The 140,581-nt window shown below is 44.3% G+C and overlaps 10 protein-coding genes and 3 long non-coding RNA genes across 22 annotated transcripts; 6 read left to right on the forward strand and 7 right to left on the reverse strand.

Annotated features, from left to right (window-relative positions):
- Positions 1–22,005: 22,005 nt before the first annotated feature.
- Positions 22,006–29,864, forward strand: LOC120678503 (chromatin remodeling protein EBS-like). Of its 2 annotated transcripts, none has more exons than XR_005676611.1 (5): positions 22,006–22,206; positions 22,309–22,651; positions 22,752–22,794; positions 28,410–28,548; positions 29,378–29,864. XR_005676611.1 is itself a non-coding variant. In XM_039959736.1 (5 exons), exons 1-5 carry the CDS (start codon positions 22,134–22,136, stop codon positions 29,402–29,404), a joined length of 651 nt encoding a protein of 216 aa, XP_039815670.1. In that variant the 5' UTR covers positions 22,014–22,133; the 3' UTR covers positions 29,405–29,864. The 2 variants fall into 2 exon arrangements, 1 of the variants encoding a protein (XP_039815670.1); XM_039959736.1 differs by having other exon boundaries at positions 22,014–22,206; positions 22,752–22,820.
- Positions 29,865–30,273: 409 nt separating this feature from the next.
- LOC120678502 lies at positions 30,274–38,708 on the forward strand. 6 transcript variants are annotated; one of them, XR_005676610.1, is made up of 18 exons: positions 30,274–30,645; positions 31,935–32,052; positions 32,579–32,760; positions 32,847–32,954; positions 33,059–33,123; positions 33,750–33,855; positions 34,241–34,324; positions 35,159–35,305; positions 35,593–35,721; positions 36,461–36,528; positions 36,842–36,916; positions 36,989–37,073; positions 37,484–37,551; positions 37,625–37,738; positions 37,819–37,854; positions 37,941–38,027; positions 38,164–38,255; positions 38,348–38,708. XR_005676610.1 is itself a non-coding variant. In XM_039959731.1 (18 exons), exons 1-18 carry the CDS (start codon positions 30,289–30,291, stop codon positions 38,448–38,450), a joined length of 1,983 nt encoding a protein of 660 aa, XP_039815665.1. In that variant the 5' UTR covers positions 30,274–30,288; the 3' UTR covers positions 38,451–38,708. The 6 variants fall into 6 exon arrangements, 5 of the variants coding, with proteins under 5 accessions (XP_039815665.1, XP_039815666.1, XP_039815664.1 ...); XM_039959731.1 differs by having other exon boundaries at positions 36,883–36,916; XM_039959732.1 differs by having other exon boundaries at positions 36,883–36,916; positions 37,822–37,854.
- Positions 38,709–39,097: 389 nt separating this feature from the next.
- Positions 39,098–41,725, reverse strand: LOC120678501. The gene has a single exon (XM_039959729.1). The coding sequence runs from the start codon at positions 41,620–41,622 to the stop codon at positions 39,238–39,240; it is 2,385 nt and encodes a 794-aa protein (XP_039815663.1). The 5' UTR covers positions 41,623–41,725; the 3' UTR covers positions 39,098–39,237.
- A 6,073-nt stretch (positions 41,726–47,798) lies between these two features.
- On the forward strand, positions 47,799–48,889 carry LOC120677537 (probable mediator of RNA polymerase II transcription subunit 26c). Its single transcript, XM_039958691.1, has one exon. The coding sequence runs from the start codon at positions 47,863–47,865 to the stop codon at positions 48,775–48,777; it is 915 nt and encodes a 304-aa protein (XP_039814625.1). The 5' UTR covers positions 47,799–47,862; the 3' UTR covers positions 48,778–48,889.
- A 2,388-nt stretch (positions 48,890–51,277) lies between these two features.
- On the reverse strand, positions 51,278–56,229 carry LOC120678848 (methylcrotonoyl-CoA carboxylase beta chain, mitochondrial-like). The gene is made up of 10 exons (XM_039960253.1): positions 55,889–56,229; positions 55,664–55,783; positions 54,324–54,758; positions 54,126–54,216; positions 53,261–53,493; positions 53,000–53,164; positions 52,529–52,603; positions 52,305–52,436; positions 51,707–51,763; positions 51,278–51,600 (listed from the first exon to the last, which is right to left on the reverse strand). The coding sequence occupies exons 1-10, from the start codon at positions 56,090–56,092 to the stop codon at positions 51,397–51,399; spliced, it is 1,716 nt and encodes a 571-aa protein (XP_039816187.1). The 5' UTR covers positions 56,093–56,229; the 3' UTR covers positions 51,278–51,396.
- A 764-nt stretch (positions 56,230–56,993) lies between these two features.
- LOC120679493 lies at positions 56,994–57,953 on the reverse strand. The gene is made up of 3 exons (XR_005677209.1): positions 57,887–57,953; positions 57,670–57,803; positions 56,994–57,236 (listed from the first exon to the last, which is right to left on the reverse strand). It is a non-coding gene; the product is annotated as an uncharacterized LOC120679493 (long non-coding RNA).
- Positions 57,954–57,968: 15 nt separating this feature from the next.
- Positions 57,969–60,198, reverse strand: LOC120679494. Its single transcript, XM_039961097.1, has 5 exons — positions 60,102–60,198; positions 59,907–60,006; positions 59,121–59,241; positions 58,301–58,461; positions 57,969–58,206 (listed from the first exon to the last, which is right to left on the reverse strand). Exons 1-4 carry the CDS (start codon positions 60,181–60,183, stop codon positions 58,324–58,326), a joined length of 441 nt encoding a protein of 146 aa, XP_039817031.1. The 5' UTR covers positions 60,184–60,198; the 3' UTR covers positions 57,969–58,206; positions 58,301–58,323.
- A 127-nt stretch (positions 60,199–60,325) lies between these two features.
- LOC120679894 lies at positions 60,326–67,805 on the reverse strand. Its single transcript, XR_005677376.1, has 4 exons — positions 67,598–67,805; positions 65,738–65,791; positions 60,699–60,731; positions 60,326–60,620 (listed from the first exon to the last, which is right to left on the reverse strand). It is a non-coding gene; the product is annotated as an uncharacterized LOC120679894 (long non-coding RNA).
- An 8,374-nt stretch (positions 67,806–76,179) lies between these two features.
- Positions 76,180–81,849, forward strand: LOC120678682 (betaine aldehyde dehydrogenase 2). Of its 3 annotated transcripts, XM_039959969.1 has the most exons (15): positions 76,181–76,394; positions 76,509–76,651; positions 77,468–77,548; positions 77,625–77,773; positions 78,347–78,439; positions 78,519–78,642; positions 78,738–78,803; positions 78,965–79,031; positions 79,606–79,682; positions 80,147–80,260; positions 80,642–80,719; positions 80,800–80,951; positions 81,047–81,107; positions 81,350–81,456; positions 81,537–81,849. In XM_039959969.1, the coding sequence occupies exons 1-15, from the start codon at positions 76,280–76,282 to the stop codon at positions 81,625–81,627; spliced, it is 1,518 nt and encodes a 505-aa protein (XP_039815903.1). In that variant the 5' UTR covers positions 76,181–76,279; the 3' UTR covers positions 81,628–81,849. The 3 variants fall into 3 exon arrangements, with proteins under 3 accessions (XP_039815904.1, XP_039815906.1, XP_039815903.1); XM_039959970.1 differs by lacking the exon at positions 78,738–78,803 and having other exon boundaries at positions 76,180–76,394; XM_039959972.1 differs by lacking the exon at positions 81,537–81,849 and having other exon boundaries at positions 76,180–76,394; positions 81,275–81,457.
- Positions 81,850–81,929: 80 nt separating this feature from the next.
- LOC120678683 (probable carboxylesterase 18) lies at positions 81,930–83,215 on the reverse strand. Its single transcript, XM_039959973.1, has one exon. The coding sequence runs from the start codon at positions 83,074–83,076 to the stop codon at positions 82,042–82,044; it is 1,035 nt and encodes a 344-aa protein (XP_039815907.1). The 5' UTR covers positions 83,077–83,215; the 3' UTR covers positions 81,930–82,041.
- A 6,230-nt stretch (positions 83,216–89,445) lies between these two features.
- Positions 89,446–92,562, reverse strand: LOC120679733. Its single transcript, XR_005677296.1, has 2 exons — positions 90,424–92,562; positions 89,446–89,926 (listed from the first exon to the last, which is right to left on the reverse strand). It is a non-coding gene; the product is annotated as an uncharacterized LOC120679733 (long non-coding RNA).
- Positions 92,563–94,133: 1,571 nt separating this feature from the next.
- On the forward strand, positions 94,134–98,961 carry LOC120679672. 2 transcript variants are annotated; one of them, XM_039961323.1, is made up of 7 exons: positions 94,213–94,708; positions 95,336–95,479; positions 95,568–95,933; positions 96,608–96,850; positions 97,555–97,647; positions 98,071–98,271; positions 98,433–98,961. In XM_039961323.1, exons 1-7 carry the CDS (start codon positions 94,313–94,315, stop codon positions 98,643–98,645), a joined length of 1,656 nt encoding a protein of 551 aa, XP_039817257.1. In that variant the 5' UTR covers positions 94,213–94,312; the 3' UTR covers positions 98,646–98,961. The 2 variants fall into 2 exon arrangements, with proteins under 2 accessions (XP_039817258.1, XP_039817257.1); XM_039961324.1 differs by lacking the exon at positions 96,608–96,850 and having other exon boundaries at positions 94,134–94,708.
- A 2,627-nt stretch (positions 98,962–101,588) lies between these two features.
- On the forward strand, positions 101,589–110,362 carry LOC120678130 (dynamin-2A-like). The gene is made up of 22 exons (XM_039959285.1): positions 101,589–101,726; positions 101,838–101,888; positions 102,243–102,363; positions 102,507–102,605; positions 103,240–103,301; positions 103,517–103,634; positions 103,756–104,095; positions 104,181–104,328; positions 104,821–104,922; positions 105,013–105,132; positions 105,650–105,733; positions 105,813–105,940; positions 106,382–106,457; positions 106,629–106,719; positions 106,900–106,976; positions 107,056–107,112; positions 107,655–107,802; positions 107,894–108,054; positions 108,283–108,394; positions 108,471–108,540; positions 109,167–109,339; positions 109,789–110,362. The coding sequence occupies exons 1-22, from the start codon at positions 101,589–101,591 to the stop codon at positions 109,929–109,931; spliced, it is 2,619 nt and encodes an 872-aa protein (XP_039815219.1). The 3' UTR covers positions 109,932–110,362.
- Positions 110,363–140,581: the final 30,219 nt, after the last annotated feature.

A 140,581-nucleotide genomic window follows, 5' to 3' on the forward strand; every position in this document is an offset into this window, starting at 1 on the left:
GATATAAGCCTGACTAAGTAGGCTCCTTCACCATGGACGTCTTCTGACATTTTGGCCTACTAGTCATGGTCAAATTCCGGCGGCAACAGGCGGACCATTCACGCGGATGTAGTGCGCCCGCGCCCTTTGCCACGCCACACCCCAGCGAGGCGAGGCGAGGCGAGCGAGCGCGTGTGGAGCTCTCTTTCTCTCCCCACTATACCTGACTATCTATAGGGTTGGGTCGGGTCACTTCGGGTTTCGGGTCAGAAAATGTTGGCCCATGCTTGGCCCATGACATGCTCGGGTCGGGTCAGGTTCGGGTTGGGTCGGGTTGGCCCGCAATTTTGTGTGCAATTTTCGGATTGAATCGGTTTTTTTAGATTCGGGTCAAATATTTCGGCCCGTACCCGACCCGTCACTTGGTCGGGTCAGGTCGGGTCAGGTTTTTTTCGGGCGGGTGGCCTGTTATCAGGTCTACTCCCCACACGCATAGTTTGGAGAGGTGAAGACAACCTCCGTATTTATGTTTGTCTTTCTCCACTTCAACTAGTATGGTGGGACTAAAAAGTTGCACTATTAGCTCACTTCCTCATGCACACACATGCACCATCATCTTGTATACTGTCTCCATCAGGAGACAAAAGATCTGTTCTCAAAGGAGGGTTAGAAGAAAACCAAACAGCTCTAGCAAAAGTGCAACAAAAAAATAGATGAAAATCAATTTCAGAAAGGCCACAAGTCTTGCAAAGAGCATCAATTTTATTATTGAAACAAGAAGCTCTATATCCTGAAGAAGTCTCCAAGCAAAAACCTTAATGCGAGTAGAGATGCAGTAAGGACCATGGGTGGGAAGGGAATGATCGACCTGAGCAGAGAGAAAATTGTATGCCTCTTTAGTTGAAAAAAGACCACTAGTAGCTGGTTTCCAAGAAAGAGTGTCAGTAGCTAGTTTTCAACAAAGAGTGTTCGGATTATTGGAAGAAACTACTTTTCTTGAAGACTCTTCTAACTACTTCGATCAATAGTCTTCATCTCCAACCCTCCTCAGACTTCCTCCTCCTTCATCATGGCGGTGGCGTTACCGTCACTTATCATCCCATCCACATACCACTAAGACTGCTAGTATCATGAGTATTAAAGACTATGACACATGGCAACAGAGTTAAGAGGAGAGAGAAATGACCCAAGTCATCACCATGACTCTCTCATGGCACGGTTGCCAAGTCATTACACGGGGATGATACTCCCCACTGAGATTGGTCTTCGATGAGTCATGTCATATTTGATCACACAACTATTGCATAATGCAGTAAATTGTCTATGAAAATGTGCCATGATATTATGCACCGAGAGTGAGAGTGACTATATTATTCTAGTGTCAAACTGATGTGGCACTCTTGGCAAATGTGCGATGATACTTCTGAGACTGGCCTAACACCAGTATCACCACCGGTCCTATGGCCTACCCTGATATGATGTCAGATCCCGCAATCATAAATCATCGGGATTATATCAGGATGCAAATCAATCTCTTCGTGCAAATAGCGCAAACTCCAATCTGGATCACCGGATCAACATCCAAGGGGTATGGGGAATTGGGTAATTTTACAATTAACTGCCCGCCCTTGGATTGGGTAATCACACCTTTGTAAATTCCCTCCCACTCCTTCTGCGCTCTCCTTGGATGTTGATCCGGTGGTCCAGATTAAAGTTTGCACGGTTTGCATGAAGATGTTGGTTTTCATCTGATATGTTCTCTAAATCATCATCCTAACACAAAATCTTGAAATTCTAACTTTAATCCCAAATAATGACTGATCGGAATTATGCTGGAGTTGGTTTCATCACCGGAGATTTGGAGGGGATCACCGGATTACTCGTCGAAAAAGAAGAGGAAGCCGATGTGTCACTTTCTTAATTTTTTTTGAAGCAAATGGTAGGAGCTCTGCCTTTCAATTAAGAAGAAATAGAAGTTTTAAGTATAAGAAAGGTTAGCCAAACCAAATGGCTGACTAACCCACCCATGTGCCGCGAAACAACACAACATTGCATCGAGTCATCGTTGCCGAGCTGGTAAAAGCAAGCAGCTCTGACTTCCCGAAGCAAACCCTAAACACGGACCGGCAAAAGACCGAGGTCACCTAGGTCATCGTTGCCGAGCTCAAACGCAGCACGAAGAGCAGCTCTGACTTCCAACTGTGAACCAAGGCCCCGCCCCCGGTGACCACCAAACACACATGCAGCGACCCCAAGAATGAAGACAGCCCGCTCCATGTTATCGTTGCCAAGCTACATCCCCCGACATAGCAGCTCCGACTTCACGTTTCAGGATCAGTCCCCGCACACCGAAAGATGAAGGGCGAACACTGAAGACAACGATCATCTGGGTCATGACGACATTCAGGTGCGACGCCTTCAGGAAGGGTACGACGCCGAAAATGCCGCCATCGCACGTCCAAGAAAGGACAGGGTTTTTACCCCTAGAGGAAGACGCGAGAGGGGATGAAGCATGACGCCCCAACGGGGAAACGGTGCCCACGGGCGTCGCCGTCATCAAGGCTTTCGCCCAAAGGTACCTCTCCTTCCCCTTCCGCACAAACGCCGGACCCGATGACCCTCTCGCCAGCCACCACCATTGTCGAAAGTCGCACCCTGCGCCTCCGGTAAGGCATCGACACGCCAGCTGCACATCGCAGCCGCCCAGCTGCGCCGATCGCCACCCCTTTGGACGAGCAGCACACGACCCCCTGACACCGCCCCACGCGCCTCTCGCGCACGACCGCCTCCCGCATGCACGCTCGAACGCGCCGGCGACAAGACCAGTGCGTACCTACGCGCACGTGCACGTTGGCGCCACCGCAAGCTCGCCCCCCGCCACCCACGCGCACCCGCGCCGTGCACGCCCGCCGGTTCCTTTGCGGGCAAGGCGCCGCCCATCAACGGAGCACACGCCTGCACGCGCCGCCGGCGCGCACCCGCGCCGTGTGCGCGCACCAACGCCGCACTCCGGCACGGATCCACCACGAGGGCCACCGGATCCGGCCGCGGGAGCCCCGGATCCGGCCTCGCCGGCCCCGGTGCCGCCCGCCCGCGGCGGCCCCGTCGTCTCCCGCAGCGACCACGTCTGCCGGGAGATGAGGGAGGAGAAGGCAGCCTCACCGTCGTTGTCCTCACGAGCCGCGTGGGCTTCTGCTGACCGGCTCCAGCGGCAGCGCGGCGGTGGAGATGGGGAGGAAGGGCCTTGCGGCGGCGGCGGCGAAGTTGTAGGGTCAAGATGGCGGACTAGAGGGGGGTGAATAGTCCTTTCTAAAACTAATTGCGTCGGCTAACCGAAACTTATGCGGAATTAAAACTATTCGCTTAGCCAAGACTACACCCCTCTAACTATAACTCTAAGGCACCTCCAAAAAGATCCTACACAAAGCAAATGGAGTGCCAAGCTAGTAAGAGCTCTCTTAATAATTCTAATGCCAAGTCACACAAGCCTAAGCACTAGTACTTCACAAACCGGGGGAGCTCCTACACAATTCTAATGAGCAAAAGCACAAAGCCAACCTAAGCTCACTAGATGCTCAAGGACAAGGATACACAATCCAAATCCAAGAGCTCAACTTGCTTAGTTACACAATCTAAGCAAGAGCAACTAATTAAGCTACACAAGCTAACTAGATACACTAGGATCTCTACTTCTAGCTACACAAGCAAGAAGATGATTAGCAGGCTACACAAGCTAACTAATCACTAGAGAGCAACTACACAAGCACAAGATATAGAAGAATGTAAATACAATGCTTGTGATTTGGAGAATGCAAACCGCCGAGAAGAGTAGACAAAGTTGACACGGTGATTTTTATCCCGAGGTTCACTTGGTTGCCACCAAGCTAATCCCCGTTGAGACAAGCTCCAAGGTTGCTGTCGATCCTCTTGCTAGTGGTGACTCTCAAGTCACACTCTCCCACGTGGAGTGCTCACACCGAGCTCTAGCACATGATCCGGCCGGACCACTTGTTGCTCTTCACGTCTCGCTCAACTAGAGTTGCTCTTCGCGGCTCCTGCGGGATGAGCACAATACCCCTCACAAACTCTTCTCCGGAGCACTGCACAAACTTCTTGCGGGCTTCAACGGAGTCTCTTGCCACCAAGCCGTCTAGGAGGTGGCAACCTCCAAGAGTAACAAGCACACCGGCTTGCAACACGATCACCTAGTGCCACTCGATGCAATCTCTCAAAGCAATCGCACTAGAATCGCTCTCTCACTCGATCGGATTATTACTATCAAGTTAGAGTGAGTAGAGGGCTCTCAAGCACTCTCACACATGGACACCAAGTCTCCAAGGTGCTCTCTCCACTCAAATGGCCGGCCACACCCTCTATTTATAGAGGGAGGCCCCAAACTAGCCGTTACACTCAAATCCCGTGAAAACTGAGTTTTCGCGGACTGTCCGCCTCACAAAAACCGGACCGTCCGCCATTTAAAACCAACGGCTAGAACTGTAATGATTATGTGTCAGAGTCGACCGTTAGAGCCCCGGGCGGACTGTCCGCGCCCCTGGGGCGGACTGTCCGAGGTTCAAAACTTCGAACCAACCGATTTGCAAACATCTCTGACTAAATCTGGAAGTTACCGGCGGACTGTCCGCTCCCCAGGGGTGGACTGTCCGCAGTTCAAAACGTGAGCACACACAGAAACCGCAGTGTTTCTGTCCCAGAATTTTCAGTAGGAGGCGGACGGTCCGCGCCCAAGGACCGGACGGTCCGCAGGTCATTTTGGACCACCCACAGAGCCAAAAACGGTTCAGTTTGAGCTCAACCGAGATAACGGCGGACCGTCCGCCACTCAAGGGCAGACCGTCCACAGGTCTAGGGCGGACCGTCCGCAGGTCTATTTCCAGCAGAAATGTACCTCGGTAAAACGGCCATAACTCTTAGCTCCGATGTCCAAATTAGGTGATCTTGGACTCTATGGAAAGCTAATTCAGAGGGCTACACAACCCAACTGAATTATTGATCCAAAACACAATGGATCAAAGCAGTATTCCATTCCAAGAGACAACCTAATTTCTGGAGAAAACCAAAAGACCTTTCTTGCTTCCCAAAGTTGATCAACATCAACTCCAACTCTTTCTCCTTTGCAAATGTGCCAACACCACCACGTGAACAACACCATGTGCATGTGTGTTAGCATTTCACAATCATTTTCAAAGGATTTTCACTTGATCTCACCACGCCACTCGATCCTAGCAACATCGCAATGTTAGATCACTCAAGTGGCACTAGATGACCGATATGCAAACAAGTTTGCCCCTCTTGATAGTACGGCCATCTATCCTAAATCCGGTCATGCACTTCTCTACACAACCTTTGACCGGTGAAATGAAATGCCCTACAAGTCATACCTTTGCCTTGCGCATTCCATTTCATCTTCCCAAATGTTGATGCTACACAAGCACCAAACTCCATCAAGCCTTTTGATCATCATTATGAGTCAACACTTGGCTTGATCTTTCTTAAATGATATGATCCACTCCATATCATCACATGACCTCTTTGGTCCATCGATCTTGACCTTGCTCGCTCTTCACCGTTGCCTCGGTCCATCGGCGCCAAATCTTGCCCAAGCTTCACCGCCTCGTGGTCCCTCGCTTCAAAGCCTTGACTTGCCCTTCTCCATTGCAACCGGTCCATCAAGCCAAGCCTTGTATTGATCTTCTCCACTTTGGTCACATAACTCCATGTCATGTCTCATATGCAATGAGCTCCTCGATCACACTATATGAGCATAGCATCAACACTTAGCCATTTCTCCTCCATGGCACATGTTGCTCATACTAGTGTCTTTGTGTGGACTAATCTCCTGTGTATCTCAACATAAACACTTATTAGTCCACATAAGTTGTCACTCAATTACCAAAACCAAACAAGGGCCTTTCAGAAGGTCCCGCCCGTGTCGCCCACGCGGAGGCGATGCGGGGGCAGGGGTGGGGGGAGGTTGATTAATTACAGCTCTCGTCACTTTCTTAAATCGATTTGTTACTTCTCCTATTTTTCTTTTTACATTTTTGCCCTCCGACTTCCTCTCCTCTCCTCTTCCTCGTATCCGATTAGAATGGGATGGCTGTCGCGGCAAGCTAAATCGAGAGCCGATTTTAGATTTTGGATTTCTTTATTCGGTTTCCGTGATCGACCTTCGAGGCTTCCAGGCTCTAGCATTTGTTGAAGCTCATCAGGCTATCTCCAACCATTCCCCCCATCCAACTCCCCCCAAACATACTATTTACTATATTTTACTACCTCCCTCCAAAAGATTCCTCCCCCTATAACTCCTTCTCTCCAACCATCCCCCCATATCTATTCTCCCTATATACTATCACTCATTAACTAACTATTTATTTAACATTTTTGAATTTAAAAAATCATACAGTATTTGTACTGTCATAATACACATTATCATCATGTTACGGGGCTCAAACGGGATTAATATCGTGAAGAAACGGTGTGATTAGAGATATAGGGGGAGTTGGAACTCACCCTATATGTGGGGGGAGTTTCAACTCCCCCCGTATATAGGGGGAGCTATAGGGGGAACCGTTGGATCGGATTTCCCCCTATAGCTCCCCGGATATGGGGTGGGGGGAGGGATGGGGGGCACCGTTGGAGCTAGCCTAAAGACCTAAAGGGGGGGTGATTTTTGCCTCCAGGTGGAGCCACGTCAGCTGGAAAAGGTGAGCCATCTGATCGACCAGCAAAGAAATCTGGGCCATCGGATCACATGTAGATTTTATAGAAAAGTCCCTCAACTTACAGAAATCAACCCGCAGTACGTATATTTTTATAAAAAAACCCTGAATTTTTTGCAAATCAATCCGAAGTCCAAAATTTTGCCAAAAAAGTCTCCTAGCTTTGCGAAAATCAACCCATAGTAACTGCATTTTAACTAAACAAACCCTAAAATTTATAGAAAATAACATGTAGTCTAAATTTTACATTACAAATGAAACTGTAGTCCAACCGCCGGCCACCGCAGCACGCCCCGCGAGCGGGCCGCCGGCCCTAGCTCCAGCTGCCTGGTCGCGGGTCCCCGGAGCCGAATCCGACCGCCGCAGGAGAGAGAGATAGAGGGAGAGGGAGAGAGAGAGTGGCGAGGGACGAAAGGAGGGGAGGGCCGCAGGGCAGGCCGCCCACGCGCGCCATGCGGGCCTGCTGCCGGCCCGAGCTCCAGCTGCCTTGTCGCGGCTCCCCGGAGCCGGATCCGACCGGCGCAGGAGAGAGAGATAGAGAGAGAGGGAGAGAGAGAGAGTGGTGAGGGACGGAGGGAGGGGAGGGCCGCAGGACAGAACGGCGCCACGCGCAGCCCTCGCCCGCACCTCGCCTCGACGCCGCCGGGTTGCGCCTCCGCCTCCGCATACGGTCGGCTACCCCCCGCCGCGGCTCTGCCACCACGCCAGGGAGCTCGCCCGTGAAAGCATCTAGGCCCCTAATTCGAGTTTTGGTAATTAATGACAACGGTTTGTGGATTAACGATTTCAGTTGAGATAATGAGTATAGGTTGATCCACGGATGAAAGAGATTTGATTGTGAACGTATGGAGTTTTGGAGATGATGAGCAAAGCTCGGGCTCAGGGCAAAGGTATAAAATAGGGCTTTTGTATTTTACCGGTCACAAGGCGTTTAGTGGATGAAAAGTGACCGGATTTGTTGGATAGATAGCCATACTATCAAGAGGGGTTGTGTACTCATGCTTGACGGGTCTTTAGTGTCATTTTGCTCAAAATGTCTAGTTGCATGCATGAGGGCTAACGGCGTTTTGAAAAGTTTTGAATTAGACTAAGTCAGAGAGCTTGCAGAGGCTCTGGTGGCCTGGCGGACAGTCCGCACCAGAGGGGCGGACAGTCCGCGACCGTTCCAGAGAGCTTACAGAGGCTCTGGTGAGCTGGCGGACAGTCCGGCCCAGGTGGGCGGACGGTCCGCCACTGGTTTTAAATTTTGTACCAGAAAGGGTGTCTGACTGGTGTGGGCTTCAATGTTGAACTGCGGACAGTCCGGCCATGGGGCGCGGACGGTCCGCAGGCTAATCTCAAAGTTGTTCCAGAGACGATGTTCGTCTCTGGTGGTGTGGAACTCTTAACTGCGGACGGTCCGCTCATGGGGCGCGGACGGTCCACCATGGCTTAACGGCTAGTTCTGACATGCATTAAATGCACTCTGACTCACTGGTTTATAACGGCGGGCAGTCCGGTTTTTGAACCGCGGACGGTCCGCGATTTCACAGAAAAGAGTGTAACGGCTAGTTTTTGAAGGGGTGTCTATATATACCCAATGCCCGGCCATTGGGAGGGTCTCTTGGCCATTTGGATAGCATTCTTGACACATTAGAGCTAAGGCATCCCTCTCTCACACACACTTGCTTAGAGATTACATTCTTGAGAGTGTGAGAGCTTCCTAGTGCATTGCATCAAGAGTTTGAGCTTTGTGGCATTAGGGAAACTTCAAGCAAGCGTCATCAACTTGTTACTCTTGGGAGTTGCCACTCCCTAGACGGCTTGGAGAAGTGGATTTCGTGGAGCTCCTCCAAGGAGATTGTTGAGGAGCCCCGATTTCGGTTGTGAGAGGTTTTGTGCTCACCTCACCGGAGTGGTGAAGAGCAACTCTAGTGGAATCGAGGTGTGGAGCGGTTCCTTGATTCTAACCGGCTCAAGATCAAGAGGTTCTTGATAGAGGAGCGGTTCATTCTTGGAATCCACCTCAACGTGGATTAGGGGTGACCGGCAAGTCATCGACACCACGGGATAATTTCTTGTGTCAAGCTTGGTTACTTCTCTTGCTCACTTTAATACTTGCTTTTACTTTGAGCAATTTACTTTACTAGAGCTTGACTTGTCTCTTGTCACCTTAGGTTGCAAACCCATCTAGAGATAGTAATAGCATGACATAGGGCTTTTCCTTTGTTTCTAATTAAATTTCTCTAGTATTGTTTGCTTTAGATTTTAAACCGCCTATTCACCCCCCCCCTCTAGTCGGTGTTCTTGATCCTACAAGTGGTACCAGAGCTAAGTACTCTATTAATTGCGGATTTAACCATCTTGGAGTAGAACAATGACTAGTGATCATGGGATTCATGTTGGGAAGCCACCGTTCTTTGATGGGAACAATTATGATTATTGGAAGACTAGGATGTCGGCTCATCTCAAAGCCATGAGTAGAAAGCTATGGAGAGTAGTAAGTGATGGATATGTCATTTTGGACCCAAAGAGTTTGACACCCCTAGATGAGGAAAATGAGACACTAAATGATCAAGGAGTTAATGTGCTCTTTAGTGCTCTTGATGTGAATGAATTTAATAGAGTCAAGAGCCTCACAAATGCAAATGACATATGGAAGAAGCTCATGGAAATTCATGAGGGCACATCAACTGTGAAGGAGGCCAAGTTATATTTGCTCAAAGTGAATTTTAGTGAATTCACCATGAAGAAGGATGAGAGTATAGCCGAGATGTTCAACCGGCTAAATGACATTGTGAATGACCTCAAGGGACTTGGATTTGAGGTACCGGATGGGGATTTCAACCACAAGTTTCTTAGATGTCTTCCGGAAAGATATGACACAATTGTGACCTTACTTGTAAGGTCAAATGTGAAGACCGCAACTCCCACACAAATATTGGGAGAAATTCTCACCCATGACATGTTCAAGAAATCTCAAGATGAAGCTCATGGTGGAGAAATTGATGTGAAAAAGAAAAGTGTGGCATTCAAAGCTCAAGATAGCAAAAATGAAGAAGAAAGTGAGTGCCAAGAAGAAGAATCGGATGAGGAGATGGCTCTCTTTGTCAAGAGATTCAATAGAATGATGAGCAAGAAGAACTTTGGCAAGAGAGGTCAATCATCAAGAAAAAATCCTTTTGTGGACAAGACTTGCTTCAATTGTGGTGAAGTAGGTCATATCATTGTAAATTGTCCAAACAAGAAAAAGGACAAGAAAAATGATGAAAAGAAGAAGAAGAAGTTCATCAAGAAGAAAAAGAATGGCCAAGCATATTTTGTTGAATGGGATTCCGATGCAAGCTCCGATGATGATGATGATAATAATGACAAGTCATCCAAGGGAGTTGCCGGTATCGCCATCAAGGAGGCTCCATCACTCTTCTCTACACCACATTGTCTTATGGCAAAAGGTGGTGCAAAGGTACAACAAGATGGTGAACTTGATGAACTTTCATATGATGATCTTGTTGAAATGCTTAATGATGCCGATGAATTCATGACAAAGGAAAAGGCTAAGTTGAGGGACTTGAAGTTGAAGTTTACTTCTCTTCAAGATTCCTATGAGGAGCTAAAGACTTCTCATGAGAATCTCAAAGAAACTCATGAGAAGCTTGAGGAAGCTCACAATACCTTGCTTAGTCATGAAAGAAAAGCAACATTGAGCATTGGTGTTAGTTGTGATTTAATTGATGATAAATCTTGTGGCTCTAGCTCTACTAGTTCTTTGTGCACCAAAATTGATAACTCATCATGCAATGAATCTCTCATTATGGAAAATGATTTGTTAAAGAAAGAGGTTACTTGCTTGACTAATGATTTGAGAAAATGCTATGATAGTAGAGCAAAGTTTAATCATTGTTGGGCAAGCCAAAAGTTCACCTTGAACAAGCAAGGGTTTGGATATATTCCTAAGAAAGGGAAGAAGGCTTTTGTGCAAACTAAAACTACCTTTGTGAAGAGTAGTGGCAAGCCATATTGTGAAAAATGCAAGAAGGTTGGCCATGTTGAGAAGAATTGCACCAACAAGAAAGTCATATCCTTTGATTCAAGTTACATGCTTATGAAAAATTCAAATGGCAATGTTAGTGCAAAATTTGTTGGGATACCTATAAATGGTGCTAAAAAGAATGCCATTTGGGTGCCAAAAGTCTTGGTCACTAATGTGGTCACTAACATTCAAGGACCCAAGAAAGTTTGGGTACCTAAAAGAGTTACTTCCTCTTTGTAGGTGAATTACAAGTCCGGAGGAAGACATTGGGTGCTAGATAGTGGATGCACTCAACACATGACCGGAGATCAAATGATGTTTTCCTCTCTAGATGGGAATGTGGGTGGCTATAGTGACATCATCTTTGGTGACAATAGCCGGGGCAAAGTCAAAGGAGTTGGTACAATTCCTATCTCAAGCAATCATTCTCTTTCAAATGTTTTGTTGGTTGATTCTCTCAAGTTTAATCTCTTAGCGGTCACTCAACTTTGTGATTTTGGATATAAGTGTAGTTTCACTAAAGATGATGTTGTGGTGACTAGATTGGATGGAAAAGATCACATCTTTACGGGATTTAGACATGAGGATGTATATCTTGTGGATTTTGCTACTAAAGAGGTAAATTTGTCCACTTGCTTATTCACTCAATCATCTTTGGGTTGGTTATGGCATAGAAGGCTTGGTCATGTTGGCATGAAGCAACTCAACCGACTTTTGAAGCATGATTTAGTAGTTGGCTTGAAGAATGTGAAGTTTGATAAAAATAAGCTTTGTAGTGCATGTCAAGCCGGAAAGCAAGTTGCAAATACTCATCCCACTAAGAGTGTCATGTCAACCGAGAGACCATTGGAATTATTGCATATGGATTTATTTGGTCCTACAACATATAGAAGTATTGGTGGAAATTGCTATTGTCTTGTGGTAGTGGATGATTACTCAAGATATACATGGGTTTTCTTTCTTCATGACAAGGCCGATACATATGACACATTCAAGAAATTCTTTACAAGGGCCGAAAATGAATTTGAGCTCAAGGTGAAGAAAGTGAGGAGTGACAATGGAAGTGAGTTTAGAAACACAAGAGTTGAGGAATGGTGTGATGAGAAAGGAATCAAGCATGAATTCTCAACCAAGTACAGTCCGGAACAAAATGGTCTTGTTGAGAGGAAAAATAGAACCTTGATTGATATGGCAAGATCAATGCTCTCCGAGTATAATGTTTCGGATAGCTTTTGGGCCGAAGCAATCAACACGGCTTGTCATGCCTCTAATAGATTGTATTGACATAGATTTCATAACAAGACCCCATATGAGTTGCTCATTGGAAGGAAGCCAAATATATCATATTTTAGAGTGTTTGGTTGCAAATGCTATATTCTCAAGAAGGGAACTCGGTTATAAAAGTTTCAAAGCAAATGTGATGAGGGTTTTCTTCTTGGATATTCATCTAATAGCAAGGCTTATCGGGTCTACAACAAAACACATGGCATTGTTGAAGAAGCATATGATGTTGAGTTTGATGAAACCAATGGATCTCACAATGAACAAGAAAATCTTGATGATGTGAGAAGTGATGGTTTGAGATATGCAATGAAAAATATGTCAATTGGTGATATTAGACCAAGAGAAGAAGATGAAGATGAAGATGGCCCTTCTATCTCTATTAGAGTAAATCCTTCAACTTCTATCTCAAATGATCAAGCACAACTAATTGTACAAGATTCTAGTAATGATGATTCTCAAGTACAAGATCAAGTTGGTTCATCTAGTGCACCTTCTTCATCAACTCAAGAACCCATCGTTCCTCAAAGAATTCATCATGTTCTTGCAAAGGATCATCTGTGGATCAAATCATGGGTGATATTAGTAAGGGTGTCCAAACTCGATCTCGCATTGCTTCATTTTGTGAACATTATTTTTTTGTATCTTTTCTTGAACCTAACCGTGTAGATGAAGCATTGAGAGATCCGGATGGGTGAATGCTATGCATGAAGAATTAAATAATTTCACCCGGAATCAAGTTTGGGATTTAGTTGAGAGGCCCAAGAATTATAATGTTATTGGCACTAAATGGGTTTTTAGAAACAAGCAAAATGAAGATGGAATGGTTGTGAGAAACAAGGCAAGATTGGTAGCTCAAGGCTTCACTCAAGTCGAAGGTTTGGATTTCGGTGAAACTTTTGCTCCCGTTGCTAGATTAGAAGCTATTAAAATTTTATTAGCTTATGCTTGCTCTCACAACATTAAACTTTTTCAAATGGATGTGAAAAGTGCTTTTTTGAATGGCAAGATTAGTGAACTTGTTTTTGTTGAGCAACCTCCCGGTTTTGAAGATCCCAAGAAGCTAAATCATGTATACAAGCTCTCTAAAACTCTTTATGGTCTTAAGCAAGCTCCACGAGCTTGGTATGAAAGATTGAGAGATTTTCTTATCTCTAAGGGCTTCAAAATTGGTAAGGTTGATACTATCTTGTTCACTAAAGATATTGGTAAAGATTTGTTTGTTTGTCAAATTTATGTCGATGATATTATCTTTGGTTCAACTAACCCAAGTTTTTGTGAGGAATTTGGTGAAATGATGTCTAGGGAATTTGAGATGTCCATGATTGGTGAATTGAGTTTCTTTCTTGGACTTCAAATCAAGCAACTCAAGGAAGGCACCTTTGTGTGTCAATCAAAATATGTGAAGGATATCTTGAAGAAATTTGGAATGGAAGATGCAAAACCAATCAAGACTCCTATGGCCACTAATGGGCATCTCGACTTAGATGAGGGAGGTAACCCGGTTGACCAAAAGCTTTATCGTTCTATGATTGGTAGTTTGCTTTATTTGACCGCATCTAGGCCCGACATCATGTTTAGTGTTTGCATGTGTGCACGATTTCAAGCCGCACCTAGAGAATGTCATTTGACCGCCGTCAAAATGATATTGAGATACTTGAAATTTTCTCCTAATATTGGCTTATGGTATCCCAAGGGTGCTCATTTTGATTTGGTTGGTTTCTCGGATTCGGATTATGCGGGGTGCAAGGTTGATAGGAAGAGCACTTCCGGTGGTTGTCAATTTCTTGGAAGATCTCTTGTATCTTGGTCATCAAAGAAGCAAAATTCCGTGGCTCTTTCAACCGCCGAAGCGGAATATATCTCGGCCGGAAGTTGTTGTGCACAATTGTTATGGATGAAGCAAACTCTTCTAGATTATGGTGTGAAATTTGATGAAATTCTCTTGTTGTGTGATAATGAAAGTGCCGTGAAGATTGCCTCTAATCCGGTTCAACATTCAAGAACCAAGCATATTGATATCCGCCATCATTTTCTTAGAGATCATGTGAACAAGGGTGATATCAAGATTGATGGTATTGGCACGGATGATCAATTAGCCGATATATTCACCAAGCCTTTGGATGAATCTCGGTTTTGCAAGTTGAGAAATGAGTTAAATATCATTGACTTCTCAAATGTGGCTTGAAAACTAGCACATGTGGTATATGATTCTTTCATGCTCTCCTTGTTTCTTTTTTCTGAATTTTTGAGGTATTTTTGAGCCATTTATGAGTTTTCATGATTCTACTCGATTTATTTTTGAATTCTTGTTGAAACTTGCTCATATGAGTCTTTTGAAGGTTTTTATGCAATATTTGAGATTTTTTGATTTTTATATGAGCAATGATCCCAAATCGGAGTTGGAATTGAGAAAATTGGCACAATTCTGGACAGTATGAAATTTGGTACTGCGGACAGTCCGCGGGTAAGGGGCGGACAGTCCGCCAAAGGACCGCGGACGGTCCGCCTGTGCTGGGCAGTTTTTTACCAGAGGCAGTTTCAGTCGGTTGGCAGTGTAAAAAATTCAACGGCGGACGGTCCGCCAGGATATCGCGGACAGTCCGCGACTGGACAGAAAGGTGGGGTCGGCCAGACTTGACTTATATTGGATGTCCCTCTCACTCTCCCCCACCAAACCGCACATATCCTCCAAAAGGCTCTCTCTCTTTCTCTCTCAAGCACGTGGGGGAGACAACAAGGTCAAGCCTTTTTGGAGTGGTTCCCGGACGGTCCGAGCACATCCCCGGACTCTTCTCAAGATTGTGCATCATGTCCTCTCGGTATTTCGATGAATCCCTAACTCTTGTACTTGAATTTCTTTATTGGAAAGAGTTAGGGTTAGATGCTCTGATCTATTTTTGGACCATGGATTCTTGAAAATACTTGGGGGATCTTATTCCTAGTGATGAGGAGATGCTATAGTTTAATTTTGGTTGGTGGATTTGAATTGAAACTCAAAATGTGGGTGAATCAAAGATGAGGGCGATTTTGTGTTCCTGTGCAGAACAGATGGGTCGCGGACAGTCCGCCTGCGGGACGCGGACGGTCCGCCGTGGTAGTTCATGAACCGCGGACGGTCCGCGTTCAGAAGTGCGGACGGTCCGCTAGTATCAGATTTTTCAGATCAGTGCTGAATTGAGTTATATCATTAAGGATTGATTCTATGACTTTAGTAATTGTTCTTATGGTTAAATCTTGATCTCAGGCCACCTCGGAAGATCATCAAGGCCACTGCTTCAAAAATTAAAAAGGCAATGACTTCCAAGAGACAGTGATGACTCGGATGATGTGGATTATGCTCCAAATGTCAGTGAGATGGCTGCTGCATCTTCAGTGAGAGATGTTGGTGATGAGTCTTCAGAGGAAGATACTGAGGGGGTTGACAATGATGTTATAGATTTGATGGGGCTGAATCTACCTAGTCGACAGTGGACTACAGAAAGCTATGCAAATGCAAGAGCAGTGGATCAGTTCAGCTTGCCTCGTGACACCAACATTCTCTTCTTCAAAACCGAGGTACAAAAAGATGTTTACTTTGGTCATCTAATTAAGAAAAATGTATTCAAACATCAGACCATTGACATAGGCTACATGAGACAACAACAAGTCATGACTGATCTAGTAGATAGATTTCAGCAAGTGGGGTTAGCTAATTTTCTGCAGCATAGGTGTGATTGGAATGAAACTGTGATACGCCAGTTCTATGCCACTCTAGAGATCAACATGGTTGAGGAAACTTTTAGGTGGAAAACTGGGAAAAGAACCTATGGTGCTACATTTGCACAGTTTGCTGAGGCAAATGAATTGGATTATAATTTCATCACTAGTGAGCAAAGTATGAATATTGTGTTAGAAAACCCTCTAGATGAGAATGACTATCCCATGTTCTATGAGCCTGCACATCTTGGAATTGCTAGAACTTTTGGGGGCACTCAGGGTCTGAGGCATCATCCTGCAGTGACCAATAAGATTGCTAGAGTCACATTCATGCCTAAGAGTGGCAACAAGGACAAGATTAGAGGACACTATTAGAATGTGATATCTCATGTCATGAATGGAAATAGGATAAATGTCATTGCTCTCATCATGGATCAGCTTGCAGATTTAAGGCTTAACATGGAGATGAACTTGTATTTTGCTCCATACATTATGTCCATCATCAAGGTTAAGACTAGCTTCAGAGGGTTATGTGAAAGCAAGCACACTCCTTTCAGGCCATTTAAGAATGACAATGCTTTTCTTTTGAGACCTCTGACTCCTTTCCCTGGAGATGATATGGATGCTGATGCACAGGGGAATGATGATGATAGTGATGATGATGCTCACATGGGAGCAGCTGCAGCTCAGCATGCCATGCCACCACCGCACCCTCCAGCACAGCAGCAGTGGGCTCCTCCAGCTGGCTATTTTGACCCATACTTTGCATCCATGCAGGAGAGCATGTCCTCTCAGATTGCGGGGTTGGCTAATCAGATGCAGAATCAGATGAACCTCAACTTTCAGAACATGCAGCAGCAGATGCTTCAGCCCATGATGGCTCAGATGCAGGGGTTTCAGGAGAGTTTACACTCAGATATAGCAGCACTTGACTCACGTTTTGAGGATTTGCCCTCTTCTGAGCAGTTTGAGCAGCTTGAGCAGAGGCAGGAGCAGCTAGAGCAGAGATTTGATTCTTTCAGCTCAGCCTTCACAGGGTTCTCAGACCACTTCTACTCGGTATTTCCGGCTCCAGTGCCGCCTCCAGAGTTCTACCCGCACCAGCCGTTCTACCCACCGCCACCTCCTCCACCGCCGATGGATTGACTTTCTTGGCAATTGATGCCAAAGGGGGAGAAGGAGCTTTGGAGTGCTTGGATCTAGGGGGAGCTCATGGACTTCTTATGGAGATCATTCGTTTTCGGCTTCCGCTGCGGCTTCCGCTTGCCTCTCATGTTTATTTGTGTCTTTGATGAACTCTATTTGAGACTTGTGTTGGATTTGAACATTTGGTTTGTATTGTGTGATGAACTATGTTAGTTTATGCTACTCTTATCTATTTATGTTCATCTTGTGGTTGTGAGGTTGTGCTAACCATGCTAAAGTTCATATCATATATATCTTGTATCTTGTATGCCTCGATTTCTACTTGTAGGGAAAACTCCGTCAAAAGTTTCAAATATATATATATATGTGTGTACTTGGTATTCATGCAAATTTATATGCACATATCAAGGGGGAGTTCTCTCTACTCATCGAACTTGGTGAATTTATTCATACCATATTCTGAAATTTTCATGAAAATGAGTAAGTTCTTCCAAAGTTCAATTCCGAGTCCACCTTATGCCTAGCGTATAAAGTTGACTTGAAAACTTTTATCACTCCAAAATTAAGTGTTGTCATCAATTACCAAAAAGGGGGAGATTGAAAGCATCTAGGCCCCTAATTCGAGTTTTGGTAATTAATGACAACGGTTTGTGGATTAACGATTTCAGTTGAGATAATGAGTATAGGTTGATCCACGGATGAAAGAGATTTGATTGTGAACGTATGGAGTTTTGAAGATGATGAGCAAAGCTCGGGCTCAGGGCAAAGGTATAAAATAGGGCTTTTGTATTTTACCGGTCACAAGGCGTTTAGTGGATGAAAAGTGACCAGATTTGTTGGATAGATAGCCATACTATCAAGAGGGGTTGTGTACTCATGCTTGACGGGTCTTTAGTGCCATTTTGCTCAAAATGTCTAGTTGCATGCATGAGGGCTAACGGCGTTTTGAAAAGTTTTGAATTAGACTAAGTCAGTGAGCTTGCAGAGGCTCTGGTGGGCTGGCGGACAGTCCGCACCAGAGGGGTGGACAGTCCACGACCGTTCCAGAGAGCTTGCAGAGGCTCTGGTGAGCTGGCGGACAGTCCGGCCCAGGTGGGCGGACGGTCCGCCACTGGTTTTAAAATTTGTACCAGAAAGGGTGTCTGACTGGTGTGGGCTTCAATGTTGAACTGCGGACAGTCCGGCCATGGGGCGCGGACGGTCCGCAGGCTAATCTCAAAGTTGTTCCAGAGACGATGTTCGTCTCTGGTGGTGTGGAACTCTTAACTGCGGACGGTCCGCCCATGGGGCGCGGACGTTCCGCCATGGCTTAACGACTAGTTCTGACATGCATTAAATGCACTCTGACTCACTGGTTTATAACGGCGGACAGTCCGGTTTTTGAACCGCGGACGGTCCGCGATTTCGCAGAAAAGAGTGTAACGGCTAGTTTTTGAAGGGGTGTCTATATATACCCAATGCCCGGCCATTGGGAGGGTCTCTTGGCCATTTGGATAGCATTCTTGACACATTAGAGCTAAGGCATCCCTCTCTGACACACACTTGCTTAGAGATTACATTCTTGAGAGTGTGAGAGCTTCCTAGTGCATTGCATCAAGAGTTTGAGATTTGTGGCATTAGGGAAACTTCAAGCAAGCGTCATCAACTTGTTACTCTTGGGAGTTGCCGCTCCCTAGACGGCTTGGAGAAGTGGATTTCGTGGAGCTCCTCCAAGGAGATTGTTGAGGAGCCCCGATTTCGGTTGTGAGAGGTTTTGTGCTCACCTCACTGGAGTGGTGAAGAGCAACTCTAGTGGAATCGAGGTGTGGAGCGGTTCCTTGATTCTAGCCGGCTCAAGATCAAGAGGTTCTTGATAGAGGAGCGGTTGATTCTTGGAATCCACCTCAACGTGGATTAGGGGTGACCGGCAAGTCATCGACACCACGGGATAATTTCTTGTGTCAAGCTTGGTTATTTCTCTTGCTCACTTTAATACTTGCTTTTACTTTGAGCAATTTACTTTACTAGAGCTTGACTTGTCTCTTGTCACCTTAGGTTGCAAACCTATCTAGAGATAGTAATAGCATGACATAGAGCTTTTCCTTTGTTTCTAATTAAATTTCTCTAGTATTGTTGGCTTTAGATTTTAAACCGCCTATTCACCCCCCCTCTAGTCGGTGTTCTTGATCCTACAGCCCGCACCTCGCCTCAGCGCCGCCGGGCCGCGCCTCCGCCTCCGCCTCCGCATACGGTCAGCTGCCCTCCGCCGCACCTTCGCCTCCACCCCAGAGAGCTCGATCCACGCGGGGCCCCTGCTCCTCCGCCGCCGCAAGACCCCGCGCTGGATCGAGCTCAAGCATGAACGAGCTCCGCTGGGCTAGATTGGAGGAGACAACGCAGAGGATGTGCTGGACGGCGCGGAGGAGGTCGGATGTGCAGAGGCCATGGCCGAGGGCGTGGAGCGCCACGACCACCTCCGCCTTGGGCTCCGCCTCCGCCTCCAACTGAGCTGAACAAGAGAAAGAGAGACCGAGACAGAGGGTGTGTTTAGTTGGCGAAAAAGTTTGGGTTTGGATACTGTAACACGTTTTGTTGTTACTTAATAATTAATGTCCAATTATGGATTAATTAACATCGTTAGATTCATCTCGTGGGAATCAGTCAGATTGTGTAATTAGTTATTTTTTTAACTACATTTAATGCTTCATGCATGTGTTTAAAAATTTGATATGACGGGTACTATAGAAACAAATTTGGAAACTAAACAGGGCCAGAGATGGGGAGAGACACAGAGACGAGAGACAGACACACACCCGCTTTCAACAAAAAAAAAAAGACACACACACCCACTCCCCCGCACGGGCTCTCATGCCGAAACAAAAAACAAAGCCAACCTTCCTCACAGAAGAAACACACCGCTACGTCTCTTCCAAGAACCCTCTTTCTCTCGAACTCTCTCCCCAACAGTTGCGACAAGCGAAAGGAAGGAGACACATGCTCCTGCCGGCGAGGTCGCCATTCCCCTCCGCATCTGGCGGCCTCCGGGCTCTAGGATGTGTGCGGGAACGGTGGCTCTCTGCCCGGCGGTGTAGATTAGGTACTAGGGTATCTAGGGTTTGGTTTCTGGGCGTCGGCGGCGATGACGCCAAATCAGAATAAGTCCTCTCAAGTTCTTCCTCCCTCCGATGGAGCTTCTCTCCTGTGCCATCGGCGAGCTTGTGGAGGTGGTGCTCCCAGCGTGGAGCTCGCGTACAGGAGATGCTTGTCGGCCTGATAGGGTGGTGAGTTTGTCGGCCTTTTGCTTGGTGATTACAGAGGCAGCTTGGGGCTTTGTGGTTGCCAAGAAAGTGGAGCAGATCCAGTCTCCCCGCGGTGGGTCCGGTCCTCGCTGACGGATCTGCCTCCAGGATCGCCGGAGCTCGGGGTGCGTCCCCGGCCGATGGATCTGCGGCGATGCCTTCTGCTCGCCCTCGACGACGAGCTTCTACTGCGGCTCTTCTGAAAGCTTTGAAGCGATGGAGCTCTGGTTGATCTGGGGTTCGTGGCTCCTGCTCTGGATGGCCGTCGCCGGCGGACAGTGGTGCAATCCGGCGTGCAAAGGTTCTAGGGTTCTAGTTGTTTTTTTCTATTTTCCAAGGGCCTTTGTGCAAATAGTCTGGTGGTAGAGCTATCCTCTGTTTTCTACCAGAATGTACCTGTACGTGTGTTGGTCTTTGTACAGTATTTTCATGATTAATACAAGTATGTTTGCTCAAAAAAAAACACACCGCTGCCACATCACCGATCTCCACCCCTAGAACGGAGCTCTCTCATTGGCTACTCCTGTTACTTCATTAAAAAAAGAGCTTATGTACATGTTTTATGTAAAATGGTTTCGAACTTATAATTCCCAGCAAATTTCGGTGCTTATTGGCAGTCCATACTTTAGCACATTTTATTACGAGAAACTAAACATCTATAATATTGATCTACCAAAGCATGCATCTTTGACCTTTTTAATTTTTTCTTGCTAAACTTGTATGGGAAACATAAATAGTTAAAGATAACTAATCAGGATCTCACTTCTCAGTAAGGATACACAAGCATATCAAATGATATTCTAAAATACTTTATTCGTGTTACACGATTATAGAACAAATAAAGTGCAGGTATGTGGCGGTGACGGTGGAAATGCAATATAGACTAAGGCCCTGTTTAGTTTTCAAAAAATTTCCTACAGTATCTGTCACATCGAATCTTCGAACACATGCATGGAGCATTAAATATAGTTGAAAAAATAACTAATTACATTGTTCAACTGCAAATGACGTGACGAATCTTTTAAGCCTAATTAGTTTATAATTGGATACTAATTACTAAATAACAACGAAAAGTGCTACAGTACCCAAACCCAAAAAAATTCGAGAACTAAACACACCCTAAGTACAATCTTGAGTGCCGATGCCATGTAGTTGTTCCACTTTACAGGTTATCCTACCCGCTACCAGCAAGTGCAACAATAACCTGCAAACAAAAAAAAATACGGACACAACAAATTGACCAATTCATCTCACCTACGCTGCAATCTTAAAAAAAAGAGTGTATCAAGCTACAAACCCAAACGCATCTACAATCCATCCGCATAAATGTTTACGGACGATCAATTCTACCTACGACTCAGACACTGAAACGTCTTCACATCAACAACTTTGTAGTTAAAAAAGCACTCAAAATTTTAAAATCTAAAGCTTTGCTACACAAGAAACTTTAAAAATAAATGAAAACAAAAAAAACTATAACCAAAACCACTAAATATAACAAAAAAAGAGCTCCATTTCCATATAAAAAATAATATCATATTTAAATAGTAGCACCACAACAATGCAGAGTCCAAAATATATACCATATATTATCACAACTTATACGAGAGGGGAACCTATGGTCCATGACAACTTTTAAATTTGATGAATAATTAGTATTTTCAATCATTCAAATAATATATACATGCATTAACAACTTATTCACCGGCTAAACCAACCCATAGACCCTACATTTTTACTAAACAAACCCTAAACTTTCTAAAAAATATCTTGTAGTCTAAAATTTTATAAAAACAACACTAGTCTTTGTAACAATTACTGATCTACAGTTACTGGCGCTGCAAGGCCACGCCAGAAAGTGGTCTCCCTAAACTGCCCTTCTCCCTGTTCTTCCCACTCCGTCCTCCAGCAGCGAACACTCCCCCTGTCCACTTCCCTTCCACTCCCCATTTCTACGCTGCTAGGGTTTCTCCCCCTCCAAATCCTCGCTGCACGGCCATGGCGAAGACGAAGCAGGGCAAGAAGGACGTGGATTCGTACACCATCCGCGGCACCAACAAGGTCGTCAGAGGTAATTTCGCCCACCCCCTGCTCCGGTCGCTGCCGTGTGTGCGTGTGCATCCTTGTCTTTCGGCGAGGAATCTGATGCCGCTGCAATGTCCGTGCCGGGAAGTGGGTGACTGCGTGCTTATGCGGCCGTCGGACTCGGACAATCAGCCGTACGTGGCGCGGGTGGAGAAGATGGAGGCCGACGGGCGCGGCAGCGTGCGGGTGCGGGTGCGCTGGTACTACCGCCCCGAGGAGTCCAAGGGCGGCCGCCGGCAGTTCCACGGCGCCAAGGAGCTGTTCCTCTCCGACCATTTCGACCTGCAGAGCTCCCACACCATCGAGGGCAAGTGCGTTGTCCACTCTTTCAAGAACTACACCAAGCTCGACAATGTGGGGCCCGAGGACTTCTTCTGCCGATTTGAGTACAAGGCGGCCACCGGCTCATTCACCCCTGATCGCGTCGCAGTGTACAGAGCTCAATGGAACCTTCTTTTATTGTTCTTTTCCTGTTGGTGCATTTTGAGCTTTCGTGCCAGCTAATTTTGATTTGCGATTTTATGTTTTAAGGTATTGCAAGTGTGAGATGCCATACAACCCCGACGATCTCATGGTACAATGTGACGCGTGCAAGGACTGGTACACTTGTCTCAGGGATTTGCAATTTAACATTTTACTGATGATTAGCTGTGTTTTGTCCACTTAGTGCTTGTAGAGTGCAGCAATTTCAAATTGATTTTTGTAGGAAAGCACATTAATACTAGTGTGTGGCATAACCACATTCTTACTGTTTTTTGGAATCAGAGATCTATGATCAGAGATTTTTGTTATTTTATCATTTTTAGATCTATACACAGAAAATATGACTTGATTTCAATAGCCAAGGACTATAGGAAATGTGTCTATTGCTCTACACCTCTACGTTGTCTCAAACTGGACACATTGTAGGAATTGAACTTTTGCTTTACACATGAAGGATAACACCTTTGCATATAAAATGCATTGTCTTATATGTCATCCTATATACAAAGTGATGCTAGAGGATTAAGGATTTCATGTAAGGGATTTATATTTTTGTAGCTGTATTGCTGTAGCAAGAGAACTGCTAGAGCATATATCTAAGATTGTTTGGTCCCACTGTTTGCCTACACAGCCATTTAGCCTGTGTACACAACGTGTAAACGCAACACAGTGGCTAGTCGTGTTCGTTTAATAAGCTGTTTACCCTTTTAATGACTGTTTAATTCATTTAAATAGCCATTTAGTCTGAATAAATAGCTAAACGGTAGGCGACCGACTGTTTAGCTGTCAAGGGCGCCGATGTCGAGGGTAGCAAGGCCTCGGCTACGCAGTTCATAGCCTTGGCCAGTAATGGTGCCGGGATTCTTCCCTGGCGGCCCAATGTTGAAGAGGATGAGATTAAGAAGAAGAGGTAGATTGGGGAAATGATAATTCTTGCTTATCCTTAGAAATGGCTGAGTACAAATATATGTAGGCACCTTGTGCGCTGCTAATTAGGAAACAGACGAACTCATTCCCCTACTCATAGCCTATTATTTAGCCACTCGTTGCCGCTGCTTGACGTGCTTCAGCTGGCGCACCGTCGGCAGCATGTCGCGCGTGTGGGCTACGCTGATACTGGCGTTCCCACAAGACATCCCCCCCTCGACGAGTAGCTCATCCTCGAGCTGGAATGACGGGTAGCGGTCGATGAACGTGTCTACATCTTCCCAAGTAGCGGACGTCGCCAGCTCACCCTTCCACTGTACTAGGATTTGGCACACCTCACGGGCATGGCGTGCACGGGCGGCGTGCTCTGGTTCGAGTACCGCGGCACCATGGCTGGTTGGAGGCGGTGCTGGTGGAGAAGCTGGTGGCGTGCTGACGAACTTCTTGAGGAGGCCCATGTGGAAGACGTCGTGGAGGCAGGTGCACGGTGGGAGCTCGAGTAGATAGGCGACATCGTTGACGATGGCTGAGATGTGGTACGGGCCGTAGAAGTGCGGTCGGAGCTTCACCTTCGAGGCGGTAATGGACGTCGGTGAGGAGCTCGTCCCGTTCTTCCATGCTCTTGGCCACCGCGGCCACGCGCGTATCGCTGGCTTCATAAGAACGGATGGAGGACAATGTGTCCTTGAGTGCAGTCTGGAACGCAATGTTCTAGACGTACTCCGCCTAGGGTAGCCAGCGCAGCGCCGCAGCCATTGTTGGGGACGATCGCCGGTGCGGTAGCGCAGGTACATGACGATGACCTTGTTGGCCGTCTCGGTCTGCCTATCAGACTAGGGTGGAAAACTGTCGTCATTTGGAGTTTGGCTCCGGAGAGGCGCATGAGTTCCTTTCAGAAGATGGATTGAACATTGGGTCCCGATCAGAGACTGGACTGTAGGACGCCATGGAGGCGAACAATCTCGGCAAAGAACACTTGGGCCACCGACTTCGCTGTGTATGGATGAATAAGAGTGATGAAGTGGGAGTCAAGAGGGATGAAGTGGGAGTACTTGCTGAAGTGATCGACCACCGTGAGGGTCACGGACTTCCGACCGACGCGTGTTAGCGCATCGATGAAGTCAAGCCCGATGTCTGTCCACGCCGAGGAGGGCACAGGCAGTGGCATGAGCAGGCATGCTGGGTGGAGTTGCTTGGATTTGTAGCGCTAGCAGGTTGCGTAGGCTCGGTTGTAGTCCTGGGCCACTGTGCGAAGGTTCGCGAGTGGAAGTCGCGGCGCAGGCGATGAAAGGCGCGCTGAATGCCCTCATGCCCCCCCCCATGGATGGCAACGATCATCTCCTGGAGTAGCGGGGACGCCGGCAGGATGTAGAGGCACTCTTGGAACGCCACCAAGTTGTCAACAAGGGACCACGGCGCCATGCGCTGTCCGGCGGCGATCTCGCTCCTGAGGGCCACCATAGCCGGGCCGGAGGTGTTGGCTTGGCGGAGTCGGTCGATGAAGTCGAACCAGGGGGTGGAGAGGGCGAAGACCACGGCCTCCTTTGTGTCCCATCGGGACAGACTGGCCTTATATTCCACTAAAAAATTAAAGCCGAGGAGCTTGCCGACCCAATGATGCTGCAGAATTGTCGCTAACCTTTGATCCGGCAGGAATTTAAGGATGTAGTGATCTATTTTGACAATGAACCTGCGGCCCCAGAGGTACGACCTTCAATTACGCACGGCAAGGATGAGGCTGATCGATTCGCGCTCGTATGCCGCCAGTGATTCGTGTCGTGGCGTGATGTGACGAGATGACTGAAGAAGGCGGTCGGGTGCTGATGTTGGAGGAGCACTGCCTCGAACCTATAAGTGGAAACGTCGCTCGATGATGTAGGGGATGGTGAAGACGGGCAGAGCAAGCACGAGCGCCGATGTGATGGCAGCCTTGAGGTCGTTGAAGGCAACCCCGGCCACCTCTGTCCAGGAGAAACCCTCCTTGCATAGTAGGGCAGTGAGCGGGGCGGCGATGGTGCCATAGTCTTTGACGAATTTGCGGTAGTAACCGGCCAGGCCGAGGAAATTGCGTACTGCATGCACCGAGCATGGTTGGGGCCATTTCGTGACGGCCTGCACCTTGGCCGAGTCGCCGGCTGCAGAGATTGTGTGGCCCAGGTAGGCGATGGAGGTGGCGCCAAACTCGCACTTGGATTGCTTGACGAAAAGCGGTGCTGATGGAGGACATCGAGGATGGCGTACACATGACGAAGGTGTTCCTTCCAAGAGCCACTGAAGATGAGGATGTCGTTGAAAAAGACGAGGACGAAGCGGCGTAGGAACGGGGACAGGACATCGTTCATGAGCTCCTAAAACGTTGTCGGGGTGTTGCATAGCCCAAACAGCATGACTAGGAACTCGTAGAGGCCATCGTGGGTGTGGAACGCCGTCTTGGCGGCATCGGCGGCGTTCATGCGCACCTGGTGGTACCTAGAGGTAGTAATGGGCCATGATCCTAATGGTCTCTTCATAATTCTACTTGGCCTTTATACATTTTTTGCTCAAAATTGGGGCCCGACCCTTGAATTTTCTAAGCCAAATTTCAAGGCCCTTTACCACCCCTAGTGGTACCCGAAGTGAAGATCCAGCTCGGTGAAGAAGCGTGCGCCAAAGAGTTCGTCGAGGAGCTCATTGACCACTGGGATGGAGTAGGCATCCTTCACGGTGATGGTGTCAGGGCGCGGTAGTCGATGCAGAAGCACCATGTGGCATCAGCTTTCTTGATGAGGAGGACCGTCAAAGAGAACGCCGAGGAGCTACGACAGATGATCCCCTATGCCAACATGGACGCACATTGGCGCTCAAGTTCGTCCTTGTGCGCAGCAAGATAGCGGTAGGGGCGGACCGCCACCGGCGTTGACCTATGTATCAGGGGATGTTGTGGTCTTGCGGTGGCATGCCGACGGGTTCGGCGAAGACGGCGGCGAACTCGTTGAGGAGCGCCGTCAGGAGGTTGTTGCCGAAACAAACCTGCAAGGAAGGACTAGACGGACTGGCGACTCCTTGCCAACAAACCTTGTGGTAGTGGCACCAAAAAGACAAGGTGAGAGCATCGAAGTCCCACAGAATCGAGCCCAGGGAGCCGAGCCACTATGTGCCCAAGACCATGTCATAGCTGGCCAGAAGAAGAGGGAAGAAGTCGATGGTGAAGATCTCGTCATCAACGGACAAGTGTGTGGCGCTGTAGATGCCGGGGCACGAGATGCGCTCACCATTGGCCACCGTGACCTTCAAGTCCCCAGGAGCTGGAGGGAGGTGCGGCTCGCCACGTCTTCTGAGACAAAGTTGTGCGTGGATCCCGAGTCAAGGAGCGCAAGGAGCTTGGTGCCGCCCAGGAAGACATGAACCTGCATGGGGGAGGAGAGCCTTGAAGCGATCTTGGTACTCGCCTACAGACCCCACACATTTGCACACCATGAGTTTGCCCAGCAGGTTGGAGCGCAGGGGCGGGCTGAAGCGGATGTTGAGGAGGTTGGTGAAGCGGCGCCATGACGGGGTGCCCTCAGAGCTGAGCAGTGAGCACAGGCTTCCAAATTGTAAGACGCCATCCCCACCTTCTCTTCCTCCGTGATGCATTGCTGGATGAAGTAGGATTTGCACCGATTGATGAACGTCAGGGGATCGGATTTCCCATCAAATTTTGGGAAATCCATCTTCTGGAATCAGGGAGGCCAGTTGTTGTGGTGTTTATCGGAGGTCGGGGTCCTGGTGCCCGATACCGAGTAGGGCGGATGTTGCTGTTGCTGGAGTGCATCGACCGTGGTTTGCGGGTTCTCCACTGTCGTCATGAGGGTGTTGGTCAGGGTGGCGAGGTCCGCTATGGTCTGCCATGACGGCTGTGGAAGGGACAGCGGTTGCTAGTGGTGTGGGGGCGGTGGTGGAGGATGAAGATGAAGAGGAATGCCTAGAAGCTAATACCAGGTTGTCAAGGGTGCCGACATCAAGGGTAGTAGGGCCTCGGCTAAGCAGTTCGTAGCCTTGGCCGGTAATGGCACCGGGATTCTTCCCTGGTGGCCCAATGTTGAAGGCGATGAGATTAAGAAGAGGTAGATTAGGGAAATGATAATTCTTGCTTATCCTTCCAAATGGCTGAGTACAAATTTATATAGGCACCTTGGCCCCTGCTAATTAGGAAACAGATCGACTAATTCTCCTTCTCATAGCCTATTATTTAGCCACTCGTTGCCGCCGCTTGACCTGCTTCAGCTGGCGCACCGTGGCGGCAAGTCGCGCGCGTGGGCGACGTTGATACTGGTGTACCCCTAGCGTTTACCGTTTAGACTAACACTGTGTGGTCGTGACAACTTCTTCATTTGTGCATGCCATAAACTGTTTCTATGTTCACAATATCCATTTCCAGTTTTGTTTCACCAAGGACAATGTGCAATTTCTCAAGTGCCTCAAAGTTTAGGTACCATCAACTTGCATAAATACTAATTGAGATATTATGTGAATCATATTTGCTTAGAAGTGCAAAATGGGGGTGCATGCTTTTGACGTGGTATGCAATCATGTAATTTTCCATGTCGCCTGCACCTTTTTAAAATAAAATTTGAAATAGTAATTAGATTTCCTTCCATTGGATGTGTGTCAGGACTTGGGGTCCATGCAAATAAATATAAAGATGCCCATTTGGGAATGTACAAATATTTTGTTTTCCCTGTTCCCTTTTATGCTGTTATTGATCTTCCATACACACATTATTTGGGTCCCGCCTTATTCAAATTCTATACTATACAGGTTCCATCCATCTTGCATGGGCATGACCATTGAAAAGGCGAAAAAGCTAGACCACTTTGTTTGTTCAGACTGCGTGAAGGAAAATGGATCAAAGAGACTTTCAAACACATATGCTACGTCCCCAAATTCGGAACCTAAGGTAAGCTAACTCCCTTGTCCTTTATATATTGTATGCGTGATTATTTGTTTTTCTTTTCTAGATACTTAATTGTTGGACACTTTAAGTTATATGATCCCTTTTCTTGGCATAACATTTATGGAATTGTTTTTTAGCTTATGGCATTCTTTGCCAGCTATTTCTTGAGTTAGCAAATTCTCAGAAGACAGAAGGCATTCTCCCATGGAATCTGAGTTTGCACTATGCTTAGATTGAAACCATGGGTTTTAGTGCATTTGATTGGTATCTCAAGGGGCTTTTTAGTTTTGTGCTATTGTTCTAAAGCTCATACTTTTTTGTGGAGCTTTTGCTTTCTGCCTCTATATCAATTTCAGTTATAGTTATTTCAAGTCCTTCATGGAAATGACCTTTATTCAATTTGCAGAAGCTGTATCGGGCTGCCTTTGCTTGTGCCTCACAATTATTGTTGTACCCAAAAACTATACAACTTAACTCCAGAATATCTATTGATTCTTCGTGCATATTTTGTTTACCTTATCTCCATGGATAGCTGACACAGGTGTGGTTGATTCTCAGATTGGCACAAGTCTTGATCTTTACATGTTTCGGGTGCTTCCTTTAAGATGTAGTGTGCATGTTTTGTGCAGTATAAGGAAAAAAGTGTATGACTCTGGATTTATGCAGCAATATGAACCTATCTTAACAGTACTATCTTTTTTGGTAACCACTGTGCATACTGCTTTGGTCTTTATCTCTGCATCTTAATAGCAATTCAACCACACAAATATTTAATCCTCTACTATGTTTTTCCTAACGCATGTTTGTTCTCTTTTGGCTCAATAAATTGTAGGCTGAATCAAAAAGGCAGAGGCGGTAACAGCTCGGAGGCGCCAGAATCCATCGCCGAGGAGACACGCTGCTTCTGCGGCGAACCAGCCCGTTGCGAGAGCGGAGGTGTACAGTGCGGTAGAGCCAGTGTTTGCGGAACCTTAGGCTCCGTTGTCTCTTGGGTTGTCAGGCATTATGTTATCGGAGGAACGGTTTTGTTCGTTTCAGCCGGTGTGGCATGCCGTACATTGTACGGCGCGGCGTGTTGTTCTTGTTAGGGAAACAGGGGTACAGCCCTGGCGTTGGCTTGTCGGATTAGCAGCTGCGTGTGCATTGTGTTAATTGTTAACTGAATTACTGTCGACAGTTACCTCTGTGGCTGATGATTCCAGTCATGTAGTAGTTGCCTCTGGGCTCTGTTGTTGCCGAGCCCAAAAGACACGAACAATGTTGCCTGTTAGACTGCTATTGCTGCCGTTCTGTAATAATTAGGGGTGCCAATTGGTGACCTATAGGTGTCCTTCTAATTCTCTTTAGTTTAAAATTTTGTACTAATTTTTTAAAACGATATTTCAATTTAAAAATTTAGTACAAAATTTTGAACTAAAGAGAGTTGGAGGTGCAGGTGCCAATTTGCACTTGTCAATCTGCCATTTGTTACGGCAGATGATTACAGGCGGCATCTGGAGATCACCAGCTGCTATCACTCTGCATCAGTCAGTTAATAGTATTTTTCTTTTACAATAAATCAGCATCAGTCACTAACTATCAGTCAGCCAGTAGTATTTTTCTCCTACAACAAATCAATATCAGTCACAGCCAGCCCAACAGATTGTTGTTGAACTGTCTGATGATGATCCTGCGAGTTGTCTCCGCGGATTGCCGTGGGCCTCGCCACAAACCACTGGCGCCGGGGACGACCACGTCGCCGGAATGGGGGGAGCCATCCGAGCCCAGCGGTTCCTAGCCGTTTATTTTTTTTTTTCATTTCATTACCCCAGCCGTTTGTTTTTGCCTCACCAAATCGACGCGAGTGGCGGTGGGCGCGCGAGCGGCGAGCCAAGCCCTCCCTCCTTCCCTCCCAGTTCGCGCACCCCGCAGCTAGCTACTCATGCCGCTGGCTGCTCTTCTCCTGGTCGCCGCCGCGGCCGGCGCCGCTCCGCCGCGCGCTCGCGGGGGCCGGACAGGGGCGCGCCGCGGCTGTGGGGTGCGCCTGCGCGCCAGAGCGGCGGCTGGGGAGGCCGCGCCGGCGCCTTCCAGGACCCAGGTGAGCCGCGGGGCCGAAATGCGGTACGGTCTCGTCCAGATTAATAATGCGTTGATGTAGGTTGATGCCAACAGAAATGTCGCGCAAATTGATGGGAATGTTGCCGGTAAAAAAATTTAAACATCAATGCACAACCCATCACTCTGATGGGCAGTGGCGGACTTAGGATTGAAACTTAGGGTATGCCATGTTAAAATTTTAACATACAATTCGGTTTTCGGTACAATCTAAAAAAAATCGATGCACAATAAAAAATTCCACGAGCAATTCGGTATACAAGTAATTAGGTTCAATACTTGCATAGATTACAATATAAATAGTAGAAGCAAATTAAAGGTGTGTTTGGTTGAGCTGTGACTTTTGGAGAAGCTGTTGTGAGCTATGGGCCATAGAAAAACAGCTGTGAAAAAAGCAGAAGGCCATCTAGTTCGGCAGCTGTAATTGTTTATTAGAAAACTATTAAGGGAACCCATATATCATCCACAATCATCTCGATGCGGCCCTCTCAAGGGAGGGGAGCGGCGTGGGGAGGACGCGGAGCCTCAACAACGATGAGGGTAGAGACGCGCACTCATCAGAGCAGGGCCGCGCACCCGCCGGACAAGGCTTGTGATGCGCTGGCGGGAGAGGAGGTGAGGGGCGCCGAGGAAGCGGTCGCGAGAGGGAGGAGAGAGCGACGTAAAAAAAAAACACAAACCGGTATCTACATAATCAATGGCAAGTGGGTAATTTGTATGCCCAAAAGTCAGTAAAAGTAGGAGAAAGTGCTTTTGGATCTATACTAATGAAAAGCTGACTTTGGAAAAAATGTTGCCACCGGTAGAAACAAGAGTAATTTTAGAAGATTGTAAATTATATCATAAATCTTATGCCTCCCAATTTGAACTAGAACTGAGAGGTCATCAAGATTGGTAAGACCTTTGAAGCTGTCCTCATGTCTAGTGTCATCAATATGATTGTCAAGTTGCAATTCAATTTTATTAATCCCAGTCAAATAAGTCATTAGAAAGAGAAGGGCTGGCTTAGGGTATGCCACGGCATACCCTGGCCACCCACTGGGTCCGCCAGTGCTGATGGGGACAATTTTGAGGCTAATGTAGCACATTAATCTAGGATTGAGCACGGGTGGATGCCAATTCACGGTTGACGTAATGGCGGTGATTTCAATCCGCGTCCTGTATTTTGACATTTCCAGGGCGCTCTGACTGCAGTAACTTCCACTTAGTTATGGAGTGGGTGGTGAATTAGTTTTTTCTTTAGGTTCCTCATGTGAGTCTATGTCATGAAGGATTGACAGTGCTAAGTGGTGTAGGTGATAATGGAGAAGATCTCTAGTGGTGAAGAAGTTGGGGGTGCTGGAGGGGCATACTCATACAGTGCACTGAAAAGATTGGATCAAATATGGTCTAGTATATGTGGACCACAAGTAGGTATGTGTCGGATAATCTAAACATTATACAGAGAAGTTCATCCGGATTTATTGTTTCTGATATTAGCTCTACTAAGTTTGGCAATCATGATCGGTACTTGGATTCATATCTTTTGCACGTGAGTTTTGGTTGCGTAATCTGTTATTCACCACATACAGCTGCAGGAAACTCCAATTGGCTCATCATGTGGAAAGCTCTCCAAATCTATGAAAATCACTTTGCTCAATAGTCAATAGGAAGCTTTTACAGGCTTTGAGAAACACCACTTCTTCGTAGAAATCTTTTGTCCAGACAAGCATGGGATTGAAATGTGCCATACATATTTTGTTTGTTCAATGAACCGCTTGAGGATGAGGGGCATGATTGGTAGTGCTGATAGTTAGCAGTTAACTGCTGAAAGACTAACTGTATGGCTTTCCAGTTTAACAATGGACTTGCAACTGCATTTAGTAAAAAAGTTAAACAATTGTAACTGAAAGTTTGAACATCTCTTTAACTACATACTGATGGAAATGCATGCATGCAGATTCGAACGTCCCTGAAGTTGTTACTCGGGTTCAAGGGCCGTTGGTTGATTCTAATCTTGGTGCTGGTTCAGAGATATTTGATGTAATAGTGTGTGGTGGCACATTAGGTATATTTGTGGCTACTGCCCTCAGTTCTAAAGGCCTTCGGGTTGGAATTATCGAAAGCAACATAATCAAAGGGGTAATTCAACCCTATATGGCTATTCCTGAGTTGTCCCAAGAACATTTTACTGAATCATGAAACATATCCCTATATCTGAAAAACAGAGGGAACAAGAGTGGAATATTTCAAGAAAGGAGCTTATGGAAATTGTGGAGATTGGCATCCTTTCTGAAGCAGAGCTTGAACAGATTATTTCAAGTGATTTCAATCCTGTAAGACCTTTCAGATCACAAATTGACATCAAATACTATTTTTGTTTTATCATGCCTTGTTGTCTATCAATTCATTTTTTCCTTTTTTTTTTTTTGCTGTGCAGAATAGATGCGGATTTGAGGATAAAGGTGACATTTGGGTGGAGAACATTCTTAATCTTGGTATTTCGTAAGTTATCTGCTGGTACCACATATAAATCAGCTTTCATTAGTTTGTATTGTGCCAGTTTCAAGATCTTGGGAAAATGGATGTTGCCCCCGTCATGGTTCTTACGGCAGTAAGGCGATGTGTGGCGAGTCACCACCGCCCAGCCGCCTAGGCGGGCTAAGGCGACGCCTTAGCCCAAAACAAGGGAAGCGCCTTGTCGCCTAGGCGACGCCATGAGAACCAGCCCCACATGATTTTGATATTTACGAAATATGCAAGATGATAGAGTATAAATATATGATTGAACAAATAATGATCTTTATTTGTACTTATAGCATAGTCTGAAAAGGGTAAATATGTAGTATCTGAAGTGGCAATGAGTAACATGAGACTAACATGTATATTGTTATCATTATATAGATCTTCAACTTTTGTTTGCAAGTTCAATTCCTTCTTCGTTCTATTTAGTTTATATTTTAAGTTGATTAATATCTAAAACATATGTATGCAGCAATTAGGAATACCATATAAAACTATTTCTTGATTAAAAGTCATCTTCAGGTTAAATTTCTTGCAGCAAGAGAAAGCTCTTAACATAAATAAAGAAATAATCTTAGCTGATCTATCAGTATATTTTACATTTTCAGGCCTGCTAAACTTGTTGAAACCATGAAAGAACGCTTTATTTCTTCAGGAGGAGCCATATTCGAAGGGAAGAGTCTATCAAGCATTTATGTCTATGATGATCGTGCAGTAAGTAAATTTTATTTTGTCTACTTAGCCATATTAAAACTGCTTCAATGGAGATTTCTAAATTTTGTAAGTACTTTGGCATAGTTTTTTTGTTTTTTTGGTAATAGATTGACCTGCATTATCCTTATCTGATTCTGAATGTATATTATCTTGTTTTTACTAATATAAGAAAAAGACACTCAACCACAGGGACGGCTTCACTAATATAATAAAAACTTATTTTGATCAAGAAATCATTCCATTTATTATGTATACTTTTAAATGTTCTTTTCAGAATCACTTACTTCAGAATTTAGACCAGTAGATCTATTGTTGTGCTAGTTTGGCATTAGATAGTTGGTATTTGCAAGCAAGGAGGTATTAACATTCCACTATTTTCCAACAGGTTCTAAAACTGAGTGATGGTGATTCCTTGCCTTGCCGACTTGTTGTTGATGCTATGGGTAATTTTTCTCCAATTGTGCGGCAGGTATTTCCACATATCTATGTATCCAAAGTCACATCATAGTTGATAACTTAATTCTACGAATGAGGCTTCCAACTTGTTTGATTTAGGTGTAGGTGTGGCACCTGTCTCTCAATGCTGCTTTAGTTTCTTGTATGGTGCCACTTAGTACAATAATGGTAGTTTCTGAAGATTACATTCCTGTCATACAAGTTAGCATGTGCTTACACCTATAGGAACATATGGTGGTGATGTTTCACTCAGCTTGAACAGTATGATAAGTTCATTAGTATCCCAGGGTTGGCTAAGCATATTTTAAGCTTTAAACCTGTGCAAACCAAGTTCCATGTTCACAATATAGAAGTAACTTTTGAGCAAAGTTTTTACTACATCAAAAATAAAAATGACATGCATGGAAACAGAAATTGGTTTTTTGTAACTTTAACTAAGGGCTTGTTTGGGAGGGCTTGTTCTGGCTCATCTTCACCAGAGGCACTGTAGCGCGAAGCTGTTTTGTAAGCTTTGGCTAAAATGAACTCGAAGCCAGGTGAAACCAATTTTTTTGGCTTCATTGGCTTTTAGCTTCACTAATGAAGCCATTTTGGGAGAAGCTCTCCCAAGCGGGCACTAAAAGGGAAGCTAGGAAGCACAGGAGGAAAGTTAGGGATATAGTTTGTAAAGTGTTTCAAATTTCCATAGATCTGATGCTCTCATCTTCATTGCATCAGGATTTTGGGATCATTGAACACTGTGCCTGTATCTAACTTTATTTTATTAGTCGCATATCCATCTTACTGCTGCAGTCATTTCCTGATTCCACTCTACAAATCAGTTATGACTCTTCTGTCCTTGTGCAAGATCCGGTCTGGTAGAAAACCAGATGGAATGTGCCTTGTTGTTGGTGCTTGTGCTCGTGGATTTGAAAAAAATACAACAAGTGATATTATTTTCAGTAGCTCATCAGTAAATAGAGCTGGAAATTCAGGAGTACAACTCTTCTGGGAGGTAATTGTTTCTTTCTCAATCAGCCTTTTTAATGCAAAATCATAGCAATGAACTTGGATGTCTAAACTTTGACATCATGTTCTCCACATTATTGTACTTTGTTCCACAAATGCAGCATTTTTTATAAAGAACAAAAGTGCTTTTGACACAGTTACCATCTGTTCTTTGTGAAATAGTTAAAAAATGCTGTTTCATGAACTGCTAAAAATTAATCCAAATGGGATTCAAACCCTTTTGATGTTCCAATGTTATATTCCTTGTCTCATTTGATCTGAGCGTTTCTATAGGCATTTCCTGCTGGTTCTGGTCCCAATGATCGTACTACGTACATGTTCACTTATGTTGATCCAAAATTTGGGGGCCCTAAGCTAGAAGAACTTTTGGAAGTGTTTTGGAAGCTTATGCCTGCTTACCAGGTGAATGATGTTCTGTCATATACTTACAGATTGTAAAGCTAACAGGATTCTTTGTCAGTGGCCGCATTTTGTTTTAAATTGGTTTATATCCATACTTTTGAGCAAATAAGTTTATGTACATACCTTTGGTATCTATTTTAGTCGAGTATCATTTATACAATTTGCTTTGTACTTAAAGAATCATTACTCAATCAAGGAACATGATTTTCGAACAGCATAATCAATTATTATTTACATTCATGGTGCACGACATATCCTGATATGTAAATGTACATAGCAAAAATGTGTTGCACTATTAGACATATTATCAATTTCTGGTACTTAGATGAAAGTTACAACATACGAGGACAGGCGGTTGTGATCTTTCTATGTTGATCGGTCCACCTTCCTTTTCTCTTAGGAGTCGAATATGACATTGTTAAGTATCCTTCTTGTTTATTGTTCTGCTGTTTTTTCAAATTAATGGACACGGTTGGCTTTTTGATTTATAACAAAAATGATCTGATGTCTCCATGGAAGTTTATCTATTTGATAAGCTTACGCCAATTCATCAACTGCATAGTTGTATGTGGTCTAACAATAGCATATGTAAGCTGAAATGCTGAAAACAGTTAAACTTAAAAATGTGATAAACCAGTTTGTCAGCAATTTCGTATGCATTGCTGTACATTATGATCTTGCTAATTTACATGTGTTTGTAAATCATGTTATTTATTTATTTATTGTTTTGTTTATGTAGGATGTAGTTCTTGAAAATCTGGATATAAAGAGAGTTATATTTGGAATTTTCCCAACTTACCGGGATAGGTATATCCTATGTCCTTCCTCTTTTGTCATGCCAATTTATGGCATATTGTATTCACGTCATGGGTGTTCCTTGGCTGAATATATGAGAAGTTTTATATGAAGAGAACAAATGCTCATTTGGACTTGAGAACTGTGCATTTTGTTAATACATATCTAGCATAAACACGAGTGATAAGTCCCAAGATTTAGCTTTGCTGTTCTTCTAAAAAAAGATTTAGCTTTGCTGATCATTATCTGGGCTGTATCTGCAGAGTTTCATAGTTTACATGTCCTTCTCTTCTGATTATACCATTATTGGCACTTTCGTGTTTAGGTTTATGTGCAAATCTGACACAATCAATTCCACCATTTCAGCCCCTTACCAGCTGCATTTGACCGCATCTTACAGGTATGTGATTTCTGTTATCAGAAGCTCTATTGGTCCTGCATCTGTTAACCCCCTGATGCCGTTGCACTTCAGGTTGGTGATGCTAGTGGAATACAGTCACCTGTTTCATTTGGAGGTTTTGGAAGCTTGACGAGGCATCTTGGTCGTTTGTCAAATGGTTGTTTGTTGAATTCCACTCATCTTTAATGCATTATTGTTTTATATCATGAAAAATATATGTTTGCTCTAACATTAATGAAAAACAGTCAAATTCATTCATATTGTAGTAAACTGAATAGAACTATACTTACATGTTAAATCATCACAATTCACAACCTACGCCTCTCTTAATTCATTTCATGAAACTACAGACTTGGCCCCTGTACCACAAAACTACACTTTCTAGACTACACCATTAGTTAGGAAATCAACTGGCATCCTTAGCCCATATGTTAAGATGCTATTAATTTAGATGTTAAGCCGCAGTATTGCTTTATTGCTATGAATCTTGCACGCCTTTACTTTTGCTGTGGTATGCTATCCATTTGGTTTCACATTCTTTCTTCTTTTTATTCTTTGGAGCTAAAGGTATATATGAAGCAGTTGAAGGTGATTTCCTGGATGCACATAGTTTGCGGCTGCTGAACCCTTACATGGTTAGTATACTCCATAGCCCTTTCATTATAATATGAAGTGGAGTAGAACCTAATTAGGTTTTCGGAATTGCAGCCAAATTTAAGTGCATCATGGCTGTTTCAACGAGCGATGTCAGTAAGGCCGCATGTCGATGTGTCACCAACCTTTATTAATGAGCTTCTCTTTGCTAATTTTCAGTCAATGCAGGTAACTTGGGTTGCTTAAAAGATAAGCCAGTGTCAATTGTTTTATTTATCTTATAATTTTGATTCTTTTTTCAATATCAGAAGCTTGGGGATTCTGTACTCCGGCCATTTCTCCAGGTTGTTACTTGCACATTGTACTAAAACCCAGGAATTTACATTGTTATATCCATATACAAAATACTGTTGAAATTGTGCATTTGCAGGACGTGATACAATTTGGACCTCTGGTGAAAACGTTGGGTCTAGTAATGCTCGATCGGCCACAAATTCTCCCTTCAATATTTAAGCAGGTAAAACATGTGAAAAATAGCACAATCTCCCATTTTTCTCTTTTGAGTTCATGAAAGCTGCGATGCCTTGGCAAATCCTTGCATTAAGGTTTGGCAAATTGGAGTTTAGTAGCACATTGATTCTGCTTTCTTCCAGGTTGGACTTGGAGTCATCCTTGAATGGTCAGGCCATTTTCTGATGCTTGGTTACTACACTTTCCTTTCTACCTTCATCGATCCAGTCACGAGGTACAATGGATGGCATCTCTCTAGTGTCAAAATCCACACTTCTGTACTGTCTAACATTCTGGCATGCTTGCTATTTTCAAAACATTTTGAAGAACTTGGGTCGAATCCTTGCCTCCAAGAGACAAATATCAATGGAAACGGTATCTTGAAGCATGGAGATATGGAGCTGGTTTAGATTATCGTCAAGGGGAATAAACAGCTTCATTGTAAAGAACTCAGGTCTCCCTTAGGAAAACAAGAAACGTGTATAGATAAATCTCCATGTGTACAGCTTTCCGTTAGAGGAAAACATTTTGAGAACAGAACAGACAGAATCACTGATTGATTAAGTCTGTTTTTCACTTGTAACTTACTACTTAGCTGAACTCCTGAAGTGAATATGTGTTGTCCATATCATTTTTCCAATAATGCTGAATCAAGCTCAGTGTGGTTTGATATGTGTTGAATAATGTATCAACTATGCAAGCTGAAAGTAAATGCCTCGTATTTTGCGTGTGGAACAACAATTAACTTCCATTTTATCAAATAAACAAGCCATACAGGGAGATTATGTGATTTGTTTCACCGTCTCAGGTCAAATAGCCACTCCTGTGAATAATGAACATGTGGTCCAAAAATGATATCTTTTTTCCTCCATGAAATGCTCTATTTAGATAGCCAATAACAAAACATGTCAATGCAACAATAAAATGGGTCGCAACAAGTGTTATTTTGTGTTTCGGACAATATACCTTATCAGGTCTACAGAAGGAGCAGTATTGGTTGTAAGATTCACCAATATTCACAGTAACAGATTGGGATGACTGGATGAGGTTGTGCTTTGGTGCAAGGCCACAACAGAGTATGCAATTCCTCAATTACAAGATGCACATTTGTATTAAAAAGAATATTTCCAGGATACATTTGAAGCAGATGGTTCCTGTGTAGAGTGTCTTAAAAAACTTTTCTATGTCAAAACCTATCACACTATCAACAACTGTTGCTATCTTTTAACACACTCGATCTGGATAGTCAGATCCTGAACCCCAGCTTCATGAAATATTCGTGAAGCTCTATTTCTTATGGAAGACTTGTCAGCTTCGGCGGATACGTGTAGGTGAAAAGTGCCTATGATGTCAGTATTTGTTAAGTTCCATACATGAACATTATCGACTCCAAGGACACCTTCAATCTTCATAACATCATCCAACGCTGCAGTCAAATCCTTTTCATGACTCCTTGGGACTCTCTGCAACAGAATTTCAGCAGAATTCCTTAACAATGGAAGAACAGAAGATATGATCATTACTGAAATGAATACTGAGCATAGAGGGTCGGCTATAAGCCATCCCTTGTACTTGATCAGTAAGGTCGATATTACGACACCAACGCTTCCCATTGTGTCAGCAAGGACATGCAAGAAGATTCCTTCCATGTTGTGGTCAATGTGATGCCGGTGTCCTGATTTCTTAGGGTTTCCAGGTTCTGATGAGCTCAGTAATACTTTCGAAGAGTGACCTTCTGTGCCGTGAGAATGCATATTGCTAAGAGGAACCTCAAGAATCTGTTGCCCGATACTAATACTGCTGCAATTTTGATGAGCATGATCTCCACTGTGATGGCAATGTTCTGAATGGTCATGGTGATGATGCTCATGGCCATGGCTATGGCTATGTTTATCCTTGCAGGTGTTATCCATGATGTTGTTATGAATGCCCTCACAATTACTATTACCGCAGTGATCATGGTTATGCCTCTCACCTCCATGGTGATCAGAACATGCCTTAGCATGATTAACAGTGTGATGATCATGACCATGATGTTGATGATTTTCATGGCCATGATTTTGGTGATCTTCATGGCCATGATGATGTGAATGAGAATGTGAGTGGGAGTGAGAACAGGTACCACCATGAGCATGATGGTGCTCCTCATGAAAGAAAACCAGTCCAATGATGTTTACGACAAGTCCACCGACTGAAACTGCCAAAAGACTACTAGTTGATATTTCCCGAGGCTCAAGAATCCTCTCAAATGACTCCAACACAATTAGCGCACCAACAAGAACCAAGAACACTGCATTAACATACCCTGACAGTACCTCAAACCTGCCCCTTCCAAAGTTGTACATCCCATTCGCAGGCAATCTTGCAATGTAGGATGCATAGAGACCAATTGCCAGTGCAGCACAATCAAACAACATATGGCAAGCATCAGAAATCAGCCCAAGACTATCACTCATGAACCCACTGCCAAATTCCACAAACATGTAAGCTGTATTGATCAAGAGAAATGCAGCAATCTTCCTTGACTTGCGCTCACTCAGGATATGCCTGACTGGACCCATGACTGCCTCATAAACCGACTCTGACACATCTTCGCTCCCAAGCTCCACATATCCTGCAGGAGCCAACTCCCTGCTGGCGATCCACAAGAGGAATCCACAGATCAAGAAACCCGGTAAAGACAGCTTCGGGTAGTATACCAGCTCAAGAACAAGAGTGCACAAGAACGTCATTGCAAAATCCACACTTGGCCTACCACTGCCGCCATCATGCTCCTGCCGCCGGCCCAAGGCCATCCCAAAGAAGGACGCGTTAAGCAACACCCACCAGAGCGGGACGATCGGCACTTCTCCATCAAGACGGCCGCTGGTGTCGCTGCTACCGAAAAAGGAGAGACCCACAAGGGCCGGCACGGAGAGGACGGCAGCGGCAAGTGCAAAGGCCGCCGCTTGGGCGCGCCGACTGCGCGTGGCATGCCGCGCGGTGGCCGAGTGTTCTGACGAGGAAAGGAAGCCAGAGACGAATGGTATCGCGAGGGTCACGGAAGAGGATCGGGGTATGCAAAACAGAGATAAGGCCGCGACGGCGACGGAGAGCACGCGGCGGCGGGAGGGGCGGCGGAGGGCGCGGGCGAGCAGGGCGCCAGCGGACTCCGCGAGTACGAGGAGGCCCGGGGAGGGGAGGACGCGGAGGGCGACGAGCCGGAGGAGGAGGGAGAGCGCGAGGAGGAGGGCCGGGCGGAGGAGGGCGGGGAGCCCCGGGAACGGGTGGTGGGCCTGGTGGGCCTTGCGGGAGACGGCGGCGAAGTGGAGGAGGAGGAGCGCGGCGGCGGCGAGCAGCGCGAGGAGCGGGGGCAGCGTGAGCACGTGGCCCAGGGAGGGGAGCGCGCGCGCGGCGGGCGCGAGGAGGAAAAGCGCGTGCAGCACGAGCAGTCGGAGGAGCGTGGCGGCGCACGGGGACGAGGGGGAGGCGGATGCGGCGGAGGGGAGGCCGCGGGCTTTGGACGGGGTGGGGAGCGGCGTGGAGGGGAAGCGGAAGGACGGTTGCGCGGAGAGCCGCGGCGGCACGGACAGCCGGAGGTGCGGCGCGTGGCGGCCGGACATGGCCGGCGGCGGCGGCGGCGGATCGGGGGCGGAGGAGCGGAGGTCGGGGGTAGGGCCGGGTGTGGGAGTGACCGGAGGAGGCGAGGAGTGGACTATGGACTAGTCGTCAGTCATACTGGCCTCGCGCCGTGGGTAGTTGGTTTGGAAACGATGGGCCGTGATTTCCTAAAAAAAATGATCGAGGGCTGAAACCCAAGTGGACCGGGTCGAACCTTTCCTCCTGGATCTATCATTGGTCCTGTTTGGTTGGGGCCCTAGCACACCTAGCACGAGTTCTATATGTGCTAAGAAACCAAACGAACTCCAATTATACTAGATGAGTCTTTGAGGCCCACACCCAATGTTACTTTGCGTCCCTAGATTAGGGCACCTGCATGACTCAGTATAAAAAAAAACTCCGGACAGGGTGCCGCCAACTCGGCCACCCCGCGTGCATGTAGCTAATTATTTAGACATGTTTTCCATAAATCAATGTGTCTTATATAATTATTTGATCAAAGCACTTTGTGTGCATGTAGCAAAATTTTTTGATTTGTGCTAATGTGTAGCACAAACCAAACAAAATCTTGTGCTAGCACTTGTAGTATGCAAGCATTTTTTATTTATGTTAGGTGTGCTAACCCCAAACCAAACAGGGCCATTCTCTCACCAGCTGCTTTTCTATACTATAAAAGTTGAAACAATTAAAAACAATTCTCACCCAAAGTGGACCACCCTTACCCCTCACAGATGGCCCCACACCGCGGGTCCCAAAATGGTGGATAGATGGTGGATAGATGAAAACAGCTATTTCTAAAATGTTTCCACTCAAAACATCCAATTTTTCTCACCATAGCTCTCCTATGTACCCATCGTACCCACCTATTGATCTCATATGGAAAGCCAATTAGCTAGGAATTTATCCACGCGTGCACCCTTCCTCCGTGCACCTATTTCCTTCTTTTGGTTTCTTCTTTTTAGGCAACAAACAAATTAGCTAGGGAAGGATTGCAATTTCTTTTTACTTCCTTTTTCGCCAGTGGCCACGTCCTTCTTTTTGTTTATTCTTTTTATTAGGCAACAAATAAATTAGCTAGGGAAGGATAGAAATTCCTCTTTACTTCCTTTTTCGCCAGTGCCCACGCGCGCATGATCTGCGGTCCCTCTCCTCCAGGCCAGCTCCCCTCTCCTCCAAGGCTTGTCTCGCTCCCCTAGCCACGATCTCTAGAATGCTAACAGCCTGATGCAAGCCATATCATTCACGGTTCTCCCCCAATCCATCGACCAACCGCAATTGCAAGGTACAAATTTAGCCGCCCCTTCACTGTATCCGTGGATGTGTGCATGAGTTCGATAGATCAGTTGCTTAAATATTTATTTTCATGGATCGTTGCAGTTACCAGCGCCACTCGCCATTGCACCAGTACAGCGTTTAATTTGTCCAGTTTCATCGCCCTCCAAGTTCACTGGGCGGCTCGACCGCTGGCGCCACGAGACGTTCAAGGCGATCGTCAACGTGACGCGTATTAGCAGCTAGCTACGGTGAGTGCTTTAATTTCCTGCCATCTTCTTCTGAGAGTGCGCCTCATCTGAGCGTGTGATTTGCCTGTTTACGCTGTGCCAGTTCGATTATTTAGATTTGTGCGATGGTGCAAGTCCTGGTGTGTTAGCTAGATGAATGCATCTTCCACGTCCAAACATTGCTGCGCTCAAGATGTGGCCTGAGTGAAGGAAGTGATTTCAGGTATGGAAGCCCTTCATCAGTAGTTTCCCATCAAAATCTTAATACTTTTTACACCAGCAATTTTCTATACTTATCTTTTATACCCGCGTATTATTTTCTTTTAGCACATAATTTTATTTTTCTTCTCACATGCATTCACCCATAATTCGCGTCATTATTTATTTTGGAAGGATAATAATTGACATCATTGTTTATAGAAGTAAAAGAAAGACTTGTATTATTTTTGAAATAAAAATAAATAACATTATTATTTGATGGAAGAAAAATTAAATATGTGCCTATGGCACGTACATCTCCGCTATGTGGAATTAAAAAAAATGTTAATTTGAACATGGCAGAAAACACTTTCCAACTTTCAGTACCGTTTATTTTAGCTGCCGTGGCATTGCCACGTGAGCTAGTCTGTGATTTGAGGTGGTTGTCCAATCAGCAAATAAAAAATAAAAAGCCCATGGAGTCAATGATTTTTCACATACTGCAGTGAATTATTTCCTTTAGCTTCGTTAATGTTGATTTTTTTTCATTTTCATTTACTAAGTATTTAAACAGATAGATAAAAAAACAAATAATATATTACATTATTATATTTTTGTGAGAATACCTTTCTGAACCAATTGCAAATTTATGAAACTCCCAACTTTTAAACTGTGTTTGAATGTTTTCCTTGTCATTTGGATTTTACATGATTCTTTAGGAATACATTCACAAGAACAGCTTTTGTATGTATCCGGGGTCACAGTTGAGCAAAACAAAATTCAAGCGAGCGGAAGAAAGTAATAGACCCCCCCCCCCGGGTCGGCTATTTTATGGTCGACCATAGGCGAGGTGTCCCTACAGTTGAAACTCCGACAACTCCTTTTTTCCCATTTTTTTAGTAATTTTTTGTCATTTTTTCCCATTTTTGAAGAGACAGATAATTTTTCAAGCAAAATTTGGGGAGGTAGAAAAAAAATTCAAGAAAATTTTTGGTGAAATAAAAATATTACAAGAAAAAATTTGACAGAGAAAAATTTATGAAATAAAATGAAAAATTGTACATCCAAAAATTTAAAAAAATCAGGTAATTTCTTTTGCTAAAAATTTTTGTATGAAAAGAAGAAAAAAAGTAAAAAAACCTACCGGCTGCCCACTGGCGGCACCGCCCCCGACCCGCCCCACCGCCTACCCATCGCCGGCCCCACTGCACCGCTCCCCCAGCTGGAGATGCCGGAGCTCGCCGCCGGCGTTGCGAATCCCCACCGCTCCACACCACCTAGCCGCCGCGCCTCCCCACCGCCGCCACACCACCCAGCTCCGCCGCACTGGATTCGGGAGGAAGGGGAAGGGGCTCCGGTGGCTGGATCCGGGAGGGATAGGAAGATGGAGGAGAAAAGGGGGAAGAAGAAGGAAAATAGGAAGATGGAGGAGTGGATCGACCGTAAGTTACAAAACTTACGGTCAACCGCAGACTCAACATCCCCCCACCGCACACCACCCCACCACCACCATCAAATTAAAAAAATCCTTCTTTTGGCCCACTGACAACACTTAATACATATTTGATCTCTTATCTAAATTAAAAACAATTCAGCCAATGCTAACTGCATTTCCTCTCAAAATAAAATCTTAGGGCATGTTTGGCACAGCTCCACTCCAGTAACTCCATCAATATGTCATGCCAAACGCGACCAGCTCTAACAACTCCAACTCCGGCAAAAACATAGAGTTGGGCGGCCAACTCCATGTTTTTCCTAGAGCTCCTCAATGGGTACTCCATAAACACTTGTTATGTATACCCTCATGGAGTCGGGATGAAATTACCCACCTTTGACACTGGTTACACATAACGGTTCGCGAGAAAAAAAAGCGCTCTTCTCCTTCCCTGCGCTTGTACCCTTTCCTCTCCCGAGCCGCCCAACTTAGAGGGTGGAACCCTAGCCCCCCCCCCCCCCCCCCCCCCCCGCAGACCTCGCCGGCGGCCACTGATTTGGAGCGGAATGGAACGCACTGAAGATGATCTCCTTCCCCATCTAGGTATTGATGTCTAATCCCTCGTGAATTCCATGTAATTTGTCTTTCTTGTCACTCAATTTTTCTTCCCCATCCATGGCGCCATGGCTTCTTCCTCACAGGGGGCTTCCATCCCGCCAGCCATGGCCGACCCTAGTGCCACCACGGGTAGCGAGCTTACCGAGCTCGACCATGGGCATGCCACATCTGTTGGCCGGGGAACTGTGCCCCTAGCGTCGGCCATGGCCCTGGCGCGGCCAGCCTGGGTGTTGGCGCGGCCGGCAGGGGCCCTGGCGCGGCCGAAAGAGGGGCTGGTCGGGGAACTGCCCAAGAAAGCCATGGAAGGTCCTGTGCCAGTAAAGGTTTCGTTCAAGCAAACAATGCGGCTAGAAATAAGAAAGCAAGAGATGTGGTATGTAAAAAATGGTTTTATCTTGTTTCAATCTCTTGCAAATTGAGAATAATTGCAATTTCATTACCATTGTTTCAATGATACAAAATTGAAAACTAGTGCTGTGAATGCTTGAAATGTTATTGTACTATATAGGGTGATGCAGTAGAATGGAATGACACGAATACATCAATCATATGTTCATTATTTGCCTAACAAGTTAAGGAAGGCAATAGACCGAACACCCACTTGAACTCAGTAGGCTATGACGAGGTGGCCGAAAGTTTTTATCAGATGATAGGAATTCATGTAACCAAGTTGCAATTGAAGAACAAGTGGGATAAGCTTAAGCCTGATTTAGTTGCATGGCAAAAAGTATTGAAGCAAATTGGATTGGGGCGGAATGTCGCTGATGAGATTATAATGGACATCGAGTGGTGGAAGAAGACAAAGAAGGTGACAATCTAAAATTCGTTTTGTATAGAAATGATTGAGGGATATTACAGGATATTCAGGGAAGTGGCAAGTACTATGTTGTCGATGCAAGATATCCTAATCGCCCTGGGTACCTCTCTCCATACAAGGGTGAAAGGTACCATATGCCATAATGGCATAGAGGTACGGAACCTAAGACTCCAATGGAAAGATTCAATCACATTCACTCATCCATCCGGAATGTCATTGAACGATCATTTGGATTACTAAAAATGAAATGGCAAATTCTCTACAAGGTACAATCCTATCCTATATACAAGCAAAAGATAATTGTTGTGGCAACTATGGTCCTTCATAATTTTATTCAAGAGCATGGAGGTGATGAAGACTTTGCTCGTTTCGATCATGATCCAAATTTCATACCTACGATACCAGAAAGATACAGCAAATATGTTGTTCCATCATCGGCGTCTGATGGGTCAACATCTACACCCAATGCTCCAATGATGGATTCATTTCGTGATGAGCTGGCGACCGCAGTTTCTCTTGCTTGGAAGTAGTCGACAAAGTTTATTATTCTCATTTTGCATGTGAACTTGGAATGCGAACTGTTCAATGATTGTTGCATTTTTGGACTGTAGCGTGGTACTGTAGCGAAGTACTGTAGCGATTATTGTAGTCAAGTATTGCTGCAAAGAAACTGTAGCGCACAATAAAAAAATCGAGGCAAAAGGGATCATTTCTCATAATTCCTCCTTTTTCTTGGAGCTGGAGTCAATCAATCAGCCAACACGTTAACAACTCTTTGTTTTTCTGGTGTTGGTGGAGTGGAGCTGAAAAAAGAAATATGAAGTTGGTGGAGTGGAACTATTTTTTTTAAGCTGGAGTGCTCCTAAATAGGTCATGTATACTGAAAATCATTTGACATGCTAACATGTCACCTTGACTAGAGATACCACATGATGGAACTTCAGGGTAGCAGGCACAGCTTCCTCCAGCGAAGGCTGCGAGCTGCGCACTATTTCAGCGTGAGCGCACGAAAGGTAAATCATCGTTTCAAGGGTGTGTTTAGTTCCATCCGTAAACACAAAAAAGACGTAAACACATTAAAGTGAAAAGGAATCTTACTAATTTGAAGTACTAAATGAAGTCTATTTATAAATTTTTTTGCATGGATGGGCTGTAAATCGCGAGACGAATCTAATGAGCTTACTTAATTCATGATTTGCAACAGTGATACTACAGTACCCATCCGCTAATTATTGATTAATCATGGATTAATTAGCATTATTAGATTCGTCTCGCGATTTACAACCCATCTGTGCAAAAAGTTTTGTAAATAGATTTCATTTAGTACTTCAAATTGGGAAGATTCGAAACGCAAAAAAAAAAAAATTTGCATTTACACCCTACCGAACTAAACACGGCCCAAATCACCAATCAAGATTCAAAGATAGGACTCGAAATTTGCCGGGAGGAACGCGTGGCGCGCGCGTCAAGCCTACGCGCCTCGGCTCCGTCTCGGTTTGGGCGCTCCGACAGCTGCCGGCCATCATAAATCCACCCGGGATCGGAGCGCCCTCACACTTTCTCGCCATCTCCCCTCTCAGCCTCTCTCGCCGCCTCCCTTCTCAGCCCTTCTACCATCGGATCCATCCAGTCCAGACTCCACAACTCGATCGATCTCGCGTTGGCCGGCAGCATGGCGCTCCGCCGCTCGAAGCCCTTCCTGGCGGCGTTCCCGCTCATCGACGCCGCCATCGAGGGCGCCGACGCTGCCGGCGTCCTCTCCCGCGACGAGTTCCGGAGCGCCAGGGCCAGGATCGTCGAGCTGCTCTGCGACGCCGCGGACGACGATGGCAAGGTGGAAGGATTCTGCGAGCTGCTGGACGAGGCCATGGCGGGGTCGCTCGCCACGCTGCGGGCCGTGCCCCTAGAGAAGATCGAGCTGGCGTCCGGCGATCTGGTCGGCGCCGTCGGCGCGCTGATCAAGGACCACCCGTCGGAGCGGGTCCGCGGGTTCGCGCGCGACGTCGTGCGCGGGTGGAGGGCGGGCGTCAAGGCCGAGCTCGCCAGGGCCAGGGCCGCCATGGACGTGCTGCTGGACGGCCTCTCATCATCTACTCCGCCGCCACCGGTCAAGGACCACTCGGCGCCCGCCGCCAACTCCGACACGAAGACGAAGAAGGAAGGGAAGATACCGGAGGAGCAGCCTCGTGCAAGGAAGACACCCGCCGCCATCACCAGCAGCCATCCTAGCACTAGCACGGCGGAGTCCAAGAAGGGGGCTCCGATCGCCAGCGCCAGCAAAGCCAGGCCGTCAGCGAACATGGGAGCTCCAGCCGTTGTCCCTGCGCAGCCGAAGAAGACGCTGCCCGCCGTCGTCAGCAGCGTGGCCGAGTTGGAGAGGAAGATGGAGACCACGAAGCGTAAGCTCCACGAGCGGTACCAGGAGGCCGAGAACGCGAAGCGGCAGCGCAAGATACAGTGGATCGAGCCACCACGACAACCGCCGCCGGGGATGAAGAAGGGCCAAATGCCGCGCAACGCGCACCCGGCACGCTGCGCGGCGGTGAATTGCTTCGTCAAGTCAAGCTCGCTTGGGATGAGGGTTTAGTTAGGGTTCTTCTGCATTTATCGATCCTGACCATGAAACTAGAGAGTTGCATCTGCAAAGTTGTGTAGGCTATGCTTTTCTCAGGATGTGATCGTCGTCAGGGAATTGACATGTAAAGTGAATGGATACTCCTGCGCTCTGCTGCAAATTTAGTTAATTTCATAAAGCTGCATCGCCATGATCTGCTGCTGTTCAGTTGTGCAATATACATCACATCAGCAGGAGCAGAGGCACAGCACCGGCATTCTCCATACAAATTATTGCTACAGATAGTCCAGCTCATCCTGTACATGTAAACTGAATTGATACACCTGCGCTCTGCTGTAAATTTCGTTGATTCCTTAATGCTGCATCCACATGAACTGCTGTTGTTAGTTTCGTTAAGTTCGTCAGCTGCACGAGCAGAGTCAAACGACTGAACAGTTGTGGCTGTTTCCCCCCCCCCCCCCCCCCCCCTCTATTTTTGTGAGCTTTAGACATTCCGAACGTTGATTAGCCATGCTAAAGAGCCGGAATTGCATGGCAATGAACTTTCAGCATGCATCAGTGAAAGGACGGTAGCGCGCTCTAGCCTAAGAGGAGGAGGGGATGAATTAGGCAACTAAAAACTTAGACCTATGGCTCCAACTAGTTTGCACAAAATTAAACTAAAACAAGCTATCTAAATGTGCAACTATAGTTGTTCTAGTGTGAAACCCCTATCCCAAAAGAGTTTAACAATCTATAGCCTTTCCTATCAAGAAATTACTCTATGAAAGTAAAGGCATACAAATTGTTAGTATGAAATGCGGAAGCTTAAAGAGCGGGATAGGAGATAGCAAACTCTTGACGCGGGTGTTTATCCCGTGGTTCGGTTAGCCACAAAGGCACACCTACATCCACGTTGTTGTAGCACTCACTAAGAGTATTGCTACTCGGCCACCAAGTCTCTTCCGTGAACACAATCACGGTCACCTTGGCCCCGGGTTCCACTAAAGAGCTTCTCCACAAAGGATGGGGGTCTCCACGTCCCCCGCACAAAGTGTCGTCGCCGCTCCATACCAAGTCGGAGGGTCGATGCATTGCCGGTGAGCTTCGCAGCTCCAAGGGGCCAGCGCACCAAGCTCTTCTTTTGGTTCACTAGAGAACCACAGCATAAGGGCTCAAGGCCTTGCAATCTCACTCACTAAAAGCTAATCCTTTACACAACACTATCAAAGTGTGCTAAGGGCTAAGGATATGAACACTAAGCTCTTGGATGGCTTGGAGTGGTTCTTGGGTGTGTATGTGACTTCCTTGAACTCCAGCGATCTTCAAATGGCCGGGGGATGCCATATATATAGGCCTCCAAGTCGTGTAGCCGTTGCTCCAACGGTCAGCAGAAAACTGCGTATCATCGGATGAACCGATGCCTCTGGCAGGGGTAGCGTCAGTTCATCCAGTCACTCTAGGACCCGAAGTAGCCGTTGAGCTCTTGACAGCTGACACAGTGATCATCGGTTGAACCGATGCTTGCCCGTCGGTTAAACCGGTCACTCACAGCACTCAACTAGCCGTTGGCCTTCTTCTCTTCTGCTGACGTCATTACACCGGTGCCTTGCTCCGATGCATCACCGGTTCATCCGGTAATGAAGGATCTTCTCCTGGGCACTTGACATCGTCTCTAGAACATAGTATGCCCAATGCACCGATGCCTGTCGTGATGCCGTCGGTTCAACCGGTGCCTCACAACCACCAGGGCGTCGGATCTTCCGACAACCATCGGATGCACTGATGCTTAGGCATCGGTTCAATCGGTGCTACTGATTTCTGCAGAACTCGTCCAATTCAGTGTTTTTTGAGTTCTTTCTTCGTGTTTTGCTTTGCATGGCCTTTTTACTCCATCCCTGGGATCTAGAAATGTTTACTTAACAATACCATTAGTCCCATTGATTGTGTTTTGATCGCCAAAATCACTCGAAATGACATAAACGATGCCATGTTCGTTACAATCAGGCTATCAGCCAGTTCTTGCTCTCGCTTCAGGTTCAGGACCCAGAACAGCACATACAGTCACAATGTCACAAGCCCTTTTTTTTTTAGGGCCACAATGTCACAAGTCTTTTGCTAGCCCAATTTGACAGGGATCAGAAAATGCACTCATGATCTAGAACCAAACGTTTCTGGCTTTCTGCAGCAATCATGTCTTGCTATTCAGGATTAAGCCATTTAGGCAGGAAAGAATCTACCAAGTAAGTCTTTTGCTTAGGCTTGTCAGAAGGTATTATTTGTCACACAATGTTGCATCATCAAAAGTTCAGAGTACATGGCCGAAGCCCGAAGGCGATGGCTATGCTACAACACCTTTGGGATATACTCGGAGTACTAATCATTCGGTGCAAAAGCCAAGTCATTCAACCCATGTAAAAACATTCTTATGCTGAGATAAAAGGGTGAGATATGAAGAACATTTCTCTGCACCAAGAAAATACTGGGTCTACCGTGGTTGTCCCGTGCCACATATTAGAAATAAACCAAAAAATCGACATAAAACAAGGATCAAAGATTTTATTTCCAGAGCGCAAAAGTCCAATACACAGTTACACATGGGCGCATGGAAGCCATTTTATTTATACATGGATGCATATTCACATACAGTATTTACATCCGGAATACACCATATTTCGTGTCTTCAGGAATCGGCTTGGCCGCAGCAGAGAGGCAGAGGCTCAGAATCCGCCTGGTATCAGCAGGGTCGATGACACCATCGTCCCATAGCCTAGCAGTAGCATAGTACGGGCTTCCTTCTTTGTCGTAAGCCTCCGCGACCTTTGCTTTGAAGGCTTCTTCCTCGTCCTTGGTCCACTATATGCATGAACAAACAAGAATCGGTTATGTAAAAAGGTCACTTTGAAATTCAAGCTGTTAGGTTGTTTAATGTTCTCCAAAGCAAGGAATTAATGCAATATACCTCCACTCCTTGTCTCTTTTTATTGTTCTTTTCTATTTGAGCGAGAACACCAGCTGCCTGAAAAGGTTCGAAGGAAGAAACAATAGTAACTGTTGACTGATATTGCTTTGCTCTGTTTTGTGCATTCCACCAAATGAAACACCTCGCCACGACTCATGGCTTAATATATTATAATACCAGGAACTGAGCGGGCATTGTAAAAGCTCAAACAGATCAGAAGACCATGATCTTTGGCAACAAACTCCAGGAAAAAACTACAGCTTTTAGCATTCATGGCACAAATATAAAGAACTCACTGGAACATCACACTTCCAGCAGTGCTAGTGTTTGAGACTCCAAACTCACTCTAAGATGCTAGCTGCTAATGCACCTTATCCCATTTTTTAGGCCTATGAACTGATTACGCATCTTCAAAGACTAATAATAATGGCACCAAATAGCAAATGCCGCCATCTTCAATTCATCAAAATATTGGCAATGAATATCAATTATTACATTATAGACATTATGTCATTCTTACCAGAGAATGATAATATGGATACTTGTAAATTAGTAAACACAATGTAGTTGCGGCAATAACAAGTGTGATGGCTCTTACCTGGATGCCACCCATAACAGATATCCTAGCAGTTGGCCAAAGAAACAAAAAGTTTGGGCTATAAGCACGGCCACACATTCCATAGTTCCCAGCACCAAAACTTCCACCAACAATTATTGTAATTTTAGGAACCTGTGAAGACATATTCGCTTTTACATATTATTGGCAAGTTCCATTGGTGCAAGGTTTGCGGTAAGACATCAAAGGGTCAAGAAAGGCTTGACCTTGGCGCAGGAAACTGCCATGACCATCTTTGCTCCAGCTTTTGCAATTCCACTAGCTTCAGACTTCGACCCGACCTACAGCAGATAAACTAATAATTAACATGCATGTCATAGGGGTTGAACATCTCAGACTTCACAAAAATAACTAACTTGTATGTTAGTTTAGCATCCGAACCATACTGTACAAATCCTACAGTCCATTATTGTGCCATATGTAATTCATGTATAACCTGGCTCCACGCTCCATTAGTCAAAACAATACTTGAACATAGTACAGGGGTTGAATTTCACATTCGTATTTCCATGCATAACCAATAATTATATTCAGATTAAAAACAATGTCGATACAAATAATAAGTTTGTCTACTATGTGTGTAGTGAGTTATGAAAAGTTTGTCTACTATCTATATATTGGGTCATGAGATGAAAGAGCTCGAGGAAGTAATTTGAAGAGTAAATAATACACCATACCATGAACCCGGTAATATTTTGAAGGAATATCAAAGGAATATGGCGCTGAGTGCACAATTCAATGAAGTGGGAACCCTTTAGTGCTGACTCAGTAAACAGAATACCATTATTTCCAATAATTCCAACTGGTTGCCCGCATATCCTTGCAAAACCAGTCACCAGTGTCTGCATAAATTTAAAGAAAAACAAATTGAGTTGCACAATACATAGGATAAAGAATGCAAATTATAGCTACGTTCAACTAAATAAAGAAACCCTTACTGTTCCATACAATTTTTTGAACTCATCAAATTCGCTACCATCAACAATACGGGCTATTACTGAACGGATGTCAAAGGACTGCTTCAAATCAGCTGGTGCAATTGAGCGAAGTTCCTCTACATCATACAATGGTTCTTGGTAATCGCAAGCAGAACTTTGAATATTTGTCCCTTTAGCAGCTAAGTGCAGGTTCTTCACAATGTTTCGCCCCATTTCAAGCCCCTGAAGTTCATCTACATCAAATAACAATGTGAGATCTGTCTCAGACAAACATCATCTTGAATGTGCTTAAAACAAAATAATACATAAGATGAGCACATATGGTAAAACAAAGATATTGAAAATGGATGATGATGATGTAAAAGGAAAAGGAAAAGGAAAAATAAGAAAGTTAAAAGGAAAATGGTAATCTCAACAGGACAAGTTGGCCAGTACAAGAGTCTACACATTAGTTTTATGACCAAAGAAATCACGAAACAAGCAAAAATATAGAAGAAAAGAGGAAATGACTATGCAGTATATAGACATATTTCAGGACACCGTCCACAAAACAATCAGTACTGTCCAATGTCCATACAATCTTTGTGGAAATCATTTAGTAAGGTATTTCTTAATAGAATAACAACACAAAGCCTTTTAGTCCCGAGCAAGTTGGGGTAGGCTAGAGTTGAAACTCAACATGAGCTACTAACAAAAGGGGAAAGAAAGAGAAAAAGAAAATAAGTACATATAAGGCGTCAATAGCAGTAATATTAATAGGGGATCTAAAGGTTGTCCACGATGATGCAGTAATCAAGTTACTTCCAAATTCAATTCCATCCTACCCAATTAATTATATGATGCAGTAAGTGCTGTTAAAGTTTACCTTGTGCAAAATGATCCGAGACTCCGGATACCTTACAATGTACTGATGCTCCACCAAGGTCCTCAGCAGATATCTCCTCTCCTGTAGCAGCCTACAAAATTTGCCCCTTTATACTAAGACATGATTTAGACATTGGCCAAAATCTCATCATGCACAAAATATACTGAATAGATAATATGGTTGACAAAGAATACTGACCTTTACAAGTGGGGGGGCAGCTAGAAAAATAGTTCCATTTCCCTTAACTATCACACTCTCATCCGCCATTGCAGGAATATAAGCCCCGCCAGCGGTGCAAGATCCTAAAACTAAGGCAATCTGAGGGATACCATTTGAAGACATCTTAGCTTGATTGTAGAATATTCGACCAAAATTATCACGGTCAGGGAAAACTTCAGCCTGCCTGGGGAGATTAGCACCTCCACTGTCAACGAGATATATGCAAGGCAATTTGCATTCAGAAGCAATTTCCTGTGCTCGCAGATGCTTTTTTACAGTAAGAGGATAGTATGTGCCCCCTTTTGTGGTTGGGTCATTGGCCACAAACATACATAATCGTCCATGAACAGGTCCTATGCCAGTTATTATACCCGCTGATGGTAATGCTTCTTCATAAACATCCGAACCTGCAAGCTGTATTGTAAATATTACCATCAGCACCAGTACTCTAGAACAAGATGTACAGCTATAAAAACAAGTACAATAGAGGCATTTTTCAGAGAACCGCAGGGTGAAACTTTCATTACAGTTTTGAAACAGGCATATTTTCCTTAGCATGTTAGATCGCTCATTTTAACAGAAAAGCTGAGGAATTCAGAAGGTGTGAGCAAGGGGCGTTATCCCAAGAGTGGATGTATTTTCGTTGCTCATCTTAGCAGTAGGAGAATAATAGGTCTAATTGACTAAGCCCCAGTAGAGGCTTAGTGTGCAGAATTCTTCTGAATCCTATAGTATTTGAACTACTGGCTGCGAGACTCCTGTGTACCCATTACCAGACAGCGCTAAGGGATTGCCTGCTGCCATATGATTATGCTATACCCATACCAATCAGCAATTTGTGCAAGAACAACAGCTGGCTATGGGGCTGAAGTGACTTTGTTCGTGAACGTAAGTTAGGACCAGCACCATAGGCATGTCTTACATCCTACTGTGTTGTCCAAGCCTGAATTCGGGAGCTAATGGCAACCTTCAGGAGTTTGGCAGGAGCAGGGGTTGCAGGTGGCGCAATTCAACTTTTTGGAGTAACAGGTACGGGCATACAATGGAGCATCGTTCAGTTCTTAACAATTAAACAAATGAATACCAGTAGTTTACCAGGACCAAGTTAACAAATTCGATCGGGACTGTTCTTAACCGACAGAGGAGGATCATATAAGTTGCAGCAACATCATTAACCTCCTAATTACTTCACAATTCTCGCGAGCCCCGAGCCCCGAATTCGTAGCATCACCGACTAAGGGAGGTACAGGCATGGAGTTCACTCGACAATCGACAATGCGGCGGCGGCCTGATGAAACGCAAGGAGGGAAGCGACGGACCTGCGAGAGCTCGAGGAAGGACGCGCCGGGGTCGAGCAGGCGGTCGATGCGGTCCCGCGGGAGCAGCTTCCCCCGCGACGCGTTCCGCCGCACCGCCTCCGGGCCACCCCCGCGCAGCACCTGCACAAGGGGAAGGGGACGCGCGCGCTCCCCCGCTCTTCAGTCAGGAGACAGGAGGAGGGGGGCCGGCAAAGCGAGCGAGCGAGCGAGCGGGGGGCAGGGCACCTGGGAGACGCGGGCGCGCAGGTCGGCGAGCAGCGCGGCGACGGCGGCGGCGTTGCGCGCGTAGGCGTCGGAGCCCCGGTCGAGCGTGTCCGGGAGCACGGAGGCGCCCCCGCGGGCCGCCGCCGCCGCTGACGAACTGTACGCCGGGGCGGCGCGCGGGTGCAGGTGCAGGTGCCGCCGCCCCGCGGCGAGCCGGGCGAGCATGCCTCCGCTGTCTCGGAGATGGGTCCGCGGTTCCGTGGGAGAGGATCGCTCGATGTCGCCGTGGCTCGGATCGCTCGCTCGCGCTGCGGCCGCTGGGCGGGCTGGAGTAGTGGAGTGGACTGGCTGGAGTGCGTTTTCAGTCCGGTGCTGCGGCGTGCGCTTCGCTGCGCTGCTCGTGCACGCAAGTCGGGCGGCGGATAATGTGTCTGACTGGACGTCGCGCTGGGTTGGTGGATAAGCAGTCTGGCAGAGCATGGGAGCGGGGGCAGATCACGATGGGATCGACCGTGCTCTGTCATGGCTGAGCTAGAGTATTTACATGTTCCGTTCTAAATTATTAATTATTTTAATAAATTTAGATACACAGTATTTACTATAAGTACTGCTACGACAAAGAATGCAATTTTAGGTATATTATCCACATCCATAGCTAGAATTGTATCTTGTTGGGACGGAAAGAATATACGGTAGGATAAACACTATTTCTAAATATATAGAAAAAACCTACGTACCTAGATTTACAAAAGTAATCTACTATTGGAAACCCAAAAAGTTTTCTTTTATAAAATTTTGGTTGAGCTCCCCTTACTCCCGATAACGCGCTGCCCATGCATGTGGGAGCTAGTGGGCCACCCTCAACATATACTGAAAAGACGCGCGGCGTTGCCGCATTGGGCCATTGCTGGTCGATTTGTTTGTGCACATCAGAGTTCATCTCTTTTGCCTGCAGGTATCTGAACACTTGGGAGTTGAAGAAATTGAGGTTTACCAAAACAGTGAAGCACGTAGTGTCCTTAAACCATCAGAAACTCATTTATACATTGTAGACATGACAAAGAAGTTGAATAGGGATATATATACATAAATGTTCATATTAGTTCATGGGGGTTCGACACACAATATATAAATATATTCGCAAGAGGGATATTTAGTGTTTGAACTATCACATAACCCAACTTGTGAAGAAACAGAGTAAGAAGATGGCATTATATACACGAAAAGAAGAGCCACTTCCAAAGCATTGTGAATATAGTTGTGTTTGTCACAAAAGCAGTATGGATATTGGTGTGTTTGGCTGGGACACAGGAAGCGACAAAAGGTGGTTTTGAAGTAAGCATCAAAATAGTTGTTGCATGGCCAATATCTGAAAAAAAAGAAGCGAATGTATTGTTAAAACAATAGATGTTAAAAACAATTTGTAGGATTATGAGCAGTAAATTGACAAAATATAAGCTTAAAAGTAATATTTTAATATGGAATGCAAAAAATTCGGCATTTCAACATGGCAAGAAAGTTTTATATGTATTCCTATTGTATCTTTCAAGCGGCAATATAGAACTTTAATATGAAGTAGCTATGCAAAAGCAAACATTATGTGAATTAATGTGGTGCGCATGCATGCCATTCCAGTTGCTAGTTTTATGTCAGCAATGACAGACCTGTAACGGTAGTAGAATACAGACAACATGAATTCTAGTGATGTCTAATGACCAACTCGAAGCAAAAATTCCTAAGATGGTATAACCACAGAATGAGTGTACAAATATGTATGTATGAAGTATTAAGTATTGAAGTACCTGTTGTAATTTTTTACTTGGTTGATGGCTGCATATTAGATTTCTTGCCTTTCTTAAAGACATGTTTTTTGTCATCATCCTCAATATCATCATAAGGCCTTCTTTTAGTTGCAGCTGGTGTGTCATCCCAATTTCTGTAGTGGAGATAAATAGTATTTTTTTAGATTATGCATTATTAAGTAGAGGCATAGATAAGAATATGTGAGTGAAAGTTTACCCTGGTGACTTATCAATGTCCATATCATCAAATTCTGCTATGGATTGAGTTAGCATTGCAAGTTCCTACAGTGAAAGTAATATATCAACAGGACCTCAAATGATGGATGTTCAGTCCTCATACTCTTTTTATGTAGAATCCTTACGACAAATGTGAACTTGTGGCCAATCCATTGTGAAATGTCGCTTGGAATTATATCTGGATCATTGTATTTCCTTAATGTTTCAGTACTCTTACCAATAAGTTCAGTAGCTCTTCTTTCGAACATCATAAACTCAAGACTAAATGTGTTGTCTGCAACTATAAATGGTATTTTGTACCTGTACATGAAAGGCTGCAAGAATTTGTTTGATTAATTTAATTAAGTAGAGGACTGAAATGATTACTGATTTATTTAGGTTTAGTATTTCTTACTTCCATTCAAATTGTTTTGAAGGTCAGCCTCCATCCTTTGTACACTGGAATCCATCAGATGTTGAAATCATTTTTGATGAGCATGTGCGACAAGCACGATAGCACCAATGTTGTTTATCTAGTATTCCTATGATCGTTACAGTGCATTGATATCGTTCACCCTACAAAATAAAAAACTTTAAGATTATATAGGAGTGCATTGGCTGTCTGCCAAAAATGAGATCTGGATATAGTGGCAGTAATCAAGCGCAATTACTGAGTGCCGTGGCAGTTTTTGGCTGGATTTTATCTTTATGTTTACACGGGTATCTTATAGTACATCAGGACCTAACTAACAAGTGCATTGCTTGTTTGCCAAAAATGAAGCTGCCTACTAATCACTCGTTGCTATTTGCTAGCTGTTGTAGTAGCAGGAACAAAATTTGACTACCTTTAAATTCTCTCCTCCATTTGACAGTACATATTCTCTCTTTTTCTCTTTTGCTGACAATAATATGAGGATGAGGAGTCCGGCTACTGCTCATTGCTATTTAATGCTGGTTTAAAAAAGATAACCATATTTTAGCTAGCTTTTAATTCGCTCTCCTTCTACATAAGCTTTCTACATAAGCTAAGGAGTAAGGAGTGCCTTGCTTGCCTGGCAAGAATTAGAGCGGGGGAATGGCTAGTAATCATTGCTGGATTGCTGGATGCTATAGAGGGATGAACAATTCTGGTTGCTTTTAAATTCTGCCAACCCTTTTGCACTACCCATTTTTGAAGCCTGGATATGATATAAAAGATGCAAACAGTACATGGCAATGAAGTTGTCAATATATACCTTTTGAGTAAAAGGATCTATGTCGTTCAGCTGTAACAGATTCTTTTCTTCAAAAGCTACATGAGTCTGATCTTCATTTGGTAAATCAATTTTTTCAACAGCTGTTGCGTCCACCGGTAAGCTGGAAGATAAACAAATATGATCATATGGATATATTATGTGTGCAAAGCGTATTTATATATTTTAGACATAACATTTATGCATAGAGTAGAAACACTTTAGGAGGTGCTCACATGATGTGTTAGCACATGGGTTCGAAATCCTAACAAATATTGGTTAGCACATTTTAGCATTCTCGCCTGTTAGGTTTGAACTGCATGCTAGAATTTAATTTTTAATAGCTGTCTTTGCATGCTATAACTGAACATGTTTTCCAATCTTTTATCCATGCCGATGTCTGGTCAGCTTGAAGAAAGCAATTAAATGTATGTATAGAAGTCCAGGGACAAGTAATAGTAGTTGTAGAAAAAGTGTGTACCTTCTCTGAAAAGCTTTTATTGCAGGTATGTCATTCTCGTTGATATACCAGGGACAAGCTGCTGTTCCACTTAGAAATTGTGTTCCATCTTTATATTGTTTCATTAAGGTGCCAACAAAGATAGCAATTATATGGTTCTTTTCTCCAATTTTAAGGACAACATCACCATCAAACTCTAGAGCCCGCATACTTGATAGAGATAAATCTATTGTATTTCCCCTGCTTAAAGTTGTTTGATACTTGTATTATTAGTGATCATATTTGGGATGGAAATATTAGATATCAAATATTATGGACTGAAGATATACCTTAGGTCCTGCAGCTTTATTATTCTTGTCATCATGAGGTCTCTTGCAGTGTTACGCACTACTGCAGGATTTGAGACAGCGGTGATTTTTCCAAGTACATCTGAAATAATATTTATACATCAGCAAATTTTAGTTGCATACATTTGCAGAAAAAATAATTATAAAAGGGTTATTGATGTTGAGTAGAGAATATACCTAGGAATCGTTCTTTATTTTTAGCAAATTGTGGCAATATTTCAATTGGAGTCAATGAGAATGTGTACTTTGGAAATTCCATATCATGAGCATTTGATTTGGCAATGGTAGTCCTTCTGTTCAGCCTCAGTATATATGGGTTTTGCACCACCTTGTATCCAGGTTTAGCTTTTTCAACCACAAACTTGCCAAGGAAAATGATTAGTTTTTCGCCCAGCTGAGGCTTTAAAATTGGTATTACATCTGGTGGTATTTCAGTATAGATTGCATCACCCTACATGTAGAAATTTTTGTGACATAGATTAGGAATGTTAAAATATACATATACATATTTTTGGTTTGTATTAGTACTTGTACTGATGATGGAAATACCTTCTGGTCAATGAGAACCAAGTCAAGATGCTTTATATTCCCTTTTTCATTTCCTCCCTCTCTGAATTCCCACATCCTTGATACTCTTACATGTAAAACAGCATTTGTTGTTGATAGACGAAGATCACATATTGTAGTAAGCTCACCCTGCGATTGAAATTTGCATTTCATAAAACATATATGTAACTGTAAGTAATATATTATTGGATATAGTATTTACAGTACCTGCATTGGTATCATTGTCAATATATAGCTACTCTGCAAAAAAAATGAAAGAGATGATGTTAGAGTATAATAATAGAATTGCTAGACTATTTCTTAAATTTCTCTAAATACAATATTTGTAGTTGTATTTCCGCAAGAACCATCATTGTTCTCAATTAATATTTCCAGGCCTTTTTTGTTGTTTACTCTTGAGATTGCAACATATAATTGGCCATGTGAGAAAACTGGCTTTTTTAGGTAAAGTCCAACATTTGTAAGTGTTTGTCCTTGGTTTTTATTTATAGTCATAGAATAACATATTTTTATTGGGAATTGACGTCGGCACAATACAAATGGCCAGTGAGAACCTTTTGTAGTAAGATTTATTCTAGGAATATGTACCTTGTCACCTATGTGAGTTACTGTTATAATAACTGCTTCAATAATATAGTCTGCTAGGTTTGTTATTATAAGTCTAGTTCCATTACATAGTCCTAGGCTTTGATTTAGATTTCGAAGTAGCATTATAGGAATGCCAATTTTAAGTTTTAGTCTATGGGGGTGTTTGTTTCCGCGTTCGCTTTGCTTTTGAGCCAAATAAGCGGAATACACCCGCCAAACGGGTTGCGTTAAACGCGCGTCTCCCGGCTGCCAGCAACTGAAAATCGCAAAGATTGAACTACGCGACCAAAAATCGCCAACGCAGCTCCCAGGCCGCTTTCGCTCATCGCGGCCGCGCGTTCGGAAACCTCGGAAACAAACAGGGCCTATGTGCTGGGAAATTATTAGCATTTAGAGTATTTAGATATTCAGTTGGATAAAGTATATGAGCATCATTAATAGCATCCATACATTTAGATATTGAATCTGCACTAAAATATTCTTTTTCAGAATTTGGTATTAAGTCAACCATGTAATTATTAATCTCTTCAACTATATCATTCGTTGTAGCTAAAATCACTCTATTTTTAATATATTCTGGATTGCTGTAGTTATTAAGAAAGTCTGGATATGTAGAGTCAACCAAGGCCTTTATTTTATTTCCTGTTGTATACAACAATAAATCTTGAGGTATTTCAACTATATTACTATCAGGGTCCTCTTTAGTTTCTGATATGTTATTTATTTTCTCAGATCCATTTCCGATTCGAAGTATCCAATCATTGAAATCACTCAGTTCTTTATATTCAAGACTGCTGCTTTTAATTTTCTATAAACGCATATTTTCATGCAAATATATCTTTGTAACATACTTCCATAGGTATGATCGAAATATTGATGCATTTATAATTTGTGCTTCTGAAGCATTTTCTATTACTGGTAATATTTGCTTTGGATCTCCTCCTAGGACAACTACTTTTCCTCCAAATGGTATGGCTTCTAGTTGGTTATCTTTTTCAGATAAGATATCCTTAAATGACCTATCAAGAGCCTCAAAGCATTGTCTATTTGTCATTATAGCTTCATCCCATATAATAAGGTCAATTGCAATGAAAAGGTCAGCTAATTTTGTTCCTCTTTTTACCTCACATATTGATAATTCATCAATCTCAATTGGAATATGACATAGAGAATGTGTTGTGCGTCCATTTGGAAGTAATAGTGAAGCTACTCCAGATGAGGCTACGGTTAGTACTATTTTTCTTCTAGCTCTTAGATATGACACTATTGTGTTATATAAAAATATTTTCCCGTTCCTCCATGTCTGGCTATGAAAAATATATTTGGCTCATGTCTTAGTACACTGTCAATTACTTTGTGGAAGGCTTCCTTTTGACCTGTATTAAGTTGGTTATATAATATGTTGGCTTCATATTCAAGTTTTACTATGTCGTAGTTTAACTCCTCTTCAATGAAATGGTTAGTTGCTATAATTTTAGGCGATGTTGTCCTTTTTGGTAGGTTATATTTTGTAATACTGATTCCATTTCTAGATAGAAGTTGCTCTATTTCTGCTAGAACTGAATCATGAAGTTCAGATTCTGTAGGATTGTATACGAAAGGATGGTATTGTAGTTTTAGATCATGTTCAATATCTTCAGACATTTTCCTCCAATTGGTATCAAAAAAATTTCGTTCATCTTGTAGATTACAATATGCTAGGAGAGTGACAAATAAATTTCGTAATTGTGGTGTTGTGGCCCAATTTATGGCTTCATTAAATGTTGCGTACCATTCATTGTCATCTTATAATAAGGCTCGTGCTGCACAAGCTTCTTTGAATGTTCCATATGTTATCCCATTATATGTTTTCAAATCATTATATCATCTAGCTCCTTTTACTATCATAAGTAGTAGCCTTAGATAAAACCGTTCTCCTTCTATTGGATTTACATAATATAGACGACCAATTTTAAAGTTTTGTTTGCGTCTTGTCCATTTTCTGTTGTGGTCGTCCCATGTCCATTGCTGTGGGAATTCACAATAAGTTAATTCTCTCGCTTCTGGATATTGTTTGTTTGCTTCGAACCATTCGGTTAATTTTGTCTTTTGGAATTTGGGGTCTTTTCCTATTGCATTTAATTTGGCCTTTTTACATAGCCTAACTATATTTTGTAATGGTAGATGGACCGGCAATCTCTCAACTGATGGCCAATGGTGATGTATATCATAGCCTAGTAATCTCCAAATTGCATCTTGCTCACATATGTATCTACATTCCAAATATTCTTTAATTTCATCTATATCTTTAGGTTGCTGGTCTATTGTGTGCTGGTCATTTGTTTGTGTATGCTCAAATAGAACTATTGCTTTATCTGGTCCTTTATGGATATATTTACAAAGATATTTGAGTAGTCCACTTTTGTTTACATATTCTACATTTATGTGAGCTTGATATTTTTTAAGTAACTTTAAATTATGAGGAACTACCCATCTATTATGCAAATTATGGTTATCTCTAGATATATAAATACCAGTGTCTCGGCGCCAGTATTGAGTAAATCTGTTTTCATTAAAATTTGTTTCTTTTTGGAATTCCTTTGGATAGTATTTAGAACATTTTCCTTTTTTCATACAAGGGCATTGTTGATTTTTTTTCTCCACATGGGCCATGCATCATATGTTCTGCTACAAGAACATATCCTAGTGGATCTTCATGTGGATTAGGTATTTCAGCCGATATCCATAGATCTATCATGTCTGGGGTTATTTCATTGCCTTTTTTATCTATCCATTCTAAGATATGGACCTGGGGCAAGCCTCTTTTTTGGAACTCTAATGAATATAAAATAGCTATTGCTGGACCAAATATAGTGCCAGACCATAAATCTTGTAGAAGTTCCTGTAGTTTTATATGGAATACTCGTACAATCACATCAGGTCGATCATTTGGTTTCTCGCCAGGAAGTATATTTGAAGTTATTTCACACCATTTAGGGTTGCATGTAAATGTTATGAATAGATCTGGAGGCCCATATACACGGCATATTGCTACTCCATCATGGTAATTCTGTATCATATAACGTCTTGAGCCTACATGACTTGATGGTAGTAGAATTCTTTTGCCAATTTGGCTACCATTAGTTATTCCTTTTTCTACAGCATCAAATATGCCTTGTAAGTATTCAGCTCTTAGTTTGTCTTGATTTCTCGAAATGTACATTAGTCTATCTTCGTCTTCCATTGCTCGTGCGTCAACTATGACTTGTTTTGATAATCTACCATAGCATAGGAATGGATTTGGCTGCCCTGGTCTATAGTGCATATGGTATTTGAAAAACTCGTGCATTGTGACTGTTTTTCGTTTCATTTTACGTGTGTACTCTTTTTGTTCGTAGTAAGGTATGCCAAGTTGAAATCCTCTTTCTCCATATGGAAATAAAAGAGGATATTGTAATGCCATATAAGCGGGATGGAGAATTGATATATGTTGCAATCCTTTTTGTTTTGTGCTTACAATTATATCTCTTTGGCATTTTTCTAAAGTTAAATCTCCAACTATTAGTAATGCAAGTTCATCTGTATGCGGCATTTCATATTGTATTGGGCCACCCTTATCAGCTCCTATTATTCGAATGCTAACATCTATATCTTTATATTTTTCAAGCATGTCGCGTGCATGGCAGAAGGTTTTTATGAGTGGATTGTTTTCATCTAGCATTTCTTTTAGTTGTCTTACTATTTCGGGATCTATATCTATTTCTGATGGTTCTTGCTTGTGCAATGCTTTAATTCTGTTGCTTATTTCATTTTGTGTGTCAAAAATATATAGTTCAGCATATTGTGGTTGATTGTTGTCTGAAGGTATTAATGATCCTATACGATGGTGTATTTGACCATTTATCTTGAAAACGTATGGTCCATCTCCTTTATTTATTTCATTTATAATAGTTGCACCCATGGATGTAAAAGAAAATAAACTATTATATTGTCTAATTTTTTGGAAGAAATGTTTTGATAAAGGCTGATCTTTGTTTTGTAAAAGGTTTAATAGGAACTTTGGAGGCTCCCTGTATTTTGGTATTTTGATGGTTCCTTTTTTGCAGCAGTTTGTGTATATTGGTTCTTTATTTTTATATGTGCCTTTTTTGTTTCTCTCATTGTACCAGAACATAGCATTACAATGTTTACATATATATTCTGGTTTTCCTATATACGATCTTTCTTCATATGATTCTTTCAGATATTCAATATATTTAGGGCTAAATGAGATCATCCCTTGTTTACTATATAGGTACGACTGAGATATATCAAGGGACTTGCTATATGCGTCATTTTGTTTTTTTTCTTTTTGAGTTGTCGTCTTCATTATTTTGCCTTTTCCTTTTTTTACCTGCTATTAAATTTGCTCTATTTTGTCTAGCTCGTTTTGTGTCAGGATTTTTCTCTATTGGTGTAAATTCTGAAAATTTCCTTTTAGTGCGTGCCATACTAAATTGTATGGAGCCATTATTATAAATCGGAAAGAGAGGAGTATTAGTAAACATTAATAGTAACAAAGAAGTAGATGACTATAATATAATAATATAATAGTATCTAAATCTGAAATTTAGATCAATCACATAATTTGTAGCACGAATCAATAAAGACAAAAGATGTGTAGTAGTGGTGATATGTACCTTGATCTAGAATCTTCCTTTTTTCACCCTCCTGTTTCATGTCAATGTAGTGTACTGCAGGGAAAACAGAAGAATGAAATTGGTTTAGTATGAAAGGTTTTGAAAAGGTTATTATTGTAGAACATGGACATGCCATAATTGGTGTTATTTAGACTGCTAGGTCAAGTTTTGGTCATGTTACTTTTGTTTCCTGGCTCGTGTTTGTTAGGATGTCCGATCTCTCATATTTGGTCCCCATATGAGGGTAGGAAGTTGTATGGGGACCTTTTTTCTCTCTCTAATGCAATGAAGCGTAGCTCTCCTGCGTTATCTAAAAAGTAATTTGTGTAAGAAATTTTATTTTCTGAACTTTATTTTGATTGCCAATGCCACTGGTTTGCAGATGAACTGGTTCAGGTCTAGCCTTTTTGTTTACTATGAACCTAACATGTTCTAGTTCCAAACTAAACATCACATGCCAGCTCCTAATGAACTGATGCAATTTGTAGACTTGGTGAGTTGAAATGAACTGGAACAGTTTCTTGCTGTTAATGCCATGTTCCTGTTTGCAATTGATGGCTTAAATTGGTTAGAGGCTTATAGCTGCCACTTTTATTATCAGAACCATTTTGATTCTGTAATTTCTCAATTATATGAGAAGTAATGAAAATTGTGAGTGGTTAGGTAAAACAGTGAGCTCCTGAAACTCGTATGTCCATGCCTTATTTTGCATCTGCCCAGCCATGGCACATCATGTTAATCCTATTCGTTAGCATGCTTACTAAATGAACCAAATGACTAAATGATAGGTAACCACCGCTTCCATTCACTAATTAGTCAGGTCCACACATGCAGGTGGCCACTTCTGTTGTCAGGAAGATCATGCTAGACGAGTTTGGGTTGCAGTACATCTGCGCCATCGCAGGCCGTTTCTTCGAGGCAGCCATGGCTTTTGCGGCCATGGTCAGTGTACTGGCCATCATATAGGGCTTGTGTTGGAGAAGTTAAAAATGCATTGGCTATCTACCTAGTTCTTTTAGGTGTTTGGTGCTCTGGTTCTTGCGTGTGTGTTGGGGTGGGAGGGGTGCCTGAGCTCATGGAGATTGCTGGAACGAGGTGTCGGGATGTTGTTTAAGAATTTGAGAGCATGAGGAGGTAGAAGAGGGAGAGGGATTTCCATTTTGGCAGTTTGCTTGGAGGATTGCGCCATGGCACCAGCAGGAGTAGCAGCTCGCGGGAGTGTTGCTTGCGCTCATGGGGACCTCGACCTCGTGAGCTTCTTTGAATCCCGCCGCCTTGAGTCTCTAGATCGGCCTAGGAACTGTTGCACGTAGTACCTGGGTGAGCTTCGGCTGTTTCGATCTGGGATTGTGATGAGCAAGTGCGCCCGCGGAGTACGCGCGGAAGCTGCCGTTGTCGTCGTCGCAGCTGCCGCAGCAGTGCATGCGCTGACGGATGGAGCAATGGGGCGAGCGGCAGCCGCCGCCACCTGGATCTGCGCCGTGTGAGGGGAGGCGAAGGGCACTGGCCTGGATCGACAGAGACGGGCGCCGGCGGCGGGCACATCTGCGCGGGCTGGTGGAGGGCGAGCAACGTGTACCAGGGACTGAAGGAGGTAATGCGGCGGCGTATGGCCGGGCGGTGCGGGGTGGACTCGGAGGCAGCCGCGAGGGCCATTGGCGTCAGGCCGCGAGTGGAGGGAGCGCCGGCGGAGGGAGGCCCGTTGGTGGAGCGAGCTTAGGGAGGTCCGCCGGTGAACTGAGCGCCGGCGGAGGAGGGTGCGCTGGCGGCGGAAGCGGTTGACGCCGACGGATGGCGCATGTAGGTGCAGAGCAATGCAAAGGGACTATCGTTGGTAGGGGAGTTGGGGAGATTACATACCTAGGAAGAAGCAGCGAGATCGACAACGCCCTGGTCGACGTTGGCTGAGGTAGGATGATTTTTTTGTTGCAATCCGGAAGTGGAAGGGGTGATGGTGATTTTCGCTGGTTTGGGAACTGAGATGCGGAAGGGGAAGCGTCGTTTTTTTACTGATTCCTGTTGTTCTCGATTGCTGTAGAAGTGGAAAGAGAAATCTAGAGTACGCGGAACAGGCGGGAAGAGCAGGCGGGACGGGACGGGCCGGAAGAGCAAGCGGGACGGGTGGCGCGTTTGCATTAGACATTGTTAGGTTCCGTTCGATTTGAATCCAACGATAGGAAAAAATTTGGATGGCGTGGCCCAATCACAGCTTAGGGAATAACCCAGGTTTCGATTATTAAAGATATGTACATCCTTGTGCTCGAAGGAATCATAGCGACGGGAGCACCTCTGCCGTTTCTACCAATTGGTACCTGACGCGAGTTCATTTTTTTTTACCGTGCGGTCCCACCTGCTCTTTTCCTTTCGTATTGGTTCCTTTTATTGTGGCCTGTAACAATTTTGGGCCTGCTCATGGGCCATGTTTCCAGAGCATCCTACATCGTTAGTGTCTCTTCAATTTTTCTCTTACCTCTTGCTGGCCCAAAAGTATGAGCAACATGGCCGGACCCCGTCACAGCAACATGACTCAATTGTGCTCATTGCAAATTCTGGACAGCGCCCCGTCACCGCAACATGGCAGCAGACGGTAAAAGATTAAAATTAGCCTATCTAACGCACAATAACCCCACAAAGAAGGCCCAAGTAAAGGTCATAGATTCAATTTTGAAGACAACACCAACGTAAATTATAAGGCACCGCAGTGGCGTAGTCTCATCTCAAGTGCCTATTTTTCCTCTCCTTTTCTTTTTAGATTGCCGCACAACGATCTCAGCATGCGACTGCTGTACTGCTTGCCAACACGTGCTTTGTAAAAGAAAAGGATTAAAGGCTACTGCAAGACTCAAGTCTTCCTGCTCACTTCGTAGAAAAAAATGATTGATTGACTGCAGGTCCACGGCAACCAAGCAGAAATAAGCTCCAAAGCAACAAATTATTCCAAACCGTCGCGGCACCAGGAAAAATATAACTGTATTTTCAAGAACAAAGGCAATCAAACCTGGTTCTTGCAATCGCGTAAAACTACTCTCTCTGTCTCATTATTTGTCGTTTTGGCTTTTCTAGGTATATGCACCATAACAAAATCTATGTATCTAGAAAAATAAAAAAAAAATAAAAAAAGAACACTACAGTAACCGTTAGAATATACAAAGAACAACCATAAAAAAAGCAGTCAAACCCTATCCTGGAAGACCAGAGCCATCACACGACCCACAGAGTAATCTTGCAACGCTTGATGCCTTGCCTTCTTCTGTGAATTTGCAACGTACAGTTTTTACATAATAATAATGTCGCGAGTATGTTCCACCCTCTTGCAATCCCATCACATAACCGACATAGAAATTCACTCGACCTCATAACTACATGCGATCTGGTAAGGAGTTCACCCAGTACGGCAAGTCGGCAAGCCACAACTCTGCTTTGTCGACATCGTAGTCCACCGAACCATATCACATAGGTCTTGTTTGGTTTTCATGCATTCTAGGAAATAGTAATATTTTGACCGCTAATTACGGTTTCAAACAAAGCCATTTTGTAAAACCAACTCCAGAACCCTTGCGCTAGGAACCCTGATGAATCTAACGAAGTCTTTGACCGCATGATTAGAGGAGGGTTACTGTAGCATCACTGTAACCAATCATCGACTAATTACCACCATTAGATTCGTCGCGAAAAATTACATCCATTCTTGAAAAAGTTTTATAAATAGACTCCATTTAGTACTCCATGCATATGAGATTTTCTTTTCAGAAATCGTGCGTGCTAGAAATCCTAGCATAACCAAACAAGACCATAAACGAAGGCTCTGCCACTTCATACGGGTCCACAGAAAATAAAACCATATATATACCTACTTGCTCCACCGGAACCGCATCCTCAACTAAACAATCAGCCTACTCCATGCCCAACGAATATATATTATTATATTTGAAGTCGGCAGTAGCGTAGCGTTTACTTTCCTGAAATAAATGACAAACATCATGGAGCCACCGCATGCAGCCACATGCACCGCGAAGAACATCCAGCATACACATGCACATCCATGCATTCACGGACAGCCCGATACAACTTCTTAGTAAAAAAGATACTCCTACATAGCACACAGTAACGCTACACCAGTCCAGTCCAGTCCAGCCCATGTTAACCATACCGGTGGGAAACCGGTCAAACCGGTCCGGCCCGGTTTCAGTTTGAGCCGATATCAAACCGGTCCAAATTTAAAATTCAAATTTGAATTTAAAAAAAATGAAAAATTCTCAAAAAAATTCCTAAAAATACTTCAAGGTGCGACGAATCTAATGGTGTCAAATTTTCTCAAAAAATCGTTCATTTAGTATAGTTTGCGGGGATTTGAAGTTAAACAAAAAAAACATGCATACAAAAGTATACAAATACAATGTAAAAATAGTACAAAAGAGGGTTGGAGGGTTCATTTAGACTAAAACATGTTATACAAACATTCATTTAGTATATTTTGCGGGCATTTGAATTTAAACCAAAAAAGAATTTTTTTTGAATTTGGCGGGTTACCAATCAAACCGACCGGTTACCAGTCAAACCGACCGGTAAACCGACCAAACCGGCCGGTAAACCGGTCAAACCGGCCGGTAAGCCTGTCGGAACCGGTTGAACATTCGATTTTAAATTTGATTTTGAATTTGACCGGTTTCCACATGTTTCCGGTCAAACCGGTCCGGTAAACCACTACCGGACCACGCCGGTTTGACCGGACCGGTCGGTTTATTTAACCCTGGTCCAGCCCGATCCACGGGCGCGGCGACGCGCGCTTTCCTACCTAGTATACTATATCCTTCCTGGTTCCAACTTTCACCTTCTCGTTTCTAACTTTTACGTATTCTAATTTATATCATCAACTTTTTTTTGTTTCTTCTGAATTTTTTTATCTTGAAATTTTATGACACCTATCTCCAATTTCTCTATCTCGTAATCTTCTGTTTGGGCTTTTTTACCTCCCAAATTTTTTTCTTGTACAAAAATTTTGCACCACAACCTTTCTCTCCAAAATTTATCGATCTCAAAATATTCTAGTCCAAACTTTAATGTGCTCTAATTTTTATCTTCAACTTTTTTGTTTCTTTTGGATTATTTTTTCTTGAAATTTTATGTCAAAACATTTATCTCCAATTTCTCTATCTCATAATCTTTTATTTGGACCTTTTTGGCTCCCTATTTTTTTTCTTATACAAAAATTTTGCACCATGATTTTTTCTCCAAAATTTATCTATCTCAAAATATTGTTGTCCAAACTTTTATTCAAGATTTCTGCTCAGAGTTCTGTCTTTCATTCAAAATTTTTCTTAAAGCTTTGTTCAGAATTGTTTGTATAAGTTTGGTTAATTTTTTTATTTGTATAAGTTATGTTAGTTCTTTTTATAATATGTATATATATCAAGACAGATATTTTTGCTGGAGCAGGGAAGCGAGACAAGGTGATGTGAGAATAGGTAGGGATGCAGTTCATCTAGTACCCTAAGTTAATGTCAATTTTCCATTCAAAAGAAAAGGGGTTTATAAGATTTATAAAAGAGAGGGAGGTCGAGGTGACGAGGAGGAGGTCGAAGTCAAGAAACTAGAGTAAGCACAATTGACTCTCACTCAGCTAGGCTTCATGCCTAACTTTAGTCTAGTGATGAATTCCTGGACACTAGAACACAAAGAACTAGGCTGTCTAGCAAGCATCGAGTAGAAAACCTCGTGTTTTCAAGCAAGGCTCGGAAAATCTGGGTCGTAGTTTGTGGACTGCTGAGTTTTGTGCCATGGCCCATGGGCTTCATGAACGCGCACCCCTTTGTTGAGAAGCCCATAACAAATCTTTCAAAAAAAAAGAAGCCCATAACAAGATAGGCAGCATCATGATATCGCTCCAGAGTCATACGGGAGAAATCTCAGCACGAGCCTCGGACTTGAGCCAAATGGGCAAGCACTTCCTCCGCCCAAAAAGAATAGAGCTATCGTTTTTAGAAGTCAAATAATTTTAAATTTTATCAAATTTATAAAAAATTACTAACATTTATATCTTCAAATAGAATTAGTATAAAAATATACGATATAATTAATATAATAATACTTATTTGTAATATAAATATAAATATTATTTTGTATAAATTTGATCAATTTTAAAATTGTTTGACTCCCTAGCAAGCGAGAGTTACATTTTTTTACTTGATCTACGTTCCCGAAATTCTAGCATTGATGCACCGTGCATGTGAGAACCACCCAATTTGATACTATTTTAAACGAACCGCCGGTCATTATCATCCAGATGAGAGTTAACACGTGCTTGCCGGAGAGCGTGACACATGTTATCCCACATCTAGAGACATGAATAACCGACACGCCATTCATACAAAATAATATCAAATCCGGTAGTCCCGGTATGCGCTCCAACATACGCCCAGAATCAGCATATGCACGTACCGTTTACAATCGAATATATCGCCAAAAATCCACAAAAAGCAGTTTTATAAAATCAGAGTTCACGACTTAATATAACAAGTTCAATATAGGTGGGTTTCAAGCTTCACTTACAAGCCTTGGGCTCACGAAAGTCATATTAAACAGAAACATAAAGTTTATTGCATTTACATACTCTCACGAAGCTCAGATACAATAAGTACTTACTAAATTAATGATGCCTTGCTAAAGGACATCACTACAGCCACCACGACCTACTCCTCCTCCGCGTTTGGATCAGCGGGGTAGAAGTGGCCGAACACCACTTTCGGGCTCACCTGCAACTAGGTTTAGAAAGCAACCTGAGTACAAAAGGTACTCGCAAGACTTACGCGATTACATATACAAGGATCATGCAATGGCTCAAGTAAAAGCTTTAAGGTTAAGTAATTATTGCATAAGCACTAGCTCTCTACACTATCACCTAGCAAACTTAATTAATCTTGCCCAACCCCCAGAATTTTAGTTGATTAAGGGAGTAACATAATATATCTAACAGATCCTCAACATGACATGAAACCAAAGTCAACAATACCGAAACTCTCTATGAAGAATTCGACGAACCAAGAGCTTGCTCATATCCGAGAGCACGGCAATTCAAATTGATTAAATCCTTGCAAGGGTGTACTACTTTACCCACACGACGCGAGGACCATGCGACTCACCCAACCGATCACGCCGGGCAAGGGGTACTCACGTCAACCGTTCCCAACAAGGCTCGACCGTTGAGGGTACGCCCAGCTTGCGCGTGGAGACTTAGTTCCACCGAGGACATCTCTAAATTTTCCTACACATAATTCCACTCGGGGACCTGCTAAGCCTCCCTGCATAGCCCGTTGGCCACGCATCTGGGACCGGGCCCCAATGATCAAGTCAAAGAAGGTATTTGGCTCATCCGTTCCATTATATTGGATATGTGGTAGCACGGAAAGGTGCTCAAGGCCGATGGCATCAACTCGGTCCTTAATCGATCCAAGCGGACTATGCCCATGTGACTTCATTCTCGAGGCCCTACTATTCCGCTCGAATCTCGATACTACCATACTCATACCACTAAACCAAACCAGTGCGATCAAGGGTAACCAGTAAATGTGATCCTCCAGACTATTCCTGTCTAGCGAGCAAAAGAAGTACTTTAAGCCGGGCTAAGCATCTAGTCAGATTAAGTTATTACTGATTAACAAGTGACAAGGACATGGTTGACAATTCAAGTAAGATAATGCAGGAAATTAGGTATAAGAATGCAATACATACATACTATATATAACCCCACATTACCCGGTGAGATAACTAGTTAAGTCAGATTAAATAGGAGCAAGGATTCATGCTTAGCTGCTTGCCTGGGTTAACTTCGGGCTCGACCGCGAACGGGACTTCGGATTCAGGCTCAACGGACTCGGCGGGCTCCACGGGTTCGTTCTCCGATGGTTCGGTCACTATAATGCATGAATGCGATGTAAGAATTAAGAAATGAACTAAACAGCAAGCATAAATTATAAATTAAAATAAACATGCAGAGGATGATACAAGGGACTCAAAAAAATTGGTTTTGCAGCAAAAGCATTATCCTATAAGTAAACAAAAATAGATCACTATTCAGCTACTCTAAGCGAGATAAATCAGGAAATGCATGCAAACTCAACTAAACAAATTCAAGAAAATTATCCTAGAAACTAGGCAGGAACACAAGGCTAACAAAACTAGTTTTGCCATTTTACCACTTTCCAGCGCAAAGTTCTATATTAAACCAGTTTCAGCCAAAGTATAAGAAAACAAGCTAAATCTTTGTTAAACAGCAAGGAATCATGTGAACAAGTTGCTCTACTAAAAACTACACCTCACAAGGAGTCTAAAAAAATTTAGTTTGGAATTTTTAGAGCAATACACAAATAAATAAGCATTAAACTCACTTTTGCAAGATAAACCTATAGAGAAATTTACAACAAAGTAATATGCAAAAAAATATTTTTTCTAAGTAGATCTCCGCTAGAGGAATACAACAAAACAAGTTTCATATTTTTTGGAGCTATACATGAATTTATATGCATTTTGCAAGATTGCAGCACAAATAAACCTAAAGAAACCCTAACAACAATTGCTAGGTCCACCCGGGGCAGCCACACCCGCCAGGCCAGAGGCCGACAGGTGGATCCCACGGGCAGGCGCCCCACCCAGGCCGGTCAAGGCCAAGACCCGCCTTGACCCGGCGCCTGGGCGCGCCCACGCGCGCGGCGCGCGCGTCACGGCGCGACGCCGGCGGCGGTGGTCGAGGGGGCGAGCGGAGGAGGGCTGGCGCGGGCCAGGGAAGGCGCGCACGGCGAGGAGAAGGCGGCGGCGAACCTCACCGGCAAGAGCACGGGCGGAGAACGGCTGCGGGCTAGCGGCGCGGCGGACAGGGGCGGCGGCGGGCGAAGGCGAGCGGCGGTGGCCCTGCAGGGGAGGGGAAGGGGCCGGGTTAGCGCCGGAATCGGAGGAGGAGGGGGAGGAGAAGCTTTCCCCGCGAGGAATCGAGACGGCGCTCACCGGAGACGGCGAATCAACGGCGGCGACGGAGCTCGGGGCGACGGCAATAATGGAGGAAGGGGGCTAGGGTTTGAAGGGGAGCGAGGGCCGGTCGAGCGCGGATAAGGAGAGGCGAGGAGAAGAGTGAAGAGGCGGCACGGCACGCGAGGATTGCCAGCACGTGGAACGAGGATCGACGCCGGCGACGGGCGACGCGTGCCGCGGCGCGCCGAGCGGAAAATAGAGAGGAGAGAGGGAAGGGGCTGACAGGTGGGCCCGGGCGTGATTTTTTTTTCTTTTCCCCTTTTTTTTACTTTGGGCTGTGACAGCCCAGTACTTGAGATTTGGGTTCACTGGCCGTATCATTGGGCGCCGTTCGTCTTTTTGAGAAAACAAATGCAAGATGGACGATAGGTACCAGAATGAGTGAATGACGACAAGTACTACTGCATACAAAATCGGACAGAATCGTGCGAGTTGGTATTTCTTTTCAGTGCATGAAATATTCCACCGACCACGTGTCACGCGCAGAAACAAATCCCCACTTGTTGCTTTCACTGATCACTGATGGCACGTGGGGTCCACTTCGGCCATGCGTCCAACCAGAGTCGCCACTTCGGCCCTGCGATTGGCTCAGTATGTTTGACTTTTCAGCCAACTAACCAGCAGTATTTTTCTCTCATACTAAATCAGCATCGGCCACCAGTTACCAGACAGTCAGCAGTACTCTCTCCATCCAATTTTGATAGATATATTTGCATATGGCACAATGACCAAGAACAACAAGTGTGCTTATCAATCTAATAAATACAACACAGATTTTTTGTTGGACCTCTAATGTTTTAACTAGAAACTCCTCGTTACTAGTGCTATTTATTGTCACAACCCATGCTAATAACAAATGTAGATATCATTTTTAGATATTTAAGTTTTTGAAATATATCTATCAAAATTAGATGGAGGGAGTACTGTTCATTCATAACAAATCAGTATCAGCCACAGCCAAGCGAACACAGCAAATAATATACCCCATCTTTATGAAAAAGAAACATTAAAATCGTTTCGATTTGCTGAGGTGATCTCAAAATTGTTACCTGGCTAAATTTATTTATTATGGAGTCCTTTGCAACTTTTTTGTTTGCGAAAAATCATGGTTCACATCTTCATATGGGGTGCTAAATTTTAGTACCTTTTGGTTATCTGCAGTTGAATCCAAACACCCTATGTAAGTTGAAACTTGAAAGTAAGTGTCTTTTTTTTAAAAAAAATGTATGTTTTCTTTGTTGATTTGCTTTGTTGCCAGGCTAGTGGATCAGCTTTCACGATCCCTCACAAAAGCAAATATCATCTTCCATGATTTCCCCAGCCACAATCTTTCGAAAAACAATTATGTCGCCAGTGATGCGATGTACCTGCACGAAGAACGGAACGGACGTCCCAACAAAAACCGCCATCCGCAACCACCGCACCGGCAGTGCAGCAGCGAGCCTATCCCACCAGCCCCCCACTCCCCAGTCCCCCCTCACTCGCAACCCGCGCGCGCACGCCCTCCAGCAATTCACGCCGATGGCCTCGCCGGCGACGGTCCCGCTGCGGCAGCTCTTCGTCGACGGCGAGTGGCGCGCGCCCGCGCAGGGCCGGCGCCTCCCCGTCGTCAGCCCCGCCACGGAGGCCCACATCGGTGAGCACCCGCCGCTGGCGACCCCGATCGCCCACCTTTTTTTTTCCTCCACTCCCTTCTCAGTTGGTTGTTCCCTCGCTGATGTGCTCTGGGTTTGTGTGCGCGGGCGCGCAGGCGAGATCCCGGCGGGCACGGCGGAGGACGTGGAGGCCGCGGTGGCCGCCGCGCGGGCGGCGCTCAAGAGGAACCGCGGCCGCGACTGGGCGCGCGCGCCGGGGGCCGTCCGGGCAAAGTACCTCCGCGCCATCGCCGCCAAGGTAAGGCTGCACTTCTGCCGTTCCTCGCACCGGCCAGCTTTGAGAAATCGTGGTATGGCCGGATCCGGTTGAGTGCTCTGCCCTCTGCTTCTAAGCGCTGGTGCCTAAGTTGGGACTCTACTGTTTGGGCGTCAATTCGGCGAGGGATTTTGTTGAAATTTCTATCGTAATTCGAAGTGGATTGAGAGTATCACAGCGTGTATATATGGTTAATGGCTGCGATGCCACTTCCAGTAGCTATTTTTATGCTTATAATGGGTATGATTTGGTGATTGGATCTGTACCCTCTGCAACGGTAGTGAACTTGTCATTACCTTTTGCAATGTTTGTCTGTGGTCCTTCCTTCCTCCTTAGCTTCCTGATGGTGCATTCACTGACTGATCTTAGATGCCTGAATGTTGGTTTCCATACACTTGATTACTGCTATATGTACGGAGGCACAGGAAGTGCAAATTGCTTTTCAATGCCAAACCTCTAACTAGCATAGTTCTAACCCAGCTCGCCTTGGGCAACAGCCACACCTTGTCACCTAGGCGCCGCCTAGGTGTCCAGGCGTACCCAGCTTGCCTTGGGTCACCTTTAAAACACTGCTAACTAGGGTGAATCCTTATGTTTCGTTTTTTGTGTGAATGTTCTTTTGCTTTCTATCAAAACAGAGTGTATCGGACTTTATTCTGAACTCCAAAGTCCAAACACCTCAAAATATCTTTTCTTTGAACTTCAATAGGCAGAGTCTTGTACTAGTTGATCATCAATTTTTGTTGAAACATATTGACATACATCACGTTTTCCATGCGAAAATGTCTTCTTATTCAGATAATTGAGAGGAAAGCTGAGCTGGCTAAGCTAGAGGTACTTGATTGTGGGAAGCCTTATGATGAAGCAACATGGGACATGGTATGTGACACACCTTATAGAAGTAAGCATTTTTTCCAGCTTGATGTTCTGATCTGTTTGATGTCCCTTTTATCAGGATGATGTTGCTGGGTGCTTTGAGTACTTTGCGGATCAAGCAGAAGCCTTGGACAAAAGGCAAAATTCCCCAGTTTCTCTTCCAATGGAGAATTTTAAATGCCATCTTCGGAGAGAGCCTATCGGAGTTGTTGGGCTTATCAGCCCTTGGTATTTCATTTCAACCCCGTCTTGTTGGTTTTTTATTTTATGATGGAAACACTCAGGCTAGTATATCGGAGTTGTTATATTCACTGATGCAGCTTCATTTTTCACAATACCTCAAAGTTGTATAGTGGAAAAGCTGCATATTCAAATATAAGCACACGCACAGTCTGTTAAAGCTAGTTTAGATAATTTTCCTCATCATTGGCCTGGAATATTTCCAGTCGCCCATATTTTTTACATCCTGTCCAGTGTTGAATCTCATGTATCCAAATTACTGTCAAATTTATTTATCGCTTGCGTGAACGTTTGGCTAATTTCACTAATTATTCTTGTTATGTTGATACAATCGTACCACAGCTGCTTTGTCCTAGTAGAAGTGTCGCTTCTGCTTCTTATGTTGACTATTCTGATGTTGTCCTTGTTCACATATTTGTTGGTTGGGTGATTTCACTTTATTGTGTCTATATTGAAGATGCTGTTGACTCAGTAATTGATTTACTTATATTCTTAAACGTTCTCGTGTTACTTATTTTGATACTAAAGTATTATGCTTTGTACTTTGGATTTGTGTTGCAGGAACTATCCTCTCCTAATGGCTACATGGAAGGTAGCTCCTGCTCTGGCTGCTGGTTGTACAGCTGTGCTGAAACCATCTGAATTGGCATCTGTGTAAGTATTAGCATGTCATGTCATGTTCATGCTATTAGCAATGGCATTTGAAGTATCTATCTACTTTTAAAATTATCAGAACTTGCTTAGAGCTCGCTGATGTCTGTAAAGAAGTCGGTCTTCCTGCTGGTGTCTTGAACATTGTGACTGGATTAGGTCCTGATGCTGGTGCTCCTTTGGCAGCACACCCAGATGTTAACAAGGTATAGCTGTTCTCATATAATGATACAGTCATGTGTAAGCATGCCACATCAATGAAAAGGACCTTCCTCATAGCATGGGTTCGTTATGTATTTAGGTCTCTTTTACTGGGAGTTTCGAAACTGGTAAGAAGGTTATGGCGGCTGCAGCTCCTATGGTCAAGGTTTGATCCAAATGTCTGAATTTATATTTCATTTGTAGTAATATACTGTGTTGTGCTTTTTTTAACTCTCTTTTAGTTTATAAATTATTAGGTGTATGATTTGAATTTCATTTTGAGATGAAGTTCTATCACATTCCTTAATAATGCATTTTTCTTGACAGCCTGTTACACTGGAACTTGGTGGAAAAAGTCCTATAGTAGTATTTGATGATGTTGACATTGAAACAGGTACATGTTTATTCTGAGACTTACTAATTTTAAAAAATGGTGTCGGTGTGTGGGGATTGCTGCTATTTGCAAAAGAACTTACTGATAAGAATGCTACACCCCTCGAAGCCCTTCATTGGTGCATGGACTTCTCACAGAATACTCAGCTGAGCTGGGTGCTAGAACAGGAGCTACTTTGGCATTGAAAATTGATTGTTATCATTAGCAGCAGAAAACCTGTACAATTTTGGGGGTGGGGGGTAGGGGGATATAAAAGCCCATATGCTTGCTTTGGTTTTGACTGGGGCACTGGGCTTTGTATTGGTTGCGTGCTTCTGAGTGCTGGCTCAATTTAGTGCTGGGGCATGCAAGTTGAATAAAAGGTAGTTGATGCAATATGTATATGTGACATGATTTCATCTTTCATTGTTGATTCTAAGAAAGTAAGGATGGAACCTATGTGGAGAACATAAGCTTTAGTTCCAAGAAAGTAAATTTTTGACTGTGACTAACTTCTGTTATGAATGAATTCTGACACTTTGCTGATTGTGAATTCTGCTATATTTCTATCAATGATCCTTTTAAATGTAAACAGCTGTTGAATGGACTCTGTTTGGGTGCTTTTGGACCAATGGTCAGATTTGCAGTGCAACATCTCGTCTTCTTATCCATGTAAGTGTCACATGTCATTGCTGATATTGTCACTTGGAATAATTCAGACTTATTATCTATCGACCATAATATATTTCATAGAGTGGCATTGCTTTTACTTTTTCTCACCCTGTTGTTAATTTCTGATTTGAGAAGATTATATGATGTCCGTATCACTCCACACTCCACAGAATAATAGAAGTCTACTATGTGCTTTCCACCTGCTTTGAACAAAATATGCATGTCCCATCGGTTAGGTCAAGGTTTGGGCTCTTCAATTTGATGCGACCTGTGTGTGTTTTGGTTTGGTGCATACTTAGAAGTATATTAACTATCACAATTATTTGATTGTATTTTTAATCAACGATGGAAACTTACCGCTCTATATTACTCTTTCAAATCAAATCGCACTTATGGAACCTGTAAGGTATTCTTGTCATCAGTATCATAGTAATTAAGTTCTGGGTCCAACGAAATTGTTGCAGTCAAAAATTGCCGAAGAGTTTAAGGAGAGGATGGTTGCATGGGCGAAAAATATTAAGGTTTCAGATCCACTTGAAGAGGGTTGCAGGCTTGGACCAGTTGTTAGCAAAGGACAGGTACGACATGTTAACTTTGTATAAATTCAAACAAGTTACCATTTGACAACTAAGTTTTTCTAATTTGACAGTTTGGTACTTCTGCATTAGTGTCTGTACATTATTGTTCTTGCTAGTTTCGACAGGATGTAGCTTCTTCCTGTTTTGAGAAGAACAGTGTTCAAATGCACTTACTGACATGATCTTGTTTAGGTTTACTTTGTTATAACATCTTTTTTACAGTAAGGACTATAACATGGATTAATAGTTAGTGTTTATAGTCCTATATATGTCACTGTACTAGAAGAAAATGGACATCCTAATCACCACCGTCTTTGCAACCATATGCATAGTTTGCTTGCTTTATAGTTGTTCTTACTCGTGTTTTTTTTGCATTGTCAGTATGAGAAGATTAAGAAGTTCATATCAAATGCTAAAAGCGAAGGTGCTACTATTCTGACCGGGGGTGTTAGACCAGCGGTAAGGCTCGGTGCATTTGGATTTGCAGGGATCCACATACTATTGTGAGATAGAACTAATTTTTTTAATGTTTTTAACAGCATCTTGAGAAGGGGTTCTATCTTGAACCCACAATCATTGCTGATGTTAGCACATCAATGGAAATTTGGAGGGAGGAAGTCTTTGGTCCAGTCCTGTGCGTTAAAGAATTTAGTACTGAAGATGAAGCCATTGAACTGGCCAATGATACACAGTGAGCTACTTGGTTTTAGCACTATTTGAATGTCTTTTGCAGGCTTATAGCTCATGCATAGTGTAGCTTATAATTTCACTATTCCTTTTTGATAGTTATGGCTTGGCCGGTGCTGTAATTTCCAGAGATCGTGAACGCTGCCAGAGATTATCCGAGGTATGCACAAGTGATGGTGTTTACATATCTGACTGGTGACTTGATGACTGCATCAGACTGATATTCAGAGTTCTCATTTTTTACTTATGCTCTACCTGTCCACATTAGTTGAAAGTTGATATTCTTGATTCCCTGGCACATAAATTGACTTTTGAGTTTCAACATAGAATCCGTGCAAAGTGCTCTCAGAACAGATTTGCAGTATTTGTACACCACATCTCGAATGAAAACTTGCCCAACAGGAGATCGACGCTGGATGCATCTGGGTAAACTGCTCGCAACCCTGCTTCTGCCAGGCTCCCTGGGGCGGGAACAAGCGCAGTGGCTTTGGTCGCGAGCTTGGAGAAGGGTGAGTAACACGGATTGAGAGCTTTTCTCAGCTGATGTAATGAGATCTACTGACACCTGGACTTTTTTTTTTCACTACAGGGGTATTGATAACTACCTGACCATCAAGCAAGTCACGGAGTACACCTCTGATGAGTCGTGGGGATGGTACCAGTCCCCCGCCAAGCTGTAAGCTGGCACAAGAAAACTTCCATCTGTTTCGCTAGAATAAAATCGATTCCATACAAAATGAACCTGTGTATCAAATTAATGACATTTTGAAGCGCTGCATCTGCATAATAAATTGAGTGGGAGTTGAGTTTTGTTGTACGCTTGTACTTGGGACGCTACATGTGCAAAGGTTATATGTGAGACGTTAAACTCGGCGTCGCAGCACGCCTTTTGGATGTGGCAAGATTTACTCTTGTTTGGTTGTGGCTGATGGCTGCTGCTGATTTGTTACGAGACTACAACCGCACTCAATGAGAAATCTTGTAAGTAAAATCTGCGCCTCTTGGCAAGCACTCTTTTCGCAAGTAAAGCATACCTGATCTTGCATAATCTTACATGAACTCAATGGAAACCTAGAAGTACAAAGGTGGACAATCTAGGGGACACGCTCAGACCTGTGTTCTTCGACGAACAGCTTCAACTCCTCCACAAGCTTGCCGGTGTCGGCGATCTCCGGGAACGTGTGGAAGCCGTGGATGGCGTCCGGATACTCGACCACCTTCACCGGCTTCCCCTTCCCACGCAGCGCCTCCACGTACCCCGCCTGCCAGTCCTTGAGCAGGTCGAACCCGCCGATCACTACCATCGCCGGCGGGAACGACTCGGCCACCTCGGCGTCCTCGCCGCACACGTGCGCCGCCGCGTGGTCCCGGGTGGCGCCCTCCGGCAAGAACTCCCTCCAATAGTAATCCGCCGCGGCCACCGACAGAGAGCGGCACGCCTTGTCGAGCGCCACCTCCGCCCCCGTCCGCTCCTCCCCGCCGAAGAACGGCTGTACCAGGATGACGCCGGCGACGCGGAGGCTTACGGTTGGCGAAGACGTCGGCGGCGTCGGCGCCGCCGCCCAGCGCTGGGCCACGTGGTGGGCGATGTTGCCGCCCGCGCTGTCGCCGGCGAGGAAGCAGCTGGAGAGGTCGATGGCGGCGGGGACGCCCGGCAGGGCGCTGCTGGCGCCGAGGTAGCGCAGCGCGGCGACGCCGTCGTCGTAGGCGGCGGGGAAGCGGTGGCGAGGGGCGAGGCGGTAGTCCACGGACACGACGACGGCGCCGAGCGCGCGGCAGATCTCCCGGCAGAGGGCGTCGTAGGGGCGCGACGCCGCGGAGAGCGCCACGAACCCGCCGCCGTGGAAGTAGACGACGACGGGGAGCGGGGCGTCGTGTGCCGCCGGCGCCGGCGCCGAGGGGGCGAAGACGCGCGCCCAGAGGCCGCGGGAGGCGTCGATGGTGACGTCGGCGGAGGACACGCCCGAGGCGTCCGGGCGGGGATTGGCGGTGGCTGGCCGGTCGAGCAGCGAGAAGAGGCGCCGCCGGAAGCTGCCGTCCCGGCGTTGCACAGCCGCGAGAGCAGCCAGCTTGGCGCGCACCGTCCACGGCAGGGCCGGCGACTGGCGGCCGCTGTGAGGGCCGCCCATTTCCTGCCTACTAGCTTTTCTTGGAGCCTTGAACTCCCTTATATGCGCAGGTTCAGTTGGTCACCTTCTCTTTTTTTTGGAACAGCAGTTGGTCACCCACACTAGAAATTTTGATATTTGATATTGAATCCGCGAGTGTCATTTTTTAACCCTCAATTCGCATGACTTTCAAATTATAATCCTCGATTCCGAATGGAAAGAATTGAGGGTCAATCTCGTGCTCCATCAACTTCCGGCATGTGAGGTGAATTCTTCACATGGTTAGAGCCCTTTTCCCAATAATTGGTATAGGAGATGTTCCAATAGCAATTTTAGAATTATTGGAGAAGTTGCTTTTGCAGTCTTACAATAATCTCATCCCAATCCAACTCCAACTGTTTTATTGCGAGTCACAACTCCTTTGTTTAGGGAGTGTTGGGTGAATTATTAGGTTGTTTCAATAATTATTGAGAAAAAGAAAAGATTAAAGAAGACTACTGGAGGACCGACTGGGCTGGAAAGCAAACAAGCTCCAGTCGCCTCTTGCGTCCTACTCTGTCCAGCTGTACCTGTCCAGCCGAACAAGATCTCATGAGCCACGCACGCCTTAGGGTGTGTTTGGTTAGGCTTCTCAACCTCCAGCAGTCAACCAAAAGGGTCAAAAGTCCTATGTGCTTTTGTCCCAAAGCACCTTTTGGTGTACTACAAATTAAAAGCACATGTACCCTCTTTCTCTAGCTTTTGGGGTAAAAAATTACCCACCTACCACTGGTAATGAAGAAAATGGTTCGTTCTTTTTCTCCCGTTCTTTCCCCACCGCTCCCGACCCCTTATCCACTGCGACAGGCACGCACGGCTAGGGTTGGCCTGCCACCGCCCCTTGGCCGCCGCCGCACGTCCAGCCGGCCGGTCACCGACGACCTCGCCCTGACCCGCCCCTCCAGTCTCTGCATGCTAGTTCAATGCTTGGAGCGCGCTGCTCCAGCCAGGGTTTTGGGCACCGACGCCCCTTGGCCTGTCGCCTCCCCTCCGGCTAGTCCGTCGCCGGCGGCCCCACCCCGCCCCTCCAGTCCCTGCACGCTGGTTCAGCGCTTGGAGCATGGTGCTCTAGCCAGGGTTGGGGTGCCGCCCCTGGCCCGCTGTTGGGTATTTTAACGATGTAAATAAATCCGCAAGCACACGGATACCATTGTAGCTTTCATCCGTGAGTATTCAAGGGTATCGTATCCACAGGGAATGTGTGTGCACTAACTCCTAACTTAGTCAGTCCAAGGACACGCCAAGATTAAGTGGCAAGGCTAGAAAGGATTCCTGTGGTAGCACTAAAGATGAGTTAAATGTCGATCTCTCGGGCAGAATACTCGCTTCGGGCACCGGCTTACACCTGAAATGGTCAGGAGACTCCGGCCAACGGCTCTACGCTATATCCGAACGTGGAGAATTACGAAGGACCGACATGACTGTCACCACCTGCGGCCTATCTCACATACCGTGGGATATAAGGCAAATGAAGGTAACCCTTAGCCTAGACACCACGTCTACGCTACTGATTACTATCGTAGTCTAACTACATTTGGATCCCCGTAGAAAACTACAGCACTATGTATAAATACAGAGCGACAAACTCGCGAGTAAGAGAACTGATCTCACCCATACGAAAGCACTATGCAAGACAGGAATAATAAGTACTAACTTACTCATACATGAGGAAGCCAGTATCCGTAGAGGTACAAGACCGAAGAAGAATGCCGACAAGCCCGGCGCTTCCCCGAACTACTCCTTGCTCTCCTCCTATTCTAAGCACTAGCCTAGGCAGGGCCTCACCGTTGGAGTGGAGCGCTACATCTTCAAGTGAAGGAGGAAAAGGCCCTGGTGGTGTCTTGAGAGGGGTCTCCTCTCCTCCTTTTATAACTTGGATTGGTCGGTTCCTGCCATCCATCAATATGGAAACACTGGGCACCGCCTTCAGGAGGATAAGGGTGATCTCCCCCCTTTTCTACCTTTGGTCACCGCCTTTGACTGAGTGACTGATAGGTGGTCCTTGTCCTGGGTACGTGTGTGCCTGGGCTTTGTATGTCGGTTTGACCTGTCAAATGGCCCTCTTTGTAAGTGTGACGCAGGATGAGATCTTATGTGTATTTCTGTTGTGACTTCTATGTGTTTTCTTCATATTCCGAACTTGTGTACCTGCGACCAACAATTCACCAACACTTGTAGAATTCATTAGTAATAACTCGTACCACTACTATTGGTGTTTATTCTTTAAGTGTTTATGCAGGAGTTGACAGTATATATTTTGCACTTAACAGTCGTCAACACCCGCCGCCACCCAGTCCGACGGCCACCGCCAAGGTCCTGGATTGGCTTCTCCACAAGGTCACTTTGCTCTTCCATTGCTTATTTGTTGCACAGCCGACGCCCGATTTCGGCAGCTAGACGCAGTTGAGGTCCGAATCTCACATCCCACTCCAGTCCCTTTCATTACTAGTCTATTGGTATTCGTGAAATTGGTAGGTCCTAGATTGGTAGTATCATCTCGTCACTGAATTTGATAGTATCATCCTGCAAATTGATTGAACACAATTTTATTTGGTTTAAGAATGGATGACAAGGCAGATTGGGGTGATGGTTTAGTGAGTCATTTGTTTGATGCTTGCAAAGAAGAGATAGAAGTTGGGAATAGACCGATGGAAATTTTCACTACTACCGGTTGGAAGAATGTTGTTTCCAAGTTTGCACAAAAATCTGGTGACAGTCGAACAAAAAAACAATTGAAGAACAAGTTAGATTTTGTGAAAAAGGAATATTCAATGTTTATGGAGTTCAAGAATTATGCCACTGGTCTTGGATGGGATGAGGCAAAACAAACTATTGTGTGCTCGCAGGAATGGTGGGATAAACATCTAGCTGTAAGAACTATTCTTTCACTGTAAATATATTTTTTCTCTTATTTGTTGAAGTGTGCCTTGCTAGTCTGAATTATTTAATTTCAGAGATGCAACAATACGTGAGAAAGGAATCAAATGCATTCATGTCAAGTTTCGAAAACAAGGACCAAAATTCCTCGATGATCTGCATATCATATTTGGTAAGTCACATATTAATGGGGCTTCAGCTTCATGTCCTGAAGATATATCCTCCGATGAGGCAGGTGATGACGATGTGGCTAAGGTACCAAAACCTACATAGAAGGCTGAGACGATAGTGAACCCCGGGAAAAATAAAAGCAAGGGGCTGTCCAGTACTGTTCGTGACAAGGATGAGAAGAGCCCATTCTCTCATATGTACAAGAGCACTTGTGAGAAGATAGAAGCAGCAGTCAGAGGATTTCTACAAGTGTTGAAGCATCATCAGCTTCTCCATGCAATGTAGTCCCTACCATTAAAACGGCTATGAAGATGGTCAAAGATTGTGCGGTAGAAGAAGGAACTGCTCTTTTGCATACAGCCTCATCTTTGATTATGAAACCTGAATTTAGGGAGGTCTTGAGCTCTCTAGAAATATTTAAAGGAAGGCTCGATTTGATTGAGAGGGAGCATGAAAAGGAGATGATGAAGCTTCGGTGATTGTCATTAGGGATATGTGATAACCATTTGCTTCCCTATGTTTCCTTGGTCACTTTTATTTATTTATTTCCTTGCTGTGAACCTATTAATTATTTCCATGGAGATGTAAAACAATTATTTGCCTTGCTGTGAACATTGAGATGTTGTTTTCTTGCTATGAACCATTTAATTTTGTTTGTTTGTTGTGAATCATTAATTATTTGCCTTGCTGTCAACCAACAATTATTTGCCTTGCTATGAACCAACAATTATTTGCCTTGTTGTTGCCTTTAATTATTAATATATGTTCTTTAGATGGATGGAAGATTGTCAGATGCCAAGAAGGATAAAAGGGTTTATTGATGCTAGCTGAACTTGCCCAACATGCTGCTGTTATGGGAGAAATGGGCAAGTTGTAAGGTCCATATAGAGAAACGCCAGAAACTGGAATCCAATGGGTGATGAGGTGCATGGATTGTCCAAGGTATTTTTATAAGATTGTTTCGGATGAGCCCAGAGATTTTTAATGCAGTTCATGACTTGTTGGTCTCTACCTACGGATTGAGCTCGACCAACAATGTTTCATCCACTGAGTCACTGGCGATGTTTTTGTGGATCATCGGTGGGCCACAGTCATTTTCACAAGTTGAAAATCATTTCACAAGGTCACTTTGGATACTTCACATGAAGTTTCATGAAGTGTTGATGTGTTTGCGCAAGTTAGGTAAACACAATATTACTCTTAGAGATCTATTTTGGCCCTACTTCAAAGATGTGATTGGAGCAATAGATGGTTCACATATTGCAGTGGTAGTGCCAGTTGATGAAACGATTAGCCACACATGTCGTCATGGAAATACATCCAAGAATGTGCTAGCTATTTGTGACTTTGACATGAGGTTTACCTTTGCGGCTGCAGGTTGGCCAGGTTCTGCACATGATTCACGGATCCTCACTCATGCATTGGCAAACTTTCCTTCATTTCCTGTGCCTCCTAAAGGTATAAATGGTTCCTTCGTTAATTTTAATATTTGTAGACATGTATTATTATTTGCATTACTAACTTAGTTTTATAGGAAAATATTATCTCGTCGACTCGGGTTACGCAAATCGAATAGGGTACCTTGCACCTTACAAAGGAACCACATACCATATACTAGAATTTCGGCATCATTTAGGACCTCCTCAAGGAAAGTACAAGATGTTTAATTTCTTGCATTTATCCCTTCGAAATGTTATTGAAAGGTCTTTTGGAGTCATGAAGCAAAAGTGGCATATTTTGAAGGGCATCCCAAGTTTCTCAACTACTACTCAGAAGCATATCAACATGGCTTGTATTGCTTTGCGTAACTTCATCCATGATAGCAATTTACGTGACAAGACGTTTGATCGATGTGATGCTGATGAAGACTATTTACTACAAAGTGTTACGACAGAAGATGAGAGTCATGATGTGGAGAATGATGACACCATGAATATCATTTGTACTAGGATAGCTGATGCCTTCGTTAGTGCCGGAGGAGGATAGTTATGTTGAGAGATAGCATTATTTTATGAATAATTTATGTTTTATTTTATTTATGTGGACCATATTAGAATTATTGACATTTTTATTTTTTTAATTGCTATTTTTATTGTGTAAATCGTTGAATACCATATTATTTTACAACCAATTTACATATATTCAGTGTTTGAAGTAGACAGGAGCACTACAAGCATTTCACACAGCTCACAACAGCTTGTTCACAGCCATTTCAGCCAAATGGCTTTCAGCTTTCTCACAGCCCACAAATCACAGCAGCTTTTCTCACAGCCCACATCAGCTTTTCCCACAGCCACAGCTCAACCAAACACAACCTTAATCTCATTGCTCGGAACAAATCTCAGATACGTTTACAACAAGCCAGCATAAAGACTCCCTTTTGCATTCCATGGGCCTGGCTTAACGCATCTTCAAAGATCAGGCCCATAGAACTTTTTACGTACTGAATCAAGAGATATTTATCTGAAGCCCAAAACACGTAGACCGGTGAGGCATGAAGCCCACTGTACTACTCTTTTTCTTTGTCTTGTTTCACTTTTCTTTTAAATATTTTATTCAGGTTTTCTATGTGATTCATGCCTATCAGCCTATGCTTTTTGTTCTTTATATGCCCCTTAAAAAAAATTCGACAAACACAAACAATTTTTTTATGACAAATCCTTAACAATTCAATGCACCAATTCGCCATTATGTGAAACCTAAGTCAACAATTGTGAAGAGCTGACGCAACATTTCATAAACATGTTCATCAATTTGTAGACTAATCTCAACATTCTTCTTGGTGCACTCTTCTTCTTGTGGACCCTCTCTCTCGTGGGACTACAAAGAAGTGACTCGTTGATAGACAAGCGGTGACAGAGTGTGGGTGGTGAAGGCAAGAATCCAACCCATTCCCAACCCGATCCAAAGCAAATAAGTTTTTTTCTTACTCCACCCCACCCTATTCCAAATCAAGTTATCCCCAGCCCAACCCAACCCACCATGTCTTGGGTTGCCATGGGGTCCCGTGGGGTTGCCATGGATACGTTGTGCTGCGTACCATAGTCTTGCCTTGCGGCGTGTAACCAGAGACCATGGTATAGATAGCAAGGAATGAACGAAATGAGGACACTTAGATGAGCCAAAGATGAAGTAGCAATGGCGATCCATGAAATCAGATGAAGTTCACTGAACTAGAAGGTGTCAGTTCGATATGTTTTCAGTATCTTTAGCCCTATAAACTATCTGAAGAATGAAATACTACAAACTGTGCATAGCAAGTATACTACCTGGTTCTGAACTGAACAATGGTCACACTGTCCATTGCGTGAGACAAACAGAAGTTGATTTTTTTGAACATGAGAGGCAAAACAGGGCATCATCCTCCATCAAAAGCGACAAAATGCATGCACCATCCATGACAAATAAAAGCCCAAGCTTTCCTGTAGTGATCCTCCTATTGAGTGTTGACCTTTGCACCAAATGCTTTTTCAAGTGGTGGCAAGCTGCCCCCATGGTGTCCTGGGATATGGTACTAAGCGCCATTGCCTGCCACCTTCGTTCGTCCCCACCAGCTCATCCATCTCAACCCCAGAACGAAGCAAAGCCAGTACTAGGTACACAGTGTAGCTACAATAGTGTTGATTCACAATCAAGTACAATTACAAGCAACAACAGTACCAAATTATTACATGCAGGTGTTGCAAGTAGTAGGAGATCAACACAAGGGAAATGTTGGAAACTGTTGGTAGCCTCCCTCAAACCAGTCATCATGATGTCGACAAAGCATCCATTGTCTTCACCTCTGCACTTCCAATATTATGAAGTAGTGAGAATGCAGATATTGAACTGAGAATGCAGATGATATTGAACTGACAAAACCACCAGTCCTACTCTTCAAATTAAGTATTGTTGCACTTTTTTTTTTACAGCAGAACATAAGAGCAAAATTTTTTTTGCAGCTGAACAGACTTGAGGAGATGATTACTTAATCTATCAAACACATTGCTGGAACTTAATCTATCAAACCACATCATGTTTGAATGTCTGCACACATTCAGCTCTCTAGCCATTTCAAAATTTGCAAGATGGAATCCAAATAAGGTAAACATGGATTAAATTTGGCCACCTGGGAAAGCAGAGAACAGTACAAAGGGAACTAAAAAAACTCATCATATCCCAATAAAGATATCATTCAGTTCTTAAACCAATATCTGACAATAGAGAGCTAAAAAATGAAAGTACAAAACTATACACTCACAAGTAGAAACTCAGAATAAGCTGGTAAATGATTGTACTGACCTGTGCTAGTCAACCACAATCTGAGAGCAGTCTTCATTGCCCGGGAGCTTATACAGCCAATCCTTAACACAAACAAGGGCTTCAAGGGTTTCAGGTGTCATTGAACTCCGATTATCACTAAGAATCCGACCACTCAAACTAAATGCGGACTCGGAAGACACAATGCTCAATGGAATTGCAAGGAAGTCTCGTGCCATGGTTGATAGGACAGGATACTTGTCTTTATTTGTCTTCCACCAACTCAAGATCTCAAAATTTTCATCATCTCTCACATGTTCATCTTCCATATATGCATCAAGTTCCGATTTGTCCATGATTTGTTAACCGGTGATGACTCTGTTTTTTTTACATCTATTTGGAAAGCTAGAATACCTCACAGAATAAAGGTATTCTTGTGGCTATTAGAAAATGGAGTTGTATTGACTAAGGATAATTTGCTGAAAAGAAACTAGACTGGTGATCCATCTTGTTACTTTTGCTTCTCTAATGAATGTATTGACCACTTGTTCTTTCTCTGCCCAGTTGCAAAAGTTACCTAGGGCTTGATTGCTCTTTGCATAGGAGCTAACTATGTTCCTAGAAATATTACACAATACAAATCTTGGATTGAACATTGGTTACCCGGTGGACAAGCTGTTTACACCTTTTGTGTAGCAGCTGTTTGCTGGGCCATCTAGAAACGTCGAAATGATGCCTGTTTTGACCAAAAAATGTTGAAACACCCTACTGATGTCCTGCTATTCGCTTGTGCGCTCATGTCTTTCTGGGCAGGTTTGTATGGGGCAGATATGCAGGGTAAGATCTTGGAAGGTGTGAAGATCCTAGTCTCTTGTGTCCACAAAGTGATGGCTCAGCAGAAGCGCTCACCAACCCGCCTGCTGTTGGAAGGTGCTGCCAGCGCCCAGGATACAACTGATGATACTTCTGAGGAGGGAACCTGAATCTGCTTTGTCTTTTGAGTAGCTCAGTCTAAAACTGTTATCTCGGATGTTGTTTCTGTCTTGTCCTGAACTTTCCTGGGTTTCCTAGGTCCTGAACTTCGTTTTGTAGGCACTCTGAGAATGAATGTCATTCTCCAGATCCTGCCAGCTTGAACTTGTTTTCTGTTTCCCCGCTTCTGTAATCTGGGTTCTCGTGACCCACTTGTTCTGACTGGTATTTCCGTTTGATAATGGAAATGGGGTTATCCTCGATTCAAAAAAAATATAGGTGTCCTATACCCAGGGGACATGCATATGGATCCGCCGTGCATTTGCCCACGTTTCAATAAAAAAGGACCGTGCATTTGCCCATGTTCAGTACCAAACTAAATTAGTGCAGGACATACATAGTGTTCAGTACAGAGGGCGTATGTCTGAACAATCTTAGTGAGATTGGCAAAATATTCCTGCACCCTAACAAAATTAAAGAATAACAGAGGCTGCATAGTTTCAAGAATCAAGATGCAGCTTACTCTCTTTAGGAAAGATTACTTAATTCGCTGGAATAGGTAAATAAGATTGCTGTCGACTTCATCAGATCATAAGCCTCGCAGGAAACAAGCAAAGCATTCACAAATAGACAGGGAAACAGCTAGCCAAAAGGCCGAGGCAAAAGATTCGAGGGTTGCCTTCAGAACAAGGCAAAAGAACGCACGGACACCAGGAACAGCATGGCCTCGGCCTCCCCCTGCACGTCAACGAAGTGGTGCTGCATGCCGGTGCCCGCGTCGAAGAAGCTCTCGCTGCCCAACACATGCGGCGCCGCAGCGCCCCTTAGCACCTCCGCTACCTCGTTGCCAGATTAGATCCAAATACAAAAGGGAAGCCTAACCTAGGGACTGGGAGATCTGAATACAAGTTGTGAACGTACAGGAAGGGGAAGCAAGGGGCAGGCGAACCTGGTGTGTGCTCGCTGCCGGTGAAGGGGAAAGCTGGACACAACGCAGTTTCGGCGGCGGCCAGCGGTCTTGGAAAGAACAAGAAGCGTTGCACGAGCTTTCTTGTCCAGCGGAGGTAGTAGGCGGAGCTCGATGCACTTCGTCTCTAGGAGTAGTCAGGGCACTGGTAGGGGATCTCGGCACCCGTGGTGTGGGTGTCGCGAGGGATGCGGCGGTAGGCGGCTGCGGCACCGGCGACTAGAGACGAAGCATAATGAGACCCATGGGTAACCCACGGGTAAACCCACACAAACCCGGAATAAATTAATCTGTTCCAACCCAACCCAACCCAACCCAACGTGATTTGCTAGCAAACCCATTCCATCCCAACCCGTTTGTTCTGTAAACCCATTAACTCCTATCCAAACAATTCCACAGAACAACCCAACCCAAAAACTCCAAATATTATCCGACCCATTAGCAGGCCTACTGGTGTTGCCGACTAGGTGACACGGAGATCAACAACAAAAGAGTTTAGAGCATGGTGACCGAAAGATATTAGGAAAATGAAGAGGATGACGTGGAAACTCTTAAAAAGTTGTGGGTAGAGTGATAATATGGTGAAAAGGAGTTGCAAGAGGCAATGACATCAATGAGATGGCTATGCTCGTATTAGAATATCAAAAATAAATTTTATTTAAAAATAAAAGGTGTAGGATATAATAATAAAGTGTTCGAGAGGAAGGAGCATGACGCAGAGGAGATGGAGGCATTTTTTTTCGAGCAATAGGGGGGTGGGGGGGGGATCCCCACCTACATTTTCATTGATCGAGAGCTTGTAAGCCAAGTATAAGTAAATCCCGGCATACCGGAATGGAGATTACATGAGCTGTTGTTAAAAGAAGTGAGGGGAAGAAGACAGGTTCAGAAGCAATTCGTCAAAAAAATCTTCCACGCGGCAAGGTGCGGCCTCAGGGAGTTGTATCTGCAGCTCCAACCATCTATGTCCTTCACGGCCTTCCGAAGGATGTCACTTGGTGTGGAACTGATGCGGTCGAAGATCAGAGCGTTGCGGGCTTTCCAGATTTGCCAGAGGAGAAGAAGGGCTACATCGATGCGCACCTGTTCCGGCAAGCTCGAACCAAGCAGGATTAGCCAAGGTTGACGAGTGGTGTCAGGGTTAGGAGTTACACCAAGGGCACCCCAAACATGGCGTGCAACGCTCTGATCTTCGACCTGTTCCGGCATTAGCTTGCAAGGAAGGGCTTCTACTGGCGGCGGAGTACGCTAGCAACAAAGCACTCTGCAACTGCAATGTAGCGCATTGTGATCCCGAAATTTCTGAGTAATAAAGTACTCTCTTCTTCTTTGAAAAAGAGAAAGGGAAAATATTCAGATCACCATTCAACCAAGAAAGGCACATGAGATCGAGACGAAGTTTGCGTGATGTCGTCTAGCTCCCAACTTCCCAGCGCGCGGGATGCAGCACAACCCTCGTGCTCCCGACCGTGGCAGTTGGTTGGCCGCCCGCCCCGCCAATGCAACCGTTACGTTCCAACTCAAAGCCGCCACGAGCTCACGCCCTCGTGATCGTGCCAGCGCAGCAGGCCACGGGTCTCCGGACCCCTTTCCAGCTCGCCCAGCCGCCGCGCGCCCGCTGGCTTGAAATAGCGCCCCGCCGGCGCCCCGTGGCTGACGCGGCGGCGCCACTGCGCCAGTTTGGCCGCACCCGGGACCTCCTCTGCCGCCCGCCTGAGCACGCACGCCGCTGGCGGTGGCGGCGGCGGTCCTTAAAAAAACGCGAGCTCGTTCGGCGCGGCGCGGCGCGGCGAGAGCCGAAGCATTCGTATTTCGTCTCGACGCGGCCGCCCGGCCTCACGGGCCGCGAGCCACACGCGCACACACAGCGCAACCAGCCAAGCCAAGCGAACAGAGCTCACGGGCGCACTCAGAGCCAGCCGCGAGAGCTAACGCCCTGCGCGCGGGCGGGCGCGGCCAGCTCGGCCTGTTGGCCTCCGCGTCCTGCCGGTGATGGCGGCTTCGCTGCCGCCGCGGCGTGGGCGGCTCCTCCTCCTCCTCCTCCTCCTCCTCGCGCTGCTGCTCCACGCCCTGGCGCTCGGGGCCGTGGCGGCGGCGGCGGTGGCGGCGCCGTTCCGGGCGAGGGACGTTCTGCCGCTGCTGCCGCGGCGCCTGGCGTGGCAGCTCATGGGCGCGACGGCCCACAGCGCCGTGGACCTGCTGCCGTCCTTCGTCGGCGCCGTCGCGCCCGGCGGGGCCCCGGCGGCCTGGCGCGGCGCGTGCTTCGCGGAGAACGAGGCTGTCCTCAGCCTCACCCCCGCCGCCGGCGGCCGCAGCGGGACCGCCGGGGCACTCAGCGGCAACACCAGCTCCAGCTCAAGCCTCGGCGGCGCCGTCCTCCGCCTCAAGGTGAGGTGACTGCCCCCTCACATTGCTTCGAGTCCGCAAGCTCGTTGCCTCGTTACTAGTGGCAGTTACTGAAATTTCAACTCGAGGCTGTAGCGACTTGTTTCCCTTGGATTCCACCATAATGCGGGTTCTGAATTCCATCTGTTTTAGCTGAATTTTGCCTCCTCGTTAGCAAACACACTGCCTAGTTAACTGCATGATCCGAGTGAATTTTGATTGGGACTGAAGAGAGACAAAAGATTGTTTTGGAAGACTGAATTGATTACTGCAAGAAGACAAAAAGAACACACATGTTTGGAACACTGATATAATGCCCACAGATTATCGCGCATTATTGGTACCCGGGCCGGTGGCAAACAATAGAAATGCCAAATTGCCAGTGCGCAAGTCCAATTGTTCATCTCAGTCTGTCCTGCACTGCACAAATGTGAATAAGGCATGGTTCCTAGATTCAGCTCTCAGTTATTCTTTGAACCAGCCATTGAACATTAGCACCTGGTAATTCTCACATATTTTTGAAGGCCATTTGTCAGTATTATTGCAACTAAAAAATGGTAGTCTTCGTACAAAAGCTCCATACTTTATGCTGTTATCTTACCAAATATTTCTTTGTGGAAAAAAATGTAGACTGCTTCGCCTGAGAGCTGGACATGCATGGATCTGTATGTGTTTGCAACTCCATACAGGATAGCCTGGGATTACTATATGAGATCAAATGAAAACCACACCTTTGAGATTAAGGCGTGGGAGGAAGCAGCAGAACTGGAATATGTATGTTTCTTCTGAAGGTTGACTTCTCTGTCTTTTACATCATTGTTCGGCATTTCCCAGGAATCCTAACACTCGATATTCTGCCCAGGTAAAGCAGCATGGCATTGCTGTCTTTCTCATGCCATCTGGGATGCTTGGAACACTGTTATCCTTGATCGATGTCATACCTCTGTTTTCAAACACTGGTTGGGGTCAGGATGCTAACTTGGCATTTCTGAAGAAGCATATGGGAACTTCATTTCAGAAACGTTCTCAGCCCTGGTCTGCAAATATAAGAAAAGAAGATGTACATTCCGGTGACTTTTTGGCCCTTTCAAAAATCCGAGGACGATGGGGTGGATTTCAGACATTGGAGAAATGGGTGACCGGAGCATTTGCTGGGCACACCGCAGTTTTCTTGAAAGATGAGAATGGCACTCTCTGGGTTGCAGAATCAGGCTATGAGAACAAAAAGGTATATCTCTAGTTTTTAGTTCAATGGATAAAGTAATAAATCAGACCTACATGATTTGATAACAATCACAATAATAAAATACAAAAATTTGATTGAAGCTTAGCTATGTGATGTTGATGCAGCAAAACTGTTGTGAAGTCTCCTGTTTTGTCCATATGGTGAAATGATATTAGACAAACAATAACATTTTCAACTTTTCTCCCCCCCCTCCCCTTTTTGGATATTTAGCTTTTGCATAAGCATAACCATGCACATTGCTGATTGATGTGGATCGCAATCTTTGCCACGCATTTCCTCTAGAAGGCTATAACTGATTTGACTTAGGAAAGGGCCCCATTAATCCATTATTCTCTTTTATGTCACATTGTTTGGTGTAGAATCCACTCTAAAATTTTATTACCAAACTCGATTACATCTGTGCTTATCCAAAACAAGGTGGATGGTAGATATACACTTTTGAAGTAGAGTTTAGTTACAGATTATGCTTGAATTAATCTTGGGCTCATTACAAAAGAACTATATCAGAGAAAGGAACTTCAGATCATTTGTGTATGTGATGGAAAATTGAACTTGCAAGAACTTAGTAGTACATGAGTTTCATGATCCGATGATTTATAGGAACTTTTAACATATTATTTATGTCAATTTTCAACGATATCTGGCAATAATGACAGGGTGATGAAATCATTAGTATGACTCCATGGGATGAATGGTGGGGAATGGCACTAAAAGACGATTCAAATCCTCAGATAGCACTTCTTCCGTTGCATCCTGATGTACGAGCCAGATTCAATGAAAGTGCTGCATGGGATTTTGCACGAAGCATGTATGGAAAACCCTACGGATATCATAATATGATATTTAGTTGGATTGACACAATGTCAGACAATTATCCACCTCCTCTTGATGCTAACCTGGTATTGCTCTGTCTTGGGATAAACTTGGTAATAAGTGTTTCACTTTCTTCTATGCATCTTGGCTTTTGCAGCTTGGGTCTTCCTGTAGCAGTATCAGTAACCTTAATTCATGCTGGCTTTTCACATTCTTATGTTCTAATTGACATGCATACATATCGAAGCTGCATGTTCAATATACTAATCACCCTGGCCTGAAGTAGAACAAAAAGTCCTATTAAGTGTTAGAAACCGTACTTAATTATTACTGTCAAAGATGATATTAAGCATTTTAACTCTGCATGAAACTCACAAGACATTTTGGGACCCTGCTGTAGATTCTTAAGTATCCATTTAGAGTGAAAGCTTCATGGGAACGCCAGGAGCATTTTCTCTTGGCATCATCTATGTGTATGAGACTGAACAGAGATAGATATAGTACTTGGTTTGCTGAATAAGCTTGGAGTGTATGAGACTGAACAGAGCTAATGAGTACATGGTTACAGATGTAGAAAAATCCTAAACTTGTTGAAGCCTTGAGGTAGCATAGACTGAACTTTGACATTGTGACCCTTTTAGTTAGAATTTTATATTTTCTGTGTGTATATTGAGTTATTTACCATTATTTTCCTTATGCTTATCCCTGCTCACCGCTGTGCATTCCCTTGTCTGTATTCATTGATTTACTGTAGTTCTGCTCTGTTGGGTTCATTATATTCTATTTCCAGGTAATGGCTATTATGTCAATGTGGACCAGATTGCAACCACATTACGCTTCTAACATGTGGAATGAAGCCCTTAATAAACGACTTGGGACTGAGGTATATACTATATAATCAATATTGTAACATGTGACTTTGTATTACATATGCACTAATGGGGATGCTCATTTTGTTTCTTATGTATAATGATGTCTGTGGAGTCCAGTTCTGTGTTATGTTTCGGTAGCATATCCTTGGTAAGCATTCTTCTTCTGCAGCTATCTTGGATTGCACACATGCAGTGGCTGCCTTGTATTGAAACAGGGGTCTGTCCTGGCCAGTTGACTGTATTCTATCAAGAAAGATGTCTTTTCTTTGGATCTCTAGTAGTTTACTTCGATTTTCCTTCATCATTTCTTTTTCTCTTTGATTATATATAGGGAAGAACATCATTTGTCATTTCTACAATGCAAGGTTTAAATTGGACCTACCCGAATTCAGCTAACTGAAAAATGTACCTATATATGCTGCTCTTCGATGCAGAAATTGGACCTTCACGGGATCATCACTGAGACCGAAAGACGTGGCCTGTCTTTCAACCAGCTGCTCACCATTCCTGAGCGAGACGATTGGGAGTACAGCGACGGCAAATCCACGACGTGCGTCGCCTTCATCCTCTCGATGTACAAGGCGGCCGGCGTGTTCGCTCCTTTCACGGAGTCGATCCAGGTGACAGAGTTCACTGTAAGTAGTGCTTCTTCCGGTCCTTCCTCACTGCAACAGAGAAACGATCTTTTGCTGGAGCTGCTGGAGAGCGTTTCATACTGCATACACTACTGTTTCGATCACTCATCTGGGTGTTGCGGTGCGTCCTGCTGCCTCCTTTGGACCCGGGCGCTCGGAAGATCCGGGACGCGTACATGCTGAAGATCTTCGAGGACAACCAGACGCGGCTGCCGGGGTGGTGCAACGCGGCGGCGGACGGGCTCCCCTTTTGCCAGATCCTGGGGGAGTACAAGATGGACCTGCCGGAGTACAACACGATCGAGCCCTACGCCAACATGAACGAGAACTGCCCGTCGGCGCCGCCCGCCTACAGCCGCCCGGCGCGCTGCTGATCGATGACCGCCGGGCGGCCGTGCGTGGCTGCCGGGTAACCGTGTGCAAGTGTAAATAGACCACGCGCGCAGGCACGCACGCTGCTTGTGTTTACAGCGCCGTGGTCTCGCTCTCGCCGATACATGTCCTTCTCCTTCACGTAGCAGCTACCGCAAAGCTTCTTTATGGAAGTCATAAGTATTATGTCCTGGATCATTTGAACAAGAAACGGAAACATCTTGGAGCATGAATTTGCAATGTACTCATTGGGCAAAAAAAAAACCATTACGATATTATAGAAGACTATAAATAATTGTATATTTTTTTTATCGTTTTCGACTATATTTTCTTCCACAAATACTCATTTTATTAATGGCAAATACCATAGACCAAATGTAGCCAATGTGAAAGCTCTTTCGAGCCTCCCATGACATATATACTCCTATCCTAAGCCATCCAATGGGTGTACCATGTCAGGTTGTTTATTTTCTGTGGTTCGGCATGTCTCCTCTTAGTTTCCAACAGGACACATATGTTGGAAAATAGGCCCATGGAGAGATCTATTTCAGAAATTCGGAAGCAAGAATGCATGGCATCCAATAGTCCACCCCATACTGCTAATTTGGGTTGGTTGAACATATAACCACGGAAAGAATGGGGCTGATTTACACAACATATGCACACGCGTATATACACGTATGTTTTCGCCAGAGGAACCCGCAGTGAGCACCCAAGCCAGGTTGGTGTAAACTTTTTGCCATTTTCGTATTAATCATTTGACAACAGTCATTAGATGTGATTAGTACGCAGTCAATAATATAATCTCGAGTTAAATAGGCATTATTAATTTGAGTTATTTAGGCAATTAATACTGCTAATTAGTGTTGAATTATATTTATAGCAAAACTGTCAGCAGTGAGCTATCGCCTCGTCTATAAGAAGTCGTGGAGACATCCAGGAACTGACACACAAAACACCCACGAGCTCCTCCTCTCCCCCTTTTTTTTTGCATCTGGTGGTCTATGATGTGGTACTGAGTTGTAGAATCTTGCTGGCTCTTCCCATTGGCGTGCACCAAGGAGAAGAGTAGGCGGTATATATCTTCTATATATCTTCGAGCTGTTGCCGCCGTGTAAGGTTGCATAAGAGACGGCAATAAGGTTTGTGAGGAGCGCAATTGCCCAATTGCTGGAGGTCGATCAACTATGTTCTACATTGCCTCAACTTCGATCTGCACTGCGTTGTGTCTACACGAGGATGGAGCGCTGATATGTAAGTGTGATGCACTACTACAAAAATGGATTTATTGCGACCTTTAAAAAAAAGCCTCGAGCAAACTGGCGGTCCGCCTCTATTAATGGTGGCCAGGCCGCCGGCCGAACAACCACCTTAGTTAAGCAAGTATTAACTGAGACGGTTTGGTAACGCTGACCGCCTCAATTAATTTTTTAACCGAGGCAGCAGACGTAACGCCCAGCCCCCTTCTTCCTTCCCGCGGCTCCTTATCCATATCGAATAATAGAGACTTGGCGTAAAGGAACCACCCAAGATTTAACTGAGGCGGTTGCCCGACCGCCTCAGTAAATGCCTCGATTAACAGTGACATTATGTCTGAGGCGTTTGCTATGCGCGCCTCAGTAAACCCATTATGTCCGCCTCAGTTAAGTTTATTGTAGTAGTGATGATTTTATACATGGACTTATTTCAGTTCTTTTTTTATCTATCTGCGTTTTGATCTGAATTGCATAGCATAGCAATAGCATTCTTTTATGTAATTTACCACAAATTAAATTCTAGTATGTTCAAACGCATATTTCCGACATCATACACCGCTATGTCCTCCTCCATCTGTAAGTCGTGTTGTAGTCTCCACGCAAACCATAGTCATGCAACGCGTCCGGCAACCTTTCTCCATCGCCACTGCTGGCTAGCCGAGTATCTCCAACAGAGTACTTGTCCTTCTCCCCAAATACCCATAAATCAATATTTTAGTGCTCCAGCAGATTACCAATCCAGTCTCTGTTACCTAAATTTTTTTTAATCACTAAAACACACCTCTAGCGGCTTCTCTAAGGGGTTGTTTGGATGGGGCCTGCGCAGAGCTGCCTGGCGTCCGATTTCGAGCGCCTGGGGCTGAGATGGCTGCCTGGCCGGCAAGCTGCCTGCCAGGTCTCGATCCAAACAAGCCCTAAGTCATTAGCATTAGTAATTTCCCAATCCGAAGCCTTATTATTCCCTAACTCTAATCCTATTGCTTTTCTGAAAAAACTCGTGACTTGAATAACGAAGATGCAAGTCCCGCCTGCCCTGAGCTCGTGGAATAAATTGGTTCAAGTTCACGTGCTCTGGAATAGCTAGAAGCATTTTCGTCAATCGAAGATGAGCAGTGGTTCAAGTGCTCGAGAAAAACACGCCAAAACTATTTGATCTAGCCCTGAAACAAACCGATTTGATCTAAACCATCCCTGCATCCCCCCAAGTGATTTCAACCGTTGCTGGTTCGTGATGAGTTGAAATTTTCAAATCGTAGCTGTAAAGACCTCGGCACCCCTGCAGGCTGCAGAGGATCGGGGAGGAGGACAACGTTCCACGAAGGACTGGAGGAGGACCCACTGCGAACTCTGTGTTTCGCTGTTTCGGCATGCGGTTGGGGTTTTCCATTGGACGGGAGGGAGCGACGTGCGCGCGGGGCCGCGGGCCCAGCGCGTCACTACACGTGTCCAGCCCCCACGTCTCCACTCCCCGGGGCCCACCACGCTCCCGACCGGTCGTCGCAACGAAGCCCACCCCACCATTTGAAACCCGCCGTACAGGCACAGCACCGCGCCTCTCCAATAACCGCCTCTCGATCCCTCGCGGCGCGATCGACGACGACGCGCGCCGACCGCCGGCCTGAGTGATCGTCATCGTCAGCAGCTGGGAATCGCCCCGCCGCCGCCTGCCGCCCACCGTATATGGAGGCGATGGAGGAACTCGCGGAGCTCGCCGACGCGACGCTGCAGGGCGCCGCGCTGCTCGCGGACGACGACCCCTCCGCCGCCGACCGCCCGACCCCCCGCCGGGGCTCGTCCTTCCTCACCGCCGTCGCGATCGGCAACGTCGTGCGTATACCCCCCCTCCCCCCCCCCTCTCCGCCGGTGCGGTGAGGTGCGATCGCGGCTCGTTCCATGCGCTCGGTTTTTGTCTGATCGATGAACACTTGATTCCTGCAGGGCGCGGGCAAATCGGCGGTGCTCAACGGCTTGATCGGCCATCCCGTGCTCGTCAGTACATTTATCCCCACCTCTATGTTCCGTTTTCTTTCTCCCGCATTCCATATTTATTTCCCTCGACGGTTTTAATAATTTCTCCAAATCTGTATATTCTTATAATTTCGTGTCATTGCCGTTGAGATGTGTCTCCGGACTCCGAAACCAGTGGATTACTGTCAGCCTGTGGCCTCTAGGATCCTAATTTTATTTAATCCACTGATTTTGTTCCATCACTGTTATACGTTTAATAGACAGTGCAGATTCAGGATTTGCCGCTTCCTTCATCTGCAGGATTTGTAAATGTTTATTTAGGTGTTTCTGTCGCGTTCCCTGACGGATTTGTGCAAATGGTGGTTGTGTGTGCAGCCTACCGGGGAGAATGGCGCGACAAGGGCGCCGATCTGCGTCGAGCTGCAGCGGGATGCATCACTAAGCAACAAGGCCATCGTTCTGCAGATCGAGGGCAAGTCACAGCAGGTCTCCGCGAGTGAGTCTCTCTATTAGCCTGTTTCTCTGCGCGGCTAGCAGATTCTTAAGACACTGAGAACTGAGGAGATCCTAGATAGGTTCGGTGCTGTGCATTCCTTTCATGTGTTTGTCAGTGTTTATGTCTGAATGTCTATGGCACAGGTTCCCTCAGGCACTCGTTGCAAGACAGGTTGAGTAAGGCTGGTAGCTCTGGCAAGGGGCGATCGGATGAGATCAATATGAAATTGTGCACCAGCACAGGTGGGTTTGTCACTCTCTTGTTCCTTCTTTTTTTTTTTCCTATGTGGTCCGCGTTGATGACTGAGTGAATGCCATTCAGAATACACGCTCTTCTTTCATTTTCATTTCCTTTTGAGATTCTCTCTTCTTTTCTTTTGGATAAGCAACTCTGCCGTTCCCTTCAATGGATAGGAGGGAAGTGGCTTTGGTTTTTGCTATTTTTAGTTAAAGACGCAGCTGCAACTATGTCGACTGTACTCTGCACACCACGAATATGCTCAACTACAATGTTTTAAATTTGATATGCTAGCGCTACTTTGGTTCCAGTGTGCTTCTCAACTGGTTAAAAGTAAGGTCTTTCGTTGATTTTGAATGAGAGTAACAGTGCCTTTTGTCGGTCTGTAGTTGTATCCATCTCGACTGCAACCTTTGCTGCACCATACCTCTGTCTCTGTGCTTTGAATTCTGATTCATATCAAAAGCATGCGCCATTTCAAATAAAAAGCAATGCTTTGTTAACAATATTGTCTAAGTTTTCATAAGACATTTACCTGGGTGCATGTCTTCAAAAACCAATGCCCTTCAAATTTAAGATTACAGTAACCATCTTTATTGTGTATTTACTTTGTAAGTCTGCATAATACTTTTGTTTCAGCCCCTGCATTAAAATTAATAGACTTACCTGGCATCGATCAACGGAGCATGGACGAGTCAATGGTGAGTATTAACAAAGTCCTCTGTTTTTTGTTTGTTTATCTATTTGGGCAACTAGTAGATCACCTATGCAATGATGCAGCTAGGTTCCAAAATAGCAATACATTTACATATTGTCCAATGTCCAAAACAGTCGTTTGTCAAAACTAAAAAAACTAACGAAGTGTCTGCTCTCTGATTCTTCATATGTGGCCTGCAACTTGCAATCATGTCTCCAGATTGGTAACTATGCAGCACATAATGATGCAATTTTGCTAATTATCATTCCTGCTCTACAAGCACCTGATGTGGCATCTTCCCGAGCTCTAAGGATTGCTAGGGAATTGGATTCAGAAGGTGTGTACGATATACTGCACAAAATCTGGACCCTTGTTTTATTACATTTTCTTGACATATCGTTCACATTATTTACTAGTAATGTTGGATGGAAGCATATATTAAAGTGTTTGTTTACTAGGTACTAGAACCATTGGTGTCTTAAGCAAAATTGATCAGGCTGCTGGAGAACAGAAAGCCCTGGGTGCTGTTCGGGCCTTGCTTGTAAATCAAGGTCCTAGAACTGCAGCAGACATTCAGTGGGTAGCTACAATTGGACATTCTGTTCCTACTGCCTCTGTTCAGTCTGAAGTAGGTTCTGAGACCTCACCAGAAGCTTGTTGGCAAGCAGAAGTTAAAAGCCTTATATCTATACTTGGCGGAGCTCCCCAAAGTAAGCTTGGTCGAGTAGCTTTAGTTGATTCACTTGCTAAGCAGATAAAGACACGGATAAACGTTAGGCTGCCAAATCTCTTGAATGGGTAAAACCTTATCCTACTTTGTTAGGTCAACTTTTGTATTGGTATGCTAAAATGTATGATAAGTTCCCTTTTTATATAACTGTAGTCTTCAAGGGAAGTCTCAAATTGTCCAAGAGGAATTAGCAAAACTTGGAGAACAGATGGCCCAAGGTTCTGAAGGAAGAAAGGCAATTGCTTTAGGACTTTGTCGAGAATTTGAGGATAAGTTTCTTGAACATATTGCTGGGGGTGAGGTTAGTGAGTATAATGTACACCCTCTTGGTCTACATCTCTTAAATTTATTCATGATTTTAAGTTTTTTTTTGTCAAAAGTAAAGGTATTAGAAACTTCAAAAATCAGTTTACTTTTGCAGTATTTCTGTCATCATAAGCCCGCCAGTATGAACCGTCCTATTTTTGCCACAATTACATCATAAACCCGCCAGTATGAACCATCCTTGCTTTGCCACAATTATATAATAAAATTCCTTTTCTAGAAATCTTCATTGTCGCCATTGATGTTTCTAGTTTCTAATAGACTGAGGTTCTTAGCGAACTAGGAATGTGTGCAGGACCACAAACTTAATTTTGTAAGTTTGTTACTGTGATCAATGTTTTATATAAAGGTATTCTATCTAAAATTTTTAAACTCGCTTTCAGGGAAAAAAATTCTAAACTCAACTTAGTGTAATTTTTATTCTCTGAAATGTGTCTGTTTCATTGCTGGCTGAAATTTTACTGTTCAGGGTGCGGGTTGGAAAGTTGTTGCAAGTTTTGAGGGAAAATTTCCAACTAGGATCAAACAACTTCCCCTGGACAAGCATTTTGATATGAAAAATGTCAAAAGGGTAATTTAGTTGTACTTGAACAGAAATCGAAGCCGCAACTACTTGAACTTGTCTAAGTTATGGTTACAAATATTTTTTTCCTTGTGTCAGATTGTTCTGGAGGCTGATGGTTATCAGCCATACCTGATATCACCTGAAAAAGGTTTAAGGTCTCTCATAAAAGGGCTTCTAGAGTTAGCAAAGGAACCATCGATACTTCTTGTCGATGAGGTAATATTTGGGTTCTTTTGGCCTTATTGTGCTAGTTAACAGTGCACCCTGGTGAAAAATATTTAGCTCATCACTTCAATGTTTTCTCTACACCTTGCAACCTTAAGTGTCAGTTTTAGTCATATTGCAGTCCCAGTTTTGAAAGATGTTCTGTTAAGATCAAAAGATAATTATGTAATGCATATTAATTCAAATTGAAGCATGGAACTAGGAACCATAAATTATTGTTATTCATGCTCCATATCTGCTTATGTCAATTTCTGTCCTTCCTGTTTCGACAATCATACAAGTCTTGTCTTACCACTACTCAAATTGCCGATATTTCCATGTATGTGTGTTTTGTCTTTTCAATTCATTAGCTGATCATAAAATTCGCCCTTTCCTGTTTAAATGCAGTTGTAACCACTTTTTTCAAAAAAAAAATTATATTCTGTATTCTCATTACATTTTTGTGGAAATGTTATTCTGATTACATTTTCACCAACTAAATACTTGTCTTTGAAATTATTGCTACCAGGTTCACCGTGTATTGCTAGACATAGTATCGTCTGCTGCAAATGTAACTCCAGGACTTGGTAGATATCCTCCATTTAAGCGGGAGGTATAATTCGTAAGCATGGTAAAGAGCCAATGTTTAATTAGTTTTAGTTAGTAACCCTTTTTATTTTGTTTGTCCCAAGGTAATTGCAATTGCATCTGCTGCTTTAGATGGTTTCAAGAATGAGGCACGAAAGATGGTCGTTGCACTAGTTGATATGGAGCGGGCATTCGTACCTCCCCAACATTTTATCCGCTTAGTGCAGAGGAGGTTAGCTGATCTTTTGCTTTGTAGAAACCTTGTTAGTTTTCTCCATGTTATAATGATCTTCGAGTGGCACTTCCCTTAGCTATTCCTTTTAAAGTTAGTATACATCCAGTGTCACGTTCAATTTTTCATTTTCTAATATGTTCTAAATTCTTATTGATGTGATTCTGAATTTGTAATAGTTCAGAGAAAGAATACTTAAAACTTGTGTATGCGTATTGAACTGACAACTTGTATCATTGCAAATTCATGAGTATTAAGTTCTCTTTTGTTGGTTGTATGAATAACTCAAGCCATATTTTGTTAATATCAGAAATCATGTGCCAGTATAATGTCCACTCATGCATGGTCTTGTACAATTTCATTCGCACTGACAAACAATTATTGCTGGTATGCATCCATTGTGTATATTTTCCTGTCTAATTGTCGAATTTTAAATTCTAGAATGGAAAGGCAACATCAAGAGGACGAGCTAAAGAGTCGCTCTACAAGGAAGGGTCAAGATTCAGACAAAAAGAAAGTATGCTATTTTGTATTGAATGTTGTGCCTAGTTTTATGTTTTCCTAAAGTTTCTGTGTATGGATATATTTTTGAATGGTTATTTTCTATCTTTTGTCTTTTGTTGTATAATATTCAAATACATCATTTCATTTCATCAGTAACTGTGAATTTTGTTTCTTTCACTGTCAGGATACAAGCCCACAGAAAATTTCAAATCAAAGCGAGATGAAACAGTCATCAAATATACAAGTTCTAGGTCCTGCAGGAGAAATTATTGCTGGTATGGACCTACTATAATTGTACTTAATCTTATTAGGTATATACAGATAAATAGTATAAAGATGAAAAGAGCTGTCCATAAAAAGAGCTATTTTGTGCTCTAAAGTTTTTCGTTGTATCAAACTACATATCGAATATCCAAGAAAAAATTACATATTGAGTGAATGTTTCTCTCTCAAAGGTTTCTTACTCAAAAAACGTGCAAAAGCAAACGATTGGAGCAAGCGGTGGTTTGTTCTAAATGAGAAAAGTGGAAAGGTTGGTTGTATATATTGGCACTAAACTACTCATCTATTCTTTTTCACCATTTGATGGTGGTTCTAAAATTTATGAACAGCTTGGATACACCAAAAAACAAGAAGAGAGACATTTCCGGGGTGTCATAAATTTGGAGGTAATAATTTTTTTTTCGGTGATTCTTCTTGCCATTTGGTCATTTAGATTTATGTGTTGATGCAATTCAATTTAAGGCATTGGCTGCATAAGAGTACTACCTTTTGTTACAATGATAACATTTAGCTAATACTGAATCTCTATGCATGAATCCCGTTATAGATTAGTTGCTGTTAGACAGAGTAGTCAGAAAAGGTTGCTTTTTGAATAGATGAACATGTGCGGGTAAGTTACAGTTCTTGGCAAAGCAACCAGGTTAGCTATTATTTATTTGTTTGAAGAAATATATATTTTTATTTTATCTTTGTCAAACTTGAACTCCGAAACATTTGATGCAACCATATAACTACATTGGAATATAATCCAAATTTAAATATGGGATGAACTTGCTGGATCCAAATGGATTGTCAACAAGAGGAAGTGGTCAGATTGACTGCTCAATTTTCACTGGTTTTCAAAACGCTATTGCTCCTAGTTCCACCTAATCATCATTTGTGGTGCACCATCTATCCGTTGCATTATAATTTTGTTTGCAATTGGCAGGATTGTAATCTTGAGGATATTTTAGATGACGAAGATCCTCCAAGAAGTTCTAAAGATGCTAAAAAGGCAAATATGCTAGATACTGGAAAGGATGGTAGTCTTATGTTCAAGATTACTCACAAGGTTGCTTATAAAAATGTTTTGAAAGGTACTTTAACATCTATTTTTTTAACTAACAACATGTTTCAAAATATTGTTTCTAAATTCATAACATGTTTGACGTTTAATCATCATGGCAGCTCACAATGCTGTTATACTGAAGGCTGAAAGTATGAGTGATAAAACTGAATGGGTCACTAAGATTCAAAGCATTGTTGATCCGAAAGGGCTTTCTGCAAAGAGACCAAACCCTTCAGAAGGTGGTGCCCCAATGAAGCAAAGCCATTCAGATGGTTCTCTAGTACGTTGCAAGACCTTACATGTTTGTTTCTGTCAAAAGTATTTGTACATATGACTCTGGTTAGACGTTCTGCTTCTTTCTGCTAGTTCTCTTTCTCCCCATTTGAGAATAGCTTGTCACCAGGATTTTTGGAACCCCTCCTCTACAGAAAAAAAGGATGAATTTATGTTCCATGTGCACTTCATTCTTGTTACTAATTTTGCATACTTGCACACACTATACTTCCAGGATACGATGCTTAAGAAACCCATAAACCCTGAAGAAGAGCTTAGATGGATATCTCAGGAAGTCCGTGGATATGTGGAAGCAGTCCTCAACAGTCTTGCAGCAAATGTCCCCAAGTTAAGACCACAATCTTTTCAGCCTTCCTTGGACTCCCTTTTGCATCCTGCATTGTCTTACTAATCCAGTTGAGCAGGCTGTGGTTCTTTGCCAAGTTGAGAAAGCAAAGGAAGATATGCTTAATCATTTATATACCTCCATAAGGTTGGTTCAGTCAAAACATTTTTATGGGTGTTTCATATTCAATATGTTACTTCAATGAGACAAAAAGCATTACTTGCTCTTTGTATTATATTTTTGTCTAATTTGAGCATCATGTAGTGAAACATACTCCTTCGTTCTTCTTTCATTATGCAGCTATTAATACAATTTTTCTTAAGGTTGGGACTTGACGATATCTTGATTCAGGTTTCACCGTTTCAGCCTTTTATAGGCTAGTTTCTGAGGTTCTGTTCATTGTATATCTACTTGGGTTAAACTTATATGGTCCTGCTAGACTGCTACTGCATATGGATGTCTGTTACGAGATCTGCTAATACCAGTCAATTTGTTAGAACTACTTAAGCACATGAACATGACTAGGCAACATAATAGCTTTATTTGGATTTTTTCTATATATGATTGCTGAATGATAAATGCGAATGTTTTCTCTGTGTTATTTGTGAGAGATCCGCATGGTCAATATTTACAGAGATTGTCCTCCACTATGAAAACCGTGCCGATACACTATCGCAAAAGGAAAAGAGATGGCAGACAATTACAGCCTTTAGTGTTTGAAATATGCTTTTACATGCCAAACTAACTAACCCACGTCTCTCATCTGTGGTTAGCACGCAAAGCGCAGCCAAGATTGAAGAATTAATCCAGGAGGACCATAATGTGAAGCGCAAGCGTGAAAAATTCCAGTTGCAGTCATCCCTTCTTTCCAAGGTCACTCGCCTGCTCAGCTTACATGGTAATCGATCAGCCAATGCTAGTTGGTCAAACGATTCTGCAGGATCAGGTAAGTTAATTCCTTTACGCATTAACGTCTATTTGTTGACTACTCCCTTTGTTTTAAATTGTAAGTCATTCCAACTTTCTTGGCAGTCAAACTATTTTCATGTTTGGCCCTGTTTAGTTTTCCAAAAAATTTCCTACAGTATCCATCACATCAAATCTTCGAACACATGCATGAAGCATTAAATGTAGTTGAAAAAAATAACTAATTACATAGTTTAACTGTAAATGACGAGATGAATCTTTTAAGCCTAATTAGTCCATGATTGGACATTAGTTGTCAAATAAAAACGAAAGTGCTATAGTTCCCGAATCCAAAACTTTTCATGAACTAATCGGGGCCAAAAGATTACAAAGATTTATAACACCAAAATAGATATATTATTATGGAAGTATATTTCATGTTTGATAAGCTTCTTCCAAGCACTTATTAGTTGCTAATCCTTTCTACAGAGAGTAGTCCAAGGGACAGTGGACACTCTGGTGATGAATGGAAGTCCGCATTCGAAGCTGGATTCACCACTTCATCAGCAGGAGCAACCACCAGCCGGCGTATGCCCAGTCGAGGGCCGCCACTACCACCCAATGGTAGCTGATCAGGCGATCCAAGGAGCACGTCTGTTTGCTGCCACTACCATAGAACTGAAGAGAGAAGACGCCACATCACAGACGCACAACGAAACACCGTCTGTGATGTAGAACTAGAGACGTCTGCAGCAAAACACGTCAATGATGCGGCACTTATCACAGAATTTTAGCTAATTCCATCTTGCTTGGAATACATATGTTCAGCAGAGACATCGATGCCCAAATGTTTCTATATAGTGTAGTTCTTCTAGTTTCGACTTCTTTCAATTTTGGGGTCCTTTTAGTTTACATCAGTTTTAGTTTCAGAGTCTGTTATGTTGTTAGCATGATTCCAGGAAGTGGTAGAGTTACTCGCTTTTCTGTTGAGACCGCTGTATTTTATCATGATGTATAGTTATTTGAACTCTAAATGTATTTATAAAGTGGTATTGCTGGAATCTTTCCAAGAGTAAATGCACTAGAGGTCCTTAAACTAGTTGACCTGTTTTGTTTAGGTCCATGAACTTTGAAAATGCATTTTTTAGGTACAAAATCTATTCAAGTGTGTCACTTGAGGTCCAAAACGCCTCCGACCAGCGTTGACTGCCTACATGGACCGCCACGTCCGATCCAACATGGCCGTTGGCTGCCTTGCGTGCTCCGCTGGCTCACCCCCTTCTCCCCTTCATGCTCCGACTCGCCAGCCGGGTCCGCGCGAGGCGGGGTGGGCGGCCGGCGCGGCGGCGGCGGGCGGGTGGCGCGACGAGCGGTCGGCGTGGCGCTGTGGGCGGCCACGGTGGGGTAGCCGGCGCAAAGGCGGTGGAGCAGGGGCGGCCGGCGGAGTGCGCGACGACGCTGGAGGGCTCGAGCTCTGTCGCTCCCTCTCCTCCGTGCACCGGCGAGGGCTCGAGCTCCGGGCGGCCCGCGCCATGGCTGAGCTCGCCCGAGCCGGCCGACATCTCCCACGCCCCAGCACAGGTGGCCACCGATGGAGTGGCGCCGGGAGAGCACAAGTGGTCGCGGAGGAGCAGGGGCCCCCTGAAAGCATCTAGGCCCCTAGTGGGTTTTGGAGTATTGATTGACAACACGATTAAAGGACTAACTTATTTGCATGAGATTATGAGCAGGAATTTAATTGTGATATTGATACTAAATGAGATGGCTCATGTGTTGCAAGCAAGTGTGTTTATCTCATTGGCATAATGTATATGTGACAAGCAAAACAAGAAAAGGAAAAATAGAGCAAGGATTTCATGATGATTATGAAGACTCTAATATTTGCGAAGGCTTGTTCGACTTATGATGTGATTCAAAATGACAAGTAAAGGTCTTGTGAATGAGACGTGATATGCTTATGCATAGTCTCAAATATGGAAGAACTTATCACTTGTGATAAATGGTTGTTAACAAAAGAAGCAAGCAAGGTAAAAAGTGAATGAGACATGAGTCTATGAATATATGATGTCTCAAATTGGAAAGCTTGCATATGTGATTGAATTGAGAATTCAAATTGATAAAGAAGATTTCATGCATGACATAAATCAACATGAGTTCAAGATGGACATCTAGGATAAAGGTAGAGGACCGAGAGGTGTGTTTCAAGAGGCTACGCAAGCGACGGCTTGGGGGGAGCAAGGAAACCAATATAGGTCAAAGGCCGGAGATCCTAGAGTCATGGAGAGCTATATGTTGAAGAGTGTCATTATTCAAGTGAAGAAGGTGACTTGTGAATCAAGATGAATTTTATTCCTATGCAAATCGAAGATTCAAAGTCACTAGCTCAAAGCGGGTATGCTCAAAAGAATGAAGATGTTGATGCCCTCACGGTATTGATTGAAGAAAGGATGGCATGATCATAATGTAAAGCTCAAGTTGTGATTGTGGTAATCGTATATTTCTTTTATGCACTTGAGTATAGGAATGCCGTACTATCAAGAGGGATGCAACATCAGTAGGTTTAGACAATACCAAAAGTGCTCAAAGTAGTCCCTAGAGAGATTAGCCTAAGAGAGAGAAAGAGAGAGCTAAAACTACAAAAACTGCAAAAACCAGAGAGCGACCGATTTGACCGGTCCGGGGGACCGGTCTGACCGGTCTAGGTAGGGCAGAGCCTCCAACAGCTATTTTTCAAAAGTGGCCGGTCTGAGGGGCCGGTCTGACCGGTCTAACACAGATAGAGGCAACGGCTAGTTTTTGTGAGTGGGGTATTTATACCCCATGATTTCACCCATTCGTGGGTGCTGATGCCATTCCACTCAGAACATATTTGAGAGCCTTGTGAGCACTTGGAGAGTCCTCCCCAACCTCTCTTTGTGAGAGTTGCTTGATTCAAGTTGAACCTTTGAGTTGGGTTGAGTGAATCCATTCCAAGAGAGCCATTAGAGCAAGAGAGAAACATCCCGAGCTTTGAGCAATTGAGGTTGCGTCGGCCAACTCGATTGAAGCATTTGTTACTCTTGGAGCATCGGCTCCTGGACGGCTAGGCGTCGCCGGCTAGCTCCCAAGGTTGTGGTGAGCAGCGGCAAATTTGTTGCAGCGGCGATCGTGTGCCACGAGGGCGCATGATCATATAGTGGAGAAGAGGAGATAGCTTGACGTTGCGGTCGCCATAAGCTTCCTCAACGGAGAGTAGGATTCACATGTGGGTGCACGGAGTGAATCTGAACTTCGGTCAAACAAACCACCGTGTCTCCTTGCATCATCTTCATTTCGGTTTGATTTAGTTACCTTGCATTTATAGTCTTTGAGCTTGAATTGTGCTTCCGCTCGATCTACTTGGTTGTGTTCTACTTGTGTGTGGGCAACTCATTATATTGCTAGAAATACTCTGCAAAAGCTACTCTCCAAGTTTCATATAGGCTCAAGCTCGAGAAGGGGAGTTTTCCCTGCTACTGGGCTGTCTGCCTGATCAGACCGGTCTGACCGGTCTGACCAGTCCAGGCAGCTGACAGCAGGGTTAAGTGCTGATTTTTGAAGAAACGCCTATTCACTCCCCCTCTAGGCTACGGCATCGTGTGATCAAGGTTCTTTCAATTGGTATCAGAGCTTTGGTCTCCGGATTGAAGCCTCACCGTTTGGAGAATCACAATGTCGACATTTTGCGAGGTACCATTTGAGCCCCTTGGTATGAATGGCTCAAACTACATTTTTTGGTCCGCTCATATTCGTATTGTCTTAAGGACCATAGGTCCTTCTTTTGTGCAAGCTATTAGAACTAGCATTCTACCTAGAGATCTCACTAACTTGTCAAATAAAGAAAAAGAATGCTTGTTGTGTAATCGTCGTGTCATTGACCTCTTGTTTGAATGCATGGATAAAGATTTTGCAGATTCTATACAAGAGGAGAAGAAATTTTCAAGGATACGCCTTGACGCATATCACCTTTGGCAACTCCTTGTGGCAATATGCAAAGAGGATAGTGACGACGAGGATCAAGAAGAAGATGAAGGGTCACTAGAGGAGTATATCACTTCAGAGAATCATACTCATCCTCTTGTGCCTCCTTTCGATGATCAAGGAAGAAAAGAGAAGAAGTCTGCTGGTTCCCTGTTGGAACCGGTCAGACCGGGGGACAGCGCTGTGGCGGAACCACCCAAAACTACTGGGCCCGGGTGCACTGATCTTCGTTGCTAAGCAACTCTGACCCAATTTTGGCACTCACCGGTAGTTCCTCGAGTGAAGCCTCGATAAAAGCCACGCTATTCCAGGATCAGCAGACAACACTCACACTGAAGGTGAGCCCAGAGATTACAACACAAACCATTTCATACATCTCAGAGTGATTGCAGCGGAAAGAAAATTTATTACAAACCATGTTCAGAGTAGCACAGTACTACGGAGTTCCAACTACTCAATTATTTAAGTCTCATGTTCAGCGGAAGCATTAAAAGATAACTAACGAAATAACGTGACGCATCGGTAAAGCCCAGTACGAATGCGTCACTCAGCGGGAGGGTGATTAGCACTAGCTGAAGGGCCATCCCACTCAACCGACCAACCCGGAGGCAGAGTACAAGGCCAAGTAAGACTCGCAAACAGATCTTCAAAGTTAGTACCTGAAAAACAGTGCCACAAGCAAGGCTGAGTATACTAATACTCAGCAAGACTGACCCGTCTCCGGATATAACATAGTCCGATAACTAGACATGCAAGGCTTTTTGGTTGGTAGGGTTTGTTTGCCAAAAATGCCGCTAAGTGTTGATCCTTACTTTCAGGTTTTACTTAGCCAGATTCTAGTGGAATTAACCATTCTAAATTTGCAACTAACTCTACTCAAACATGGTAGAGCAACCATTTAATCAACCAGCAGTATTATCATCATCCTGTTCCACTTGTTACTCTATGTGACCGAAATCATTAAGCAATCTCATGCCGTGAGAGGCGGACGATTCCGAATCGAATTTCAACCTGGCCAGGGGAACCTAGACCACACGCATGGGGATTGACTTCGCTCCCGCCCACGCTACTTTTCCCCTTTCTTTCCAGTCCGTGGATCCGGGTCACCCTCCCCGACTACAGAGTCCGACCACTCTGCACCCGTACGTCGCGACAAAAATATAAACCCTACTTCTACCAAGAGGGTGAATGGTCGTTCCACTCGCCGGTCCAATCAGGTACTTAAGCTTACCGATTACCATATTTCTCGGTATGTGGCTAGTACTTTCAAACGCTTAACGAAATGAGCCACACACCACGACCTTAGCCATTTTTGACTATACCAGCGGGGTATCACAACTACACAACCCCGCCCGTTGTCCTTACATTTCAACAGGAATTAAAGTCAGTACAATTCCTATTTGCTCGCGAGAGGTAGGAAACCACTCGACTTCTACCGTACCTATTTAGCCTGGCAACTAGTCGATAAAAAGATCCGGTATCAAACATAGGTTCCTAGGGATCATGCATCTATGGTTTTCGATCAACGCCTAGAAAACTTAAATGCAGAAAAACAAAATATTACAGTACATTAATAAATAGATAGCTGAATGATAATTCGGAAAATAGTGGGATTATGCTCCGGGGCTTGCCTTCTTGGGCACTGTCAGGCAGAAAAGCTTCTGGGGCTTGGCCCAGGTCTTGAGACAAGTTAGTACAGTTCAGATTAATCTCCTGCTCCGCACGAGAGTCCGCGGGCACCAGTTCGTAGTCTCCGTCCGCGAGACTACCCGTTTCTATATGCAATGCAAGATTATGAGTTATTCATGGATAACAATTTCTTTCCTTCACGATAAAGTTGTAGTCCACTTAAGTTATTTTAGTGCCGATTTCACATTTCATTGCATGGGCAATCGTTTATAGAGTAGTAAGCATAACTATGGTTATTCATGAATGAGTGGGGTTTTGGGTTTTCATTTTTAATTTCAACACATAACATGCTTTCATTATTTCTTAACATCACAACTACTAAAGAGCTAGTGATGAACACTAAAGTAACTCAGATTCAAAATAAGTAATTATGGTATAGATTTCAACATTTAACCATAAAGCAAAAACTATAACTAATCATGCAAAAGGATTACTCTAGTTACTTCATATTTTTGTACAGAATGTTCCACATGGATTCTGATGCTACAAATTTTATGCAAGCAACTTCAAAGCATGAACTCAGTACTGCAATTTTTCCAGATTTTATACACTTATATAGCAGAGGTGATAAAAAGATTAAAAACAGCAAGCCATTTACAAAGATTAATTCTACAGAAAGTTTTACTGAGGATTTGGTTCTAAAATTTTTACCAGAGACTATTCATGAGATAAACATACTTCAGAAAATTTTTCAAGATTTAAGTCACTATGATAAATTAATTATTCAGTTAACTTAGCATGAGTTTGCATAAATTTATCAAGGTGCATTTGACCAGTATTGCATTTGAACTTTTTATTACAGATATAATATACTCTAAACAAGATCATGCCCAAAAATCATGCCCAGAAACATTGTGGATTACTCAAAACAAAAATAGTAAACCTAACCATAAGATGCTAAGCATGATTATTCGACAAAGCCAAACTCAGTAACTGCAGCTCAAAATTTTTAGACAGGAACACAGAGCTAAAATGAGACTCCAGAAATAAACATGGATTTTTCTGAGCATAACAACTATATATGAGGAATTAAGTTGATTAAACAAGCATAAATCATGGTATATAGCAAATGAACTCTAATAAATCTGAAATTTAGGTATTAGCAGTGTTTTCGTTTTACATGCACGCAGTAAAAATTTCAGAGCAAGTTCATGTGCATATTTTCCAGAATTAAATCGAGAAAGCTAACCACAGATTAGAGAATCTTGATTGTTCTAACATGATAACTGTTGTGGTTTGGTGTCATCTTTTTACTGTGACCTTATCATCCTATTAGTGATAACATATCCAAAAATCAAGGTCATTTGATGAGCATAACTTCATGAACATGCACAAGGTGGTTTTCTTAATCTTTTTCCTAGATTAAATTCGGTTGAGTTTCTGCAAATGTGAATGTTACAAAATTTGTAGATTTTGTTACAAGGATTCCAGATCAGTTGAGTTTGCATTTTTCTGATTTTTCTGTGATTTGTTTCGCATTTTAGAAGTTCACTGGTATACACTGTAAATCTTGCAGAGACACCCTTGAACGAAAAAAACAAATTACAACCGGGTCCTTCGCCGGCCTTCTCCGCCGTGGCATCTTGCCGGTGGTGTTCTGCGGTGCAGGGCTTACCGGGGCTGCCACGGGGAGGCGCGTGGGGGAGAAAGGATCGAGGAACACCTACCCTGGTCGACGTTCGAGCGTTTGGAGCACAGGTTCGAGCTCGTCGGCGTTGATGGCGGGTCGGTTGTTCGGTTCGCCGGCGCCGGAGGCGAAGGAGGGCTTGGGGTAGGGGAACAAGGCGCGCACGAGCACCGCGTGAGCTCGTGGATGCTTCTGGGGTAGCTATCGGGCTCGGTCTTCCCCGGAGCTGGCCGGTCCGCGGTGAGCCCGAGCTCGCCGGCGGCGGCGCAAAAGGGGAACGGCGTCGGGAGGGGGTTTGGGTTCGATTCTGCGCGTGTGGAGCGTAACTGGGAGGTGGCGAAGCTGTTGCGGTGGTCGGAGGGGGCAATGTGGGGCTGGGCTAGCCGGTCCGCGCGAGCTGGATCTCGGCGGCCATGGCGGAGCGGCGGGAGGAGGAAGAAGGGGAGAAGGGGCGCGACTGCGGGGGTTCTGGGGGTCTTTATAGGCCACAGAGCTCCTGGGTGAGGAAAGGAGTGACTGGGGGCGGTCGATTCGGCCTGGGCGAGTCGACGGCGAGCGGGCGGAGGAGGCAGCGGCGCGGCGCATGGCTGGGGGCGTCGTGGCGGCTCGGGAGCGGCCTGGGACGCGTGTGGGCGTGGGAGGGCGCCAAGGGGCAGGCCAGGTGGCGCTAAACGGTTTCCCCGGGTCCATTTGGCCGCGGGCGCGCGGTGGACGAGGTCCACCGGCGGCGTACGGCGGGCGGCGGGAAAACAGAGCACCGGGAGAGAGAGATGGAGATGGGGGCTCTTTTGTGATTTCTGAAATTTCCAGGGACCTCTCGGTAAACTAAAATTATCTCCTATTTGGAGGGCTCAAATGGAAAAGTGTTGAATACCACTTTTGCATAACTTTTCAAGATCTACAACTTTTGTGTTATGCAAATTTTCATTTGAAAAACACATTTTGAACTATTGGCACATTTGCATATTTGCACAAAAGGACTTTAGTTTTATTCAGTTTTTGACTTGATTTTGGCTGAAGTTCAATTGAGCACATGTCAATTGAAACACCTCTCATGAGCCAACAAAAATTTTGTGCACATTTTTGAATTAAATTTTGAGTAGCTTTTCACTCCTTTTTCTTTTTCCTTTAATTTCTTTTGTATGATTTGTCTTTTATTTGATCCTTTCTCTTTAAATTAATTTCTCAAATTTTTCTTTTAACTTTAACTAAGGTACATTGATTGGATTTAAAGGTGCTAACACCTGAGGTGTCACAACCTACCCCCCTTAACAAGAATCTCGTCCCGAGATTGGATGATTGAATTTGAGGTGGGGAAAATGATATACCTGAGGTAGAGCTAAGGAAACCCGGATAGTGTCGATTAAGATAATCCTCCGTCTCCCAAGTGGCTTCTTCTTCAGTGTGATGAGACCACTAAATTTTATACATTTTTACCACCTTTCGACGAGTACCTCTCTCTTTTTGATCCAGAATTCTGAGTGGATATTCGGTATATGAGAGATCGGGCTCCACTAAAATTTCCTGTTGATCAATGATTTCCGTAGGAACTCGAACACATTTCTTGAGTTGGGATATGTGGAAAACATTATGGATGGCGGCAAGTCGTGAAGGAAGTCGCAAACGATAAGCCACGGGTCCACATTCTTCAATGATTTCATATGGCCCGACATAGCGAGGTGCGAGCTTACCCCTAACTCCGAAGCGTTGAACGCCTCGAGTTGGAGACACTCGTAAATAGACGTGGTTACCAACCATGAATTTCAAAGGATCCCTTCTTTTATCGAAATAACTCTTTTGCCGGGACTGAGCTGCTCGGAGATTAGCTTGTACTATTTTGACTTTCTCCTCAGCCTCGACCACTAATTCGGGTCCAAATATTTGACGTTCCCCAGTCTGAGACCAATTCAAAGGAGTTCGACACCGTCGACCATACAAGGCCTCGAAAGGTGCCATCTTCAGACTGGCCTGATAGCTGTTGTTATAAGAAAACTCCGCCAAGGATAAACATTTGTCCCAGTTCTTGTCATAATGGATGACACATGCTCGAAGCATATCTTCAAGAATTTGATTAACCCTTTCGGTCTGCCCGTCAGTCTGTGGATGGTAAGCTGAGCTTCGAATTAATTTAGTTCCGAGAGCCTCTTGGAGTTGCTCCCAAAACCTTGCCACAAACTGAGGACCACGATCCGATATAATTGTTTTGGGTATACCGTGTAGGCAGACAATTCGATCAATATAGATCTCAGCATATTTCTTGGCTCGATATTCAGTATGCACTGGAATAAAATGAGCAGTCTTTGTGAGCCTATCAACAATGACCCAAATGGAATTATGGTGCTGAGAAGTATTTGGTAAGCCCACGATGAAATCCATGCTGATATCTTCCCATTTCCAAGACGGAATTGGTAGAGGTTGGAGAGTTCCAGCAACTTTCAAGTGACTAGCTTTCACTCTCTGGCAGGTGTCACATTCTGCGACATATTTGGCAATCTCTCTCTTCATGCGAGTCCACCAAAAATTTTGTCTGAGATCTTGGTACATCTTGGTGCTACCCGGATGAATAGAAAATTTAGAGAGATGTGCTTCGTCCAGGATTTGTTTCTGCAACTCCTGATTCTTTGGAACGACTAGGCGATCCTCGAACCACAAAATTCCTTTATGGTCCACTCGGAAACACTTATATTTATTTTCACCTTCTACTACTTGCTGCTTGATGATACCAACACTTTTGTCGTGTAATTGTGCCATGATGACCTGGTCATAGAGTGTTGGTTCCACCGAAATATGATTCAAAGCACCTTGAGGGATGATCTCTAATTTCAGCCTTTGCATTTCAGCACACAATGTGTCATTATATGACTCCATTGATAGGCAATTGCAGTGAACCTTGCGACTGAGCGCATCGGCTACAACATTCGCCTTGCCCGGATGATAATGAACCTCCAGATCATAATCTTTGATTAATTCCAGCCATCTTCGTTGCCTCATATTCAGCTCACTTTGAGTGAAAATGTATTTGAGACTCTTATGGTCGGTATAGATATTGCAATGAGTGCCCATAAGATAATGTCTCCAAAGCTTGAGAGCATGAATAACGGCGGCTAGTTCCAGATCATGAGTGGGATAATTCAGCTCGTGCGGCCGAAGAGCTCGGGAAGCATAAGCTATCACCCGATTGTCTTGCATTAGAACACAACCAAGACCAGTGCCTGAAGCATCACAATAAACGTCGTATGGCTTATTGTTGTCAGGTTGAGCCAAGACTGGTGCAGTGGTTAGATGTGCTCTCAATGTATGGAATGCTTCATCACACTTCGTGTTCCATTTAAACTTGACATCTTTCCTTAGTAGTTCTGTCATGGGCTTAGCAATTCTGGAGAAGTCCGGAATAAATCTGCGGTAATACCCCGCCAAGCCGAGAAAACTGCGGATCTGATGAACTGAAGTAGGAGGTTTCCAGTCCATCACTTCTTGTACTTTGCTGGGATCAACTGAAATGCCTTCACTAGATATAGTGTGACCCAAAAATTTGACTGTGTCCAGCCAGAATTCACACTTGGAGAATTTTGCGTACAGCTTATGATCTCTGAGACGTTGAAGAACAATGCGCAGATGTTGCTCATGTTCCGCCTCATCTTTGGAATAGATCAGAATGTCGTCAATAAAAACAACGACAAACTTGTCAAGTTCCGGCATAAATACCGAGTTCATGAGATACATAAAATAAGCCGGAGCATTGGTGAGACCAAAAGACATAACCAAGTACTCATAGAGACCATATCGGGTTGAGAAGGCGGTCTTGGGAATATCACAAGGCCGGATTTTAATTTGATGATACCCCGAACGGAGATCAATCTTGGAGAAGATCTTTGCCCCAGCCAACTGATCAAACAGTACATCAATGCGGGGAAGTGGATATTTATTTTTGATGGTCACCGCATTGAGAGGCCGGTAGTCAACACACAACCTCAGACTGTCATCCTTCTTCTTTACGAACAGTGCTGGGCAACCCCATGGTGAAGCACTTGGGCGAATAAAACCCTTGTCCAGAAGTTCTTGCAGCTGGATTTTTAATTCGGCTAATTCTTTGGGCGGCATTCGATACGGCCTTTTTGAAATAGGGGCTGTACCAGGCTGAAGTTCAATGATAAATTCGATATCCCGGTCTGGCGGCATACCAGGTAAATCATCCGGAAACACATCTGCATATTCACGGACTACCGGAATATCTTCGAGACGAGTATCTTTCATGGCATAGGCACAAGAGTTCTTGCATTGGTGATGAGGTAAATATAGAACCGAATGACCATGAGTTGGAGAATTTATTTCGACAGCTCGGGAAGAGATATCTAACATTACCCCATGTCTGTTCATCCAATCCATTCCCAGAATAATGTCCATACCTTCTAGTGGCAGCAATATTAAAGTGGTAGGGACAGTTTTACTACCCAAACTTAGTGGCGCATTATTAACGATTTGGTTTGATGCAACTTTGCCACCCGGAGTAGATATCATGAATGACCCTTTTGTGTGGCAAAAATCTAACCCAACCCTTGCTCCGAATTTAGAACTAATGAAGCTATGAGATGCACCAGAATCGAATAAAATGACTGCGGGGTGATGGTTTATAGAGAATGTACCCGACATGATTGGTGCTCCCTCAGGTAGTTCAGCAAGGTTGGTGAAGTTAAGTCGGCCCTGCCTGACTTGGATGGTTTGCCTCTTGCCCTTGTTCTGATCGTTTCTGCGAGGAGCCTGCCCTTGAGATTGTCCCGCCTGGGGGCACATCTTGGCAAAGTGATCCGGACTCCCGCATCTGAAATAGCGGTTATTATTATCGGGGCGAGCGGCTGGCTGGGCATTCGGCCTAGGGCCGTTCTGCTGCTGTTGAGGTGCAAATCGAGCTTGCTGGGGAAGCCCGAATCGAGTCTGCTGCTGCTGTGGAGGAGGCCTAATAATCCAACGCCCTGGCTGAGGGGCCTTCTGAGAGAGTGCGGGTGGGCTATTTTGCACAATACGATACCTCGGTGCAGAGGCACTCGAGGGTCCAGCAGGTGCCTTGCGCTTCTTTTCAGCGCGGTGTGCAGAAATAAGATCCTCCTGAGATATAGCCATATTCACCAATTCATTGAAGGAGTCCGCACGGACAAGATTTAGCCTTTCTTGTAACTTGGTGCTAAGGCCTCGACGGAAGCGTTCACGCTTCTTAGCGTCGGTATCGGCATGATGTCCAGCATACTGACACAATTGATGGAATACTTGAGCATACTGCACCACGGTACGAGTGCCCTGAGTCAAGGCCAAGAACTCGTTGAGCTTACGGTCAAGAAGTCCGGCTGGAATATGATGATCTCGAAAAGCCAGTTTGAATTCATTCCAATTCACCACATGATCAGCCGGTAGCATCCCGTGGTAATGATCCCACCACATACGAGCTAATCCGCGAAGCTGCTGCGCGGCATAGCGAGTCTTGTTCGCTTCGGAACAAGGAGTAGTCAATAGAGAAAACTTGGACTCGATCGTGCGAATCCAAGCGTCAGCGTCCAGAGGCTCATCCGCTTTATTGAACAGCGGAGGCTGAGTACTGAGGAAATCTTGGTAGCTCGCCTCTTGTGCGTGATGAGCATGATGCCCACCCCGCGGTTGCTGCTGAGCTTGAACCAGCTGCCGCAGAATTTCCGTCTGGGCGGCAAGAACCTCAGCAATACCCACTGGTGGAGGAGGTGGAGGTGGATCGCCATTCCCTCCGGCTCCAAAACCACTAGGGGTGCCTCGAGTTGATCCAACCATCTGAAATGTGAGTACTTTTGCATTAGGCTCATCATTATCATCATTTCAAATGGAATATACAACTCAAAGTGACATGGAGATACTGGAAATTGCTTAATCAGGTTGTGCAGCAACGCCAGCGATACGAAAACGCTCATAACTGGAGTTCGGGACTTGATATAAACTTGAAATTTTTACAGGAGATAGATAATTTCATGATCTACAACTTTGGTAGTCATCACAAAGTCAGATTTCCAGAGTAGGTTAGTCGAAAAATTCATTTACTCCTCCTCTGGTTTTTCTGTTTCACAGAAAACAGAGCTTCTGTAATTTGCGATTATCTCCTGCAATACCAATCCGTTTGGGCTGAAATTTTGCGAGCAGGTTCCTGATGAAATTTGGAACAACTTTGGTATTCAACTCAGGAGCTAAATCCGAAAGGAAAAGAGGATAAAAATTCGAACTAGCTGCTGCCTTCAGCTTTTTGCAGACCACTGATAATTAACACTAGTAGCATTAGGGGTTCATTACATCCATCGTGCTCTCATTTCTACTTGGTCACTCCTAACATCAGTACTAAGGGGGTTACTCAACTCTAAGTTAGCCTAGTAGCCATGATCCAAAAGTAGGCCACACTAAGAGGAGTCTACAAAAGCTAAGAAACAGCGCCTCGGTCTACATGTTGACCGATGCCTCACTCGCCGCGGGAGTGTGAACCTCAACCGGTGCGGGCTGCGGCGCCTGGTCCTCGGAGTCCATCTCTGAAACGCCCTCTATCTCCTGGGGCTCGTCCTCCTCGTCCACCTGCATCTCGTCGGGAGGTGCGTGAAGGGCATCCTGCGCGTGCTGTATCGCGTGGAGCTGCCCCTGAGCCTCGTCCACCTCAAGCTGCAGGTCGTGAAACTGGTCCTCCAGGAAGTTGATCGTAGCGTCACGATCCGACACAGTGTCCTGAAGCTCGTGAACCTGGCCGTGGAGCTGGGCGATAAGAGTAGCCCTGCTCTCGAGCTCGGTACTAGCCTCCTGAAGCTGCCCATCTCTCAGCTGGACTGCCAGGTGCAAGGCCTGAGCGTGGTCCACCAACTGAGCGACGGCGTAACTCTGGTAAGTGTGAAGCCTGTAGAGGCCGTCCAAGTACATCGCTGTCGTCCGAAGTGCCCCGACCGGGTCAAGGGTAGCGACCACGTCCACGTGTGCCATCCGGTCGAGCCAAAGCGGGTCTGCCGGGTCAGGTGCAGGGAACAACCCGAACGCGGTCAGAACTACCTCCAGAGGGCGCAAAGAGCAAAAGGTGGTCATCGCCCTCATGGCGGTAAGCTCCCAGGTGTCCAACAGGTAGTGACCGACCATCTGAGTCACGATCGGCTCCCACCCGTTGAGCGGGTGCTGTGGAATCACCATCGTCACACTGCAGCGACGAACTCCGTCCTCAACAAACTCGTGGCCATCGTAAACCGGTGGCTGGAGGTATCCGGCTGCACTCAAAAGCTCCCAAAGACGGCGGGGAAACCCGTCCCAGTGCAGGCAGGCGGAGTGCACGTGCCCCTGCGCGTCAACGACCAGCAGCTCTTCCATCTGTCCCAACAAAAGACCGATAGATCAGCTGATGGTAACAAGAACTACTAACTCTGGAACAGTGAAAGAAATGGCCAAAACTGTAGAGAACTTGCTTCAAAAATTCTCAAAAATTTACACAAGATCCCTTTGATATTAAGGAACAATTCACCTAGTCATCACTAAGCTCAATTCGGATTCCATGGGGGTGATATGCTCAGGTATTCAGAGTGATGTCAACCAGGAAAACTGAGTGTCCAGAGAGGGTGTATTTTGACTATAACTCTCAACCCAGACGTCAAAAATTTTTCAAATTTTTATGGTAAGCTCATCACTTAGTTGTCTACAACTTTCATGTTGAACGATTTTTAGTTTGAACAACTTATAATGGTCGAAAAATTTCAGTTGTATAGACTGTTCAGAGTTAACAGTTTTACACAGGGTTGATCCAAAAATACAAAGGCCATGCTAGAAGGCTTCAAAAATTTTCAAATTTTTACAGCAGCTTGATAACTTAGGAAACATCATTTAGTCTTACTACCCCAAGTCGATTTGAGTGACTTAACAGAAGGTTAAAATTCGTGGAAACCAGGTTACAGACTTTCTGGATGCTCCGTAGGATAGTATTTTCGCTGATTTACTTGCGATTTCTCCAGAGATTTATTTGCTAACCTTTTTGAGAATGAATGCAGAACCTATACGTCCTCACCAAGGAAAAATTGCCAAGTAACCTTGGTCTTACGCGATGACTTTGGTGGCATACATATTACGTCTCTCACTATATAGCTACTCGATATAGCTAGATAGCCTATAATTCGATTTCGAGTTAGCGTACCTGCAGAAGATTGACAGTATATAAAATGAACCTTTCGTGCCAGCACTCACGAAAGCGTCCCCATACATTACCGATCACTATAGAATCGGCATCCATACCATTACCGCCGTATGGACAACGTTAAGCATACGTTATCGAAACAACGTATTGACTGAGTACCGTCTTTGACGGGGAATTGAATTCCAATTTCGAACCATTACTCCCCATATACTCAACCGAAGTTGGTATATGGGCAGCAGCTCAAGTAGGCCACTGCTTGAGCTCCAGCGTTCGGCTCGCATCACCGACGGGAAGGTCAGACTCCCTCAGCTGACTGAGTAAGCATACCTTCGTGGCGATGATGTAGTTGTAGAATTTAGATTACAGAATTTAAATACTGAAAAGTAATGTGCTGGAAGTTAGCCATACAAAATAAGCCACCTGATTATACCCATAAGATCCCATAGGGCTTTACGTTCTAGACTTGTCCTTGGAGATCCTAAACTCTTTCAAAAACTTTAGTAGTTTTGAAGTCAAGTTTTAAATTGTTGTTTTGAAAACCGAGGTTGCCATCTCTGGTAGGCTGTCTGCGAGCTCTGATGCCAGCTGTGGCGGAACCACCCAAAACTACTGGGCCCGGGTGCACTGATCTTCGTTGCTAAGCAACTCTGACCCAATTTTGGCACTCACCGGTAGTTCCTCGAGTGAAGCCTCGATAAAAGCCACGCTATTCCAGGATCAGCAGACAACACTCACACGAAGGTGAGCCCAGAGATTACAACACAAACCATTTCATACATCTCAGAGTGATTGCAGCGGAAAGAAAATTTATTACAAACCATGTTCAGAGTAGCACAGTACTACGGAGTTCCAACTACTCAATTATTTAAGTCTCATGTTCAGCGGAAGCATTAAAAGATAACTAACGAAATAACGTGACGCATCGGTAAAGCCCGTACGAATGCGTCACTCAGCGGGAGGGTGATTAGCACTAGCTGAAGGGCCATCCCACTCAACCGACCAACCCGGAGGCAGAGTACAAGGCCAAGTAAGACTCGCAAACAGATCTTCAAAGTTAGTACCTGAAAAACAGTGCCACAAGCAAGGCTGAGTATACTAATACTCAGCAAGACTGACCCGTCTCCGGATATAACATAGTCCGATAACTAGACATGCAAGGCTTTTTGGTTGGTAGGGTTTGTTTGCCAAAAATGCCGCTAAGTGTTGATCCTTACTTTCAGGTTTTACTTAGCCAGATTCTAGTGGAATTAACCATTCTAAATTTGCAACTAACTCTACTCAAACATGGTAGAGCAACCATTTAATCAACCAGCAGTATTATCATCATCCTGTTCCACTTGTTACTCTATGTGACCGAAATCATTAAGCAATCTCATGCCGTGAGAGGCGGACGATTCCGAATCGAATTTCAACCTGGCCAGGGGAACCTAGACCACACGCATGGGGATTGACTTCGCTCCCGCCCACGCTACTTTTCCCCTTTCTTTCCAGTCCGTGGATCCGGGTCACCCTCCCCGACTACAGAGTCCGACCACTCTGCACCCGTACGTCGCGACAAAAATATAAACCCTACTTCTACCAAGAGGGTGAATGGTCGTTCCACTCGCCGGTCCAATCAGGTACTTAAGCTTACCGATTACCATATTTCTCGGTATGTGGCTAGTACTTTCAAACGCTTAACGAAATGAGCCACACACCACGACCTTAGCCATTTTTGACTATACCAGCGGGGTATCACAACTACACAACCCCGCCCGTTGTCCTTACATTTCAACAGGAATTAAAGTCAGTACAATTCCTATTTGCTCGCGAGAGGCAGGAAACCACTCGACTTCTACCGTACCTATTTAGCCTGGCAACTAGTCGATAAAAAGATCCGGTATCAAACATAGGTTCCTAGGGATCATGCATCTATGGTTTTCGATCAACGCCTAGAAAACTTAAATGCAGAAAAACAAAATATTACAGTACATTAATAAATAGATAGCTGAATGATAATTCGGAAAATAGTGGGATTATGCTCCGGGGCTTGCCTTCTTGGGCACTGTCAGGCAGAAAAGCTTCTGGGGCTTGGCCCAGGTCTTGAGACAAGTTAGTACAGTTCAGATTAATCTCCTGCTCCGCACGAGAGTCCGCGGGCACCAGTTCGTAGTCTCCGTCCGCGAGACTACCCGTTTCTATATGCAATGCAAGATTATGAGTTATTCATGGATAACAATTTCTTTCCTTCACGATAAAGTTGTAGTCCACTTAAGTTATTTTAGTGCCGATTTCACATTTCATTGCATGGGCAATCGTTTATAGAGTAGTAAGCATAACTATGGTTATTCATGAATGAGTGGGGTTTTGGGTTTTCATTTTTAATTTCAACACATAACATGCTTTCATTATTTCTTAACATCACAACTACTAAAGAGCTAGTGATGAACACTAAAGTAACTCAGATTCAAAATAAGTAATTATGGTATAGATTTCAACATTTAACCATAAAGCAAAAACTATAACTAATCATGCAAAAGGATTACTCTAGTTACTTCATATTTTTGTACAGAATGTTCCACATGGATTCTGATGCTACAAATTTTATGCAAGCAACTTCAAAGCATGAACTCAGTACTGCAATTTTTCCAGATTTTATACACTTATATAGCAGAGGTGATAAAAAGATTAAAAACAGCAAGCCATTTACAAAGATTAATTCTACAGAAAGTTTTACTGAGGATTTGTTTCTAAAATTTTTACCAGAGACTATTCATGAGATAAACATACTTCAGAAAATTTTTCAAGATTTAACTCACTATGATAAATTAATTATTCAGTTAACTTAGCATGAGTTTGCATAAATTTATCAAGGTGCATTTGACCAGTATTGCATTTGAACTTTTTATTACAGATATAATATACTCTAAACAAGATCATGCCCAAAAATCATGCCCAGAAACATTGTGGATTACTCAAAACAAAAATAGTAAACCTAACCATAAGATGCTAAGCATGATTATTCGACAAAGCCAAACTCAGTAACTGCAGCTCAAAATTTTTAGACAGGAACACAGAGCTAAAATGAGACTCCAGAAATAAACATGGATTTTTCTGAGCATAACAACTATATATGAGGAATTAAGTTGATTAAACAAGCATAAATCATGGTATATAGCAAATGAACTCTAATAAATCTGAAATTTAGGTATTAGCAGTGTTTTCGTTTTACATGCACGCAGTAAAAATTTCAGAGCAAGTTCATGTGCATATTTTCCAGAATTAAATCGAGAAAGCTAACCACAGATTAGAGAATCTTGATTGTTCTAACATGATAACTGTTGTGGTTTGGTGTCATCTTTTTACTGTGACCTTATCATCCTATTAGTGATAACATATCCAAAAATCAAGGTCATTTGATGAGCATAACTTCATGAACATGCACAAGGTGGTTTTCTTAATCTTTTTCCTAGATTAAATTCGGTTGAGTTTCTGCAAATGTGAATGTTACAAAATTTGTAGATTTTGTTACAAGGATTCCAGATCAGTTGAGTTTGCATTTTTCTGATTTTTCTGTGATTTGTTTCGCATTTTAGAAGTTCACTGGTATACACTGTAAATCTTGCAGAGACACCCTTGAACGAAAAAAACAAATTACAACCGGGTCCTTCGCCGGCCTTCTCCGCCGTGGCATCTTGCCGGTGGTGTTCTGCGGTGCAGGGCTTACCGGGGCTGCCACGGGGAGGCGCGTGGGGGAGAAAGGATCGAGGAACACCTACCCTGGTCGACGTTCGAGCGTTTGGAGCACAGGTTCGAGCTCGTCGGCGTTGATGGCGGGTCGGTTGTTCGGTTCGCCGGCGCCGGAGGCGAAGGAGGGCTTGGGGTAGGGGAACAAGGCGCGCACGAGCACCGCGTGAGCTCGTGGATGCTTCTGGGGTAGCTATCGGGCTCGGTCTTCCCCGGAGCTGGCCGGTCCGCGGTGAGCCCGAGCTCGCCGGCGGCGGCGCAAAAGGGGAACGGCGTCGGGAGGGGGTTTGGGTTCGATTCTGCGCGTGTGGAGCGTAACTGGGAGGTGGCGAAGCTGTTGCGGTGGTCGGAGGGGGCAATGTGGGGCTGGGCTAGCCGGTCCGCGCGAGCTGGATCTCGGCGGCCATGGCGGAGCGGCGGGAGGAGGAAGAAGGGGAGAAGGGGCGCGACTGCGGGGGTTCTGGGGGTCTTTATAGGCCACAGAGCTCCTGGGTGAGGAAAGGAGTGACTGGGGGCGGTCGATTCGGCCTGGGCGAGTCGACGGCGAGCGGGCGGAGGAGGCAGCGGCGCGGCGCATGGCTGGGGGCGTCGTGGCGGCTCGGGAGCGGCCTGGGACGCGTGTGGGCGTGGGAGGGCGCCAAGGGGCAGGCCAGGTGGCGCTAAACGGTTTCCCCGGGTCCATTTGGCCGCGGGCGCGCGGTGGACGAGGTCCACCGGCGGCGTACGGCGGGCGGCGGGAAAACAGAGCACCGGGAGAGAGAGATGGAGATGGGGGCTCTTTTGTGATTTCTGAAATTTCCAGGGACCTCTCGGTAAACTAAAATTATCTCCTATTTGGAGGGCTCAAATGGAAAAGTGTTGAATACCACTTTTGCATAACTTTTCAAGATCTACAACTTTTGTGTTATGCAAATTTTCATTTGAAAAACACATTTTGAACTATTGGCACATTTGCATATTTGCACAAAAGGACTTTAGTTTTATTCAGTTTTTGACTTGATTTTGGCTGAAGTTCAATTGAGCACATGTCAATTGAAACACCTCTCATGAGCCAACAAAAATTTTGTGCACATTTTTGAATTAAATTTTGAGTAGCTTTTCACTCCTTTTTCTTTTTCCTTTAATTTCTTTTGTATGATTTGTCTTTTATTTGATCCTTTCTCTTTAAATTAATTTCTCAAATTTTTCTTTTAACTTTAACTAAGGTACATTGATTGGATTTAAAGGTGCTAACACCTGAGGTGTCACAAGCGCAAGGAGAGCAAGAAGTGCTCCTGACGGTGATCAATGCAAGCACAAGCTTCATATGAGTCAACATCTTCAAGTGATGTTGATCACAAGTGCTTGACTGCCGAAATCGAGAAAGAAGATACCCAAGGAGTTGATCAAGCAATGAGATTCAAAGAAGAGCTTGATAGGCTCAAGGTCACCTATGCCTCCTTGGTAAGAAAATCAGAGAATTTATCTACTAACTCCTTATCTCGTATAGATTCTCTAGAGAAGGAAAATCAAGTGCTCAAAACCAAGTTGGAGAAGCTCACTATTGAGTATGTGGCTTTGCAAGGAACTCATACGGAGCTTGAAAAATCCTATGAGAAGCTTGTGGACTCACATGTCTCACTTGAAGTGGCTCATGAGATTATGGTTACAACGGTAAAATTCTATGAACCTCTAACTCACACTTGCAAATGCTCACAAGTTCAAATTAATTTGACTTGCACTAAACCATGTTGTTCTCAAGCAAGACAATCTAGCATTGAGCAAGTGTTTGTAGAATCTTGTGATGACTTCATTGCACAAGAGAATGAAGAACTTATGCATGAAGTAAAAAGGCTCAAAGAAGGAGTGATCAAGTTGAAGGGCAAGGAGCAAGTGAGACCTTCTCAAGATAACCGCGATTCCATGGTGAAGAAGCTTGAGAAGAGTTCAAACATCACTAGCTCAACTCTTCAATAAGATCAAAAGAACATCAAGCACAATATTCCAAGGAAGAAGTCTCTAGGACACGTCAAGTGCTATAGATGCCTAAAGAAAGGGCATTATGCAAGAAATTGTCAAATCAAGCCCGATGAGGAAGAGCGACTCTCAAGAAATCAAAGAAGACTTCCAGAAAATAGAGTGTGCTTTGGATGCAAGAAAATGGGGCACATAATTCACTGATGTCCTCAGCAGTTCAGGTCTGACCAGACCGGTCAGACCGGTCACCCCAGACCGGTCAGACCGGTCCAGGCCAGTACTGCTGTTGGACCCACCAAAAAGCCCACAAAGCTCGCTCTTTCACTCAAAAAGACTTGTGATGCTCAGAAGAACAAGAATAAAGTCAAGAGCACCTTTGTCAAGATTAAACACCGAATTTGCTACACTTGTCGAGCGAAAGGTCATATGAGCAAGGATTGCCCAAATGGTAATTTGCCTAACTCAAAACTTGTTCAATATGACTTTGCTAAACTTGGGAAAGACAAGATGAGTACTTATGCTACTAAGGTGATCAAGTCACCCAATGTTAGCATAAGGGCAATTTGGGTTTCCAAGTCTATTGTGGATAACATTGTAGGGCCCAACAATATTTGGGCACCAAAGAAAGCTTAAAAGGTTGCAGGTACATGGAGATGCATTGGAGAGCTTGGTTCATTGAAGTTTATTGTGTATTCATGTTATTGACCAAGTTCAAGGAATAATCTTGCATATCTTCATCCAATGTCATCTCGGTAACTCGTTTCTAATTTCAAAATTGCATTAGTCACTTGACTCATGGTGAGTACAAGAGTGTCACTCGTGTTGAGCTTGTGACATTCTAATAAGTGACTAAGGCATTTTCCTTTGAGTTACTCCCCATATGCCGTGAGATGCGTTTAATGGCTCTTGTGTAGAGCAATGTCTTGTTTTAGCACAGATATGCAAATCTATCTAGTAAATTATTCAAGGGTACAAGACGTGGACAAAACGAGGCCTACTGTAGTTCTGCCTGGTGTGACCGGTCTGCCTGACCGGTCTGACCAGTCTGAACCAGAAAAATTGCAGAAGTGGGAAGAAAGGAGAAAGAAGCTATCCACAAAAGTGTCTTCTCAGTGCATGTGGTTAGGAGGCATCTCATGGGGTCATGTACTACAGGCAGTAAGAAATTCTAGCACAATTTCACTTAAACATTCTTTTATGTGCTTTGTGATCAAATTGTCAAAGTAGTCTCTCCTAGTCCCTTAATATGGATAAAGTGCATCTAAAAGAAATTCAAAACTCTTATGCACCTATTTAGGGGGAGATCACTTTACAATTTGTGTCCTTGGGACTAACATTTCCTTCAAGTGAATTTGTAGTCTCTCATAGTTTTGATTATGCTCTTTATGGACCCAATGTGAGTCAATGTGAGTTTATTCATCCATTGGATCAAATATTGATTGATAAAGCATAATCATGAAGTACTTGTGCTATATTGAACACTATGTGTCATCCTTGAGAGTTAGTGTTGGCTTTAAAACTCTTATGCACATGTTTAAGTGGCTAAGAGGCAAATGTATATTTTCTACTCATTATGCTTTACCTTTGAGTATCTAGGCCACATGTTCATGCTAGTGCGTGCGTTTGTGTGCATCAGATTCAAAAAATCATGTCACCTAGATATTTAGCTAAAACCTTCCTAATTGTGACTAAGTGTCAATCTTGCGTAAATTTGTGTAAGATTTGTGCTAAATCCTCTAGTGTGGTGATAGCTTGACTTGTTGCATGCTATGAGTGTTGTAGGATAGATGTTTTTGAAAAACTCAACTAGCATGATAGGTTGTGTGTCAAATTTAAAGTATTTGGATCTTGGTCTTTGTGACCGTATTAATCTACTTGTGGCTATAGTTCTCATTGATTGCTTGATTGCTAGTCACAAGTAGTGAGATGTTCTCAAGTCCATAGATCCCTATCCATTTCACCTCTCTCATCCAAGGACTGGTTATATATTGGAAACATCCTATCTTCCTTGGAAGTAACAAGGAACTCTTGTTCGGAAATTGACATTCATCAAAATGCTCCTTAAGTTAATTCTCTTCTTCCTATCTCTTTTTCATGGTTAGCACATAAGGTCAGAAAAATATGAAATTTTGGAAGTGCTTAACCATTTGATACAAGGAATTATCACTCACAAAATACTCTTGCACAATCTTTCTGCACATTGTCGGATCATCCTGAGTTACCCCGGATGATTCGGCCAAATAGTGAATTTCAGTACTGAGTAAGTCCGGATGATCCGGCCTTGGTTTGGATGATCCGAGGTTCCTCCCTCCGGATGATCTAGGAAGCACCAGAGAACATTTTTTTGCGGCCTGGGGCTGACCGGTCTAACCCGGTAACTTCCCATTTTGCCCCTTCCTCGGGTTAAACTATCAAAACATTTCACTTTTACCATCCTGCCTCCAACAGCCGCTCCCCTTCACCCATGTGCCGCCCTCTCTCACCTTCCCCTCTCCATCTTCACTCCTTTGGAGATTTGAAGCTCTAGCCCATGGATTCACTACTCCATCACGTGCTTTGGGGCTAGAAGGGGAGGATTGACCAGTGGTGCGGCGAATTTGAAGTTCTTCGCGCGTTCATCTCCGCTCCAAGGTACCAAAACTTCAAATCATCCAATCCCTTAGCACCGCGCGTATTCTTTCAATTCCTTCGGTTAAGTAGTTCCTGCTAGGCCTAGGAACCATTCTCTAAGAGATCGAGAAGTTTCATTGACGGCATTGCTTGGAATCAATTTCTAGGGTTCGGGCACATCTCGACCAGTCTGACCAGTCCGCCCGAGCGGTCAGACCGGTTGGTCTGGCCAGAACCAAAAATCTCAGCCAAATGCCTTCATTTGTTCCTAAGAGATGCTAGATGTTATTCATACAGTTCATAATTTTTATCTAGCAATATTCCTGAGCAATGATCATCAAATCCGAGCCCTTTTTCCTTGTTCCTGTCAGGGACCGGTCTGACCGGTCCATCGGGCCGGTCTGACCGGTCTGAGGCTGACAGAACCCTCTTTTCAGTTTCAAGTGCAGCTCTAATCTATTTCTATCCAGATCTTGTGGTTTGCTTCTCATGATCTAATCCCAGTATGAATTCTTTCTATCTCAGGTTGAAGATCATGAATCGATATGTGAGAAATCGTGAGAAGAGGAGCAAACTCAATGAGGATCGAGTTGCACGAGGAGCTGGAGGGGCTTCGAGCAGCGGTGGTACAGAGGCAGATGCTGTTGTGTCAGCTTCCCCGTCTCTTACAGCAGCTCCCAGTCAGCTTGAGTTGAGGCCTAGAAGGGCCAGGACAGATGCACAACTGATGGATGTTGATGAATCGTCTGGAAATGACACAGAGGAGGACGAGCAGTAGCAAAAATGGCCTCTCATGCCATATTTAAATATAATGTTTTGGCGAAAATGGTCATCTTATCACCATGAGCTGAAGTTTAATAAAGGACCAAAAAAATGTTTCAAAAAAAAGAGAAAAAGGGTGAAAGACTAAAGTACCCCTTATCCAAATAACATATCTCCTCTCCTCCCTCTCTGTTTCTGTCCGCGACATTCAACTGCGCCCCGACGCTTCCACTGGCCGGTGCTAGGGTTCATGGTGGGCTGCAGGGCCTCCTGGTGGACGCGGTCGACGGCGGGGTGCATGAGCTCTTTGTCGAGGTGCAGGCGGCCCCAACACTCGACGGGCCCAGCGGTGGGCGGGCACCGATGCGGCGGCAGGCGGGTGGGGGCCGACGCACCTCTGGCAGCTCGGCGCGGCGGCAGGCAGGCGGGGGCCGAGGCGGCTCGAGCTGTTCGGCGCGGCGACAGGCGGGCGGGGCTGAGGTTGCGCGGGCTGATCGGCGCGGTGGCAGGCGGGCGGAGCCGAGGCGGCGCGGGCTGCTCGGCGCGGCGGCAGGCCAGCGGGGACTGGCGCAGCTCGGGCGGCTCGGTGTAGCGAAAATGGCCTCTCATGCCATATTTCAATATAATGTTTTGGTGATTGATATAGACAACACAACACTTGGACTAATATGATTGTTAAGATGACCATTCTCAGGCTTTTAGGTTCAAGTGATGATAAAGAGAAAATAGGCGTAGCTAGGCCCAAATGTTGTCTAGAGAGTTGGTTTTCGGGAACTCTGGGACAGTTACATGCACCGGTTAAACCGGTGATGAAGATGCATTCACCGGTTGATTACATCGGTTGATTAAGGTAGCCGTTGAAGTATAACGGCTAGTTGGAAAAAGGTGCTCACCGGTTAAACCGGTGATGACACAAAGTGGATCATCGGTTTAACCGGTGATAGCACTTTTTGTCAGCCACTTTTCCAACGGCTCTTTTGGGGTGTATGGGCTATATATACCCCCAAGGCCGGTTGCTGCATATGGTTGGACGCTAGAAAAGTTGAAGGAAGTGTTGCCCAAGCAAACTAACATCTCCAACCATCCTAGCAAAGCTTAGTGTCATATCTAGCTTGTGAGAAGCTTTGAGAGAGTGCTTTGTGCACTTGTATAGGGATTAGTTCTTGCGAGAACTCCCTTGAGCAAAGTCTTGCTGCGGCAAGCAACCGTGTACTCGTCGTGTGACCCTCCGACTTGGTGTGGAGTGGCAATGACACTTTGTGCGGGGAAGGAGACCCCTCTTGGTGAGAAGCTCCAATAGTGAAGACGGTGCCGTTGGTGACGCTTTGAGAGAGACGGTGGCGGTGGACTTGTCTTGGTGACTTGGCGCCACTTAGCCTTTGCTTGCCGGAAGCCTTGGTGGCGAATGCAAGACGGTGATCAAGCGAAGAGACTCGGCATCGACTTGTTCGTGTTGGACAAGTGGCCGTCGACATAGGAAGGGACTTGGTGTTCTAATCGAACCACATTAAATTGTGTGTCTTGGTGTCTTCACGGGAGTTTGCATATTCTCTCCCTTACCTCTTTACTTACCGTATTACATTTCCGCATTTGCTCTATCTTGCGTGCCTTTACTTTCCTAGTTAGTTTGATTAGGATTGGCTATAGGTTGCAAGTCTTTTAGGGGTAAGTAGAGAGTAGCATAGATAAACCTTAGTCATAACTAGTATGTGTAGGACGTGTTAGGTTTATCTTATGCAAATAGATTGAGCCCTAGGATAGAAAGTGATTAGCGACCCTATTCACCCCTCCCCCTCTAGGGTCGGACACCCCGTGTGGCAGAACCGCCTAAATTATCCCGGCTCAAGTGCGTAAACCATCACCATAAAGGCAACATTAGCTTAAACGCACTTCAAACGGAACAATTTTTGGTCTGTCGGGTAACGTCCCGATACAACCACCGATTCTCGGATCGAACAAGCATACCTCGCACGAAGGCGAGACCAGAGATATTACAACCACAAATTTTACAACACAGGCAAGTTCAGTAGTGATTACAAAATAGTTCAAACCATTATTACAAAACCCACTTAAGTAATACAGTTATACAAAACATAAGAGTAAGTTCAGAGTTTAAACAGCGAAAGATAAAACACGACGGCTACAACACGTCGCAAAAAGGATACCAGGCTAGCCCAAGCATGGTATCACTCGTCATAGTCATTGCCGGCCGAAGACGTATCCCACTCTACGGACCAGCCAGGAGGCAACGAGCAAGGATAGGTTAAGCTAGCTATCTGATCCTCAAAACTCATACCTGAAAAAGGGTTTCAACAGCAAGGCTGAGTATTCTAATACTCAGCAAGACTTAACCGACAACGGGTATAAGTAGCCCACCTTAGCTAGACTATGCAAGGCTTTGTAAGGCTATGGTTTTCCTTTGCTGAAAAGCAATAAAGAGTAGGTCCTTACTTTCAAGTTTTAGCTTCAAGATTCTAGTTGATTAACCATTCTATGTAAGCATCTACTAACCAAACATGGTGGAACTTCTAAGCAAACATCAAGATTAATAAGAATATTGTTGCTCTTATTACTCTGTGTGGCAAAGAGATCAAGCAGTCTCATTTCATCGTGAGAGGCGGACGATTCTGAATCGAAATTCAACCTTGCAAGGGTAACCTAGCACACACGTCTGGAATACCGTCGGGTCATTCCCAAACAACCGTTAACCTTTCTTTCCGGCTTGTGGATAGTGCCACTCTCCCCGACTACAGGGCTCCAAGGCCGAACCTTGTCCCTAGAAGTCGTAGTGTTGCGCAACATATAATAAAACCTATCCCTACTGAGAGAGTGGGAGGTATATCCACTCCCCGGTCCAATCGGCTACTAGGCTTGCCGCGTACCATATTTACGGCATGTGACTAGTACTTTCAAAAACTTAACCAGCACTACCACACACCGCGACCTTAGCAAGTTCATCAACACAGACGGGGTCTCACATAGGACATGATATCGAACACAACCCCGTCCGTCGTCCTTATATTGATAACAGAAAGTAAACAAGCAATTCCTATAAATCTCGCGAGTGACAGGCAATCACTCGACTTTTACCGTTCCTATAAGCTTAGCAGATAGTCGAACTCAGGTCTAGTGTTCAGTACATAGGTTCCTAGGATCATGCATCTAGGGTTTCAATTCAAATCCTAAGAACTGTAAATGCACAAGTAAGTAATAACAGTAAATGATAATAATTTGAAATATAGGTTATGTCCGGGGCTTGCCTTCTCGGTAATTGCTAACTATTTCAGCGCTAGGCTCTTCCGAACTTTGGTTCGGGGCTTCAGTTAGTTCCGCAGTGTTCACTTGAGCTTCGAGATCACCTCCGTCAGATTCCGGGATCAGCTCGTACGTCCCGTCCGATAAGGCAGTCGTGTCTATATGCAATGCAAGAACAACATTATAAACAAACATGGGCAATCGTTTATAGAGTAGTTAAATAACAAATTTAACTACACAAGGCATCATGATCAACAGCACAAAAGAAGTTAACTAACTTCATAAAATGAGTGGTGGTGATTTACTATACCACTAAGTCATGGTTTGTAAATAAAACAACAACTCAGAGTACAAATAGTAATAAAATCTACCAAAATTACCCTAAACAGAACATTAACATACTAAGCTACCCTGCAAAAATCATGCCAAGACATGAAACCATTTAATCACAATAAATCATTTATGCAGGCAACACCTAGCACAAGCTTGAATTATACAGACTAAAATGGATCAAAACAGAAGCTCAAAATTTAACAGGAGATCTACACAGGGATGATCTATCTACTGTAAATTTTTCATGAGTTTATCTACACAGAATTTATTCTGAGAAAATAAACAAAACAGACATCAGTTTAGAAAGATTCAATTTTAGCTCCTATTCTAGCCATTAACTGATGCTCAAACCTCCTGGACAAGTTAAGATATTCTAGATAAACACTCAGGAAAATTTTCAGGATTTAACAAGAACAGAAACTATTTATCATAAATAAAGTCTATTAAACAAGGATTAAATAAAATAAAAAGCTACAACAAAGAACTGATCATGAAATTTTTATAGCAAAGCTAGTGTAACAAGAGTAAACTACCACCAAAATTTCAGAGCAATATCAGCTTTCAAGTATCACATAAGAAAAAGATTAAAGAACTAGTATTTATACACCTAGTAACACAAAACAACATCTACAGCAAAAACTTGCAACTAAAGCCTAACATATTATAGTTCTACTGTATAGAGCTCTTCAAGAGGATTCCAAAACATCAAGATTTGCTAATTTACGAATTTTCTACGAATTGATATTGAATTTCAAAGATCACTGAAAAACATTGCAAACCAGTCCCTAAGGCACTATTGCAATGAGTCACTGACATCGCAGATAACCCCCTGGGTTTTCTCAAATTCAAGCACGCGGTCCTTGGGTCGGGTCAGAGAGGGGAGGCGAGGTTTGACCGGCCGTTTCCCGGCGAGGGGCTCACCGGCGGCGAGGGTGGAGGGGTGCGTGAGCCTCACGGGTTCAAGGCGCACCTCTGGGTGCTTGGAATCGAGGCTAGGGCGGTCGGAGAGGGGGTGTCGACGGCGAGCAGCGGCTTGCGGGCTCGGAGCACGGCGGCGGGGTGGCTCCGGTGGTGTTCGGGTGAGGGGAAATGGCCTGGGAGCTGTGCGAGGTCGAGGCGGTGCTAATGGTGGGTGATGTAGGGGTGGAGCGGGTCTGGGTTGGCGGCTCCGCGGTGGGGTGAAGCTCGCCGGGGTTCAAGCAGGGCGGCGGCGGCGTTCTGCGGCGTGGGAGTGAGGGGAGAGGAAATGGACGAGCGAAATCGATCTCTGGGGTTTAAGTAGTGCTTAAGCGCTCGCTAGAAGAGGACGGCGGCCACTGCAGCGGGCTCTCCACCGCGACGGCGAGGTGGCGGTGGCGCGGGCGCTTCTGGACTCGGCGGCGCGCGTGGCACGGCCGGGAGGCTCCAGCGCGAAGCAACAGGAGGGGGAGGAGCTCGCCCGCGACGCGTGGGAGCCAGCGCACGGCGAAGTAATGGCCGGGAAAGCCGGGAAGACGCTCCACGGCGGCGCTGTCGGTGGCCGGCGGCGAGAAGCAGAGCAGGGGGTTGAGGTGGAAGAAAAGGGTCGTTTTGCAATTACCAAAAGTTCCAGGGACCCCACTGTAAAACAGCGATAACTTTTAAACCAAAGCTCAAATGAAAAAGTGCCCAACATGAAAGTTGTTCAATTTTTCAAGAGCTACAACTTTGATGTTGTGCAAAAATTTATTTGACCAAAGGATAGAGAGCTAAATTTGAAAACACAAGAGGGATTTTAAATTCTAGGAATTTTGTCTTTTTCAATGCAAAATCACTTCAAATGCAAACTTACAAGCAAAATGATTACCATGCATTAAATGCACTGAAATTTTGCACAAACACCCTCCACTAAAACTATAATTACACAAATAACTTTATAAAGGACCTCGCATAAAATCATAATTACACATATAACCTTTCATAATTACAAAAAGATCCTTTTTACGCATTTCAAGCACAAGATGCATAGCAACAAACACAATTACTGTGCAGACACCTATTTAATTACTGTGTAAACACCCGGGGTGTTACAGCCTTCCCCCCTAAAAGGAATCTCGTCCCGAGATTACAGTAAGAAAAGGGTGCAACGACTTGGTACCTGGACTGGTTCTAAGAAAGTCGGGAAAGTTTCTTTGGAGAAAATTTTCAGTTTCCCAAGTAGCTTCTTCTACGGTATGCTGATTCCACTGGATTTTGTACATTTTAACTTTCTCCCTTCTAGTACTTCTTTCTTTTGTGTCAAGAATCTTGATTGGATACTCCGTATAAGATAGATCGGATTCAATCTCGATATCCTGTGGTTCAAGGATTTCAGTAGGTACCCTGGTGCACTTCCGAAGTTGTGATACATGGAAGACATCATGAACAGCAGCCAACTGAGAAGGAAGACGAAGTCGGTAGGCAACGGGTCCACAAGTTTCGATAATTTCAAATGGTCCGATGTATCGGGGTGCTAATTTCCCTTTTAAGCCAAAGCGTTGAACACCTTTAGTAGGAGATACTCGCAAATATACAAAGTCTCCTACCTTGAATTGTAAAGGATCTCTTCTTTTGTCTGCATAACTTTTCTGTCTTGATTGGGCTGCCTTAAGATTAACCTGGATAACTCTGACTTGCTCCTCTGCCTCAGAGACTAAATCTGGCCCAAAAATTTTGCGTTCCCCTGCTTGGGACCAATTCAAAGGAGTTCGACACCTTCGACCGTATAATGCTTCAAATGGTGCCATTTGCAAGCTGGATTGATAGCTGTTATTGTATGAAAACTCTGCCAGTGCTAGGCACTTAACCCAATTCTTGCCATATTGAATAACACATGCCCTCAACATGTCTTCAAGGATTTGATTGATTCGTTCAGTTTGCCCATCTGTTTGTGGATGATAAGCTGAACTACGAATCAATTTTGTTCCAAGGGATTCCTGCATTTGCTCCCAGAAACGTGCTATAAACTGAGGCCCACGATCAGAAATAATCGTCTTTGGAATGCCATGTAAACGAACAATCTGATCGAGATAAATCTCTGCGTACTTCTTGGCAGAATAAGTGGTGTGTACTGGAATAAAATGAGCGGTCTTGGTGAGTCTATCAACGATTACCCAAACAGAATCATGCTTATGAGGAGTAGTGGGTAAACCAACGATAAAATCCAT

Source organism: Panicum virgatum, chromosome 6N (assembly GCF_016808335.1).
Source record: "Panicum virgatum strain AP13 chromosome 6N, P.virgatum_v5, whole genome shotgun sequence".
NCBI lineage: Eukaryota > Viridiplantae > Streptophyta > Magnoliopsida > Poales > Poaceae > Panicum > Panicum virgatum.

Coding starts and splice junctions, on each gene's coding strand:
- LOC120678503 (XM_039959736.1), top strand. CDS start 22,134: ATGGCGAAGACGAAGCAGGGCAAGAAGGACGTGGATTCGTACACCATC. Junction 22,207..22,308: donor CACCAACAAGGTCGTCAGAG/GTAATTTCGCCC, acceptor CGTGCCGGGAAG/TGGGTGACTGCGTGCTTATG. Junction 22,821..28,409: donor TGTGACGCGTGCAAGGACTG/GTACACTTGTCT, acceptor TATACTATACAG/GTTCCATCCATCTTGCATGG.
- LOC120678502 (XM_039959730.1), top strand. CDS start 30,289: ATGGGGGGAGCCATCCGAGCCCAGCGGTTCCTAGCCGTTTATTTTTTT. Junction 33,856..34,240: donor ATGTCTATGATGATCGTGCA/GTAAGTAAATTT, acceptor ATTTTCCAACAG/GTTCTAAAACTGAGTGATGG. Junction 35,306..35,592: donor GAGTACAACTCTTCTGGGAG/GTAATTGTTTCT, acceptor GCGTTTCTATAG/GCATTTCCTGCTGGTTCTGG.
- LOC120678501 (XM_039959729.1), bottom strand. CDS start 41,622: ATGTCCGGCCGCCACGCGCCGCACCTCCGGCTGTCCGTGCCGCCGCGG.
- LOC120677537 (XM_039958691.1), top strand. CDS start 47,863: ATGGCGCTCCGCCGCTCGAAGCCCTTCCTGGCGGCGTTCCCGCTCATC.
- LOC120678848 (XM_039960253.1), bottom strand. CDS start 56,092: ATGCTCGCCCGGCTCGCCGCGGGGCGGCGGCACCTGCACCTGCACCCG. Junction 53,494..54,125: donor CTCGGATCATTTTGCACAAG/GTAAACTTTAAC, acceptor TATTTGATGTAG/ATGAACTTCAGGGGCTTGAA. Junction 51,601..51,706: donor AAAAGAGACAAGGAGTGGAG/GTATATTGCATT, acceptor TCATGCATATAG/TGGACCAAGGACGAGGAAGA.
- LOC120679494 (XM_039961097.1), bottom strand. CDS start 60,183: ATGGAATTTCCAAAGTACACATTCTCATTGACTCCAATTGAAATATTG. Junction 59,242..59,906: donor ATAAAGCTGCAGGACCTAAG/GTATATCTTCAG, acceptor TTTATCTTCCAG/CTTACCGGTGGACGCAACAG. Junction 58,462..59,120: donor TAGATCCTTTTACTCAAAAG/GTATATATTGAC, acceptor TTTATTTTGTAG/GGTGAACGATATCAATGCAC.
- LOC120678682 (XM_039959969.1), top strand. CDS start 76,280: ATGGCCTCGCCGGCGACGGTCCCGCTGCGGCAGCTCTTCGTCGACGGC. Junction 77,774..78,346: donor GTTGGGCTTATCAGCCCTTG/GTATTTCATTTC, acceptor TTTGTGTTGCAG/GAACTATCCTCTCCTAATGG. Junction 81,457..81,536: donor GGTCGCGAGCTTGGAGAAGG/GTGAGTAACACG, acceptor TTTTCACTACAG/GGGTATTGATAACTACCTGA.
- LOC120678683 (XM_039959973.1), bottom strand. CDS start 83,076: ATGGGCGGCCCTCACAGCGGCCGCCAGTCGCCGGCCCTGCCGTGGACG.
- LOC120679672 (XM_039961323.1), top strand. CDS start 94,313: ATGGCGGCTTCGCTGCCGCCGCGGCGTGGGCGGCTCCTCCTCCTCCTC. Junction 95,934..96,607: donor CAGGCTATGAGAACAAAAAG/GTATATCTCTAG, acceptor CAATAATGACAG/GGTGATGAAATCATTAGTAT. Junction 96,851..97,554: donor CTCCTCTTGATGCTAACCTG/GTATTGCTCTGT, acceptor TTCTATTTCCAG/GTAATGGCTATTATGTCAAT.
- LOC120678130 (XM_039959285.1), top strand. CDS start 101,589: ATGGAGGAACTCGCGGAGCTCGCCGACGCGACGCTGCAGGGCGCCGCG. Junction 103,302..103,516: donor GGAGCATGGACGAGTCAATG/GTGAGTATTAAC, acceptor TCATGTCTCCAG/ATTGGTAACTATGCAGCACA. Junction 105,133..105,649: donor CGATACTTCTTGTCGATGAG/GTAATATTTGGG, acceptor TATTGCTACCAG/GTTCACCGTGTATTGCTAGA.